At 41.5% G+C, this 124,786-nt stretch overlaps 1 protein-coding gene across 1 annotated transcript; it reads left to right on the forward strand.

The window, feature by feature from the left end:
* Positions 1–5,109: 5,109 nt before the first annotated feature.
* snapc4 (small nuclear RNA activating complex, polypeptide 4) lies at positions 5,110–101,202 on the forward strand. Its single transcript, XM_039762592.1, is given in 26 exon segments — positions 5,110–5,272; positions 11,048–11,195; positions 11,702–11,739; positions 13,544–13,682; positions 16,429–16,463; positions 20,071–20,214; positions 25,995–26,120; positions 34,303–34,381; positions 43,398–43,479; positions 45,244–45,348; positions 50,852–50,924; positions 51,153–51,317; positions 54,750–54,900; positions 57,881–57,987; positions 58,147–58,241; positions 61,268–61,362; positions 66,053–66,138; positions 71,841–72,008; positions 72,010–72,297; positions 73,154–73,234; positions 81,483–81,861; positions 85,728–85,798; positions 85,908–85,964; positions 88,043–88,106; positions 90,702–92,248; positions 100,532–101,202. Coding segments are annotated over 25 exon segments (4,440 nt in total). The 5' UTR covers positions 5,110–5,272; positions 11,048–11,059; the 3' UTR covers positions 100,661–101,202.
* Positions 101,203–124,786: the final 23,584 nt, after the last annotated feature.

Consider the following 124,786-nt stretch of genomic DNA (forward strand, 5'->3'; position numbering starts at 1 on the left):
TTACACTCGACTTACTCAAGGTATCTATAAATTTTGAAGCAGAATTACAATCTAGATGTCGCACTGTCTTTGTTTTAATCTGTGAGTGCGCTGGCATGGGCAGAACTAAATCAAACGTAATTAAGAAGTGATCGGAAATAACTACATTTAATGGAGTAATATTTAAATTTTGAATTTCAACTTTGTAAGTTATAATTAAATCTAATGTATGGTTATGATTATGAGTTGGACCTTTGACAATCTGACAAAATCCTACTGAATTTAACAAATAAGTAAAACATTTGCTAAAAGTGTCAGTTTCCACATCAATGTGTACATTAAAATCCCCATCAGAACTACGTGATCATAATTTATAGCCAAATCAGACAGAAGGTTGCTAAATTCAGTCATGAACAATGAATATGGCCCTGGTGGTCTGTAGACTAGCACTATAATTGTGTTGGAATCTGTTTTAATATTTAAAATGAATGCCTCAAAGGATGTAAAGTTGCCTAAATTTTTAGGAGTGATTTGCATTTTGTTACAATGAATTATTCCAAGGCCTCCTCCTCGACCAGAATCTCTAGACTTATGAAGGAACGAGTATCCATCTGGTGACGCCTCAGCTAGGAGAACAGTGTCACATTTACTAAGCCAGGTTTCAGTAAGAAGACACAGATCAGATTTTGTACTTAATATTATATCATTTACCAAAACAGCTTTAGTGCCAAGAGAGCGAATGTTCAATAAACAGCATTTAAAACTGCATGGTTCTTTCTGAACTGCTGATATATTTTTTGTTTTAATTTGAATTAAATTTCTATTACAGATGCCCCTGGTGGAGTGTCTGGTTTTATCCCTTGGTCTAATTATACACCTTATTTTTGGTTATCAATTAATTTATGGTTTGTATCAAGACTAAATTTACTGGATGCCCCACAACAGGGATTATGGGTAACAGCTTCAGGAAAATAACAGGTGGGATAAAGAACAGCCTGTGATTTAAGATCACATGACTGCGGCCTGGATGGTGCTCTAATCAGTCAACCAGGCAGTTTTGCTGCCATATTTTGGGATAATACATAAGATCCCTCCAGTTAGGATGAAGACCATCTCTTCTGAAAAATCCAGGCCTTTCCCAAAAATCATCCCAATTGTTCACAAATGCTATGCTTTTATTTGCACACCAGGTTTCTAGCCAGCAGTGAAAGGAATGCAATCTGCTATAAATCACATCCCTCTATATAATCTTGGTAAGGGACCAGATACAATTAAATTCCGACATTTTGTTTTAGCTTTGGTGCATAGAGAGATGAAGTTCCGCTTTAATACCTCAGATTGCTGTAAATAAATATCATTAGTGCCGACATGCAGCAATAAGGTAGATACTTCATCGTCGGCAACACGGTCCAATGCGGCCTTTATGCCAGAAATCTTGGCCCCTGCAAGGCACTTAACATTAACTGCTGGTTTAACATAGTTTGGAATTCTAACATTCCGCACTATGGAATCGCCAATTATGAGCACTTTATTATTCTCAGTTTCCACAGGCGCGGAGAGCTGAGAACCTGTTCTGGGTCCGAATTGGTGACCTGGGTGCTGGGGGACTAAATTTTGGATTCTTAGACCCCCGTCTTACTGTTACCCACTCGCCCTGTGGCTGAATTGGTGCTGCTGATTTCGGCCTCGCACTGACTACAGTGGGACCTGGAGAGACTGAAGCGAATCAGATGTAGCCGAATTGTCTAAACAAACCGAGTCGATCCAATTTTCGGTTTGCCTAATCGCTATCAGATTCCTAACGCGGTCCTCCAATTCGCGTATTTTCCCGACCAACTCTAAATTAACTAAACATTTTTGGCAGGTGAAGCTATCTGCACTGTCGGCCGGAAAACCTGAGCTGTACATACTGCAGGACACACAACATATAAACGTGCCCTCGACGGGCAGAGAGCAGATAGAACTTACATTAAGTGTTGAAGTCATCTTTGCCGTTTTATAGGTGCTTCAGCGCTTTCCGTGTTGAGCTGAATCACCGTCGCTTTAAGTTTCCACCACCCGCTGAGCGATCGACTTTAATTTCTCACTGCCGGTTATTTCTACTGGTCAGCTGCCGGCTTTACCTCAGGTGAACTTGCTCGGGTGTTTGCGAAGGGCTACGTGCCTGTGGGAGACGCCGCCGCTCTCTGCTTCCGCTCGCTGATCCCTGATATATGCGCCTGACCTGACACAGATTCACACTGTAGGCACACATATAAAATAAACTTTTATTTTTTTCAGCTGGAGGGCACGTCTTTCACGCGTCCCCCAGCAAACCACTCTTCCTCTGCACCACCACACCTCCCAGGCAACCTCGTCCTCCTCCAACTGACTCTGGCCGCTGAGTGGTGGTCGCTGGCCCCTTTTATTGGGCACCTGGAAGTGCTCCAGGTACTTGATTGCCGACATCCGGCTGCACTTCCTGGTGTGGCAAAACCAGTGGCCAGAAGGGTCCAGCACCTGTGGAACCCAACAAGGCTACACAAAACTCCAAGCCCCATAAAGCCCTGGGGGAGTCCGAGGCACTGCTGCAACCAGGGAGGCTGCCATCTAGCGTCCAGGGGGAGATGTTGTGTTACCCATGCTTGCTCCCCTGGTACATATGCTGCATATATATATATATATATATATATATATATATATATATATATATAAATAAATAAAGTATTCACAGCGCTTCATCACTTTCTCCACATTTTGTTATGTCACAGCCTTATTCCAAAATGGATTAAAGTCATTTTTTACTTCAGAATTCTACACACAACACCCCATAATGACAACGTGAAAAAAGTTTACTTGAGGTTTTTGCAAATTTATTAAAAATAAAAACTGAGAAATCCCATGTCCATAAGTATTCACAGCCTTTGCTCAATACTTTGTCGATGCACCTTTGGCAGCAATTCCAGCCTCAAGTCTTTCTGAATATGATGCCACAAGCTTGGCACACCTATCCTTGGCCAGTTTCGCCCATTCCTCTTTGCAGCACCTCTCAAGCTCCATCAGGTTGGATGGGAAGCGTCGGTGCACAGCCATTTTAAGATCTCCAGAGATGCTCAATCAGATTCAAGTCTGGGCCACTCATGACATTCACAGAGTTGTCCTGAAGCCACTCCTTTGATATCTTGGCTGTGTGCTGAGGGTCGTTGTCCTGCTGAAAGATGAACCGTCGCCCCAGTCTGAGGTCAAGAGCGCTCTGGAGCAGGTTTTCATCCAGGATGTCTCTGTACTTTGCTGTAGTCATCTTTCCCTTTATCCTGACTAGTCTCCCAGTTCCTGATGCTGCCACCACCATGCTTCACTGTAGGGATGGTATTGGCCTGGTGATGAGCGGTGCCTGGTTTCCTACCAACATGAAGTCTGGCATTCACACCAAAGAGTTCAGTCTTTGTCTCATCAGACCAGAGACTTTTGTTTCTCATGGTCTGAGAGTCCTTCAGGTGCCTTTTGACAAACTCCAGGTGGGCTGCCATGTGCCTTTTACTAAGGAGTGGCTTCCGCCTGGCCACTCTACCATACTGGCCTGATTGGTGCATTGCTGCAGAGATGGTTGTCCTTCTGGAAGGTTCTCCTCTCTCCACAGAGGACCTCTGGAGCTCTGACAGAGTGACCATCGTGTTCTTGGTCACCTCCCTGATTAAGGCTCTTCTCTCCTGATCACTCAGTTTAGATGGCCGGCCAGCTCTAGGAAGAGTCCTGGTGGTTTCGAACTTCTTCCACTTACGGATGATGGAGGCCACTGTGCTCATTGGGACCTTCAAAGCAGCAGAAATTTTTCTGTAACCTTCTCCAGATTTGTGCCTCAAGACAATCCTGTCTCGGAGGTCTACAGACAATTCCTTTGACTTCATGCTTGGTTTGTGCTCTGACATGAACTGTCAACTGTGGGACCTTCTATAGACGGGTGTGTGCCTTTCAAGTCATGTCCAGTCAACTGAATTGACCACAGGTGGACTCCAATTAAACATCTCAAGGATGATCAGGGGACACAGGATGGACCTGAGCTCAATTTGGAGCTTCATGGCAAAGGCTGTGAATACTTATGGACATGTGATTTCTCAGTTTTTTTATTTTTAATAAATTTGCAAAAACCTCAAGTAAACATTTTTCACGTTGTCATTATGGGGTGTTGTGTGTAGAATTCTGAGGAAAAAAATGAATTTAATCCATTTTGGAATAAGGCTGTAACATAACAAAATATGGAAAAAGTGATGAAGCGCTGTGAATACTTTCCGGATGCACTGTATAGAGATGTATTTAAATATTTAGAGATAGCTTTAAATGTTTTCAGGGTATCTCTAAATGATCGTTTGGCTTGCCACATCCGTAGTGCAGGCGTGGTGAACTCCAGGCCTAGAGTGCCACAGTGGCTGCAGGTTTTCATTCTTTCCATCTTCTTAATTAGTGATCAGTTTTTACTGCCGATTACGTCTTTTAATTCACTTGACTCAGGCCCCATAGCTGTTTCTTGTTCTTTAATTAGCAGCTAAACAATAATGAGACACACATGATCAGCACCCACCCCTGTGCCCATCACACAATATCTGAAATTAAAGACAGGTGATGGCCTTGGTAAGGTTGATCTCAGATCACTAAAACATTTCGACGGTGCTCTTAGAAAGAACAGAAAAACAAGTGTGCTGTGGCAGAATGAGAACAGCAATAAGCCATGGGATTAAATAACGGCTTTAATTAACAGCAAGAATTGGCTTCTCATTAAGAAAATGACTGGAGTGAAATTGGTTGGAGTTTGAAGCCCCAGTTTAGCTCGTTTCACATCTCATTTCTGCTTGGCTGTCATTTAATGAAGAAAGGAATCCATTCAGAGGGCTGAACTCTTCGAACAGGGCCATTAAAGTGATGGGGAAAAAGTTAATTAGCAGTGAAAACTGGTCACTGATTAGGAAAAGAGTTGAATGAAAACCTGCAGCCACTGCGGGCCTGGAGTTCGCCACCCCTGTCGTAGTGGATCAGCGGCTCCGCGCACGACGGCTCTTCTCTAGGAAGTGGGGGAAAAAAAGAGTGTCTCGTAAAATTATGCAAAACACGCCCACAAGAAGTTGCTCTAACCAATCGGCGTCTCGCGTTCTGAAACGTCGGTCGTATTATTTAAAACAGCCGTGGCGAGGTGTATTGTGGGTAAAATGCTAAATAGCTGAGCGTTTACCGCTGCAAGGAAATATCTTATTAAGTGTTTGAAAAAGCAAAGTAAGCATCGTTGTAAAACGTGAACGAGAGGGCGAAGAACGAATTAGCTGTAAGTACGAAACTTTAAAGGTAATGCTGCTTGTGGTACAGGGCTGGCTTCTAAAGTAAACTGGAAGGCGGTGGCCCTTCGTATAACTCGGTTGCTTGTCTTGTCTTCTACTTTTGCGGCCTTATTCTAATGCCGCGCATTTCAGCGTTTAACCGTAGTGCTGCGAGCCCGTCCTCGTCTCGTCAGGTACTGGCAGCTTCTTCAGGCTCAGCGTGACGCGCCGCAGCACCGCATTAGCAATGACGAGCAAAGTGCGCTCCTTGTATAGAAATCTAAAGGCGGAAACCCAAATCTGCGGAAGGAGGAGGAGACGCTCGCTGCCCGCTCTGCCCACTGCCACCTGCCTGCCGTGACTCGCGTGTGTCTCCCGCCTCGAGGTGTCCGTGCGCGGCGCTCTCTGCTGGCGCGAGGCCGTAGGGGACGCGGAAATGGCACGTCAGAGCGACGTTCAGCTGGACGAGGGGTCTGCACGCTTTAACTCCTCAAACGCTGTGCAGTTGGACCCGCATGGCGGTCGGTGGTTACTCCATCCAGGTTCACCGCTCATACTTTCAATTGATGTCCAAGTTCTACAGATAGAAAGTTCTAAGAAGTTCCAGGTATTTGTCGTCTTTGCCATAGCTGTACATGTTTCTTTAGCCGTTTCCTTTTCTAAGTGATCATTTTCTGTACAGTTTGTTTTCTTAAATAGAACATTAGAAACATTTTGAGGAGAACGGGCAGTACAGCTTAAGAAAGCTCTTCACTCCTGTCCCCTTAATTCCTCCAAAATAACATCAAGTCAAGTTTTGGACGGTACACCAAACTACTTGTTCTCTTGTGTCTGTGGTACTCTGTGTGAAGATAAACTTTCAAATGTTTGTGTTGAACTCGTTTTAAAGTCACCATCTCGATCCATTGGACTGATTCCCTTTAGAATTGTAAACACTTCGATCAGGTCTCCAATTCATCTCTGCTCCTTTAATCTTTCCTCATAACTCATCTGCTGTAGCCCCCCGTAATCAGCCTAGTCGCTCATCTCTGGACCTTCTCTTGTGCTGCTTTGTCTTTATGGAGACCCAAACTGCCCCCAGGACTCCAGATGAGGCTTCACCGGTGTGTTATAAAGCTGAGCAGATACTCCTGTGACTTGTACTCCACATGTCAAGGCGCTATATAACATGACATTCTGTTAATGGCTTGTCTGGCAGTTGATAGTGATGAGTCCACTATAACTCCTAAATCCTTCTCGTAAGGTGTATTCTTGATTTGCAGCCCTCCCATTGTGCATTCAAATCCTACATTCCACATATTTGATATTTACTGATATTACATTTCATCTGCTGTATCCACTTGCTGATGATTAGCAATGACGTGGGGGAGACATCTTGAATGATGAAGGAGGGCAATGGCTGCACTTCTCTTCTCACTCATCTGCTCATGGAGAAACTGTTTTTTACAAATAAGCAGACAAGTGACTGTATCACTGAAGTCATTTCTCCACTTTACCCATTCAGTGTTGTCCACATTTGGATACAGTTGAGGAAGAAAACTGTACAGAAAATAATGAATTATAAAGAAAATGAACCTTTTAAGGTTTTGACAAATAGTGACGTCTTCAGCAGTTCTTAGAATGAGAGACTCTGAAAAGGACAGGCCACTAAAGAATGAGATCAATGAAAAGAAAGGATGCTGAACTGATTATGGAAATTGTTGGGACAAAAATAAAAATCCACAGCCATCCTACAGGACTGAACTTGAGAAGCACCGAGTTAAACTTTCATGACCACAAACTCGTGTCACTTTGTACTTTTACAGTCGGCCACTTTGTGACTGCCTCCATTTACCTTTATGAATGATTTTAGATCTATTTCAGGGGTCCTCTACTTCAGTCCTGAAGGAGCCAAGCCACAGTTCCTGCAGGTTTTTGTTCCAATCCGGTTTCTGAATTGTAAGCCGACTAGCTGCATGTGATCTTCAGGCCAAAAGAACAACCTGAAGACCCCCTAGCAGCTTTATATATATTGTGAACTTGGAGAGGCGTCCGCTGACTCTTAAGAATGACCCAGTGCAGAGAACATGGACCCACCTGTGTTTGCTGCCCCACTGGCTTTCGTAAGAAGACACTCTCGATACCATATCACAACACTATTACTGGCATACGAATCCTGTTAATGTTTGTCTTGAGAAAATACCTTCAGATAGACTCAGTTTTTAGTGAAAAGTTCAAGCGTTCCCCTCCGTTGCTGATGTGGTACACTTGCACGTTGTTGAGCCGCGGTGTTGGGTTCATTTCGACTTTGTGTCATTAGGATGGCGTCGTTGTTGCGTGCACACACACACACACACACACACACACACACTTCTTTTGTAGTCCAGGCAAGTGCTGAAAAAATGTAAAAGTGCATGCATGCGCCATCTAGTGGATGTGACTGAGTATGAGAAAAGCACACTGCTCCATATACACACACACACACACTCACACACACGTCTTTCATTTATATATGTCTGAGTATTCTAGCAGTTTTTGCTTAAGCAACATTTTAAGTTAACTCAGTCAATTGTTAGAATTCCCAACACATTTGTTTCTTTTTGGTGTTAATCCTCACCCATCCTGGCAGTTAATAATTATCGAGATGTAAACGAAAAAGTAAGCAGTATTGTTGTTTGGCAAAATTTATCAAAGTATTTTTTTGTAGCAGATTTGCTGGGTTCAGTGGTGACTTTATTTGCAAAACGTTTCCCTCAAAATTCACTATGCGGTTGGCTTAGGATCCTAACACCACATGATGCTTTGTTAGGCCAGGGTGAGCTGTAGCAGCCAGTGTTAGATTGGGATGTCACTACCTGATCTGTGCTGCTTGTCTACTTACACTTCACACTTCATGGTGCTGCTTGATCTACTGTGCGCATGTGTCCGTAATTGATGGCATACTGTATGTGATGTCACTATCCTAAATTATGAATTCTTTTTTTATTATGCAGTCATAACATTGACTGAACAGGATTGCAGTCTATTTGAGGGCACACTTAATTACGTACTCGCACATTCATTAGTGTAGAGTCAGGTTGGGGTAGCTAATAAGTAGAAGGAAATGAAACTGGACACCAGAGTACCCAGAGAAAGGGCACAAGGACGTGGGGAGAATGTGCAAACTCCACACAGGTCTGAAGATGGGACTCTGGAGTTGTAAGGAATTGTGTACGAACTCCAGGATGCTTTAGATATCTTGATTGGAGGAGTTAAATATTCAAATGCGAATATTGTTTGATATTAAAAATTAATATATATATGAATATTTAAAATATATTAAAACTAGCAAAATACCCGCGCTTCGCAGCGGCGAAGTACTGCCTTAAAATTTTTATTAAGAAGAAAATTAAACCTTTTTAAACTGCGGGAAAATACACCAATAATTATTTGTTAACGATCTCTTTGTATACCACATTGTGAGTTCGGCCCTCCAGTTGTAATCTGACCAAGCTGTGCGCTGAGCTTACTCTGAGCATGTAACGTACAGTTGGCCTTGTGAACAGTAATCTTGTCTCAAATCTCACAGCTTGGATGGCTGCTGTCGTAATCGGTTTGAGTTTCGTGGTTTGTTTCAATGACGACAGTATTTGTAGGACTTGTGTTGAAGTGACATTCAGCATCTGTCAAGCGTTGTAAGTATACAACCGGTTTCATCGATAAAATCACATCCAGCTTTTGAGAGTTTAAACATTCATAAACATCAAAGTGTCCACTACTCAAATCGTCACCTGTCAATCTAAGATGTTTAAGAGGCATTGGCGGTTGTCCAAAGGTGTCAAATATTTGCCCATTTCGGTACACTTGAGAGCAACAACCGAACAATTCAGCGGCAGCCATCAACTCACATGCAGAACCATAGGTGAAGGGCTTAAGCATTTCACTCTTCTAGTGCTCCTGTGTAGTCTAATTATCTCCTGTACGTCATCAGTCCACACCTTGAACCTGTCCAGTCATTCAATACATAAGACACAATGGATATCAAGAGTGAGCCTGATATGGCCGTGCAATATGAAACACAGAGAATGGAAAAGGCAGGTGGTATCTCTGGGCATGGAAACCACTCAGTAAGTGACAGTTCTTTGATCGATGGCGATCACCTCGATAGACATGTTAATGGGGGTACGGTTGGAATGATAAAGGAAATGGGTACCTGAACAATGTAAAGTAAGTCTAAAATACACAATAACTACAATCGTAATAAATGAACAATAAAACAGCAGAGACGCAGTGGATTAAATAAAAAGGCTGTAGTTATCAGTAGGGAGACGTGAATCCCGTGGCGAAGCAAGGAAGGGAATGTAGAGACCGGAGCGACGGACGGCCTTATATAGGCAGGCAGCCAACAACGTGGGAGGCGTTGGGATGAGGGACCCAACGCCACCTCACACGGTGACCGAGCTGCAGGCTATGAACGTATATATGTACGTAAGTAGGATTCAGTTAGCGTTGGGAACCCGCGTACCAAATTTCTTGAAGATGGGCCCATAAGTAACAAAGACTGTTGAAAAGTTCAATATGGCGGCTGACAGTGGCATCATACCACCGAAATAAGTACGTACATCAGTTTTGGTTAGCGCAGGGAAGCCACCTACTAAATTTTGTGAAGATGGGGCCAAAAATAAGAAAGTTCAACATGGCGAACATTGCCAACCGTTATGACCGTTATGCGTAGAATTTTGAAATGAAACCTGTTTAACTTTTGTAAGTAAGCTGTAAGGATTGAGCCTGCCAAATTTCAGCCTTCTACCTACACGGGAAGTTGGAGAATTAGTGATGAGTCAGTGGGTCAGTCAGTGAGTGAGGGCTTTGCCTTTTATTAGTGTAGATTAACATTGGATGTTATGTAGACGTTTTTGAAAACTAAATAGATTTATAGTTATACAATAATAAAAAAACAGTTAAACGGCAAGTCCCAGTACCATTGACTCTTTCATGGCTGATGTCAACTTTTGTCAAAAGGAGGAGTTGACAATGGTAATCGGCTGTAAACTGTGACAAAACCAACCGTTCTGTTTTAGTTGGACTCTCGTTGCTAGAAGGAAAGTTAACTTCATTGGTTTTGACCGAGATTTCCTGTGCTTCCGTGAGTAGCAAGGCGCAAGCAACGGCAAAATGGCATTGACATCTGGTGAGAGATCAAAGCAGATGTGTAGCAGAAGCAAAATACTCGGTGGACGACGTTTTGCCTCATCTCTCTGAATTGGACTATGATTTGTCGGACTCCAATTTTGATGCAAGCAATCGAAAACGAATGTGAGGTTCAGCTGACTGGTCCCCAGCTAATCGATCTGCTGAACAGGTTCATGAAGCTGACACGCCTATGCCAGTGTTTGCCTTGCAGCACTGCCACTTAAGAGGTAGAAACCAGATTGCAATGCACTGCTGCCCCAGCCACGTGAAGACCGCTTGGCAGCATGCCTGCCACACATTCTTGGCAAACTGGCAGCCACAGCATGCAGCAACAGACGTTTTATGTTGATTTCTGTCTGAAGCCATTGCTTTTCAGAAAACTATTATTTTTGGAAAAAATATTCAGCCCTCAAAGAGTTAATTTACATATTTGTACCAGTGAAGCGCCGACGATGCGAGTTTTCCATTAATGTTCTTCTAAACGCTAATTGTCAAAAGCAAAATGCCTGAGGTTTTCCAGGTATAATGGTACATAATGCATCTTATTTCATTGATTTAAATGATTGTTACTATTGGTTTGGTTTATTTCTTTTTTCAGTTTTTTTTTTTCCCCATTTTGTGTGTTTTTTCAGAAACTTTCACTCATGGATGCCAAAACTCTTAGTGCTAAAAAGGAGCGAATCCAAAGGCAGATAGAACACCTGGAGAAGAGCCTGGGGTCTGCTGCTATTGATCCAGACATATCGTCCTCCGAGACTGATGATTCGGATTTGGAGTCGGGTAGTACAGCTGTATTTATCTACAATTCAGCTCGTAGTGTTTAACTTGACATCAGAATGTGAACCAAAGGCTTATTCTGTCGTTCTTTGGTTAATGCAGTTTAATGATGTCATTATTAACCAACCCTCCCAACTCCCAGCGCCTTTCTCCCTTTGGTGTTATCAGCCATTGCTAGAGCTCTCTCTTGTATTTCTCTTCCACAACGGTCTCTCCACTTTACTCTCCACTTTTGTCCAATCTTACCACACATGTGCCTCTTCCTGTTGTATTGTTCTTTCCTGATTCTTTTCTTTTTTGCCTTGATGCTTTGTAATTCTCTCTATTTCAGTTGTTGCTCGTATTTTTAAACTTCTTGTTCCACTTTATGATCACTCTTTGTCATTTTCCTGTTTCTTTTAACTCTTTTCTGTGTTTAGTTACATTCCCTTCATTTGCCTTGACCTTTTTCTCTCAATCTGTAAAGTTGCATTTCAGTCCTAATTTGTCGTCTCAATGTGTGTTAACAGATAATTCGAGCGATGAAGCTGTGGTGCCCAGTAACTTGGTAAGTTTTTAGGCCTTGGGGTGGGGGGTGGTAGATGCATTTTAAAGCTATTGGTTGTTATTTACACATTAAGTAAATACTTTTCAAGCAAATAGTAAAACAAGTAAAAATCTGCCCTTTACTGGATCATTTTTTTAATTTAGATCAATAGTTGGCTAATTGTTTGGTGTCTGCTGAATGAAATATTGAGAATTTTAAACAAACAGCTGAAAAAACAGGCCTTTTGAAATAAAAAAAAAATGTTTTTGGATGACCCTTTAGAGCAGGGGTGCCCACACTTTGTTTCGGCTTGCAAGCTACTTTTAAAATGACCAGGTCAAAATGATCTACCTACATTAAAATATATATATATATATATATATATATATATATATATATATATATATATATATATATATATATATATATATATATATATAGCATTCGAAGTCTGAATCACAATCTGATTCTATGGGTGGTTACCTACCAGGTAATGCGTGTGGTTGGTCTGCAAGTCGGCAAACATCCGCCACGGGTGCCCTCTCAGTTGCGATAAGCAGATCATAGAATATTACATAGTTAGCTGTCAAATAATGCAAAGAGTACACGACACATGTTTCGCCCTATTTTGGGCTCATCAGGCTGTGGAGCCGACCCGGACACAGACAGGCGGACATGTTGTTTGTCACCACCACACGTATTTTATTTACAATATGTACAATAAATGGTCACTCAGACCCAGTCCAAATAGTGCACAAACCCCAACACACACAGTCCTGGCCACACAATGCCTTCTTCTCAGGCCGCCTCCACACCTCTCTCGTGCCTTGTCCGTCTTCCACCCGACTCCAGCCCTGAATGAAGGGAGATGGCCCCTTTTATACCCTCCCGGATGAGCTCCAGGTGATTCCCGACACTCCTTCGTTACGCCGCCAGCGGCGGGCCGTCGGCTGTTCTCCCGGCAGCTCTCCGGGTGTCCCCTTAAATCTTCCCCCCAGCACTTCCTGGTGTGGCGGAAGTGCTGAGGCGACAGGTCCCCATCCCGTGGCCCCCAAAGCAACCAGGAAGGCGGCCCCCACGTGATCCAGGGTGGGCGCAGACCCACATCCTGTCCCTCACGGCGTCCTGGTCGGGTTGTTGCCCCTGGCATCCCTGACAAGGCTTACACACTCACTGCACCCCTCATCAGGGATCGAACCTCAGACGTCAGAAAAACGCACTTCGATTCTGACATTGTGAGAAAAAAAATCCTCTTCCAATTCCACATCCAGCGCATACCCTCCCCAAACAATTTTTTTTTAAATCCGTTCTTTAGTCGAAATAAATTGGAAGGCTAACTTGATCACTTAGATAGCCAGAGTTTTGCAGTAGCTGGCGTGTTTTATCATGTGTGCGGGATGACCAATGTGTTAGAAGAAAAGAGATCTCAGACTGGCCGCCCTGAATGTCAATCAAGTGGCAAATGCCATAGGGAGGATATACGATAGACTAACATTTAAAAAAAAAAAAATATTTTAGAATGCAACGCGATCTACCTGCACTACCTTTGTGATCGACGCATTGGGCACCCCTGCTTTAGAGTAACAAGTGGTAGTTTTTTTTTTGTTAACTTCTACTATACTGTAGAGAATAACTCCTAATAAAACCTCCGTTTATCCTCCTTAATGCTATAGCAGGATGAGATACTGCCCATCTGCGTTAGGTCCGTCATGATTGCAGACCATCCTCTTCCCGTATGTCGTAATGTGTTGTACAACTTAAGTGACTGTTTTTCTTTGTACTGACTGGATTGTGTTGTTTAATAAATGAATGCAACTTGTTACAGAATGTTGAAGATTTGTCTGCAAAGAAGGTGAAAATCCAGAGGGAAATAGAAGAGTTGGAGAGAACTCTGGGCCCAGCAGCCTCTTCTGTAGATGCAAATGTAATAGACTCCAATTCAGAGGATGAGGAATCAGACAAAGGTACTGCCATTTGTATTGGCCTTCATCTGGCTTTTAAAAGTGTTTTTAAATAGTCGATGGTGTGTCTGGTATCTGCTGCTGTGTCATCTCTGAACAGAACAGAAATTCACAGTGCAGCACTGACCTAAGCAGCTGTTCCTGGTATAACCGTGAGCTGCAGAAACACTTGTTGTGAAAGCTGCGTTTTGTAGACAAAATTCAGTTGTATTATTTTAGGTATCATTAGACTTTGGAGGGCAGACGTTGTTTAAACAAAGACCCTTATGCAGTAAGCAGACCAGAAATTGTTTCTAAGTGATGGCCTGTTAACTTCCATTTTCAGTCTTCACGTCATATAAATGGTTGTAGTTGTACAGTACACATTTCATTGATCTGAGATAGTTGTTCATAACTCTTTTTATTTTATTTCCTAATAATACAGTTATTGAACTGTTGATTTTTAGCAAGCATTTCATATAGCCGAAGAAAGAGAGAAATGTTTGTACGGCTTAGTATCTGCTTTTTCTTAAAATTGAATTTGGATCCAGTGAGAGGCCTACAGATCTGTGTATTGTGAAATTAAGTCACAATCATGATTAAAGAATTGAGAGCTCCATGTAAAGCATTAATTTTGTCTGAGAAATATGTTTTATTGCATGAAATATATGCGTTATACAAAAAATAGATCGAGACTGGTATAGATAGTAATTTCACTCAATGCACTTCTTTCACTTTTGTACTTGATGCACTATATATCATGTTTACAGTGCACAGGGATCTCGCCCAAAATATGTCTTATGTCTTCCATGCACTTGAGTGGTACAGTACATTAAAATCCTTCAATGTGAGCACCTGTCATGCTAGATTTGTGAGTTTACTGATTACTTGTAATGAGTATGACCTTAGAATTCAGGGCAGATCCAAGCAACTGTAGGCCAGTAAGCTTAACATGCATCACTGGAAAATTAATGGAAGGATTTATTAAGGGTAAGATTTGGCAACACATGGTAAGGACAGGACAGGACAGTCAGTGTGGGGTCAGAAGAGGGAGGTCGTGTTTTACTAACAGGCTGGAATTCTATGAGGAGGCAACAAAAGGAGACGACCAAAGTGGAGCAGATGAGATTATTGATGAGGACTTTCAGAAAGCATTTGATGAGGTGCCACATGAGAGGGTGGGCATCAAACTAAAAGAAGTGGCAGTTCAGGGTGATGTTAATACATGAGTGCAGAATTGGTTCAGACACAGGAAGGGTGATTGTGTGAGGAACCTCCTTAGAATTGGCCAAAGTTAAGAGTGGTGACCAGCAGGGGGCAGTGCTGGGGCTACTGCTATTTTAAATATCTATAAATGATTTAGATTGGAATATAAGTAACAAGCTGGTGAAGTTTGCAGATGATACCAAGATGGGTGGATTAGCAGATCATTAGAAATTCTGCCGTAGTATTCAGGCTTGGGCAGATGAAATTTAATGTCAGTAAATGTAAAGAATTACACATAGGAAGTACAGATGTGAGGTTTAAATACACGAGGGGTATAATTTACTGGTGAGGTCTCATATGGAGTCCTGTGTGCAGTTTGGGTCTCCAGGCTACAAAAAGGACAGAGCAGCACAAGAGAAGGTCCAGAGAAGAGCGACTGGGCTGATTACGGGCTACAGGTGATGAGTTGGGAGGAAAGATTAAAAGAGCTGAGCCTTTACAGTTTAAGGAAAAGAAGATTAAGAGGAGACCTGACTGAAGTGTTTAAAATGATGAAGGGAATCAGTCCAGTGGATCGAGACTTGTATTTTAAAATGAGTTCATCAAGAATACGGGGACACAGTTAGAAACTTGTTAAGGGTAAATTTCGCACAAACATTAGGAAGTTTTTCTTTACGACAGAACGACAGACACTTGGAATAAGCAACCAAGTAGTGTGGTGGACAGTAAGACTGTAGGGACTTTCAAAACTCAATTTTGACGTTTTTTTGGAAGAATTAAGTGGACAGGACTGGCGAGCTTTGTTGGGCTGAATGGCCTGTTCTTGTCCAGAGTGTTCTAATTGGCTCCTTTTTAAATCGACAAGTATAATGTTCATTGAGGTGTCTTGATGAACTCGCGGTCAAGCAAATTCCTCAGGATTCACTCATCACTGTAGGTGAATAGGAAGGACGAGCTCATTGGGCTGACTGGCTGTTCTTGTGTCAATTTTTCAAATGTTTTAAATTTAAATGTCATCTAGTTTATATGGAAAAATACAGTTTTTGATTCCCTTTACAGTACAGGGTTCTGAGTTTTAAAGTTACTTATTCATTTGCTGAGAAGCAAAGCCCCTGAAAGCTTTAAATCATGACTTTTATTTAGTATGTGGACCCATTTTTGTATGTCATTATTAGTATTACCCATCTGTAATAGCGAATGATTGCTCCAACAATTTTAACATTAAGAAACAAATGTGGTGTCATCAGGGTCATTGTCACTGCTGATACAAGTTTAGTTAATGGAGTTTACCCCCCCATAGCCCCCACTGTGTTGACCCCCTCTTTCCATACCGTTTGTCCTTTTGTATTTTCCTGGGTTAGTATAACGTTTTCCCTAGGCAGACAGAAAACCATGTATGTTATTTATCGTTAATATCTCCATAAATTATTGAGCAATGTAAATGTTTTGCACCTTATGTAGCAGGTATTTGAAAGTAGTGCTTACTCCAAGTGTGAAGTGAGTGTGTAATACTAGAATGACAAGTTCATTTAAAGGCACTGCTATTTTACTTTTTATTTTACAGATGTAGATGCTGATGGATGTCTTCAGATTGATATGGTAAGTAATCCTTCATGTTTGGTCTTTGCTTCCCTCGCCGTTTTATTATTTTCTTTTCTTTTTGTTAAGATATGTTAGGAACAGTAATTGAACAGTAGCCTTCTTGTGTGTATGAGACTTACAATGAGCACTTGTTCGCATGACTAGCTCAGTTTTACTGATCATTTGAAGTTCATTATTTGTCTTAGTGTTACCTTTAATAGGGTTGCCTACTGATTACTTCTTGCTTAAATTATTTTTTGCTTCGTGATTTCTTTAGGATGCGTCGCTGCTATTTTATTTCTGTTATTATGAGACTAATAAGATTTACTTCTTATTTTACCAAAACCTCCCTAACACACGCAAGAACTTCTGGCTTGGATAATAAGAGAGCTGCTGCCCTCTGATAACAGGCTTGTAGGTAGGAATACAATGGAGTCCGATCTGTAAATTTAAAGGCATCATCATCTCAATAGAGCAGTGTCTCCACTAGGCCTGAGTAAAAATACTAAAAGGTTTTATATTAACCATTATTTTTTGTTAAAACGATTTGGTTTTGATTCTTAAATTGTCAAGATTGATCTTGTGAATCTCTGTCCTGCTCATTTACTGTATGTAAAGCACTTTGAGCTACACGACTTGTATGAAAATGTGCTATATAAATAAATGTTGTTGTTGTCAATTTTTGCTATCCAGTACAGTTGATGGCACTAATGCACCTGTTAAGGCTTTCTACGGAAAAAGCACTTTACTGCTTTGCATAAAATGATGTCCCCTCAGTGTCTTTGACACTTAAATCAGATGTGTGGGCTTAGCACGGATTTAAAGGCTGCGTTGGTAAAGAACAACTGGACAAAAGCAAAGCCATATGTAAGTTGTGCTGCTCAGAAGTTGTGTATTATTGTAATGCAACAAATTTGAGAAGTCGCTTATCTTGACATCACCCAGAAACGTCGTTTAGCGTCAAGCTTCCATTTAAGTTTAAGTCGGAGGGGTGGCCCTGAGCCTATGGATCTGCACTGGCAATCAGAAGGTTGCCGGTTCAAATCCCGTAAATGCCAATCGGGACTCTGCTCTGTTGGGCCCCTGAGCAAGGAAGACCCTTAACCTGCAGTTGCTGAGCGCATTGAGTAGTGAGAAAAGCGCTATAGAAATGCAAAGAATTATTATTATTAAGTCCCCTTGTGCCCAAAAAATAACCAAATCTATAGCAGATTTTATCTGTGAAGATAAGACCCTACAATGCAAGTGAGTAATTGTTGGAATTGTCAGATCAGCCTGCAGTACAAAAGTGAGCGTGTGCTCAAAGCAGCCAACTTGAAGTAGCTCCATAAAAGCGGCACTATCAGTCACGATGGCTCCTTCTTTTTCTTTTATTTTCCATTCATTCAATGCCGCTGTCAACAAGCATCAGCATTATTTTAAAATGCTTCCTTTTTATTTGAGGACTATCGGGTCACATTTTTGAGACTGATTAACGTGACTGCTACAAGTAAGCAAATGATGATATGTGTAACTTGTAGAATTATAGAAAGACACGAGTCTTCCTGCTGTATCTTTTAATTTCATCTAATTCAGGATTATTTTAAATGTCCAAAAGGGGAATAAATTTGGGTAATAGTTTAGTTGATGAGTGTCTGCATGGAGATTCATAATGCGCAGACAGGCAATTGAATAATATTTATTATTTAAGAAGCGATATTTGATTAGTATGATATTATTTACAAGATGATCAGATGTTTTATAAAGTAGATGTTGCCATTCATTGCATTGGATTAAAATAAGGAGCTCCCCATAATATGCGTGGATTCTGATGTGGCGATACACACAGTCATCATCATCATCATGTTCTTGTTCTTCTTCTTCTTCTTTCGGCAGTGGTTGCCACAGCAGATCATCTTCTTCCATATCTTTCTGTCCTCGTCATCTTGTTCTGTCACACCAGTCACCTGCATGTCCTCTGTCATCACATCCATAAACCTTTGCTTAGGCCTTCCTCTTCTCCTCTTCCCTGGCAGCTCTATCCTTAGCATCCTTCTCCCAATATACACATACACACACAGTATGTTAGTTAAATTATTCTGAATAGTGAATGAGTGCAATGCTGTGAAAAAGTTTTTTCTTTTTTTATTTTAAAGAGCAATGATATTTTGCTCCACATCTTTCAAATCCTGATGTTAACTGTTCATTCCTAATCAAGTATTTCTTTTTAAATGTTATTAAGTGCCTGTGAATAGGTTATGAAGTCACTATGTAGGTGCCCTTCAAATAAAGTGTTAACTAAAATTTTGTGCATAGTTAAGTAATTTCTAAAGCCACCACTTAAAATAAGTCCATGCATGCTAATTCATTCAGGATAAAATCAATTGTGAATTGCAATCAAATCAGATCGGGATATCGGTGCTGATTCCCAGCCCTAGTCTCCATAAATGGAACATGCTGATGGGAAGAAGAAGTTTGTTTCTTCTAAAGTTCCCTTGATTGAATGATTCATCATTAGAGTGTGGGTAGTAGAGGGAATCATTCCTGTTAATAAACATTATCACCAAAGATGATGTAACATATCTCCATAGACCGTAATATTGACAAATTGAGTCAGTATTTCAATGTCTGTATTACACATTTTAGTTCATATTGTAATGTGTTTCCTTTTTTTTTTTTTTGTTTTTTAATAAACCATTCCTCATTCCCATAGATTTCCAGTACACTGCCTTCTCCATTCCACATAACCCCTCCAAGTGTAAAAAGCTTCTGAAATAAGAAGTTAAAATCGGTTCTCAGCAGTACACAAAATGCCACAGTACCTGAACTCACAGTGACACGCCATGAGATGTGACAGTTCGTCTACCGTTTTTAAAAGCGATGGAATATTCCCCATTATGTGGAGGTAGGCTGGATCTGAAACCTTTCCACCTTACTTTTTACCCTTTCATTTTCGGACAAGCTGCTTCTCTAATAAGGTGGAACAAAGTTCCATAGGCAGTAGTGATCGCAGTGCTACCAGCTGAGTTTGGGTATATTTGGTATATCCCGCTTTACGCTCCTAGAGAGTCTTCTTACGTTCAAAGATGTTGCAGACATAAGGTAGCCTTCACAGTCTCGACACTCAACCTGTGACGTCTCTCGAGTTTACAGCTGGAACAAGCGGACACTTGGCGTTTGCAATGACAGCACAATATCTTTAATTTAATAATCCATTTGAAAATGTATAGTGACAAGCCACATACCAGGTCATACTTAATCTTAAAAATAATAATTAATAATTAAAAAAAAAAAGTTTATGAAAACAAGAAAAAAAGCATAAGAGAGACCTGTAAAGTGCTGCTGCCTATGCAGTGCCCACTTTCGTGTCTTCAAGGTACAATGAAAATAAATTGAATTGAAAGAGAGAAGCTCATTTAGACTCAAAACTTTTTAACTTCTGGAAAAATTGTGTATCTGACACTCTTGTAAATGATGAAATATGTAGAACTTGTACACTGCCTATCTTTGAAAATTGTGAAAAATAACCTGTTAGCCATTTTGGGTATCTAGCTGTATTTTATTAAACCCTGTTGGAAAGAATGGTGTTATATTTTGTAAATTAATTAAAAATAATTAAGTGTCATTTTAAAAATTTTTGTTTTAGGGTAATGATGCAGAAAATGACGATGATTTAGGACTTCCCAAAGACTCCGAGACCTGTCTGCAGATAAACCTGGTTTATCAGGAAGTGATTGAAGAGAAGTTGCTAGAGCTTGAAAGAATGCTAGCCGAGAACAAAGAACTGCAAGTATGTTAGTAACGTAATCTTATGAATGTACAATTCTGTGAATTTATTTTGTATTGGGCTAATTGCACAAATATAGCATAGCCTGCTGAGGAGGTAAATTCTGCTATTGAGATTTTTGAGGAAAAATTTCATTGATATCATAACACATTATAATTAATGTGATATTTAACAAATGAATAGTTTGTGAGGTACAGCTGCCTTCCATGCTAATACTCAATGATCTAAACTGGACATATTTTACTTCTGCTCTTGGCAAAGAGCTCCACTTTCAGCGTAATAGATTCTTTTGTTTAACTAGGAGCTCGCAATGCAGAAACATCGCATACCCTCCACAGCCATGTTGAATACCTGACAGGTTGAGCAAACGAGAATGTCTTGATGGACTACACCTAAAATGACATCTTTTATTGCATACAAGGTACAACCGCTGTCTTCTAAGCTGCTCTCCTCAAGAGGTGCACTTGAGAAAAGGAGTACCTTCTATACTTACATATAAGTTGCGTCGTGAAACCAGAACAGACCTCGACTTATACGCCCGTTCAAAAATATGACACTTATTTGTTTTACATCTTCTTGCTTACTCCAATCTCACATCAGTTTCTCGGATGCATCGAATTTATTGCAGCAGTGCAGTTACCAGTTTCTTTCACTGTTTCAAAGACGTTTAATTTAAAACTAGCTTCATATTTTCTTCTGACCAAACGCTCCATCACAGATAAAGGATGCTCTTACAATAGAGGTGAATGAGGGTGTGAGATACAAAAAACACAAAAGAGTGCAAATGTCGCTTCAGAATAGTGCTACCGTGTGGGTACAATACTGTACTCCGTGGTTACTCTCTCAGGTAGGCGTTAGCATATCGTAATCTCTTGGACCAATAGTGTGAGTTTTGCGCATTCGACTTATACGACCAACGTTATAAAATACCAGAAATTATACGGTAAAATCAAGTCCCGACTTATCCATGGGAGAACTTATCCGCGAGTATATACGATATTTTTCAATTGAAGTGAAATTTCTCAGTGTTTTTATTGGAGTGCTTGTTAAAAAGAAACTTTTTAGAAAAAAGGAGGTCAAGTGAAGGGGACTCTTGAGGTTCATCTTTAGTACTGCTGAGCAGTGTCCCAGTTACATTGATGCTGGCAGACAACCAAGCACTTCACTTCACTTCAAAAAGTGGAGGTGCTTTCCACAGTGAAAAAACGTTTGCAAATGCAAGAAATTGCTTACAAAGAGTAAAAATAGAGCTGTTCACAGTCTGACTCTTAAGTATCTCTCATCCTCTGACGCTTCCCTTATTTTAATTTTGTTTTACTCCTTGACTCTGAGAGATCAGAGACAAAATCTTTTTCCAGGTAATGTGGAGAAAAGATGTTGAAAGAATGAGTCTGTTTAGTAAAACAAAGAAAGAAACCAACATGGATGTTTGTCATTCTAACTGAACAAAAAGATGAGCCATTGTCTATCTGTATTAATAGGAAAGTAGAATTATGATAATTAGTAGTGGAAGCTCGGTTAAGAAGTGAGGTGATGATTAGTGAGCAGCAGGATGGTTTCATGCCAAGAAAGAGCACCACAGATGAGATGTTTGCTCTGAGGATGTTAATGGAGAAGTAGAGAGAAGGCCAGAAGGAGTTGCATTGCGTCTTTGTGGACCAGCAGAGAGCAAATGACAGGGTGACTGAGAGGAGCTGTGGTATTGAATGAGGAAGTCGGGAGTGGCAGAGAAGTACGTAAGAGATTGAAGTGTGACTGTGGTGAGGTCTGCAGAAGGAGTGACGGAGGTGGGATTACATCAGGGATCGACTCTGAGCCCTTTCTTATTTGCAATGGTGATGGACAGGCTGACAGACAAGATTAGACAGGAGTCCCTGTGGACTGTGATGTTTGCTGATGACATTGTGATCTGTAGGTTGAGGAGACCCTCGAGAGGTGGAGATATGCTCTGGAGAGAAAACGAATGAAGGTCAGTAGGATCACCAAGACAGAATACATGTATGTAAATGAGAGGGAGGTCAGTGGAGTAGTGAGGATGAGGGGAGTAGAGTTGGCGAAGGTGGAGGAGTTTAAATACTTGGGATCAACAGTACAGAGTAATGGGGAGTGTGGAAGAGAAGTGAAGAAGAGAGTGCAGGCAGGGTGGAGTGGGTGGAGAAGAGTGTCAGGAGTGACTTGTGACAGATGGGTATCAGCAAGAGTGACAGGGAAGGTCTACAGGACGGTAGTGAGACCAGCTATGTTTTATGGGCTGGAGACGGTGGCACAAGTGACAGAGCTGGAGGTGGCAGAGTTGAAGATGCTAAGATTTGCATTGGGTGTGATGAGGATGGACAGGATTAGAAATGAGGACATTAGAGGGTCAGCTCAGGTTGGACGGTTGGGTGACAAAGTCAGAGAGGTGAAATTGTGTTGGTTTGGACATGTGTAGGGGAGAGATGCTGGGTATACTGAGAGAAGGATGCTAAGGATAGAACTGCTAGGCAAGAGGACAAGAGAAAGGCCTAAGAGAACATTTATGGATTTGGTGAGAGAGGACATGCAGGTGACGGGGGTAACAGAGCAAGATAACAAGTACAGAAAGATATGGAAGATGATGATCCACTGTGGCAACCCCTAACTGGAGCAGCCGAAAGAACCAGAAGAAGTAGGAGGTTTCAAAAGTTACAGCTTTATGCTCTAATGATGCAACAAAACCTAATAAAAGTTCTGCAAGAACAGAGTTAGTGCTGCTCTGGCCTTTTGACCTCAGAGTGGAAAGTTTTAATTAATACACAACTAACCGTAAGTGTAGAGAGGACTAGTACAGTGTGTCTACACTAAACAATTCGCTTTTAGTTAAAGGCGTTTCTCTCACAGCAACCAATAACACTCGTATTTCAGTTCCATTTTGACTGAGGAACTGGTCCTTTTGAGACAGACATGATGCTGCAGTATCCTTCCTCAGTGCTTTACTGCACCACTTGGACACCCTCAGACAACATGCAGATCCACTCTTCTAAAAGAACAGGGAAGCAAGAGAGGGGAAAACGAGTTACCTGTGAGAGTCTGAAATGCTTCTTAATATAAAGGCTTAGAGTCTTCCTCCCTTTTGTGGTTAATGAAACTTAAAAGATGGATCATTTACAAGTGAGTTTATTCTTTTACCAGTGACGAGTGAGAGTAGAGCTCAAATTCAGTCCTTAGAGTGACAGGCAGGCTACAGCACCGGCCTTTACTTCTCTAAATAGGTTGTACTGCCATGCTTGTTGAAAGTATGATTTGTGGTGCACTAAAATAGTCAGGTAAAGAGACACATTAAGTCAGTGGAAATATTATGGTTGTAGACTGGAGCTTGATGTTGGAAGCAGACAAAGGTGCAAAAGAATTGTGCTTTGTGAGGGATGGACATGATGCACAGTAGGATGTATTATAGCAGGAAACCTGCTGAACCTTTGTGTTTAACGGAGTGTAGCAAAACCTAAACAACAACAACAGCATTTATTTCTATAGCACATTTTCATACAAACAGTAGCTCAAAGTGCTTTACATAATGAAGAATAGAAAAATAAAAGACACAGTAAGAAAATAAAATAAGTCAACATTAATTAACACAGAATGTAGCTGCCGATGTATAAGGCGAAGTCAGGCACGGGTAAGACGCGTGTCAAAGAAATCTCTCAGTTCAAAAGTTTGTTTTAAAATATTTAGTGAAAGTTAAAAGCAAATAATCCATACAAGAATAAAAAGAAAGTAGTTACACACATAGAATAAAGGCAAAAAAAAAATGTATCTTCCATAAACTTAGCTTTTCTTAAGAAGCTTTGGTTATTTCTATACTTAAAGGTTATTTATTTCTTCTTCTGTATGCCTTAAACATACGGTTCAACACTCTTTTATTTTACGAGTTACTTCACACATAGACATGCGCCTAGGCACGGTCACATGCATAAGCACGAACGCGAGCACAAAGTATGCCTCTGTACCTTACACAAGGCGAGGCTACACACTAACTGGAGAACATTGTTTATTCAATACGGTTAGAAAATGACAGGAAAATACCAACTCCATTCTATTCACGGGGGTTATAGGAACCTCCCATATTTTATGCATTATCATCTAGTAAATATTCATACATTTTATAGAACTAGGAAAATGGCTCTTACACAGAATAAGAGTAAGGTCCAATGGCCAGGGTGGACAGAAAAAAAACAAAAAAAACTCCAGACGGCTGGAGAAAAAATAAAATCTGTGGGGATTCCAGACCATTAGACCACTCGGTCCCCTCTGGGCATTCTACCTAACATAAATGAAACAGTCCTCTTTGGATTTAGGGTTCTCACGGAAGGACTTGATGATGATGGTCACGTAGACTTCTGCCTTTTGATCCATCCATAATTGTTGGAACATCTTGATGCTTTGAGTAGGTGGTGGTGGTGCAGAGAAACTGGAAAAAGAAACAGAAGAGAGAGTAGGGGTCAGTACGGATTTTAGAGCCACCATGAATAGTTATTATGATGAATTGAACATAAAGAGTATCAGGATTAAGTTAAAGTGAAGTTATCAGAAGGCCATGTTAAAATAATGTGTTTTCAGCAGTGTTTTAAAGTGCTCTACTGAAAAAGAAAATAGGGGTTTGGTTTCCTGGTAAGTGTGAGAATGACACTGCATACCTGAGGATTATTGATAACAAGATACACCCACTCATGGCAGGTAACAGTAGCTTTGAGTAATACTACAAGCATTTCACAGGTCATTACATTTATGTTACAGCTTTGTAATGTCATAGACATTATTGGAGTAGAGTGTAAAGCAGTGGTACTCAAAGTGTTCTGGGCCGAGGACCTCTTTACTCAAAGTCAAATCTAACAGCATACCATTTGAGACTGACTGTCGCCTGTTAGCGTGTTTCCGTGTTACATTTCCAAGAGTCATTTTATGAAGTGCATTTATGTAAAAAAAATAAGAAGATTTCAAATCCAATGGTTCTAAGACTACAATTCCCAGGTTTCAACCAGTGATTCAGAATAAACCCTCAGATATTAAGATCAATTAAGAGCTTGTTCCCCATTGATGTGCAGGCCACGGGCTTCATATATTAAGAAGAGGTGGGCTCTATAGGCTGACATCAGAATGAGTTTAGGAGAGAGAACTGCATGGTGGTTGAGATCGGCTGGATAGGAGAGTCTAACATTAAAGAAGTGTTGCAGGTGAGAGAAAAAGAGCCAACCTGAATTAGTAATTGGAGTGGAACGGGAAGGCATGGAATTGAAGCAAAAGTCAGTAGGGCTGCATCATGGTAGGACGTCAGGTTTTGAAACATCTATCTTGTGGCTAAAAGTAAGTATCGCCAATGTGAGATAGTAGCCTTGACTGTAAAAAAATTACATTTTTAAGTAAATACATGACAGACTAACCTATCTGAGTAATGTAAAAGTCACTGATGACTGTCAGCTTGTGGGCCACTCACACTTAGGGACCACCGGTTAATCCGGGGACTGCTTCTTAAGAACCAACAGTGTAAAGTAGCAAGTGCACAGCATAATTTAAGAAATGACGGTCTGCAATGTTTCTAGTAAGAGTGTCATCTGTCAAGTAAGAAATGGTAAGAAAAATGGCTAAGACAAGAACGTGCCGTCAGTGGAAAGTCACAGTTAGTGTGCATGTATAGAAGAACGTGCTTTGTAGACAATGCAGCAGCCAGTATCGTTTTGTGTAAAATGTAAATGTTAAGGGCAAAGATCAAATTCAGTACTTTTCACATTAAAGTATTCTTGCATGTTTTTTCTTTTGTTTTCTTCTAGAATGAAATCCTCTCTCAGCTGTCAAAGCCAACAGCTATTGTAGCAGAGTCAAGTTCACTTCCACCATTACGCCTGTTTGTGGGAAACTTTTTAAAGCCCTATTTTAAGGATAAAATAACTGGCGTGGTAAGTTAATGTCTCCTTAATGCTTACTGACCTGTCATTCTCACAGCTGACACTAGGTGAACTTTATGCAGTACTGCACTTTGTTCATATGGAGTCTTTTGTTTTGCTTGAGCATTATTTTAGAAAGGAAAACATGTCTTGACTTTTTGAGTATAACAGAAGTATCTCGGGTCGGTCATCCACTTGCTCTTGTGTTTGTGGTTCATTTTAACAGCATTCATGTTTTACCATATTTTATTATCTGCTTTAATGACTCTACCTCTGAAAACTAGACTTACAATATGTGTAGCCGCTGAAGTATAAGGCGAAGTTGAGCACGGGAAAAATGTATGCTAAAAGAAATCTCACAGTCCAAAAGTTTGTTTTAAAATATTTAGTGAAAGTTAAAAGCAAATAATCCATGCAAGAATTAAAGAAAAAGTAGTTACATATAAAGGGGGAAAAAAGGGAAAAATGTATCTTCTCTAAACTTAGCTTTTCTTGAGAAACTTTAGTTACTTCTGTACTTAAAAGTTCTTTACTTCTTTCTATACTTAAAGGTTCTTAATTTCTTCTTCTGTACACCTTAAGTACACAGCTTCGTGCTCATATAAGTGCGTTATCTTTTCGTGTTACTTCACACAGTCAAAGAACCCGTAGGCCATCAAGCACGGTCACATGCACAAGCATGAGCACGGTTTAAAACCGTATGCCTCTACACCTTACACATGGCAAGGCTGTCACTAACTGAAGAATAATGTTTATTCAGAGCTGTTAGAAATGGCAAGAATATACCAATTCAATTTTACTTATGGGGCTATAAGAGCCTCCCATAGATTATGCATTGTCATCTAGTAAAATATTTATGAATCTTATATAACTAGAAAAACACGGAAAATGTTGTGTCAATAAGATCTCTTGATTATGAGCAATGTGGGATATTAAAGGCTCTCCTCTATGTTTAAAAACCACATGAAACACTGATTTTGATTTAATGCAGGGTGGCATACGAAAACCAAACCATCTCCGACTGCGATGTCGACGTACATTTCTTAGCCCGTACACAAAACGCAAGATATTCAATACAGACATCTGTACTTACAGGTTAGAGGAGGTGCTGGAAATGATTTCCTTGATTGTCAATAGACTTTTCTGCACGGTGCGCCATATTGTCATATAACACAATTTCACTCAGAATATTGTACTTCAGTTCTTCTAATCTCTTTGGATTATTGACATGCGACTTTTTCCTTCAGATTGCCCCACAGGTAAAAGTCGCAAGAGGATAGGTCTGGTAATCTTGGTGGCCGCAAACCTTTGCTGACAGTTCTTTCCTCTGTGAAGATGTTGTGAATTCGAGAAAGTGACTTGTGAGAAGTGTGACATGTCGCAACGGCACCCACCTGTATAACCGCTCGATCCAACCGGTCGGAGGCAGTTCAGTTTATCGTGCGCCACCCTGTATTCTACAAGAAATCACTCTGTCTTCATTGCTATGGAAACACTAAAATTCTGACTTTACAAGACCATAGTATACCTTCTGTAAAAACAGACAAAGGAAAATGAAAAGGAACTGGGGTGCCGAAACAGTCCCCGTATATTGAATTTGACAAAGTAAAATTAAAATAAATGCAAGTAACTCTTCTGTCCACGTGAGTCAAAAATGTGAGATGCGATGGTTTTCAGGACTGCAGACAGGAAGAGGTGGCAGATGTGACATCATGAGTGCACTTGTCAATCATTCCTTCTGCAGTAGGAGAAATGAGGAGAGGTGTTGAGTGACGGTGCCAACACCTGGCTAGGAGTAGAATTACAGTCAACCAAGCCTTGGAGTTGTTTCCCATTCATATGCATGTAACACTCCTTACTTTAATGAGAGACCTTTATACTATATATAACTTTATACTTTATAAACTACTTTTGTAGATGTATTAAGCATTTCTGCTTCCTTTTCAAAGATGTGGTTTCTTATCCTTTCATAGGATATTAAAAAATACACCACCTCTGTTTTAATATGAGACCACAAACACCAGTCAGTAATTTAATTAGAGGAAATTTGCTTTTAATCCCTTTATTTACAATATCTGTTTATTACATTCTCTATTCTCTTGTTACTGCATTTTATAACCTTTTTTTTTTTATTCAAATTTTCAAAATTCATTAACAAGGAAAAGAGTCCATTGACAATTTCTGCTACTCATTGGGCTTTCTTTTGTGTTTGCTATTCACTAGAGCTACGTGCAGGCCTCATTGCTCAATTCTGTGTTTTTTTTTTTTTGCTCAGATCGGATTTGCCTAACTTGACGGTTCAGAAAGTACAAATGACCTGTATCTACGTGTAATGTGAATGCAACTGTCTGTGCATCTGCGTCACCAACAACACAAAAACGTCATATTCCTGCCATTAAAATTGACAAGTGCTAGTAGCTGGTGTATGCATTGCATTTTGTTCTAGAGGATGGCAAACAATTTGTCAGCTCTACATGATTAAGTCAAGTAAATGAAAACAAGCCGCACTGCAAGCTTTTGCTCTTTTCGCAGCTATTGCTGACACAGTTGCACCAAGAGACATGTGGGTATGAGACAAAAGCCACCAATGGTGGGACCCTAACTGTTGTCACAGCTGTAGCTCCTCTCTGTTGTTGCTTTGCTGTGCTGCCAGTCCTGGCTGATGACAGCAGTAAGTTGATGCATAAAGATGAAAAACTACATGAATTCCGATCTGGCCGTTCTCATTCATGTCGCGTGGCCGTGACTAGGGTACATATCTGATCTACAACCACATATGAAAGTGACTCAAATCTGATTTGAGAAGATTGGATTTCTGTGTGCACACATCCCTGGAAACATTAGATTTGTGTCACATTAAGGCAGAAAATCCGATTTGAGTCACTTCAGCCTGTTAATGTGGATGTAGCCTTTGACTGGTGGCATGCAGTTTTCAGATAAGGCTGTCCCTTCCATATTAGATTAGATAAACTTCAATAATCCCTTGGGGGAATTTCAGGTACAGAAACAGAACCATAAAAAAACAAGGATACGTATTCACAGGACAAATAATACAGTTAATCAATCAATTGGTAAGTAAATAAAAATAAATAATTAAATGATATGCTCTGGAGAGGAGAGGAATGAAGGTCAGTAGGACCACCAAGACAGAATACGTGTGTGAATGAGAGGGAGGTCAGTGGAATGGTGAGGATGAGGGGAGTAGAGTTGGCAAAAGTGGATGAGTTTAAATACTTGGGATCAACAGTACAGAGTAACGGGGAGTGTGGAAGAGAAGTGAAGAAGAGAGTGCAGGCAGGGGGGAGAAGAGTGTCAGGAGTGATTGGTGACAGACGGGTATCAGTGACAGTGACAGGGAAGGTCTATAGGATGGTAGTGAGACCAGCTATGTTATATGGGCTGGAGACGGTGGCACAGGAGACACAGCTGGAGGTGGCAGAGTTAAAGATGCTAAGATTTGCATTGGGTGTGACGAGGATGGACAGGATTAGAAAGGAGGACATTAGAGGGTCGGCTCAAGTTGGACGATTGGCAGATGAAGTCAGAGAGGTGAAATGGTGTTGGTTTGGAGAGATGCTAGGTATACTGGAAGAAGGGTGCTAAGGATGGAGCTGCCAGGCAAGAGGAAAAGAGGAAGGCCTAAGAGAAGGTTTATGGATGTGGTGAGTGAAGACATGCAGGTGACTGGTGTGACAGAGCAAGATGGCAAGGACAGAAAGATATGGAAGAAGATTTAGCAACCCCTAACGGGTGCAGCTGAAAGAAGAAGAAAAGAAGAATTAAATAAATTTATATTAGGTAGATATGAAAAAAAGTATTTCAAAATGAACTTAACAAGTGCCTCAGGAGGAAGCATTGAATTGCCTTGATAGCAGTGGGCAGAATAGACCTCCAGATGATGGAATGAGCCTGTGGCTAAAAGTGCTCCAAGAGAGCCCCTTCTGGAGGGGATTTTTCATGGTGGCATCCAATTTTGTCACCATACTCTTTTCTGTAACATCTTCCAATGTTTCCAGGGTTCGCCCTGTGATGAAGTAGGCTTTCCTAATAAGGTTTTTCAGGCATTGTGCTTCTTTTGAGCTCCGGTTGCTTCCACAGGTGACCACAACGTAGGACACCACACTGGCTGCTATGGACTGATAGAACATGAGTCTCCTTAGCAAGTGCAGTCTGCTGGCAGCACCACTGTGTTGTCAGACCAGCCCAGTTTTGTTGTTTATATGGACCCCAGTTACTTGTAGCTCTGCACCACACCCATGTCCTCTCCCTGAATGATCACTGAACTCAGAGGCTCCTTGGCATGCCTGAAATCCAACACCAGCTCTTTTGGCTTGCTGATGTGTAGTTGCAAGTTGTTTCCCTTGCACCACAAGACAAAGTCCTCCACAACCTTTGTGTATTCTGATTCGTCTCCATTTTTAATACAACATATGATGGGCGAGTCATCTAAACACTTCTGCAGATGGGAAGCCCTGGTATTTGTGCTGGAAATCTCTTGTGTAGAGGGTGAGCAGCAAGCGAGAGAAGACAGTTCAGTGAGGTGCTCCAGTATTACATCACACTACCATTTCTGACACACAGTCCTTCGGCCTCACAAACTGCTGTCTGTTGGTCAGGTAGTCCATCATCCAGGAGATTGTAGGGGCATCAGGTTTGATCAAACCTTGAGCTTTTTTCCCCAGTCTCCAAGGCAGAATGGCATTAAAAGCACTGGAAAGGTCAACATGATCCTGACTGTGGTGTTGGCTTTGTCCAAGTGGGAGTGGGCTCTGTGGAGCATTTAGATGACCCCTGCATGTGTCTGATAGGCAAACTGAGGAGGATCCAGATGTTCTGAAACCAGGGGTCTTAGCTATTTTAGGACCAGCCTGTCAAAGGCCTTCATGATCTATAAAGTAAGAGCAACTGGTCTGAAGACTTTGGGATCACTGGAATGTCCCTTCTTTAGCACATGATGTTTTTGACAGCCAGGGAACCCTCTGCAAAGTCAGGGCTTGGGAGAACAGGTGCTGAAGGACTCCCCAAAGAGCTGGCTGGCACATGTTTTTAGCACCCTGGAACTGATTTCATCCAGCCCTGAAGCCCTGTTTATGCAGAGTTTTCCCAACTCTCTCCTCACTTGATCAACAGAGACACAAAATCCAAGGAGTCATTGTAGGGGAAGACCTAAAAGTATCACTGATACCTCTCCCAGAGTATCCTTCCTTTGAACTGTTAGCTGGCAAACTCTGAGGGCCTTCACATAAAATAACTGCTGTCTTATGTAAACCCCCTAATCAATCAAGTGTTTTTATTGCTGAACTTTTTACTGTTTTGACTACTTTGTGTGCAGTCTCGCCTAATGTCATCCTTATGGGTGATTTTAACATACACTTTGACACCACAACTGATGCACACACAAACTACTTTAATTAAATGCTTGCCTGTTTAAATTTAATTCAATATGTGAATTTCTCAATTCACAACAGTTATATTTTAGACTTATTCTGCTGCTCCGGCATTCTACCCATCAATCTTATTTCTACTGAATTACCCATCTTGGATCACAAAATGATTATATTTCATGTTAGCTTACCTGTCAGTAAATTAAAAGGTTCATTTTGTAATATCAAGCCTGAAAACCCAGTGAACCTTATTAGTTTATTGCAATTACAGCCTATTTCTCCTTCTAGTACCATGCTGTCAGAACTAGTAGACCAGGGGTGCCCACACTTTTTCGGCTTGCAAGCTACTTTTAAAATGACCAGGTCAAAATGATCTACCTACATTAAAAATGATATATATAATTGGGCACCCCCTGTAGTAGACCATTAAAATGCTGCTCTGTCCTCTGCCTTCGATACACTGGCTCCCTTAAAAACATGGACTGTTTCATTTATTCACACCTGATCTCCGTCAGCTCAAGGCCATGGGCCGACTGATGGAGCGTCTAGGTAAGAAAATGGGTTTTGATGCACATAAGGAAATGTATTCAGATCATATGTTAAAATACAAAAATGCTCTTTCTGCTTCCAAAACTATACTACCCTAACGTTATTATAACAGAGGGGAAAAATACTAGAGCTCAAAATGAACAGGCTAATTACACCACCAGAAAATGTCATTCACCATAACTTCACTGTTAAGCACTGCTGAAGAAATCCAAAGACGTACAACATCCACCAGCAACTTGCTTCTTCTATCCCTGTAGGAAATGACACACTTCCCAAAATCACCCATATTATATTCCCTTACCAGTCACCTTATTCACAGAGTTTAGTTTAGCCTCTGAAAATGATATCTCGGAGCTTATAACAAAATCCAACTCTTCTACTTGCCAGGTGGATCCAATACCTACAAGCTTTAAGTCTTGTTTATCTCATATCTCCCCCATGATAACCACTATAATTAACTCTTACCTTACCGCTGGCACGGTCCCCCATCATTAAAAATGGCATCAATTATTCCAGTTCTGAAAAAACCTGGCTTAGACCCTAGTAACCTTAATAATTATCGGCCTATTTCAAATGTTTCATTCATACCAAAATTCTTGAAAAGATAGTTGCCTCCCAACTTCTGTCCCATCTTTCAAAAAGTACCTTTTTTGAACAGTTTCAGCTTGGCTTTCAACCTAAACACTGCTGTAATAAGTACATAAGTTTAATATGTCAGTGTACTCTGTACAAAAAAATATTTTATAAATCCACTCATGTCATGTACAGCTAACACAAGGCCAGATTTAGCACACAGGGGCTCATCATTTAGAACAGCTATGTAAGCATTAGAAGACAAGGGACAAACTGAAGTGGGCATTGCACTATTTCTGTGTGTCAGAGTCCGCATGACATTGGATCTTCTTTTCCTTGTTTGGAATGGCATGATTCACCTAAGTGGGGGCCTGCACATGAAAGAAGAGTATAAATCCTTGGAACATTGCCTGGCACACCTTTGAAGCCGACAGACAGATGGGAGATTACGTCATCCGATCCTGAAAATCCTTCCCGTGCAGCAACGAAAATGGCACACTGTATACATTGAGCTCCAACTTTTGGTAATAGTCTTGTCATGGCTTCCTCGTCTGTTATGCCAAGTAAATCGTCTTTAAAGAAATCTAAGTTATTTCTACTATGTGATTTCTTACTGCCGTATCACTAAGGGAGGGATATCGCCTATTAATCTATAGTTTTTTCTTTTCATCCCATATAATTAACTTTTCTCTGACTGCCTTCTTCCATCTCTGAAACATTTCTAGTCTTCATCCTGTTCTTACACAACACAGTACTGAAGTATTAGCTATTGTCTTAGTCACTTTACATATAGATTACTCTAATGCTATTTTATCTGACATCCTGAAAAACGTATCCATCACTTACAAATTATACCAAATTTTGCTGCTAGGATAATAACCTGCTGTTCTAAATCCACTGAACATATCACACCGATTCTCTCCCAGCTTCCCTGGCTCCCTGTTTACTACCGAATACAATAAACAATACCACTCTTAACATTTAAAGCTCTCCACACTCTCGCTCCTCCACTGACTCACTGATCTCCTACAGACCTACACTCCCTCGTGCTCACCCAGATCCTCATGCGCAGCTCGACTTTCTGTACCACACATTAAAACTCTGTGCTGTGGGAGCTCGAGCATTGTGTCATAGCGCCCCTCAAGTCTGGAATTCTCTCTCTCCTCTCCTCTCTCATATCCTTCAGCTGGACTCAATAACACAATTTAAAACTGCCCTCCAAACTTATCTTTTCAAAATGGCCTACCAATTATCAGTTTATCACTCTTACAGCCAGTTATCTTTCCTGTTTGCTACTGCCTCTGTACCTTATTACTGTTTAATTTTATTCTCCTCTATTTGTTTTTTATCTTTATTACTGTTGTTTAATTCATCGTAAGGTGACCTTAAATACCAAGAAAGGTGCCTATTAAATAAAATGTATTATTATTATTAAAAGCGCACATAGACATGAAAATTACCTTTCACATCCAGACAGGCAGCTGTTAGGCATGGTATTTAAGGCATAGACATGCTAACCACTCCAGTGAGGCACCATGCCGACGCTTGGGCCTAGAAAAATGTGAAGTGCCAGGTATCTTTTATGAAGACCTGTGCTCAGTAATGCGTTTTAATAGGCATTAAGCCTTCGATCAGAGTAAGCAGCAGATCATTACTCTGGGTGCAGTCATTTTATTACTTTCTTTTAGGGTCCACCTGCTAACTCAGAAACTAAAGAAAAGATGGCTCAGGGGATCAAATCTTTTGAAGATCTTCGGCTGAGAAGGTGTAAGTTTTTATGAGGTGGTTATAATGCTTATTAACTTTAATTATTGTTTCTCAAAAATTGACTTTAAGAAAAATGTTTCTGAAGGGCATTTAATACATTTAGATTAGGTAGAAATCTGACCATGCCTGTCCACAAAGTGAATGGTGTCTGTTTGTTTATTAAGACTGTCTAAAGGCTGCCTTGGAATTTAAGTACCAGATGAAACAAATACAGTCACAAGTTAGTTTAGGAATCCATTTTAAACCAAGTATTAACAGTCCAAACATTTTATTAAGCATTCTATTAACAATAATGGGTTAACATTTTTCCAAGACTCTTATTACTTCTAATGGTAGGCATTTTTCCATTGTTTTCTTTCCTTTTGTTTTATAACATGCCAACTGAAAGGTGTTTATAAAGGGTCCCTGCCTTAATCCAGTTATAAGGTTGGCACACTTCATGCCCTGTGTGTGTGTGTATATATGTATATGTATATATATATATATATATATATATATATATATATATATATATATATAGGCGGGGGAGGCGACCTGACAGGGATGCCCAGGAGGACCGGAGGAGGGCTTGTGCCTTCCCCAGACCATGTGGGGGTGACCGCCCTGGTTGCTTTGGGGACCACGGGTTGGGAGCTTGGAAGCTCAACCCTGTAGAGGCTCGTGGTCGCCGCCAGGGCGTGCCCCGTTGCCTTCGGAGCCCTGGACCTCAGCACTTACGCCATACCCGGGAAGTGCTGGGGGGAAGAGGAACGGGGACACCCGGAGTGTTTCCGGGTGCGCAGCCGGCACTTCCGCCACACAGGGGAGTGTCGGCGGAGGAGTGTTGGTAAGCATCTGGAGCTCGTCCGGGTGTGGATATAAGGGGCCGCTCCCTCCATTCGATGGCTAGAGTCGGGTGGAAGAGGACAAGAGCTTGGAGGAGAGGAGTGGAGGCGGACCAGAGAAGAAAAAGTCATTGTGTGAAGGCCTGGACTTGAAGGGGTGATTGGTGCTGCGGCACTGGGTTAATGCACTTATTTGTAAATAATATTATAACTAAACGTGTGTGTGGTGATCAACATCATGTCTACCTGTCTGTGTCCGGGCTGTAACCCACAAAAAAAAAATAATATATATATATATATATATATATATATATATATATATATATATATATATATATATATATATATATATATATATATATATATATATATATATATATATATATATATATATATATATATATATATATATATATATATATATATATATATATATATACAGTAGATATATATATATATATAAAGTAGATATATAGATAATAGATTTCTTTTTTTTAAATTGGCGGGTTCTGTTTTGGTGTTTTATTCTTTATACCTGCTTTATTTGCATGCACCCAAATGTTAGTTCTTTGCTGAGGTCTATCTCAGTCCAGGAAAATGCATATAAAATTCACATTAATATCAATAAACACCTGCAGTGGCCTCTTTGAGACAAACATTCAAAGTGATTTTTATTATACTGATGCTTTGCATTTTTATTCCCTATTCAAGCTTTGATGGCTATTACGATAAAGCTTCATATTAGTAGGTGTTGCTAAACACAGGTACAGTATAACTTCACATTTCTTACATTTACTAATGCAAATAAACATACTGTGCTGTCTTTAATTTTTTAGGTTGCTTAATTCACAATTGTAGTGGATGACATTAATTCTCAGTACATGCAGACTTCCTTGTTTGCGCTCCCATAAAATCTCATCATCATTGTTCCATTGTGAGAAAACCGTTAAGCTGTGTAATTTGTGGATGCTTTATTTCTTAATATGGTGAAGCACTAAAAGCTTGCAATAAACATTACTCTTCAACAGCAAACTTCCATTTCTTGAATAAATAATAAAACCTAATTAATTACTTGAGTTTTAAGCACACCTTTCTCCAGTGACATTATCAATTGTAAAGCTGACCGTAATAAAGGTTGAGTTATTGGATTAGTGGTGGCTCTGAGGTTAGGGATCTGCACTGGCAATCGGAAGGTTGCCGGTTCGAATCCCATAAATGCCAATCGGGACTCTACTCTGTTGGGCCCTTGAGTGAGGCCCTTAAACTGCAATTGCTGAGCGCTTTGAGTAGTGAGAAAAGCGCTATATAAATGGAAAGAATTATTATTATGTATTGGATTAGGATGTGTAATGTTACAGCAGTCCTAACTCTTACAAACGTATGTTGCTGATTAGAACATCACAAACTTCTAAGGCTCGCTGTGCTTTTCATCCGCTGTGAAATGTTTAATTCCCATTGTCGTAGTTAAGGGACTGATAAATGGTGTTTATCTAGTCACTTCAAGCAAAGAAAATTAGTGTCATTATTTACAATGTAGTTGATTTGGGTTTGCTTTAATGTACATTCCTGCTGTGTTAAAATTGTAATGATTTCACTTTAAAATGTGCTGACAAATCCGCCATAGGCTTGCATGCTGACTAGTTGAGCTATAAAGAGATTAACTGAGCAACTATGAGAGTCTGATGAAGCGCAGCAGTTTAAATGAATAACCAGATTTCCTGAGGAATAAACATTGAAACTGTTTATTGTTATCTTTGCTTGTGCAGAAACAAATGTTAGTTCTAACTATGAGAAGAGTTGGAAAAGCTTGCTGTTTACTGTTTATATTCATTTAAACCATTGTTAACAAATAGAGGAAAACCTACACAGAAAAGAATGCAAGGTACCCAACAAGACTATGTGAATTCAAAACATTTTGTACATTTTTATGTGCTGCACTAATGATCGATGAAAATTCGCTTTCCCAGTTAATTTAAAGTTAGGAAAAGTTCTTGAATGACATAGAGCTTTCCAAACTCGGTCCTGGGGACCTCCTGTGGCTGCAGGTTTTCATTCCAAGCAGATTCACAATTGGTGATAATAATCGATCACAACTGATCTCATTATATTGGCAGACCTTTTTTATTTACAACAGTGTGATTTTTACATTTATAAGACATTTAGAAATATTTCTATTTTTTTCTAAAGTTATAAATGCTTAACTATCTTTTGTTGTTTTCCTGTTATTTTCCCCTTTTCCTGTGTAGTTTGCTCCCTTCATTTAACCCTAATAGTGACAGTTAACAACCAGCCTAGCAGACACCCGGGATGATGAAAGCAGCAACGACTTCAATGTCAGACCTGCTAATTAGCAAAATAATAAATTAAATAACCAGAATACTGGAAAAGCAGAATGAAAATGAGGCTGAAAATACTGTTACTGACATAAAAAAGTGACATATTCCCCATATAACTGCTTATTACATTTTAATAAAAGTCTACTAAGTTTGGAATTTCTACATTTACTCCAAAACACAGAAACTGGGAAATAACGAGTGACTTAATTAGACTAAGAGTCCAATGAAAAACAGAAGCTGCTTGGAACAAAAACCTGCAGCCACAGGGGCTCCCCGGGATCGAGTTTGGGAAGCACCGACGTAGAGAAAAATGGCTGATCTTAAAGCAGACAAAGGGAGTAAATGTGGCTGTTAAACTGATGGGGGTAGGCATACTTGCCAGGCCTCTGTTTTAATTCCACTTCATGCAGTATTATTATTCCTGCATGTTTTAGTCTGGTCTTCATTAATGATTTTAGTGTTAGGCTGCATTGGGTGAGAGAGAGATGAAGTGTATATGCATAGTATATGAATTTCAATGAATTTATAAAGCACATTTAAAACAACATCAGTAATGCTGTAGCCAAGGTGTTTTACATTAAAGCATACAATAGACATAAATAAAATAAACAGCAATAAAGTACTGTACACCAAAAACAAAGTACAGCCAGCCCGGAGTTAAAGCAAAAGAACAGCAACAACACCATATGTGTCTGTTGCACATTTTCATACAAATGATGAGCTCAAGGTGCTTTACATGATGAAGAAAGAGAAAAAAAGACAAAATCACTAATTAACATAGAATAAAAGTAAGGTCTGATGGCCAGGGAGGACAGAAAAAACAAAAAAAAAACTCCAGACATCTGGAGAAAAAATCTGTTGGGGGTCCCAGGCCACAAGACCACCCAGCCCCCTCTAGGTAGTCTACCTCACATAAATGGACCTCTATCAGTCCTCATGGTATTCAGGATTCTCATGAAAGAACTTGATGATGACGGTCACATGGACCTCTGGCCTTTAATCCATCAATGTAGGAACATCACAGTGCTTTGATCAGGTGGTGACGGCGCAGATCGCAGAAAACCAGAAAAAGAACAGAAGAGAGAGTAGGGGTTAGCATGGAGATAGATAGATGGATAGATACTTTATTAATCCCAAGGGGAAATTCACATAATCCAGCAGCAGCATACTGATACAAAGAAACAATATTAAATTAAATAAAAAGCAGACAATAACTTTGAATGATGTTAGCATTTACTCCCCCGGCTGGAATTGAAGAGTCGCATAGTGTGGGGTCTCCTCAGTCTGTCAGTGGAGCAGGACGGTGACAAAAGTCTGTCACTGAAGCTACTCCTCTGCCTGGAGATGACACTGTTCAGTGGATGCAGTGGATTCTTCATGATTGACAGGAGTTTGCTTAATGCCCGTCGCACTGCCACAGATGTCAAACTGTCCAACTTTACTCCTACAATAGAGCCTGCCTTCTTAACAAGTTTGTCCAGGCGTGAGGCGTCTTTCATCTTTATGCTGCCTCCCCAGCACACCACTGCGTAGAAGAGGGCACTCGCCACAACCGTTTGGTAGAACATCTGCAGCATCTTACTGCAGATGTTGAAGGATGCCAACCTTCTCAGAAAGTATAGTCTGCTCTGACCTTTCTTACACAGAGCATCAATATTGGCAGTCCAGTCCAATTTGTCATCCAGCTGCACTCCCAGATATTTATAGGTCTTTTGGAGCCACCATGAATAGTAATGATAATTAATTGAATATACAGAGCATCAGGATCAAATTAAAAGGAAGCTATGAGAAAGCCATGTTAAAGTAATGAGTTTTCTGCATTGTTTTAAAGTGCTCCACTGTATTAGCCTGGCGAATTCCTATTGTTCAGCTATTCCAGATTTGAGGTGCCTAACAGCAGAAGGCCGCCCACCTCACCACTTCTTTAAGTTTAGCTCTTGGAATTCTAATCAGACCCCCATTTGAAGATCTAAGGTTACGATTTGGAGTGTAAGGTGAAAGACATTCTGAGATATAAGATGGAGCAGATTATTTAAGGCTTTGTAAACCATAAGCAAGATTTTAAAGTCAATTTTAATGACACAGGTAACCAGTGTAGCGACATCAAAACTGGTGTGATGTGTTCAGATTTTTTTTTCCTAGTTAGGATTCTAGCAGCTCCATTCTGCACTCGTTGCATTCAATTGATATCTTTTTTTGGGTGGTCCTGAGAGGAGTGCGTTACGGTAATCTAGTCTACTGTAAACAAAAGCGTGAACTAATTTCTCAGCATCTTTCAATGATATAAGAGGTCTAACTTTTGTTATATTTCTTAGGTTAACAAATGCTGTCCTAATGATCTGATTAATATGTGATTTAAAATTCAGGTCAGAGTCAACAGTTAACCCCTAAATTGTTTCCTCTCTGTCTTGACTTTTAATCCTAATGCATCAAGTTTATTTCTAATAACCTCATTATGTCCATTATTGCCAATCAGTAAAATTTCAGTTTTCTCTTTATTTAGTTTGAGAAGATTATTTAGAGAAGATGTCTAAGAGTAGGGAAAACCATCAGTGTCGGTGAAAGATGGAGAATAGAAATAAGTCCTCGGTCTCCTTTCGAACAGTTCAGTTGAAGGTGACTCCTTAATGTAATGAGGTAAAGAGAACCACAGACGCGGGGCAGCAGCTGCCAAGCCCTCTGCCACTTAGTTTTACACTGAGTGAGGGGGACCATAAGAGACAACTGACCGGTAGATCTAAATGTGTAACTGTGTGTGTGTGTGTGCTAATGAGGCACACCAACACAACAAAACTCCACTATATTGAAAATAAATAATTTATTAAGGCAAAAGAAGATAATGATAGACAATACATAATAAACAGCTGAACAAGTCCTAGATGCCCAGGTTGACTATGATGGCTCATCTGTCTATCTTCCCATTCCCTGAAAACCTGCAGCTCAGGTAGTAAGCTGCTTTCCCAGTGGCTTCGGAATCTCTCCCTGACTGTTTTTAGCTGCCCTGCCTCGCTGCCAGCAGGGCACTTGCCACAACTCTCCTGCACATAAGCGTAGAGCACATCTAGTAGGGAGTGTCTTTTAAACCACATCAGAATGACATTTTCAGACTTGAAAGTGACTTGTGAAAGTACCGGAGCCATCTTACTAGAGTTCCTTCATCCACCCTGAGATACCACTGTATCCTGGAGTCTTCATTCTTTGTAAAAAGGACAAGGTACACTTGGTAGATTCCAAGCATCTTGCATTTAGGAAGGTTTTGTAGCCATTTCTTGGTCACCTGCCAGTCCCACAAGACTACTTTCTCACACCTCGGAAGCCTTGGAGTCACTAGTTTTGGGTAATATTTAGACCAATAGGCTACACTGGTCACTGAAGTAGCTCTTTGCTTCTTTTTTTGTTTTTAATCCTTTTTTTCTCCTTTTTACATTTTTCCCCTTTAGTGGCTGGTGCAAGATGTAAAAATTTTCTATACAAGTACATTATTTCTAAGATATTTATATTTATATATATATATATATATATATATATATATATATTGTGAACCTTGCCCCGGACACAGGCAGGCAGACACGTTAATGTCACCCACAAACACATGTTTATTCTCCCTTTCCCTTTTTACAATTTCAGCTCACCAACCCCAATACTCCTCAGTCCTGGCCACTACAATGCATTCTCTTTTTTTCTTCTCTTTTTCTCTCTCTCTTTCTTTCTCTCTCTTTTCTTCTTACCACCTCCTCCCTTCTCCAGACGTTGCCACTCTTCCACCCGACTCTTGTCAATGACTAAAGGGAGGCGGCCCCTTAAATAGGAACCCGGATTGGCTCCAGCTGCTTCCCAGCAATCCATCGTAGCCACACCCCAGTGTGGCGGAAGTGCCGGCTGCGTACCTGGAAGCCGTCCGGGTGTCCCCTGTCGTCTTCCCCCCAGCACTTCCTGGTGTGGCGGAAGTGCTGGGCTCCTGGGATATTCAGGCACCGGGGCGCCGCCTGGCGGTGGCCACGGGTCCCTACAGGGCTGGGCTTCCAAGCCCTTTACCCGAGGCCCCCTACATAACCAGGACGGACGCCCCCTCACGGTCTGGAGGAGGCACAAGCCGGGACCACAAAATATATATATATACATATACAGGGTGGGCCATTTATATGGATACACCTTAATAAAATGGGAATGGTTGGTGATATTAACTTCCTGTTTGTGGCACATTAGTATATGTGAGGGGGGAAACTTTTCAAGATGGGTGGTGAACATGGTGGCCATTTTTAAGTCGGCCATTTTGGATCCAACTTTTGCTTTTTCAATAGGAAGAGGGTCATGTGACACATCAAACTTATTGGGAATTTCACAAGAAAAACAATGGTGTGCTTGGTTTTAATGTAACTTTATTCTTTCATGAGTTATTTACAAGTTTCTGACCACTTATAAAATGTGTTCAATGTGCTGCCCATTGTGTTGGATTGTCAATGCAACCCTCTTCTCCCACTCTTCACACACTGATAGCAACACCGCAGGAGAAATGCTAGCACAGGCTTTCAGTATCCGTAGTTTCAGGTGCTGCACATCTCGTATCTTCACAGCATAGACAATTGCCTTCAGATGACCCCAAAGATAAAAGTCTAAGGGGTCAGATCGGAGACCTTGGGGCCATTCAACTGGCCCACACCACCAATCCACTTTCCAGGAAACTGTTCATCTAGGAATGCTCGGACCTGACACCCATAATGTGGTGGTGCACCATCTTGCTGGAAAAACTCAGGGAACGTGCCAGCTTCAGTGCATAAAGAGGGAAACACATCATCATGTAGCAATTTCGCATATCCAGTGGCCTTGAGGTTTCCATTGATGAAGAATGGCCCCACTATCTTTGTACCCCATATACCACACCATACCATCAATTTTTTGTTCCAACAGTCTTGGAGGGATCTATCCAATGTGGGTTAGTGTCAGACCAATAGCGGTGGTTTTGTTTGTTAACTTCACCATTCACATAAAAGTTTGCCTCATCACTGAACAAAATCTTCTCGTAAACTGAGGGTCCTGTTCCAATTTTTTGCCCATTCTGCAAATTCAGTGCGCCAATCTGGGTCATCCTCATTGAGATGCTGCAGTAGCTGGAGTTTGTAAGGGTGCCATTTGTGAGTAGCTAATATCCCGAAGGGATGTTCGACTAATGCCACTCTCCAGTGACATGCGGCGAGTGCTACGCTGTGGGCTCTTGCTGAATGAAGCTAGGACAGCCACTGATGTTTCTTCATTAGTGACAGTTTTCATGCGTCCACATTTTGGCAAATCCAACACTGAACCAGTTTCACGAAACTTAGCAAGCAGTTTGCTAACTGTAGCATGGGAGATGGGTGGTCTCGTAGGGTGTCTTGCATTGAAATCTGCTGCAATGACCTGGTTACTGCGTTCACCAGACATCAACACAATTTCTATCCGCTCCTCACGTGTTAATCTCTGCAACATGTCAATGGCTGTAAACAAAGAGAAACTTGTAAATAACTTATGAAAGAATAAGGTTATGTTAAAACCAAGCACACAATTTTTTTTCTTGTGAAATTCCCAATAAGTTTGATGTGTCACATGACCCTCTTGCTATTGAAAAAGCAAAAGTTGGATCCAAAATGGCCGACTTCCAAATGGCCACCATGTTCACCACCCATCTTGAAAAGTTTCCCCCTCACATATACTAATGTGCCACAAACAGGAAGTTAATATCACCAACCATTCCCATTTTATTAAGGTGTATCCATATAAATGGCCCACCCTGTATTCTAGCAGAGGATATTTCGGTACACTTTTTTAATGGTTATTTCCAAACAGATGAAATAATATTGATAAAGAGTTCTTTTCTCTCAGTGAAGACTTGGCAGAAGAACTTGTTGCGCTCTGCAGTTGCTGGAGATCGAATGAGGCAGCTGCTACAGCCAAAGCTTTCCAAGTAAGTTTGCTGGTGCTTGTATGACTGCTTTTTCTGTTCTTTTTTTATTTGATGACAACTCAAGTATGGTCAAGGTAGGGAATCTTAAGAATAACTTGAATTATTTGCCATTTTGTTATTTAGATTGAAACTACAAATTGCCATCTTATTGTTCAGATATACCTTTCCATTAATTAGATTGATAGATAGATACTTTATACCGTTTATTTGTGCCCCAACTGCTTTTGAGTTTGTGCTCTTGCTGTTTGTATGATACATTTTACATTATACTCTTTTTATTCTGAATACTTGGCATAACGTGATACGATACGATATACAGTTGTGCTTGAAAGTTTGTGAACCCTTTAGAATTTTCTATATTTCTGCATAAATATGACCTAAAACATCATCAGATTTTCACTCAAGTCTAAAAGTAGATAAAGAGAAACCAGTTAAACAAACGAGACAAAATATTACACTTGGTCATTTATTTATTATTCTTTGGTAGAACAACTTGTGTGCTGAGGGTCGTTGTCTTGCTGCATGACCCACCTTCTCTTGAGATTCAGTTCATGGACAGATGGCCTGACATCTTCCTTTAGAATTTTCTGATGTAATTCAGAATTCATTGTTCCATCAATGAACGCAAGCCATCCTGGCCCAGATGCAGCAAAACTGACCCAAACCATGATACTACCACCAGTATGATCCACAGATGGGATGAGGTTCTTATGCTGGAATGCAGTGTTTTCCTTTCTCCAAACATAACGCTTTTCATTTAAGGCAAAAAGTTCTTTTTTGGTCTCATCCGTCCACAAAACATTCTTCAAATAGCCTTCTGGTTTGTCCACGTGATCTTTAGCAAACTGCAGACGAGCAGCAATGTTTGTTTTGGAGTGCAGTGGCTTCTCCTTGCAACCCTGCTATGCACACCATTGTTGTTCAGTGTTCTCCTGATGGTGGACTCATGAACATGAACATTAGCCAATGTGAGAGAGGCCTTCAGTTGGGGTCCTTTGTGACCTCGCCGACTATTACACGTGTGCCTTGCTCTTGGAGTGATCTTTGTTGGTCGACCACTCCTGGGGAGGGTAACAATGGTCTTTAATTTGGATTGTCTGACTGTGGATTGTTGGAGTCCAAACTCTTTAGAGATGGTTTGTAACCTTTAACAGCCTGATGAGCATCAACAACTCTTTTTGTGAGGTCCTCAGAAATCTCCTTTGTTCGTGCCATGATACACTTCCACAAACATGTGATGTGAAGAGCAGACTTTGATAGATCCTGTTCTTTAAATAACACAGGGTGCCCACTCACACCTTATGGGCATCCCATTGATTGAAAACACCGGACACCTGACACCTCACCTTCAAACTAACAGCTAATCTGAGAGGTTCACATACTTTTGCCACTCACAAATATGTAATATTCGATAATTTTCCTTAATAAATAAATGACCAAGTATAATATTTTTGTCTCATTTGTTTAACTGGTTTCTCTTTATCTACTTTTAGGACTTGAGTGAAAACCTGATGATGTTTTAGGTCATATTTATGCAGAAATATAGAAAATTGTAAAGGGTTCACAAACTTTCAAGCACAACTGCAATACATATATTAAAAGTAAACTAGAGAAAGCTAATCGTAACAAAATTAGGTGCAATTTGCAGATTGTTTTAGTATAATTAAATAGATGCAGCTTTGACATAACAAACCCATATATCTGCATATTTATCATACTTTGTTATTTACTATGTCTAACAAACAACTTCTTGTGTTTTTTGAGATTGGATTTTCTGACCCTGAAGTTAACAAACTTAAATGTGGATGTGGAAAAGCAAATAGTAGAAAAGCAGATTAGGCAAACTGAGCAGGAAATTGTAGAAATAAGGTGAGTATAGAAATTCCCTCTGGTATTGTGTCATGTTGCCCACAGTGGTGATTTGCTTTTGCATGATCCAATGTAATTGACCTGTAAGAAAACAAACTACGTAAGGTTATACACTTTCAAATTGTGTATAAGGCATCCAAAAGTACTGTATATGTGATTACAATTGTTAAAGCTTATTATGACTGAATGTTATTATAAATGGTAAATAGTTAACAGGATGGTTATTTTTATTTGTATGGCTGCCATGGAGTTTCATCAAAGAGAGCCTTTCTGTCTGTCAGATGTAGTGAGAAGTCAAGCAAAATGACACCTTTAATTGGCTAACTAAAAAGATTACAATATGCAAGCTTTTGAGGCAACTCGGGCTCCCTCTTACAACCTGCCTGAAGAAGGGTCCTGAGTTGCCTTGAAAGCTTGCATATTGTAATCTTTTTCGTTAGCCAATTAAAGGTGTCATTTTGCTTGACTTCTCACTAGATTCATAATGGGTAACACAGTACAACACCCCAGTACTACAGTTTGTCAGGTGAGATATATAGTGCCTTCTATAATGTTTGAGAAAAAGGCACATTTTTCCTTGATTTCCTCCTCTGTTCCACAGTTTAAATTTACAAAGCAAACATTTCCGAGGTGATTAAAGTGCCCATTGCAGACTTTCATTTAAGGAGATTTGCATACATTTTCGTAACAGCATGTAGAAATGACGACAATTTTTCTACGTGGTCCCCCATTTCAGGGAACTATAATGTTTGGAGCAATTGACGTCACAGGTGTTTGTGATTCCTCAGGTAGGTTTCATGGCTTCATAAGATGCCTCTGCTTGCTTCTACCCTTTGGAGTCTGTAGTTGCCATTGTTCAATATCAGGACAAAAGCTGTGCCAATGAAAGTCAAAGAAGCCATAAAGAGGCTGATAAACAAGATAAAAAGCATTTGAGGCATCTAATAGAACCTTAGGATGTCCTAAAGCAACTTGTCTAGAATAGCATTAAGAGGGAAGAACACGCTGGTGAGCTCGGGAATCGCAAAAGGACTGTTAGACTAAGGAAGATCTCCAGTGCTATTGACAGGAATCCTCACTGTAGTCTTCAGGAGGCCGATGTTGATGTGTCAGAGCCAACTATCTGCATGACTCGATGAACAGTGTGAAATGAAGAGCCATGACACACACAAAAAGGTTTGGGGCAGCCACCCATATATTGGCCCTGGCTGCAATTGAGTTTTGAAACAGCACTCATGTGCATTGAATGGAGTTCCAATCTAAACTGATTAGGGTTAGGAAAAATGGCGGTTTTAACACTAGAATTACCAAAGCCTACGAAAAAAGCCATAACTCCGTCCCACCTTAAATCCCTTTGCACCGCTCTGCCAGCGTCCTTTGTCTTGTAAATGTGTCAATAAGCAGCCAACTATCACATACCTCCAACAACGCACAGTTTTCTCAGCTCAAGTCTGTTTACCTGCATGTCAGTTGCTTAGAATTGTTTAGAGTGAGATGTCAAGCAAAATGACACCTTTTATAAATACTATATCGTTATTTGGAACACATGCATTTCATGTGTGTTCCGTGTCTACAACAATCTATGTAAACACATAGTTAAAACAGAAACGCTTTCCATGTCTTAGTAATAATTGACAAAATGCAGACGTGAAATGTATAAGGTGTGAAGCCTGAAGTCAGTCCATCCATCCATTATCCAACCCGCTATATCCTAACACAGGGTCATGGGGGGTCTGCTGGAGCCAATCCCAGCCAACATAGAGCGCAGGGCAGGAACCAACCCCGGGCAGGGCGTCTGAAGTCCAAATATCGAATAAACACTTTCAAAAGGTACAAATATAACAGAACAAGTGAACTTCCATTCAAGAATATAACTGCAGAAAATGAACCACGTTAGGGTGCGACATTCACACCCCTTTGATACGACCGCTTTGGTGGCGCAATGGTACCAACTGTTGACTGATAAACAAATTCTTCACAGAGAAAGAATGTACGTTGCACTTTTGCTGTCGCTGTACTTTGTATATGTACACGGGAAGCTCTGTAGTTGACTTGTGACTTTATGCTTTAGGAAGTAAGTTAATTAATCAAGGTAAATAACATTCGATGTGGCTCTTGTATACAAAGTATAGCGACGGCAGCTCCTACCTTCAGTAATGGACTGTTCAGTACGCAAGCGGCTCTCCACGCTAGTGTTTAGATCTGGACGGTGCATGTGCCCAAAACATTAACATTTATATGTTGCTTGCATAGAAGCCTGATCGAATGTTATTTACCTTGATTTATTTACTTACTTCCTACAGCATAAAGTCACAAGTAGACTGCAGTGCTTCCCATGCCCATTTACAAAGTACAGTGACGGCAAAAGTGCAATGTGCATTCTTTCTCTGATGTAGAACCCTCGTCATCATCCAAGTTCACCTCTGTTCTAATGCATCTTTTTGTGAAAACAGCAGTGTCAGATCGGGGGTGGGATCGTGAATGTGACTGAGAGAATAAAACTGAATAAAAAGAAACAAAGCTAACCTAACAAGTATCATAAATTTACACTGGCTGTTATAAACTCAAATCAAATGTATGGTTTTATTCTAAAATAATCAGAATAAGAGCAGCTCACTTCTCAAAACGGACTCGTCCAGGGTCGAACCCGTGAAGTTTTTATTACTAGTCAACAGTTGATACCGTTGCGCCACTGAGGTGGTCGTATCAAAGGGGTGTCAATGTCGCACCCTAATGTGGGTTCTTTTTCTGCAGTTATATTCTTGAATAGAAGCGCACTTGTTTTGTTATACTTGTACCGTTTGTGAAAGTGTTTATTTGATATTTGGACTTCACACATTAGATATGAAGTGTATACATTTTGTAAATTATTACTAAGACATGAAAAACGTTTCTGTTTTAACAATGTGTTTACATAGATTGTTGTAGACATGGAACACACATGAAATGCATGTGTTCCAAATAACAATATACAGTGATCCCTCGCTATATCGCGTGACTCTCTCTATCATTCTCTGCTCCTGACGGAGGGGGTGTGAGCAGGGGGGCTGTTTGCTTAGAAGATACGGACGCTCCTCTAAAAAATGCTGAAAGACTACCTTCACATTGATCCCTTCTTTGCGGCCGCTTTATCGCGGTGCTCGCATATTTAAAAGCCCAACAGCCCTATTGATTTTTGATTGTTTACTTTTCTCTCTCTCTCTGACATTCTCTGCTCCTGACGCGCACTCCTTTGAAGAGGAAGATATGTTTGCATTCTTTTAATTGCGAGACGGAACTGTCATCTCTGTCTTGTCATGGAGCGCAGTTTAAACTTTTCACTAAAGGGTGTTATTTCATGTCTATAGGGCTCTAATAATGTTAAAAAATGTATTTAGAAGGTCGTAAACAGGTTTTCTATGCTCTAACTGCGAAAATATTAGATTTATAAATAAAGAATCCTACTTCGTGGAAATTCGTTTATTGCGGTACAGTCTGGAATGGATTAACAGCGATAAACAATTGTTTGCTGTATAACTGTGCGGAGAATATTTATAAACCGTGTGGGAGAGTTTCTAAGGGCTAAAAATATTTAAAAATAACCATACAAACACATGGTTTCTACTTTGCGGATTTTCACCTATCGGGGGTCTGGAACGCAACCCCCGCAATCGAGGAGGGATTACTGTAGTCAGGAAGGCTACCAGAAGTGTTCTGAATCGTTCAGTGTTCCCAGGAGTTATTGGCCAGCAAAGAATACACAGAGACTGGACCGAGGTGAAGTTAGTGATGACTAACCTGCAGTGCCTGTTAAGCAGCAGGAGTCTTGGGATTGAATATTTCTTGGTCATTTTTATTGCCAGAAAATAAACCAAGAACAAGCTGAAAGCTACAACGTGCGGCCAGGCCGACCTGTAGTACCAGTTGTAGGGAAGAATCAATGGACAAAGTAAAAGGGAGAGAGCGAAGTTGTTGAAGTGTACTAAACATTTGCTCCCTCTCCATACACGAGGTCCATCAGTCACAGTATCTCTTTCAGGGTTGCGGGTGAACAGAGTCTTGATGTAAAACAGACCAACGGGGGAAACATTAGCAGACATTGTCTATGTTGAACACAAAAAGGGTAAAATGATGGTAAAAGTGGAAATGATAATTTCATCAAAAAAACAAGCAATAATGGAATCCATTAGATGAAACAAAAAGAGCAGTTGAGGAATGGCAGCCAGAGTGACACATATGAGAACATCTAATTTCACCGTTGTCATCTCCTGTTTTACTGTTAGTTGAACCCCAGACTTTCTGGACACTTGGTCGGTATTTCGTGTCTGTGACGTGGTTTTTGGAGCCCTTCTGAGCAGATGTATAAATTGGAGACGTGAACACATGTTAACTCAGGATACCCTGTACATCACAGTCTGTACACAAGTTGGACTGGATAAATTATTGTTATTTAACAAAAAACTGAGAGAAACAAAATGGGCGAATGTAGTGTTGTACATCTGTCCATCTTGGGAAATCTTACACAATTTCATTAAACCTGTAGCTTTTGTTGTGGTTTACAGTAATCCCTCCTCGATCGCGGGGGTTGCATTCTAGAACCCCCCGCGATCGATGAAAATCCGTGAAGTAGAAACCATATGTTTGTGTAGTTATTTTTATATATTTTAAGCCCTTATAAACTCTCCCACACTGTTAACATTGTTAGAGCCCTCTAGACATGAAATAACACCTTTTAGTCAAAAGTTTAAACTGTACTCCATGACAAGACAGAGATGACAGTTCTTTCTCACAATTAAAAGAATGCAAATATATCTTTTCTTCAAAGGAGTGTCTGCATCAGGAGAAGAGAATTTAAGAGTGAGCGCTCGCAAAGAAAAGCAAACAATCAAAAAATCAATACGTGTGCTTTTAAATATGCCAAGCACCTCAATAAAGCGGCATTTTTTAGAGGAGCGTCAGTATCTTTTAAGCAAACGGCCTCTGTGCAAACAGCACCTCTGCTCACATCTCCTCCGTCAGGCGCAGAGAATGTCAGGGAGGGTGAGAGAGAGGCAGAGACAAGCAAACAATCAAGCAGTCAAAAGAATAATCAAGCATATCTTATAGCATTGAGGAGTTTTAGTTAATATGTAATACATGCTCTGATTGGGTAGCTTCTAAGCCATCTGCCAATAGCGTCCCTTGTATGAAATCAACTGGGCAAACAAACTGAGGAAGCGTGTAGCATAAATTGAAGGACACAGTGTCCGCAGAAATCTGCGAACCAGCGAAAAATCTGTAATATATATTTAGATGTGCTTACATTTAAAATCCGCGATAGAGTGAAGCCGCGAAAGTCGAAGCGATATAGCGAGGGATTACTGTATTTTTGTATTTTTTTAAAGTGATAAACTAATGTATGTGTTTTATATGATTCAAAAAAATGAGAATATTTTGTGCCAGTATGTATGTATAATTATTATATTTCACTTGCTATCTAAACACTGGTTGATGATTGACTTACAGTGTTCCTCTCTCTGTTCAGTTGCTTGTCTGAGGAGCTGTTGTATGGAGAACGCCTAGATGAGCATGACTGGGACAAGATTTCAAATATAGACGTGAGTGTAATGTCTCATGTGTTGTACTATCCATCCATCCATTATCCAACTGGCTATATCCTAGCTACAGGGTCACGGGGGTCTGCTGGAGCCAATCCCATCCAACACGGGGCACAAAGCAGGAAACAAACCCTGAGCAGGACGCAAGCCCACCACAGTGCGTTGTACTAGCAAACTCTTAATACCTGACGTTTGTAATAACATACTGTACTGTAATACTCCTGACAGTTTGAAGGTGTCCGAAATCCAGAGGAGCTGAAGAGTTTTTGGCAGAACTATGAACACCCATCAGTCAATAAGGAGAAGTGGAGTGAAGAAGAGATTGAGAAGCTGAAGGAGATTGCAGCCAAACATAGAAGCACAGACTGGGAAACCATTGCTAGTGAGCTTGGGGTAAGATTGAGAAGTTCCTCCTTCACTTCTTCATAGTTTTGGTTTATTGTGTTCCAAATTTTCTCATTTGTAACATATTTTTGTATGTGGATTAATTATTCTGGGTAGCCAAAACTGAATGTGTTCCCTAGGCTAGGTTAATTTGCCTGACTATGCGGGACAAGGCTAATACGATTTTGTACCTGAGTAGGAATTACCTTGGCAGTGCCATTCATGACTTTCTATGAAGTCAGTAGACGGATTGGGAGAGCATGGGGGGTCATGAGGTCAGTGGAAAAGGGCGTGTTTCGCTCCCGATATCTATGCAAAAGGACAAAGGTCCAAGTCTTTAGAGTCCTGGTGCTTCCTGTCCTGCTATATGGTTGCGAGACATGGATGCTATCCAGTGACCTGAGACAAAGACTGGACTCCTTTGGTACTGGAAGAAAATGAAATGGAAGACCACAGGCTCAGTTCAAGTTAAGGCTCGAAGTGGCAGACCAAGAAAGATTTCGGATAGACAGAAGCGACGAATGGTGAGAGCAGTCCGAGTCAACCCACAGACCAGCACCAAAGACCTACAACATCATCTTGCAGCAGATGGAGTCACTGTGCATCGTTCAACCATTCGGCGCACTTTACACAAGGAGATGCTGTATGCGAGAGTGATGAAGAGGAAGCACAAACCGAGCCGCTTGAGGTCTGCTCAAGCACATTTGGACAAGCCAGCTTCATTTTGGAATAAGGTGCTGTGGACTGATGAAACTAAAATGGAGTTATTTGGGCATAACAAGGGGCTTTAGAAGAACACAGCATTCCAAGAAAAACACCTGCTACCTACAGTCAAATATGGTGGTGGTTCCATCATGCTGTGGGGCTGTGTGGCCAGTGCAGGGACTGGGAATCTTGTCAAAGTTGAGGGACGCATGGATTCCACTCAGTATCAGCAGAGTCTGGAGACCAATGTCCAGGAATCGTTGACAAAGCTGAAGCTGCGCCCGCCGGGGCTGGATCTTTCAACAAGACAACGACCCGAAACACTGCTCAAAATCCACTAAGGCATTCATGCAGAGGAACAAGTCCAACGTTCTGGAATGGCCATCTCAGTCCCCAGACCTGAATAGAATTGAAAATCTGTGGTGTGAGTTAAAGAGAGCTGTCCATGCTTGGAAGCCATCAAACCTGAATGAACTTGAGATGTTTTGTAAAGAGGAATGGTCCAAAATACCTTCGACCACAATCCAGACTCTCATTGGAACCTACAGGAAGCGTTTAGAGGCTGGAATTTCTGCAAAAGGCGGATCTACTAAATATTGATTTCATTTCTTTTTTGTGGTGCCCAAATTTATGCACCTGCCTGATTTAGTTTGAACAATTATTGCACACTTTCTGTAAATCCAATAAACTTCATTTCACTTCTCAAATATCACTGTGTGTGTCTCCTATATGATATATTTAACTGACATTTTTTATTGTAACAAGCAATGATTTATACAGGAAAATAATGACTATTAACAAGGTTGACCAAACTTTTGCATCCCACTGTAAATGTAGGCCAAGTTTACACAGGATTAGAGATATACAGATATTTAAGCATTTTTAACACATTATATTTGATTTTCTAGTGATACATAAGAAGAAATTCAGAATTTACTTAAAAAATTGAGACGCCAGCAATTAAAAAAGTAAATTCAAAACATGGCCTTAGATACGCTCAAGTTTGAGCTATAAGCAGGTTCTCTTATATTAACCGTTTTTGTTATGAGATTGGCCTGATTTAATCTGCCCATCAGGATTGAAATGATTTCATTACCTGGGCTCTGTCTTGTCGAAGTAAACAAAATGTTAATAAAGATTAAACCACGTACAGCACACTGTCCATTCTTTATAACAGAAACGAGTAGTAGTCGGATGTCTTTCTTTAAGCTTTAAGTAACATCACTGATGTTCTTGGTTTAGACTTGATTCCCTGCTAAATTAAACTGAAATGGCCAACCCCTTTTCCATGAATATTGTAAATTTCCCTTTTTATTTAACAGAAAACGGCTTGTATGTATGTATGTATGTATTTAGTGCCTCTCATTTCACCTCTACTTCATATCATCTCGATTACCTGAGCACTGACAGAACAGGGCAATAAATGGATGTGCTTGCTGCAGACACGAATAAGAGAATGTCAGAGCTAAACCACAGCCAAAGGTTCATGTTTTGAGTCCAGCCTCTCCATTCTGCTACTTAGTAAACATTTCCAAGCAACAAAGAAAGATAGGAGAGGCCTGGTCCTAAAGGCAGTTAAACAGAAGCCCCAATCTCCTGTATACGTGTATCTTATTTGTTGTACGTTCCAAAACTCCTCATTTCCTTCTTTCCTTGTGCATTGTACTTCCAGCTGAGCACTCATTGGCCGTCAACTCTCATACACTGAATTGCTCACCTCTGTGACTTGAAACAAAATTCAGACAGGTTTGGGACAAGTTTCAGACCCCTGTGACCGCTGAGTCTTTAGGAACTGGGGGGACCCACATTTTTGCACAGCCAGTTTTTCATATTTGATTTAATTTCATACGACTAAATACTGCGTCACTAAAAATCTTTGTTCGGAAAACACCCCAGTGCTTAGATATTTCTAGGAAATGAAAGACATACCACTGTTATCTTTTGTGTTGAAAGGAGAGTAAATTATTATGCAGGCTGAGAGGAGTTCACAAACTTTTTCATATGACTGTATATGGAAAAGAAAGAAATACAAAATAAAGTATAGGACTTTCTTATTGAGGAAAATGAGAAAATAAAATATGAACCTACTTGTTTCAACAAGGAAGGAAAAAATGTTATTTTAAATTGCACTTAATTGTCTTTCGCACAAAAAACTTGAAAAAAGAGTCATGAAAAGGCCTTCATTAAAATTACATAAACGATAAAAGAAAATATCAAATAAAATACAGAACTTTCTTACTGAAAATAATAAGAGAAAAAAAACTAACCTACTTGGTGCAACAAGGAAGGCTTGAATGGCATTTTGAATTGCACTTCATTGCTTTTTTGCATTAGCGGGAGTATTTTATACTTTGCATAGAATGCCTAGGAGATGTGTGAATTGTTAATTATTTCATACTTTGATGTCCAATTTTCTGCGTTCTATACAATGCCTGCCTTTCGTACATTGCCGGTAACGTACATAACTAGCTACAAGAAGAACACCTTTGCTTTGTAGAAATGTATTTTATCAGTAAGTGACTGCTCTTCTTATGGGTGATTTTGTAATAGTTTTAAACATTATTAGTCCAAGATCCTCCCTAAAGACAATGATAAGGCCATATTCAGAATTACTCAATACAGCATACGCCCATGTATTTTTTTTAGTGTACAACAACTTGCAATTTATTTATTGTGTGCTTGTTTTTTTTTTTTTTCTTTCTATTTGTTTTACTTTGTATGCCTTGAATTCTGAAGACCAACAGGACTGCCTTCATGTGTTTGGAAAAGTACCAAGCCCATATTAATACAAACCTGAAGCGAAAGTACTGGACCAAAGAGGAAGACAAAATGCTTCTGGAACTGGTTGAAAAAATGAAAGTCGGCAACCACATCCCCTACACCAAAAGTAATTCTGTTCTCTGTTTACTCATTTTATTGACGCCTTGCTGTCTCCCAACTTCAGGGATTGAGGTTCAGTCTGTAGGCCAGTTACTGTGTGGTGTTTGCCTGCTCTTTCCTTGTCACAAGGACTGGGTATTGGCACTGATGACCCAATTTGATTCCATTTAGATTTTATCTTCATTTAATTAGCATGCACTGATAAGTGCTGGCTTTATTAGAGATTACTTATCCATGCATAGAGAGCATTAATCTAATTTTGGTAACTCATTTTATTTGAAGGGTTACTACATAGTAACTTCATACACTGTATGCATAAGCACGAGATGATGTTTAAGAATCAATACTTGATTAGTAATGAACAGTTAACATCAGTATTTGCAAGATGAGGAACCAAATATTTGTCTTTTTAAAACACAAACTTTTTCTTAAAACTAATTCAAAATTCACCATAATTTAGCAAACATATCTATTGCCATATCAGAGTCCACACATATTATTGGGATTCCTTGTTTTAATCTTTCTTCTTATATAATACGCTACCGTGGCTGTCCAGGATTTTAATTCACCTGTAACTCTCAAACCGTTTGACGTATTGACCTGAAATTTGATACACTTTAGGGTCAAGTTTATTCCTCTTTTTATTTTTATTTTATCTTATTGTAGAATCAACTCTCTGCAGCGACCAGCAGGGCGGCCGCGTGGCGCATGTGTACGGGCGCCGTTCTCATTCCCTTCCACCTTCGCCGTCGCTTCCCCTACCTCATCATATCTTAAATCATTCTTGAGGCAGATTCAAGACTTAAGTGCCAGCTTAAGTGAAAAATTAAGAAAAACGTACTAAGTAATTGCAACACAAACACCGACTTAATCAGTTTTAACGCAAAAAGATGCCAATGGAAGAAGAGAAGAAGCGGGCCGCTAGGGTGGAGAAAAGAAGAGCTGCTCAGGAAACAGCAAGCGCATCAAGGTCTGAGGAAACGAATGCTAAACGTACAGAGAGAGAGTCTGAAAGCTAGAAATGCTCAAGTCAAGTGTATTCCGTGCAGTGCGCCGTTAACTGGTATTTTTTATAAAAATATGTCATCTATTGAATAATATTATTTAAAAATATCAATATTGGATAGTAATGAAAATATATTTCTTCTTTAATAATGTTATTCAGTAACCTATTAGCCAAATGTATTCACCTTTTGGATAATTAAACTAACCTTGAATTAGTTGAAATCAAAGATACAGCGGGAGGACTCGTCTACAAGTTACACATATGTTCAGTCGCTCACATGTAGTAGTTGTGTTACTCGGTCTCTAAAGTGTGTCCTCACTTTTCCTTCTCAAACAAAAAAAGAAGCCTTTAAAATGAGAATCTAGTGCTGATGCTTGTTGACAGCGGTGTTGGTGAATGGAACATAAGACACAGAACCAGCCACCGCGACTGACAGCTCCGCTAATGTGACCCATGCAGTGCAGCTAATGGAGCTACTTCACATCTGCTGCTTTGCTCACATTCTCTATTTGACATCGCAGGCTGCTGTAAAAATTCTAAATGCCTGCATGCTTGGCCAGATGAGGCTAACTGCAAAAGTTTTCCACCACAGCAGCACAGTTAGCCACATTCGAAAAGAGAAGCAACATTTTTTTAGACTTGCCAACACACAAACTTGAGATTGATGTGGTCATGCAAAAGAACAGTGCATTTGAGATGCTAGAAAGGTATTTGGAACAACAGCCAGTCATCTCAGCAGCTCTAAATATTGGCATTGAGGTTGCCCCTGGTGTGACTGACCTGCAGTTCTCTTGTTGGCAGCATCCACCACAGGTGCCACTGTGTTTCTGTTGTAGTGGCATGTGATTGTCACATAGGAATCTGCTGTCCTGGATGCCCAGCTGTCACAAGTTTAGGGGTATTCCCTCCCCTGAAGTGAGAGACGTGGGGTTGCTTTTACTTAAGATCTTCATAAAGCATAGGTATAATAACTTTACTCATTTGCTTTCTGGTTGGTATAGCATGCTGCAGTTCCAAAACTGGTATCATTTGCTGAAAGTTTTCATTTTCAACAACAGTGCCGGGTCTCATATCGTTACAGATAAAAGCTGCTATAGATTGTTATTATTTTGGGCATGAGACAAATTAATTGGAATCTTGGAGCTAAATGCCATCTCCAGTGTACTCGTTTGGATGTCTACTGAGATAACGTTTCTGTGTGACATCGGGATAAGTGATTTCTCAAATTTGTTGTGTTGCCACAATACTTTTGAGTTGCACAGCTTACATATGGATTTGCTTTTATCCAGTTGTTCTTTACCGACACACTGTCTGAATCCTAAACAAGTCCACACATCTGATTTAAGAGCTGAAGGAGCTGATTTCATTTGAGGAAGACATGCCACTTTGTGCAAGGTAGTAAGGCGCTTTTTCTATTTAAAGCCTTACCAGGTGCATTAGCAGCATCTCCTGGATCGGAGACACAAAAAATGAAAATAAGCAAAAGCTGCATATAGTAATAGAGCAGGATAGAGATCCACTAGTTCGAACTTGAGACTTTAAGAATCAATATAAAAAAAAAAAATCAATTAATTGGAAAAAGTGAAATTTTTACTCTTCTAGCAGGAAATGCCAGTTTCTTCACAAACTGAATAATGTTTTTAGCCAAATACGTCAGAACTGTGCGTCTTTTATACACATTTTGCATAGGAAGAGAAAACTGGCCTGACCGTCAGATGTGTTCTCCAGGTACAGAGGCTCTCAACGCTGTCCAGCTTGTCTCTGACTACAAGGCCGTCATATCCCTCTATCCTGTCACCGTTATATGTAACAAGTATTTGACATGGGGTTAAGTACAGAAACACAAACTTTAAAATAGTTTAATTTATTTATATGAGTTAAGGTGGGACAACGAAGGGGCTTTAAACTGTTACCAAACACACTGTGTTTCTGAAACGGCAATTAAATCGCATTGTGTTTATGTTTTTGTATTTTGTTTCAGTTTCTTATTTTATGGAAGGCAGAGAAGCCGCTCAAGTGCTAAATCGTTATAAAAACTCCATTGATCCCTCATTAAAGCGAGGTTACTGGAGCAGTGAAGAAGACGCGGTCAGTACTTCTTCTAATTCTTTTTTTTTTTTTGTAAATTTGAGAGTGGACCTAAAATGAATGACCAAAACTTTCCAAATCCTGTTTTTCCATATATATATATGAGTTATTAACAGTTTACACTAACTACCTGACTATTCATTTTCAATATTTTTGCAGCTTCTATTAAAAGCAGTGGCTAAATATGGTGCCCAAGACTGGTATAAGATTCGTTTGGAGGTCCCTGGACGGAATGTTTCACAGTGTAGAGATCGGTAAGAGCGAAGTGACAACAAAATCACTAATCAGAACAATTTGTTTGATGTGTTTTGCTTGACTGATTTCTTTCAATGATGCATTTCAAACTTTAGGAAGTTTTTCTTTATACTGAGAACCATAAACACATAGAGTAAGCTACCAAGTTGTTTTGTAGACAGTGGGACTTTCAAAACCTGACTTGATGTTGTTTTAGAAGATTTAAGTGGATAGAAATGGCAAGCTTTATTGGTCTGAATGCCCTGTTCTGGTCTTGATTGTTGTAATGTTCTAAACGGAGAGTAAATTCTGACATTCTAATCCTTGTCTTTCCTATCATATATACCAGGAAATCAAGACTGACCTGACACACACACACACACACACACACACACACAGTTGATTTCTGTTGAGATCAAAGACAATAAATCAAATGATAGAAATACACACTCAGCTGTCATGCTCTCAGATCACAAAGCAACGTAACGGCGATATTAACTGAAGAAAAATTAGAACACTCGAGACGAGAACAGGCCATTCAGCCCAACAAAGCTTGCCAGTCCTCTTCACTTATTTCTTCCAAGAAAACATCAAGTCGAGTTTTGAAAGTCTCTAACATCTTACTGTCCACCACACTACTTGGTCGCTTATTCCAAGTGTCTTTCGTTCTTTGTGTAAAGAATAACTTCCTAATGTTTGTGTGAAATTCACCCTTCACAAGTTTCCAGCTGTGTCCCCGTGTTCTTGATGAACTCATTTTAAAATAACAGTCTCGATCCACTGGACTGATTCCCTTCATCATTTTAAACCCTTCAGTCAGGTCACCTCTTAAACTGTAAAGGCTCAGCTGTTTTCATCTTTCTTCATAATTCAACCCCTGTAGCCCTGGAATTGGCCTAGTTGCTCTTCTCTGGACCTTCTCTTCTGCTGCTATGTCCTTTTTGTAGCCTGGAGACCAAAACTGCACCCTGGACTCCAGATTAAGCCTCACCAGCGTGTATAAAGACTTGAGCAGAACCTCCTGTGACTTGTACTCCACACGTCAAGGAGCTATATAACCTGACTTTCTGTTAGCCTTCGTAATGACTTCTGAACACTGACTGGTAGTCGATAGCTTAGAGTCCACTACGACTCCTAAATCCTTCTTGTAAGGTGGACTCACAATTTCCCTTTGGGTATTCAAAGCTAATATTTTTACTTCCTATGTGTAATGCATCTCTTCTGTCTCATTTTTATCTCTCACCCTTCTGATGCATTTTCTCATGCCCCAGTGATGTAGCTTTCACTTTCCTTCAAATATAGGGGAGTCAAAATTATGTTAACACTAATGGCTATGTATATACTCCAGTACAATTTTTATGGACAATTTATGTGCCCCATATGGTACGTGTGTTGAACATGATGGAGAACAGGTTGAGACATTCTTGTAAATCATCTTGCACATATAAAGTGCATTTTGTGAATAAATTGTTTCCGCCATTCAAATGTTAACATAATTTTGACTCACCCTGTAAATGTGATATATAATGGTGATCAACTGAGTATGGATATAAAATTTGAGCCGACACATCTCCTAGAAAGGCTCTTTGGTCCGAGTTTTTCAAAATCTGCACTCCCACTATAAACGTGAACTGCAATGTACCATTAAAACATCAGGGAGAGTGGTTGGGGTCCATACACATCCTAAAAAGATGAATCCACTCCTTTATGATCCTAGTCATATTCTAAACTGTACATTCTCTTTTAGCAGTGCGATGAGCAATACGATCATGGAAAGCTGAAACAAAATCAAGAGATAATCTGGATATGAATTGTAATGCATATTGTATTTAAGCAAGCAGTTTTATTTTTATTAAAAATACTAGCTACATTATCTGTTAAAGACGGGTAATAGATTAAATTAAAAACTAAACTTATCTGATACCTCTTGCCTTACAGTATGTGTACCCTCAGTGTTCTTCCTATTCCTTTCATTGGTATCCTAGTGTGTCTCAACCTCTCTTGCACTGGCATTCCCATAATACCTGCTTCTCACAGACATGTTGCTTTCCTGTCCACTTTTTGACTACCACCAATGGTAGACGGACCCCCGTTACCCACTGTGAAAATATCATTTTTATTCTTGCTAATATTTCCAGTCTTTGAAGCCGAGTCACAGTGTCCCTCCTATGCCTTTCCTTGACAGCCTCATGTGTGTCGACCTGTCACATTTAACTACGAAATTACAGTGACACTGACCAATGATGTTGCTCAAAGGAACACACACATAAACACATACACACATTTTTATATTGTTAGATGTTTCTTCACTGTTCTTTTTTGTTGTGTTTTTCTGTTTTAGAAAGCAGCAATATTTTAAAATTCCAAATTTAGTGATATTTCATTATCAGGTTAAGTGGCGTCTGCCTCCTAGGACACAGTTTGCCAGAATGTTCAATGTTGCTTAAAAATCCTTTTGGTTCGGTTTATTTGGATTGCTTTTCCTAATGTGGACTGTTTGCTTATGTGTGTGGGGTTGCAGGGTGGAGGAACGGCCAGTATAAAGTCTCCACTTTTTTGCTTCCATTCTCTTAGAAGTTAGCCATTTTAGATACAGTACTTGCTTGTGCAGATATTTATCAATGATTAGAAACTTTCTGTCCAAGTTGGTCTGAGCTATTTAGGTTTCGCTGAGAGGATCTCCATACATGTTTCCTTATCTCCATCAATGGTACTTTTGTCACACTTTTGAAGGTACTAAACTTGGTTGGTAGATTGTATTCCTTTCTTACCAAGTTCTTTGTATTTCTGATATTCTGATAATAAAAAACGTAACTGGAATTTTAGAGTGTAGTAACAGCTGTTCTGAGATGGACTCCTGACCTTGGTCTGAAAGAACAGGACACCATTGAAGGTTTGCTGTGCCGTAGTAAGGACTACTGCCTTGATGTTTTATGTATGAACACATATGATGCGTGTATCTTGTATGTCTCTTCTGAGCATTAAACCCAAACATGAACTTTGTTCAATTGGTGAGCAAAAATATTCTTTTGTTCTTTAATTTTAGATATATGGAATGTCTGAGTAATGAAGTAAAAAAGGGAAAATGGAGCCCTGAAGAAGAAACAAAGTTAATTGAGCTAACGGAAAAATACGGAGCTGGTAAGAAAGAATGTGATTTGATCTTCTGTTACTTAGATTTTAAAAAGTTCTCTCCAGTGTTAATAATAATAATTTCATAATAATAATTTGCATTTATATAGCACTTTTCTCACTACTCCGAGCACTCAGCAGTTGCACGTTAAGGGTGTCGCTCAAGGGCCCAACAGAGCAGAGTCCCTATTGGCATTTATGGGATTCGAACCGGCAACCTTCTGATTGCCAGTGCAGTTCCTTAGCCTCAGAGCCACCACTCCGCCTACACTCCATTGAACAGTTTTGCTTACACAATGCTTTAAGATGTATTTATTTACCAGATTGAAGGTTAATTCAGAAATGTCACTTGTTATCAACATTACACAATGTAATTAGCACACTAAATGATGTCTTTGTCTTTCTTTATAAAGATTAATCTGTTATGATGTTCTGGGTCAAGAATGGATCTGGTGCCAGTAACTATACTGACAGCTGTAGGAAAAAATCAGGAATGCTGAATAGGTACATTAAATAAATGAACACTGCATCTTCATCATAATTAGTTTCAGCCCTAATGATAATGAAAGATATCCTTGACATACCTTATCTGGCCAGAGGTTCATGGATACCTTTGTGAACTTATTGGACATCCCATTCCAAACCCATGGCTGTTAATATGGTGTTGGTCCCCTCTTTGTGGCCCTAACAGCCTCCACTCTTCTAATCACAAGATTCTGGAATGTTTTTCCTGGAATTTGTGCCCATTCAACCAAAAGAGGAATTGTCAGGTCAGGTACTGATGTTAGGTGAGAAGACCTGGCCTTGCTAATTCGTCCCATAAATGTTCAGTGCTCTGTGGAGGCCTCTTGAGTTTCCTCAGTGCCTTAATGGACCTGACTCTGTGTGCAGGGACACAGTCATGCTGGGATAGAAAAGGGCCTATGCCGCAAACTTGGAAGTGCACATTTGTCTGAAGTGTCTTTGTGTACTGCAGCATTAACAGTACCCTTTACTTGAACCAAGGGGTCTGGCCCAAAACCTAAAAAGTGGCCCCCTGACCATTTTTCCTGCTCTACCAAACTTTACTGTGCAGTCTAGAAGGTAGTGTTTTTTTTCTGGCATCTGCCAGATCCAAATTTGTCATCAGACTGCCAGATAGTGAAGACTGATTTGTGACACCAGAAAACACATTTTCACTACTTCAGGGTCCAATGGCAGCATGCTTTACACCACTTGACCTGCAATTGGCATTGAACATAGTAATTTTAGGCTTGTGAGCAGCTGCTCAGTCATAAAAGTCTTTCTGGAAGCTCCTGACGCACACTTGTCCTGAAGATGTTGCTTCCAGAGGCAGTTTGCACCACTGTGTGTTTGTGCATTGTTGGGCACCACATACTTGGTGGTCCTGTTCTGTGCGTTTGCTCTGTGTACCATTTTGTGGCTGAGCTTTTGTTACTCCTAGATACTGTCTAACTGACTGGGACAAATCAGAACAGAAATTTCACGTACTGACTTGTAGCAAAGGTGGCATTTTATGACACTGCCACATTTTAAGTCACTGAGCTCCTCCGTATGACCCGTTTGTCTGTTTAGATTGCATGGCTGTGTGCTACGTAGATTATATGCGTCTGTTAACATTGAAACACCTGAACTCAGTCATTTGGAGGGATGTCCACATAGTTGTGGCTTTATAGTGTATGTCTTGAAAGGAGAAAAGAAGGTAGGCAAATTGATAAAACTGTATTTGTCGCCAGGAAGAAATTTGGCTTTTTACAGAAGCTCATTCAATAAATAAACACACACACTATGACCTAATCACCTAGCAGAATGACTGAGAAGAAGGTCACAAGAACGACAGTCATAGCAAAGGTTTGGGGCAGCCACCTGTATAATGTTAACTGGCTGCAAAATTGGTTAATTTGAACAGACATGTTCACAGGTTTGAGTCCAAAACAGAACTGAATTGCTGCCTTAAAATGGCAGTTTTAAATACAAGCAGAGGAATTGATGTCATCAGGGGTGAAACCAGACGTGACATCATCGGTAGCACCGGAACTGGAAGTGACGTCATCGGTGGTGCCGGAACCAGGCGGGATTTCCTGGGAATGGCGTGTAAGGGATTGAGAGAGACAATTAGTGCCCCTCGCTGCCCCCTGGTCAGGCACAGAATTACTATTAGTAATTAGGCCCTTTAGTTATCTCGTAATCACATGTGTGTTTTGGGAGTAGGCGCTGATACAGTGCATTGCCGCACCCACCACATGACAGACCAACTCAGGATCCAGATTAGGACCTGAGTGCAGCCATGCAACGGGTGACACCTCAGCACCACACTGGTTCAGATGGAGTGGAACAGTGGGACGTTTTTTTATGGTGGCTGAAGTGCCAATTCTGCCACCAACCCCCAAGGTTTTTCCCTGTGTGTGTGTGACAACAGAAAACTTCTGACTTGAGGCATTAGGAAAGCAAATTGCTGATGGCATAAAGGAGTCCCGGTCGCATGTCTTGACTCTTCTGCTGAACAATTCATTGGCTGAAAGTCCACAGTGTTATTGTGTCAGAGATGTTGTGCAGCATTAATCATAATGGCACTCCGTTTCGTTTTCATTTTCTCCTTCGCTACGACCTCCAAGGGGGATCCAGAGTCCATCCCATAACTGAGCCTGATCTTTTTAATTAGCTTGTTGATTTGGTGGGCCTTTATTGAAGTGATGTTACCAGCCCAGTACACCATAGCGTAGAAGATCGCACTGCCCATCACAAAGTTGTAGAAAATGTGAAGGATGTCAGAACCCAAATTAAAGAAACACATCATCTTCTCTGTAGTGTCAAGTATACTCATGCTCCAATTTATGGCTGACCAAGTTGAAACCCTTCGTACTTGTGGCCAGTGTTCCCTCTTAATTTTTTTTTTTTTTTCCTTTTTTCATTGACAAGTGGGTATGAATAATAGATGAGCTGAAGTATCGATCGGTCACTTTGACAAACCAACAAATGAATGTTTTCCTCATGATGTGACAAACTTGGCTAAGCACCCAGATGTGAGCGACTAGTGGGAGCTGCTCCCATGGAGTTGTGTCACTTCCAAACTGCTGCATGGGAGGATGAGTGAATGTCACGATAACAGCAGAGTAGCTCTTTAAAAATGCTGCATGGGACCCTGACAAAAGGCTGCCAAGACTCTAATATCGATTTGGGCCAGCAGTAACAACAACATGTATTTCTAGAGCATGTTTTCATACAAATGATGGAGCTCAAAGTGCTTAACAAAATAAAATTAGGCAATACTCATTAACAAAGAATAAAGTAAGGTCCGACGGCCAGGGAGCACAAGTAGGTATCTGCACAAGTGACCTACACCACACCCGCAGAACCTCAAGCGCAAAACACTTTGTGAGTGACATACGTCCAAATGGCCCGTCCTGAATAGAGCCAGAAGTGAGCACAAGAGTCTATTTAGGTTGAAACTTGTAAGGAATTTGCTTTTCTTTGTTTTTTTTCTCTATGGTTTTATTAAAAGGAGGAGAAGAAAAAGGACGAAAGCAACAAACACAGCTTCATCTTTAAATCTGCTGTTTTAAAGTGTAAATTTCAGGTCTCACTCTACTAACCATTGTGCTCGGAGTTCTCAGATTCATAGTCCTTAACATTAAAAGTGCAGTGAATGTGACAAAATATAAATCTAATGTTCATAACACCAAGTGATGTTAGAACAGACTTTACAGACAATCAACCCCCTTCCCCTGCAGCTAGTAACCCACTTAATGGATAGAACTGAAGTAATTGTACTGTATATTCATTTATGGCCAGAAACACTTTGATAGCGCTGCCTTATTTAATCTACTATATATATAAAATCCTTAGCCTAAAAGTGCAACGATTTTGTGCAATGACTTTATGTCAGGTTTTTTGTCACGCTTTGAATCGGGCTTATTTTGAAACCTACATGTAACTGGTATCTTTCTTTTCAGAATTTATCACACTTTCATGTGATGTTGTTAGAGTTTCAGATTCTTATTTGTTTTTAAATTATAAACTAAAAAATATCAAGAAGTTACGTCCCGTGAGATTAGTCTTTGTGCCATGAGATTTAATCATGTCTGGGGCCGGAAATAAAAGACAAAGAGTAGAAGAGCTTCTGTACAGGCTTTTAAATGTTCAAAGCGCCATGCGAGATTCAGATCACGCTGCAGGACAGAGGAAGTAAAAAAAAAAAAACACACAACTGTATTTGTTTCCCATTGTATCACCGTTTAAGAGGGGGTTTTGGAGAAGCAAGCGCATCTCCTTGGTGTGTGTGGAGCCCCCCTCTTCACAACGTGAGCGGCAGAGACGAGTTGTGGCTGGTGTGTAGTGCAGGCTGGGGAGGTTGGCGAGTAAAGCGAGCAGGTGGCGAACCCCCTAGTGTTTCCATAATTTCCTGAAGTTGGAAATATCAAACTGTGAACAAATGAAAAAGTGAAATACTTCCTGGTAATAAACCTAAGTGTTCAATTAAGTATGGGAACTTCAAGTCCAAAAAGAACTGCACTTTCAGAGTGTCATATTTTAATTCTTGCTTGCTTCTTCTGTGTGGTCAGGCAGACTTTAAAACACCACTCTAACATTTCAAAATAAGCTTTGGATGTCTCATGGTCACATGACCTACAATACTGTGTGTTTCCCGCTGAAAAGGTGCTGTGATGCTTTTGAAAAATTATTTGCTTTCTGTTTTTAGGCCGCTGGTCTAAAATAGCTGCTGAACTTCAAAATCGTACAGATGGTCAGTGTTTACGCAAGTGGTGCAACCTAACAAAGCAAAAGGTAAGAGTTGTTGACAGCATGAGAACACATTACACCTTTTAGAAGAGGATACAAAAGATACTTTGCTTTGTGTTGAGTTCTAATCAAGGTTATTATAGTTTTGCCTTTTTATATTAGTTTTTATTTCTATATATTTTCTGACCTTACTTGGAAATTCAGTTTAGTTTTAGTTTTCCTTCATCGTGCATTTTTAGTTTTAGTTTAGTTTTTATTTTACAAAGACATTCTGTTTTATTTTTATATATATATATATTAGTATTCATTTTAGTAATTATAGTACAGTTAAAGTTATTGTGGAGTATAGTTTTTGTGTCACAATGAGACAGAACTGTGCACTTAACGAGTTTGGATATACAGTGGAACCTCGGTTCACGACCATAATTCATTCCAAAACTCTGGTCGTAACCTGATTTGGTCCCCATAGGATTGTATGTAAATGCAATTAATCCGTTCTAGACCATATGAACTGTATGTAAATATATATATATATATATATATATATATATATATATATATATATATATATATATTTAAGCACAAATATAGTTAATTATACCATAGAATGCACAGTGTAATAGTAAACTAAATGTAAAAACATTAAATAACACTGCAAGAGTTTGCGCTGTAGCACTATGAACCACTCACTAAAACCACTTTTTTTTTAATGAGTTTTAAGCACAGGGAAAAAAAATTAACATTTGAAAAATCCATAATTTAATAAACCACCAAGAAAAGTAATATTGCAACAATACACGCTACGAACCGATTGCTTTAAACAGAAGTGAAGTGGAGGTTAAAATCCAATAGAAAAAAGTCTTCATTAAATACAACGAGGTTAAAACAATGCTCAACTCTGTCTCTTCAAAAACAAGCCCGGTGCATTCTTTAACTGCCATCTTGGCCTTATGTGTCCAGCCGTGTCTCTTGCTCGCTCACTCACTTGCTGCACAGGGAGAGACTGAACACGTGCGGAAATCATCGGTGCGCACAAACCGAAAGGAAAACTGGCTTGTTCGTATACCAAGTGTGTGATCGTGAACAGATGCAAAAGTTTGGCGAACCTTTTGGTCGTAAACTGATTTGTACGTGTTCCGAGACGTTTGTGAACTGAGGTTCCACTGTAATATGAGTTTAATGTTAGTGGAAGCTTACTACACTACACGACACACTTTATTATTTGGTTTTATTTTTGTCTAATAAAAACAAGCATAATCAAAACCAGAGACTGAATATGAACAATTTCACACAATTTAATAATTTTTTTTATATTTTTTATGTCATTTGTGCTGAACAAATCTGTGCTGACTGTTGGCACTTTTTTTTCCTTTTATTGCCATGAATGGGCCAGTTTGTAATGAAATTTAGGTGAAATTTAAGGTGTGAGGGTTTTTTACTCTAAATGTCTATAGCACACAACATATCCTGCTCCAACGACAAAGTGCTTATAATGAATGTCTTCAATATTGCATTCAAAAATTTGAAACACTGGGCTGTGTTATTTTCTACCAGCCATATTGATCTCTGATTCCATCTCAGGCACAAACAATTTATAGACAGAATTATTACAAAAGTGAAGTTGATTAAATCGGACTCTGCAGCTGCATGAATAAAAATAAATCGAGTATGTGTTCAGGTAAAGTACCACTTCCAGTTGATGGATTTGGCCTAAAAGTTAATAGAGAGCTACAATTTTGGTTTAACAACCACATGCCAAATTTCATCCATCTAGTTGCGTTTTTAAATTACCGTGTTTACACACGGGCATAATTCCAAAAAAACAGTATTTTCAGACTTGGGTAGGTCTAAAACATCAAAATTCATCAAAATCTCGAGGTCAAATTTTTTTCGTGATTATACCTTCTCTATACTTCATATAGAGAAGTAGAGGTGAATTGCAGGTGAATTACTGTCAACTAAAAGCAGGCACCTGAGAAATAAACTGAAACGTTGCTCACTTGTGAAGTTTTTGTTGACCACCACATTCCAGTTTCAGGCGTTTGAATTACAACTTGATATACAACAAGAGCAAAGAAAGGCGGCACATAAATCGTTTTCCATTTCACATGCTTTCCCCGCATATTCAGCTTGCTCTGTAACCGCAAATGCTGTGTGAACATCCGCCGTTCACTGGATGAGTATATGTGGGCGGCTCATGGTGAATGACTTTCAGTTTTAGAGTTTAAACGTTATAAGGATTAAAAACTAACAGCAAGAATAGTCATTCAAAAACGAAAACTAAAATTATTTTAGTAAATTATTTTATTTCAGTTAGTCTTTCCAGCTACTTTAATAGTTTTGTTTAATTTTTGTTTATCATTTCAGTTTTGTTAATTATTTTATTTTACGAAAATGTTTTTTAATAATAGTTTCAGTTTTGATTTTAGTTTTCGTTAACTATAATAACCTTGGTTCTAATAGTCCGAAGACAAAGCCCATTTGATATGCTTTTTTTTTATGAGAATCTAGTTAGGTCACATTATAATGCTGGGGTCTAGGGTAACTGCTTATCTTTGTATTTTAACTATCCACTTAAGAAATCTAAGTAATCAACGTAGACTTCATGTTTTTTATTTGATATGTGGGTTGTCCATTTGGTGTAATATAATAATACGCACCTGATCCCCTCTCCCCTCTAGTGGCCTTTTCCTCTTGGCATCACAGTTTAAACTGAACTCTCTCTTAGGGTTTACTGACACTAGGCATGTTTGCTCCGTACCGTGCCCAAGTGCAGTTGTCTCCTCTCCCTGCTCCCCCTCTGGTCTGCACTCACACTCTGCTTAACGTTCTGGACCCGGACCCACCTTCGTCATGACCATGTGACTTGGTGTTAAAGCCAAAACAAGATCCGAACACTGAGTGAGAGCGTGCATGTCAAAATGATTTGACGTATTTTGTGGTGGTTTTGGAGTCATGCAGGGAAGGATAATGCTGTACCCTCTTACAGACTTGAGTGTGCAGTGCAGCATTTTGATGTTAATCGTGCTGCATGTATGAGAAGATTTTCATGGAGACACGTATGTGCACACACGTTCATGTGTAAGGTGGGAATCAAAACCTGTTTTTAACTCAAGTGGTAATTAAATGAAATAAGAATTGCACTATTTGTCTTGACAGACGTCACGTCTGTTTTCTGTGCTTCCATGCTACTGAACCGTGCCCAGTCTCGCCTCTTCCAAATGGGCCAGGGCACAGTATAGTTGGCGATCACACTAGTCAAACAAATTAGACTTTGCGTGATTACATGTGGGCAAATGTGCTCGGGCACAGAATGAATTGCCAGTGTGAGTTCACCGTTACATTGTAAGTGTTTTGCAAGGACAGTGCGCCGGTGGGCTCTTCCACACTTGACTGGTTTAGCAACTGCAGCCTAATAGTGTGTAGGCTTTTGTTTCCCTACTTGTGTGTCCATTTAGTGTTATTTTCACTCAACCATTGCCAACCACACAAAGGTGTAGTCATTAGCGTTACAGCTATAAGCCTTGTTCACATGGCCAGAGCAGCAGCAAGAAAGTCGCTACCACACTGCTGTTGCTGGCATAAAATGTTGGACAACAGAAAAGGCCAATAACACCAATTTTCTTATTTTTAGACCCTTATTTGGTATTTTTATAATTTTTTGATTTTTTTGACCCCCCTTCTACATGTTTTGCCTATTTTTTAAAATTGTCTTCCTAATTCTAGAAACTGGACAGATACACAGACACTTGTCCTTTTAATTTAGGCGTACATTTAGAGCACATGTAGATAAAGTGACTGCTTTCGGTTTCATGTTGAGGGTAATCTTACGGTGAAGTCCAATGCTTTCTCCACACTGCCTGCCAAAAACCGCAAGTAAAACCACAAGAATGTTAGAAGTATACTGTGTGGCCATCAGTAATTTAGCCATAGTTTGACTGTCTTTTGAAATCCCTTGCCAGACTCACAGGCATCCAGAAACTTCTTTCTGAGGGCCTTATTGACCACTTTTAATCTTGGCGTGATGACACCTTGCATGTCAATAGCAAAGAGAACACCAGGCCTGAGATATCTACAGGCCCACCTGCGTACTCCCTAAAGAGGTTCCAGTTTTTGATAGATTTTGAAGGCGTAATCGTTATAGGGATGGACTTCCTTTTTCCACGTGACAGACCTTCCTTTTTGCTAATTTAGGTTATCCACATCATGTCAGTTTTATGTGTTGTAGAAAGTCCAGCCCCGATACACAAGTCCAAAAAAACACTTTTTCTTTTTTTTCTTTGCCCTTTTCACAGCACCGTGCCCCAAATCCCCAACAGCACTATTGCTCAGTCCCTTCTTTATTTCTCTGTTCTTCACACAAGCTCTGTCCTCCACCTCCTGACTCCGGCTCTCAGAATGGAGTGAGGCGACACCTTTTATATAATACAATACAATAGAATCTATTTTTGTATAGCCTAAAATCACACAAGAAGTGCCGCAATGGGCTTTAACAGGCCCTGCCTCTTGACAGCCCCCCAGCCTCGACTCTCTAAGAAGACAAGAAAAAACTCCAAAAAAAAAGCCTTGTAGAGAAAAAATGGAAGAAACCTCAGGAAAAGCAATTCAAAGAGAGACCCCTTACCAGGTAGGTTGGGTGTGCAGTGGGTGTCAACAAGAAGGGGGTCAATACAATAAAATACAATACACAGAAGAGAACAAATCCTCAATACAGTATAAAAATAAAAATTTATAAGTATGGAGCAGAATTTTAATAGAAGATGATATCCCATAATAGGATTTGGATTTGTTCAGAGTCCTGGAGACCTCAGCCATCAAGCTGCTTCCCCCAGTTGGCCATTCCACAGCTGAGTCAGCGCTGGGCCAGCCAATCCGATGACAGGACCCCTTAACCTGATGATTCCTGCGATCCTCCATCAGAGATGACTTTACCTTAGGCAGGCAAAACAACATGGCAGGTGGGCCGTGTTCATCAAGTGCCACATTTGAGTACCAAGAAGAAAAATTTGGGTTTTACAGTTCACCCAGATGTACTCCAGGTACTCCCTGATGATCTTCCAGGCAGCACTTCCTGGTGTGGTGCAAGTGCTGCAGTCCAGAGCTCTGGGATCGTCCAGGCGCCCCCTTGGCGTTGGCCCCTGTGTAAACCGAGGGAGCTACCCTCTCGTGTCCCGGGGAAGGTATTGCCTCTCTTCTGGTCCTTCCATCTGCCAGGCTTCCCCATGCCGTCTGCCACAGTGACATTTGTTCAAGTCAATCATTGTTATCTGTCGGAATGGTTTTCATGAAGATCAAATGTTTGCCTGTCCAGATAAGTTGAAAAAGTGAATATTTTCCATGGGGTGTACTTACTTTTTCACATGACCGTACAGTAAGTTTAATGTACAGAATAATATTGTACTTCCATGGCATATCTGTGATAACAACTGGAACAATTTGTAAAGTATTGGGTAAAAGGAACAACAGGAAACTAACTGGCTTACATTCCCTTTTCCGTTCCTTTGCTGCTCTTTTTCTGTGTTAATACTGTCCTCGTGAATTGAACTTTTTATCCATTTTTCCATGTGACTTGCTTTTTGCAGTTAAGTCTCATTTATTTCTGTTTTTTTAAGTAATTGGCATTCAAAAATGTCACATAAAACACTAACTTGCGTTGTCAAACGGTCAATTTTAATCTTGGTTATTGTGTTAAAGTGAAAGAGCTGTTGACTACAAGATGTCTCACAATATGTTAACTTCTATTTCAGAAAAGTAAAAAGAAAGTGTCTGGAAGAAAAAGACACAAAAAGGAGCAAAGAAAAGGCAATGAGAAAAGGAAAAAAAGCGGCAAAAGAGCTCCATCCAGAGACGTACATTCTTCAAGCTCTGAGTCAGAACAGTTAACTGAAATAGTCAGTGAAGAAGTAAACACCGGAGAGTGATGAAGAGGACGATGATTACACAATCACCAGTATCGACTCCTGGATTCCTGTTGTCTTAAGAAACACCAGAACATCATCTAATGTAAGGTCTCGGTGTTCAGTCACTTCCAAAGTTGGAGCCAACTCTGCACAACCTTCACAGGATCCCAAATCGAGGGCCCAACCAGTCAGTGGTACAGACTTGAATGATCCTGTCCCAGAACGCAATATTGTTGTGAAAAATAACTGGTCTGGCCATTCTCGTTTCTTTGACACAATCTCCTCTGCCAAAGCAGTTGAAGAGGTAATAAGATGTTATATCTATGTTACAAAAAGAAACTGCTTCATAGTTCTTTAGTGGAGGCAAAGCTCAGTTTTGATTTGTTTTAGAAAAACACCAACTTAAATACTTAACTTTTATAAAGTTAAATGTGAGTTGGGGGTTTGGAGGGTTTCTGTGGCAGTAGATTTGGGTGTTACCTTACAGCTCCCGGGTCTGGGCACTGTCTGTGCAGATATTCTCAACTCAGGTTATCACCTACATGAAGTCGAAAGTGAACGTGGAGTGGTGGCTCTGAGGCTAGAGATCTGCACTGGTAATCGGAAGGTTGCCGGTTCGAATCCTGTAAATGGCAAAAGGGACTCTGCTCTGTTGGGCCCTTAACCTGCAATTGCTGAGCGCTTTGAGAAGTAAGAAAAGCGCTATATAAATGCAAAGAATTATTATTAACTTTATTGTCATTTCAACCATATACAAGTATACAGACAGACGAAATTGCGAAGCTCAGGGTCCACAGAGTAACAACATGACGTGCAAGTAATAAATTAAAAATTACATTTTAAAATTAAAACTCAAACAAGACAAGATATTGTGCAAAGACAAGACAAAGAAGTAGCAGCAATATTAAAACATTAGAACACTCTAGACGAGAACAGGCTATTCAGCCCAACAAAGCTCGCCTGTCCTATTCACTTATTTTATTGACGTGTAGTTACCAACATAAACTTTGATGCATGGTAGTTAAGTGCAGTTAAGTACAATCGCCAACTGCGTGTGGGCTGCTCAGATGGCCTTCACTACTGAAGTCGGAAGATTGACTGGATGCATGGATTTGAATTTGACTCTTGAATGACTCTTGTCATTTTTTTTTGTGCTAAAGTCAGGAAAAAAACTCTTGCAGGTAAACCTAAATGAAGTGAGAAAGATGCTGAGACCCAAAACGGCACATCCACGGAGAAAGGTAGGACGGAATATCTTCTTCTTTTTTTAAATGTAGCAATTTATACAAGTAAATTCTTTGAACTGTATAGCATGTTATGTATGTCACAAAGGTTTGTGTTTGTTTGATGTTTCTGTTAACTTAACTCTTTTAGGGCGGATGTCAACTTTTGTCAACATGAAGGGTTGAGGGCAAATATAAACTAAAGTCAACATTCAGGGGCAGAAGGTGAAAAAATCTGTAAACCTCGATAAAACACGGCATTATATTATAGGTGGACTGTCCTTGCTAGAAAGACGGTTAGAGTCGTTGACTTGACGTTGAATCTTTGCGTGTGTGTGAGTAGCGTTAGAGTAAATGTCAGTGTCTAGAATGGCACCAACATCAGGCAAGAGAGCGAAGTGAATGCGCAAAGCAAAACACTCCATGCTTATTATTTATTTATTTATTTATTGTGTATTTTTGCCGAATCAGACTCTGACTCATTGAAATCTAATTTTGATACATAAACCTGCATTAACTAATCGGACCCCAGCTGATGCGCCTACACATACAATTACACAGACACTTCCCGAACTCCAATTTTGATGCACGAGAGTTAGAAATCGAAAATGAAAGACAGGTACCTGCATCAGCTGATCGTAGTGCAGAACACGCTGGTGCAGCTGACGCTCCTACAGCCCCGTTCACCCTGGGAGAACTAGACAAACATATATGGTAGGTGCGTCAACTGGACTTCAAACCACATGTTATGCCAGTGGACACTACGGATCACCAGCCACTCCGCTCCTTCAAGCTGCTGTTGTGCAGAAATCGCCTTTCAGCTTATGAGTGATGAGACCAGCAGGTATGTAATAAGTGTGTCAATGTACACACACCGTAGTGGCTCAGGGGACATCTGCCATCAGTATGTTATATTGATTTATGTGTGAAACCATAGCTTGTGAGTTTTCTGGAAAAAATATTGAGCCCTGGCACAGAAGGGAAACAAAATAATTAGCCCCAAAAGAGTTAATAAAACAAGAGAAAGCATGAAATCAAAATGGCGCAGATTTTTACTGACAAAGGTGAGTTAAATGGCTGGCTTTTCTGGTACATGATTGATCATATTACAGAACTTGACATTTAATATTGATTTATATTTAGATAGACAGCAGACTTTATTAATCGCAATGGAAATTGCAGAGTTACAGTAGCAGACAAAAAAAGCACAAATATACGTATAACAGGAATTATAATAATCCTAGGTATGCTAACAAAGCACACAGATGACGTGAATTAGCCTGACATGAATAATATGAATTAGAATTGGTGAACTACCAGTCAAACGTTTTAGAACACCTCAGTGTTTTCAGTTTTTCTTCAAATTTCATCATTGGATGACCTGAAATGGTGCAAAGGTAAATAGTAAACTGCCAGAGGTTTAAATTTAAAGTTTAGGTTATCAAAAAGGGAAATTTCAGAATATTACAAATGGGCCTTCCTCTCGGAATAACTAATAGGTTACAACCTACAAATGTTCTCCACCAATTAAAGTAAATGAAGCCTTGCAAGTTGAAGCAGACAATTTGAACGGGTGTCCTAGCTTCTGTTGATTACTTAAAAACCCTCCGTCTCTCTTATAACATAGTTGGACTAGACGGTGTTACTGCACCCTCTGAGGTACTACTTGGACAACATTCCAGTGATGAGGGCAGGAAAACTGCAATTAACAAATGAAATGAGACAGAGCGTTATTACCCTTAGAAGTGTAGGCCTTTCATTTAGAGAAATTGCAAAAAGAGACAAGTGTCTGAGGGTCACCAGTTTGTGTGGTAGTCACCTCACAACACAACAGCTTCAAACACATCTCAACAGTGGTCAGCAAAATGCAAGTTTCAGTTCCAACTGTGAAGAGGAGACTTTGTCCAGTCTGCAGTAGTCCACAGCTGGCATTTCAAGGCCCTGATTTGTTCTTTAATGAATGGCTTTCTTATCTGCCACCCGCCCTGTCAAACCTGCAGCACAAAGTCTCCTTGTTGCAATAGAAACTGACAGTTGCTTTTGTGACACTCAGTGTTAAGCGGTGCTTGAAGCTTTTGTGCTTTGAGCCGCCAATCATGTGAGCTAGTGACCCTCGGAGAAACTAATCTTCTGATTGGGTGCCAACTTTCGGTCTACCAGATCTCCTCCTATTAGAGTTTCTTCCAGTTTTCATTAGCTTTGGATTGCATAGGACACCACTGTACTCACTGAAACTTTGATTTTTTTAATGAACGACAGAGGCTTTTTAAGTAATCAAGAGAAGTTGGGACACCTGTCCAAATTGTTTGCTTCAACTTGCATGGCTTCATTTACCTTCACTCTTTCAGGGCGGATGTCGACTTTTGTCAGCAAGAGGGATTGACAGCGGTAAGCAACTGCAAATGGCGACACAACTCACCATTAACATTTTACTTCAACTCTCTTTGCTAGAAGGAAAGTTAGCTTCATTGGTTTCACTGAGATTCCCTGCGCATGTGACAGTAATGAAGAGCAAACGATGACGAATATGGCATCGACGTCTGGCAAGAGATCAAAGCGAATGCACATAGCAAAATAATCTGTGGACGAGGTTTTTATACAGGGTGACACAGAAAAACGGGAACTTTTGAAATGCGTAGTGGCAGCCATGTACAGTTGGCAGTACTGCGGAACAGGGACCTTGAGCTCTAAACAGTCTCGCCATTTAGTAGTTTAGTAATCAATTGCAAGGCAGTCAATGGCAGCTGTACGAGAATTGTTTGGTAACCGTGTCATCTCAAGATTCGGTGACATTCCCTGGCCCTCAAGATCACCGGATTTATCCGTTTGTGATTTTTTTTCTTGTGGGGCTACCTTAAGAGTCGGGTCTACATGACTCGGCCAAAGACATTGGATGAATGGAAACAAAGAATACAAGACGAAATTCGTGGTATCCCAGCTGAGATGTTGCAGTGATCAATGGGAACCTCAACAGCAGATTGGAAGAATGCATACGTACAGGAGGACGCCATCTACAGGACGTAATTTTCAAACATTGATAATTTGGATTGCTGTCTCTTAAAAGGCAAGTTGTAGTGGTTCAATTGCTGTCAGTAACATTTTTTTGTTGGATTTCTTCTATTTTTATTGGGTTTTTCCAAAAGTTCCCGTTTTTCTGTGTCACCCTGCATTATCTCTGAATTGGGCTCTTGATTGGTCGGACTCCGATTCTGATGCAAATAATCAGGAGGTTGATATCGAAAATGAAAGTGAGGTACCAACATCATCCTATTGATCTCTCCAGCTAATCGTGGTGCTGAACACGTTTGTGTAGATGAAGAATGCCACTCATGATGACAAGAGGTACAAACCAGATTGCACTGTGACCGCGACTGCTGCTGCCAAAGTCATTCCTGCCAGCCGTCATGCCACCTGTGAGCGGCTCGAGCCATAAGAGACTGTGAACTGGTGGCTACAGCACCCAGCAACTGATATTTTATGTTGATTTATGTATGAAACTGTTGCTTTGCGTGCTTTTCAGAAAACTGCATTTTTTGGAAAACCTTGGTAGCCCTCAAAGAGTGGATGAGTGCAGCACATCTGTAGACTCTAACCTAGTAGTTATTCCCTGAAGAAGGCCCTCTTGTAATATGATGAGATTTCCTTTTATTTTTAGTTTTTGCTAACCTAAACTTTAAATGTGAACCTCTGGCAGTTTACTGCTTACCTTTTTATCATTTTAGGTCATTCATTGCATTTCAGCTGATCAAATTGGAAGAAAAACTGGAAAATCTCAGGTTTTCTAAAACTTTAGACCAGTACTGTGTGTGTGTGTGTGTGTGTGTGTGTGTGTGTGTGTATAATGCCCTCCATAATGTTTAGAACAAAACATATTTTTTCTTCATTCGCACCTTTGCTCCACTCTTTAAAACTACAAATCAAACAATTTGGACGTGATTCAGTTGCACATTGCAGACTTTAAGGGGATTTGCATACATTTCAGTCACACCCTGTGGAAATGACAGCAATTTCTCTACATGGCCCCCTCATTTCAGGGCACCATAATGTTTGGGACATAGCAATGGGGGGGTCTATTAAAGCAGTCATATTTAATACTTTGTTGCATATCCTGCCATTGCACCGAGTTTAATATCATTGCAAACTTAACCAGCTGGCTGTTTATATTCTTATCAAGATTGCTTTTGCATATATTAAAAAAAGAATTGAGGGGAACACTGCTTTTAACATCATTTAAATCCGTGCTTTCCAACCTCAGTCCTGCAGGTTTTTATTCCAAGCAGATTCCTAATCAGTGACAACACCTGATAGCACTCATCTCATTTAATTAGCTGGTCATTTTTTTCTGTTGTTCTACATTCAGAAAAGCACAGCAGCGTGATTTTTACATTTATAAGACATTGAGAAATATTTTTTTCTACTTTTGCTATCGATTTAAATGCTTGACTTTCTTTTGTTGATTTCATTATATGGTGCCCTTTCTTTGCGCAGTTTTTCCACTTTGTTGTATCTTATTAATGATAATTAAAAATGAGCAGAGCAGACACGCTGGCAAACACTGAATTGTGAAAGGCTGCGACTACTTTAGCGTCAGGCCCACTAACTAGCAAATAATGGATTAATTAAACAATTAGAACACCTGATGAAAATATTGTTAAAAAGAAAAAATTACATTTTTTCCATATAACTGCTTGGTACATCTCTCTATTATATAAAACAATCTTGGGATGAGACTTTTTTCCGGCGACGAGGCGTGGCCTTTTGAAGAGAGACACTTTTTCACATCCCGCTAGACAGGCACGTCACGTCATACTTGGAACCTTGGCACGTCACGTCATACTTGGAACCTTTGTAAGCAAGTCCCGTAATACACATGCAGAGCAGGTTAGAGATAATGGAAGTAGGAAAATTGCAAAGTCTCAAAAAAATGAGTGAAAAGATCACATTAGCACAAACAGACGGAAAATATTACTCGATGAAATAGCAAAAGCGAAAAGAGATCGCATAGTGTTTGAGGACAAAAGGATGGGAGCTGTACAGGCTTTTAAACGTTCGAAGCGCCTCCCAAAATGGCGATTGCGTGGAACGAAAGCAGCAGCAGCAGCAGCAAGCCAGTAGCTGATCAAGCAAAGAGGAGATTTTAAAAAAAACCTGTTACTTGTTTCCCAATGAAACACCGTTTCAGAGGAGCGACCGGGTCACCTTAGTGTGCATTCAGCCACACTCTTTACAACGGCACGAGACGCTGGCATGGGTAGTTGCTATGCGAGCAAAGTTCAGATCACACAGCATGGCAGCAGCAGCAAAACCAGCAGCTGATCGAGCAAAAAATTTTAAGTTAAAAAATTTTATTTGTTTCCCATTGTATCACCGTATAAGAGGGGTTTTGGATGAAGCGTCCACTTCTCCTTGAGGTGTTTTCAGCCCCTCTATTTACAATGACACTTGGCGCCCCTTGGGAGTGGCTGGTGAACGAAGTGCAGATCACGGAGCAAACAGCAACAGCAAGCCAACAGCTGATTGAGCAAAGAGGAGTTAAAATAAAATTAATTGTATCCCATTGTATCACCGTTTAAGCGTATGTGTGTGTGTGTGTGTGTGTGTGTGTGTGTGTGTGTATATATATATAAATATATATATATATATATATATATATATATATATATATATATATATATAAAATATTCATAGCATTTCATAGCATCAAATAATGCAGAGTACGCAACACGTGTTTCGCCCTTATTTCTGCCTCCCACTGAGCGCAAACAGATACCAACTACCAACTGTGGTGTGTGCAACAAGTATGGACAATGCAAAGTAGCCTGTTATGTTTGTGGCACATGAGCTTCTAAGCCTGCACTCTTCGGGGTTCAAGGACTCTTATTCAAATGGAGACTTTTAGGTGTGTTGCTAGTGAGAATAAGGCAGGGGGCTCCAGCACGTCACTTGTGACTTACTGGTAGCTTGCAACCCATTTCCAAGTAGCTTGCCAAAAGGTTAATGAATCCTACATAAATTTGAAAACTTGATTAGTCAAATTAGGGGTGGGCGATCTTTCCAAAAAATCATATTTAACATAAAATCACGATCCACAATCCGAGTGGCAATCTCTCTTTTCAATGTGGCATACACTTAAGAGAATATCCGGACTCAAACTCATCAAGACCTAAGTAACACCATCCATCCATCCATCCAATATGCAACCCACTATATCCTAAATACAGAGTCACGGGGTCTGCTGGAGCCAGTCCCAGCCAACACAGGGCACAAGGCAGGAAACCAACCCCTGGCAGGGTGCCAGCCCACTACAAGACGCACACACACACCAAGCACACATTAGGGACAATTTAGGACCACCAGTGCACCTAACCTGCATGTCTTTGGACTGTGGGAGGAAACCCACGCAGACACGGGGAGAACATGCAAACTCCACACAGGGAGGACCTGGGAAGCGTGCCACCGTGCCGCCCCCTAAGTAACACTTTATTTTAAATATCCAACAAAGTTGGATTCAATTGTTCTCTCGTTCGCTAGCTAAGCAGAGTTAAGGCACACGCCCTGAAGCTGGTGAGTGAGTGTTGAAGGACCCTCTCTTCAGCCCGCTGTGTGTTTCTCAGATTTGCGCTAATAAATCTGTACTGCAAGCGAACTGTGATACATAGCGAAATGAGAGAAACTGCAAAATCAACTGGAATGTTCAAGCAAATTATAGAAAAAAAGCTGATCTAATATCCATGAAGTAGTTCTCTCATGAAAAGCGGACATACATACAGACAGACAGAGAAACATTGGATTTTCTATATTATGTAATAGTAAACCTTCAAAATAATGTGCAGTTAAAGTCTCAACAGCATGGAGCTTAGTAGAGTCAGATAAGTACAAGAATCTTCACCAAGCAGCTCTGAAAATGTCTGCCTGGCCATCAGACCTTACTCCTTTTCTATGTTAACGAATGTTGTCTTATTTTAATTTCTTATTTTGTCTTTTATTTTTCTTTACTTCATTATGTAAAGCACTTTGAGCTACTTTTTGTATGAAAATGTGCTATATAAATAAATGTTGTGTTTGGGTCTCCATACATCTGTGAGTCTGACATGAATGTCATGAAATCAGAACAAGACGAACACTGAAATGACTCCATCAGAGTGAACCTGAGTGGCTCCACTCCACCATACAGCTCAGTGCCAGTCATGTGACCAACTAAACAACACATCACACATGTGACTGGACCTGTGAATAAAGTGACATGTGACAAAATGACAAATGAAGTAGAATTATCTGTGGATTTGGAATTGCATTGTTTTGTTTTAATTCAATAGTGTGAGATACGCTAGAAAGTGCATACACTCGTACAAAGTGCATTTGCAGGTGAACTCAATATTTATTTGTGATGTTTTAATGCAAAATGTCAGTTGTGGACACCAACATTCTGTAAGTGCTCAGGCAAAATGAGCGTATTCAGTTTGTCTGGGTTGAAATAAGCTATGAGAAGAAACATTAGAAAACATGAGGAGCTCTCAGCCATTTTCATTTTGTAAAAGTAGATCTTTTAAAAGGTTGGAGACCCCTGGAATAAGGTAATAAAAGTTTTACATTTTCGACAGTTACTGTTGTTAATAAAACCGTTGCTTTCTAATGCATTTCTTTACATTTTGATGGAGTTCATTATTTGTCATGTATATACATACGCCAATACTGCAGCATCTTGGTGATAAGTGATCCAGCACTCAGTGTGTTAAGTTCGATTCCCAAACTTCTCATGTGGGACCTTATCAAACACTTTCTGGAAAATCAAGATAAGTTGTACGGTCTGCCTGTCCATCAAGGGCACACTGGGACATTTTTGTGAGTCACATTTTGTTTTGTTCTGTTTTAAGCAGCAGGTACACTTTTCATGTGTTCTACTCTGTCGGTGTAAATGTTACTTTAATGAAATAAAGACGGGTTAACAAGGAAAGGACTTATTAGTAAAATGATAAAAAACTAAATTGTGTTCACAAGCGCAGGAATTTATTTAAAAACATGGTCACCTTTTTCTGGTGCATCTTCTGATGGTTCACATTACAAAAATATTAGTCTTCTGTTTTTGTAAGTTTGCAGAAGGGTGGCCACCCTTATATCAACACAAGAACACATTTTGACTTCAACAGTATTGAATGTATTGGCCTTAAATAGCTGTGTGGTTTCTGCTCATCTTGTCTTTATTGTGATTTTGCTAAGATTTGTTTGTTTTCTCTTCTTTTTTGAATCTCTGTTGTCCTTCGTGTAGAAGACAAAAAGTGACAGAAGATGGCATTCCACTATGGTACAATCACATTGCTCTACAGACCAGAGTCAAGCAAAGGCGCTTACTGGTAAAATCCAGGCCATGGAGAGTGACAAAAATGTGGAAACTGGAGGCCATAAGAGTCTGGCAGAAAGGATTCTCTTGAACAGATTTGAAGGAAACAAGACTGTGATGGAGAAGTTTAGAAAACCCTTTTTGAAACCCACTAAGAGTGACGAGGAGGTAGAAGCTGGCTCAGGTTCTGCCAATTATAAAAGGGATTTTATCTTAAACCAAAACCTTATGCTTGCAGTGAGCCCCTGGGTTGGAAATGTCTACATGCAATGCAGCAGTGGTCTGTGGCCTAACAAGCGTACTAGAGGTATGTTCCTTTTCACTGATTTCTGTATTAATGGGAAAACATAAAGAAAACCCGGACATTTCACTGTTAATGCACCATATCAGCCATACCACATGCACTTCAGAACAGGCCATCCACCTGAAGCTAAGCATGTGTGGGCCCAGCCAGTATTTGGATGGGAGACTATCTAGGACCTTGACGAGTCCAGCAGGGGGCGCTTACCCAGTGATCTATGTGGATCCCAATGACACTGTGCTGTAAAAATGGCACTGCCCTTCGGATGAGACACAAAACCGAGATCCTGACTCTCTGTGGTAATGAAAGTTCCCCAGTCATCCTTTGTAAAGAGTAGGATGTATCCCGATGTCCTGGCTAAATAGCACACCATGGTCTAGTGAGTCTGTCCTCTGATCATCACATCTCTCTAACTGGCCGTCTGTCTGTCTCACCCCTTCACCACCTAACAGCTAATGCTGAGCGTACTGCCACAAAAATGGCTGCTGTCACATCATCCAGGGGGATGCCACACCTTAGTGATGGTGGAAGTGAATCCCCACTCACAGAAGCACTATATAAATGTAAAGAATTATTATTATTATTGGATGTTCACATTACAGAGAGGTTTGCTTGTCAGATTGTGTTTTGGAGGAAAAGAGTACATGTCCTTAAAAGATGAGTTTGGCATTTTTTCAACTCAAAAGTATTTTAGTTTCAGAATCATGGTATACATTCCATTTGCCTTGGAAAATTTGTGGTCTTTGGTGAAGCATTTTTTATGTTTTTGAAAAGGAAAAATGGCATACCCATTCATTGGTTCAAACCTTTAAACTTCAAAATACATCCACTTTGAAGCAGCAAAGGCTTTGGCTTCACAAGACAGGCGTTTCATGTTTCTGGCACAGGTTTATGCCAATAAAAGGCAACTGTGATTAACTAGTTTTATCACAGATACCTGGCACCATTTCTTCCTGTGCTAAGATGTGTTCACAGCAACTGCCGAGGGTCAAGTTTTCATGTAAATAAGAGAATAAAATTGCACAAAACCACACACGCTAGAGTGAAGCTGTTTAGTGTGACATTGCCTTTCTACTGCTTCATTTGGGACATATCACCAGGATTAATTTAAAGTTCATTGGTGTAAATCCTGAAAAAAATCTTAACTCAAGCACTTTAATTTAACTTCTCAGTGTTTTGTAAGAGTGCAGATGCAAAGACTAAAATTGTTAAGTTGAACTTTGGTAGGGCAAATTTTGAGCAGATGCAGCAAAGTCTAAGGAGGACAGACTGGGATAAGCTGTTAAGTGTGGAGACAGTCGAGGAGCAGTGGAACAGGTTTAAAAATGTAATGCAGGACAGGGACATACCTACATTTGGAAATAATAGGAAACTTAAAAAAAAAACTCTGCAGTGTGTTAATAAAGAGTTTAAAAATAAGCTGCAAAGGAAAAAACAGATGAATAAGACTAATAACTCCAAAGTGAATCGTAGAGCGTATGAGAGCAGGAGGGCAACTATTAAGAAGGATGTCAAGGAGGCTAAAAGACCATTTGAGAGGAATAGAGCAGATAAGGCGAAAGACGACCCTGAGAGACTCTTTAGTAGTGAAAGAGGAGGTGAAGTGCATCAGAAATAGTAAAGGGAATTAAAAAATACAGACAGTGAAAATAGCAGACACTCTAAACTTAAATTTTTCTGAGGTTTTCACAAGTGAGCAAATGGATAACCTCAGAGTGGTAACAGGGACTACTAAGGAGACACTGAGGGATTTGGAAATTGTAGAGGGAGAAGAGCTGTGATGATTTAAATAGGCTGAAATCAAACAAATTACCAGGACCAGATAATGTTCACCCTTGAGTTCTTAGGGAGGTTAGCGAGTTCAGATATAAACCCTTGACACACATTTTTAGGAAGTCACTGTGCACTGGAGAGATTCCAAAAGACTGGAAAATGTCAAATATTATCACATTATATGAAAAGGGTGACAGGGCAGATCCAAGCAACTATAAGCCAGTAAGCTCAATGGTGCATCACAGGAAAATTAATGGAAGGAATTATTAAGGGTTTGAGCAGCACATGGCAAGGACAGGAGTTTAACTGAACAGTCAGCGTGGGGTCAGAAGAGGGAGGTCGTGTTTTACTAACAGGCTGGAATTCTATGAGGAACATTAAAAGGATACAATCAGAGTGGAGCAGATGAGATTATTGATCTGGAGTTTCAGAACGGATTTGATAAGGTGCCACACGAGAGGGTGGGCATCAAATTAAAAGAAGTGGCAGTTCAGGGTGACGTTTTTAGATGGGTGCAGAATTGGCTCAGACACAGGAAGTAGAGGGTGAAGGTGAGAGGAACCTCATCAGAATTGGGTGATGTTAAGAGTGGTGACCAGCAGGGGGCAGTGCTAGGGCCGCTGCTATTTTTAATATATATAAATGATTTAGATAGGAATATAAGGAACAAGATGGTTAAGTTTGCAGATGATACCAAGATAGGTGGATTAGCAGATAATTGAGAATCCATTGAATCATCACGGAGGGACTTGGACAGCAGACAGGATTGGGCAGATTTGTGGACGATGAAATTTAATGTCAGTAAATGTAAAGAATTACACATAGGAAGTAAAGATGTGAGGTTTGAATACACAATAGGCGGTCGGAAAATTGAGAGTCCACCTCATGAGAAGGATTTAGGAGTCGTAGTGGACTCTACTCTGTCAACTTCCCAACAGTGTTCAGAAGCCATCAAGAAGGCAAAAAGAATGTCAAGTTATATAGCGCCTTGACATGTGGCATACAAGTCACTGGAGGTTCTGCTCAAGCTTTATAACACACTAGTGAGTCCTGGGTGCAGGTTTGGTCTCCAGGCTATAAAAAGGACAAAGCAGTGCTAGAAATGGTCCAGAGAAGAGCGACTAGGCCAGTTATGGGGGGCTACAGGGGATGAATTATGAAGAAAGATTTCAAGTGCTGAGCTTTTTCATTTTAAGCAGTACAAGAGTAAACGGTGACATGACTTGAAGTGTTTACAATTATGAAGTGAATTAGTCCAGTGGATCGAGACGTCGACTTTAAAATGAGTTAATCAAGAACACGCGGACACCGTTGGAAACTTGTTAAGGGTAAATTTCGCACAAATATTAGGAAGTTTTTCTTAGATAGAGAATTATAGACACTTGGAACAAGTTACCAAGAAGCGTGGTAGACAGTAAGACGTTGGGGACTTTCAAAACTCGACTTGATGTTTTTTTTAGAAGAGTTAAATAGATAGGAGTGGCGAGCTTTGTTGGGCTGAATGGCCTGTTCTCGTCCAGATTGTTCTTATGCGGCATTCATGAAATGAACAACAGGAAAGCACATGCCTGAGGTTTAAAGATTGCCAAAGAGGTAGATAAGCAAGTCAGTTAAGAGCACAGCCAGACATCTTTTGAAAAGGCACAATCTCTCAAAAGTACATATTATCCTAAAAACGATATGATACGCTGTTTTACAATATTGTTGGAATCGCGACACTTCGATCAATACTCGAGAGCATTCTTTGCTCCAAAATGGACTTACTGGGTGAAGCTTTAATTCTTAGGTTTTCAGGTTTGAACCAATGTCTCATTTAAACAGCAAGCACTAGAATGGTATTGTTTTAAACTTTAATAATGCAGCCTTCACAGACTTTTGCTTAATTGTCCCCCCACACCTCAACCTGCAGCCAAAATAATAAAAAAATACAAATCAAGCCAACAGATGACCAGCTGACTCCACAAGGGCCACCATTTTCACTCCGACCATATCCCTATTTAGCTGTTAATGAAAGTCATCATTTAATTCTGTGGCTTGTTAGTATTCATATTCTCTCACACCATCCGTTTCCAAAACCAAATGTTTTCTTTTTTTTTCAGCTGATGTCATGAGAGAAGAAGCAGAAAAAGTTGGCCTAGCCAGCACACCAATTTTTATTCTACTTCTCAAAGTGAGTATGCAATAACCCACAACCCAATATGCTACCTGCAGCTCGATTTCTTTTTTGATTTAGTTAATGAACTTGCAGATTAACATTTTCTTCTGTCTGCCTTATGTAGGTCTTTCAGGTTGATACTGAAGGTTGTAAGAACGTTATTGAAGAAAGGCCCAAAAAGGTGAGCCACATCTCGAGGAGTTTGTAGAATTTCTGCAGTGGTTAGAAGACTGTCAGGGTGTAGACTGAAGCTTTTCTCTGACTACAGTGTCCTTCCTATTCATCAGCCTTCTCAAAGATCTTGTACGCCTGTTGTTTTTTTGTCTTCAGCACCGTACCATAAGCAGTCGATTTTGGTTCCCAGATTTTCCACACAAATCTTATGTTAAAGTCTCTATTCAATGCACTGAGTCATAGAAGGCCCATGTTTTCTGGTGTAGAAGAATTCATATCTTCTTCTTATTCTTCTTCTTCTTTCAGCTGCTCCCGTTAGGGGTTGCCACAGCGGATCATCTTCTTCCATATCTTCCTGTCCTCATCATCTTGTTCTGTCACCCCCATCGCCTGCATGTCCTCTCTCACCACATCCATAAACCTTCTCTTAGGCCTTCCTCTTCTCTGTCAGGTCTATCCTTAGCACCCTTCTCCCAGTATACCCAGCATCTCTCCTCTGCACATGTCCACACCAATGTAAATGCGCCTCTCTGACTTTGTCTCCCAACCGTCCAACTTGAGCTGACTGACCCTCTAATGTCCTCATTTCTAATCCTGTTCATCCTCCATCCAGAAGAATGCATATCTACTGTATTTCTTTAAATAAATGACGGTTTTTAAGTTAAAAATGAAGTAGTAATTAGAGTAAATAACAAAAATCAAAATCCTGTAACCACTATTAAATGTATTTGATGTTTAAAATTAAAATTAAGCTTTTAATAACATTAAAAATGTACCTGATCCTTAGAGCCTTGTGCTCTTGTTACTTAATCCCTTAACCTTCATCATTAGCCAGCCTTGTATAGTTTTTATGGGGCACCTTATAAATAATTCCAGTTGCCATCAAATATTGGATGAGCCATGAATTATTACTAGGAAACCTTGGTGTCATTTGTAATCATTGAGGGGAAAAAAGGAAAGACCTGAATAGCATGACTCTAGTTGGCCATTAAATTAATAAAAATGACTTTATCAGTCTTAGGACATTAACATCGGAAACCTATGATTTCCTCATTGAGAAGAGTATTTATTTAAATACAGGGCTATTCAAAATGAAAGAGCAGACTTCAAAAATGTATTTCAAACAAACTGTAAAAGGCAGAAACACCTTCCGCATATCACTGGACAGAGAAAAGTTCAAAGTTTGATGCCATGATCCTTAAGGTTGCATGCACTCAACTTGAGCACCATGTGTTGTGCGACAAACATCAAAGCGGTAGACCATTTCTTGCCACACACAAGTTCAACTGGTCCCTAGTTATTGAATCCACAGCTTCCTCAATTCGATGTCGCAGATGTTGAAGATTATTGGGCATAGGTGGAACCTTCCAATCCATCATCCTGGAATGGTGTTGTTCAGGTAACACCGGACCTTCATGCAAGATGGTATCCTGCCTCATTTCCACTTGGAGGTCCGGCATTACCTGAACGACACCATTCCAAGATGATGGATTGGAAGAGGTGGACAACAAGATCTTGCTCATCATCTATGGCCTCCCAGATCTCTAGACTTTACCCCCTGCGATTTTTATCTTTGGGGGCTTTACATTAAAGAAAGAGTGTTTTTTCCCACCTATGCCCGACATTATTTTCAAGATATGCGACATCGAATTGAGGAAGCAGTGAATTCAGTAACTAGGGACCAATTGAAGTCGTGTTTGGCAAGAAATGGTCTACCGTTTTGATGTTTGTCGCATTACACATGGTGCTCATGTTGAGTGCATGCAACCTCAAGGACCATAGAACCAAACTTTAAACTTCCTCTATCCAGTGATGTCCAGTTTGTTTAAAATAAATTTTAGAAATTGGCTGTTTCATTTTGAATAGTCCTGTATATCCATGTAAACTAAAAATAAATATAAAAGGCACAACAAAAAGGCCACATAATCTGACTTTTTAGCTTTTACAATGGGCCACTTTGCTCCCTGGATTGTGGCTCTGGTTTCTTTCTAAAGTTCAGTCATGGGTACTTGACAGAATGCGTATATACATGAATCTGTCATGAAGTTTTGCCTTTATTTCACTTGTTTGTAATTTCTCTTCCAGATTCAAGGCGTGTTATCTAGGAGAAATCTTCTACCCACTTCAAAGGGCAGAATCAATCAAAAAGGTATACTGCCTGTGAATCACTGCAATTAAAGCAAGCTGTACTGTTTTTCATTCGGCTTTAAAAGTAGACTTGTTTCTGGAAAGTGACTTCAAAGTAAAACTAAAATATGTATTAGTTTTTAAAGTATCTGATACAAAGAGTTCTTACAGACCTCTCCTTATTGTTTGCGACAAAGACACATTTTTCCTTGAATAGCAGCTCTGCTCGACAATTTAAACCCCACCCTGCCCAGGCTTTGTTTCCTGCCTTACGCCCGGTGTTGGCTGGGATTGGCTCCAGCAGACCCCCGTGACCCTGTAGTTAGGATATAGCAGGTTAGATAATGGATGGAAGTGATTTGGTAATCAGCATTTTGCATTTTCTCTGCTTGTTAAAAGTTGCTATCATGAACATGCAGTATGTACACTGCAGAATTCTTTCAATGGCATTATGAAAATAATAGCATTCAATATCCCGGAAATTATTAAGGTAACGTTTTGTTTAAATGTACAGTGTAGTGGGTTTATTAGAGTTTCTCAACTACTTTTGGGTCACAAGCTGCTGCCGTTGGGTGTTTATAATGGCAGTGAGTTGCCACAGGCTGCCGCTAACACTTGATTCACCAAGGGCGACCACTGTTGTCATTTATCCTGCCTGATTAGTCAATGGGGACCTTACTTCTCTTCCCTTGGTCTGAAAATCCCACTCAGTTCACCAAGGGAGGCCCCACTTTGATGGTCACTCTCGATTCACTAAGGATGAATAGTCGCACTTGATCTAATAAGGGGGACCCAAATACAAAAGTACAGCCCCTTGGTGGCCCGCAAAGACACTGCCTTGGAAAAACGGGAGAAACACAGGCCTGTTGGAAGATTAGGTACTTATTAGCTGTCTTTCTTATCTATGTCTATATACTCGCATGCTTAGCATCCTTTTGTGTAGTTAGAGTGCTGAAAGTAGATTGGAGAGCTCACTTGCTGCTCTCCAGTAGACTGATTAAATAAAGAAATACACATGTGTAGAGATATACAGTGGGTATAGAAAAGAATCCCCCCCTTTGCATATTCCCTTTTTTTTTTGCTTTACAGCCTTAACACACAAACTAATATTTCTTGCCAGCTTTACGTACTCAATGCCACCTTTAACATCCAAGTGAAAGATATCACAGCTACAGTTCAGAAGAATTATAAAAAAATCAAAAGCAAGACCTACTGAGATTAGTAAAGGACCCACCCCATGTCGTTTTGGTGACCCCCTTTTTCCTTTAATGACAGCCCTCAGTCTGTTGATTCTTCTCTCTCAGCTTTGCATACCTACATTGTGTAATATTTGCCCTAACCCCCAACTCTTGTTTACAGTTTAACTGTTCAAGTTCGGTAACATTGGGTGGTGAGCGTTGCTGGTCTGCTATCTTCAGATCTTTACAAAGATTTAGGTCTGGGCTCTGATTGGCCACACCAGGACATTCACTTTTTTCTCGTTCAGCCACTGTGTGCTTCGGCTCGTTTGTCATGTTGAAAGTTGAACATTCTGCCCATCTGAAACTTTATGGCAGAGGGTAGCAGGTTTTCCTCAAGTATTTTGCCCCATCTGTTTTTCCTTCTACCCTAACGAGAGCCCCAAGCCCCCCACAACAGGATGCTGCCCCCTCCATGTTTTACTGTCGATATGATGTGTTGTGGATGGTCAGCTGCATTGGTCGACCATTTGGTGTTGAGGCCTAATAGTTTGATTTTGGTCTCATCTGAACATAAGACCTTTTTCCACTTGGCATCAGAATCTTCAAGATACATTCTTGCAAAGTTCAAATGAGCCTTAATGTGGCCTTTCTTGAGAAGTGCGACCCTCCCGAACAAGCCACGATTGTGGAGCGTTTGTCAAATTGTTGTCATCTGCACACCATTAATGACCACTCTGTGCCATCAAATCCAGTAACTCCTTCACAGTGGCCATTGGCCTCTCTTCCCAGTTTCCTCCTTGCTCTTCCATCCAGTTTGGAGGGTCCTAGTAGTACCAAACACTTTTTACTGAGCTCCTTGGGATTGATAAAGCCTTTGAGATGTTTTTGTCTCCATCTCCTGCCTTCTGTCCATCCACAACTCTGTTCCTGAGATCTTCTGAAAGTGACCTGACGCCCACCGTCAGTTGTTTGCTGTCAGTTGATCTGCCAACCAAGGGAATAAATGGACCAGGAACAGCTTCACTAATCACACTCATTACAACTGAGCACAGGTGGGAGGAAACCCGTAACCACAATTGGAATGGTGGGCACTGACACCTGAGTGAGTTTGGGATGGGGGGGGCGGGATCCTTTATTAATGTCAGTATTTCTTGTTTTTTATTATTTTAAAATTTTTCTGAACTGTAGCTGTGATGTCTTTCACTTGGATGTTAGAGGTGGCATTAAGTAAAGCTGGAAAAAAATATTAGTTTGTGTGTTAAGGCTGTAAAGCAGAAAAAATGGGAATATGTCAAAGGGGGGATTCTTTTCTATACCCACTGTATATACACACATACACCGGCCCCTTTGCAGAATGTCTTCAGAAAATTAATTTTTAAGTGATCCATAACAGACTACACACATATGCTATTCTTACACATTGTTATATTTTACAGATGTACCCGCTCAAAGCAAACTTGAACCACAGGAAGGTGAGCAAAGAAAAATTCCAGCTTCAAGTCGCGTCAGAACAGTTGCTCAGCTCCTTAATGAGCGAAGAAAAAAGCAGAACACTTCTGAGAAGGAAGCTGCTCCTGATAATGAAGAGTCTAGAAAGCAGAGTACAGAGTCTGATAACAAAGAAAAGGATTCCAAGAAGATGAAACCACAGAAGCCCCAGGAAATTTCAAGTCACACTCTGCCAAATCCACCGTTTACTTTGACAAAGCATCCCTCAAGCCTTGTAACAAGTCAAACAGAACAAAGGAGCAACCTTGCACAGGAACTTCAAATCCAATCAGTTACAGCATCTTCCAGTCAAATAAGTTGGATTATGACAAATCAAGGAGTGATGCCATTCATCGCAGTGCAGTCTCCATGTGCAGTTCCGCCAAGTGGTGTGATAAACCTAAATGTGCCAAGGCCAGGAAGTGGCCCACCAGTTGGAGGGCCAGCAGCCTCCAGAAGCCCAGCTAATCCTGCAGCTCGTGCTGTGAGACCGTCTGCTGCTACCACTATGGCTAAATTCCCTCCAATTTTTCCCCTAGGAATCTTTGCAGCTCCTCCGTCTGTTCCACTTTGTGCTGTTCCAGGCTCACTTCCGACTGTTGTCCACCATCTTGCAGTAGACAGCAATACCTCTGTGACCCCCAGTACTCTTTCCCCCACACCTTTCACCATTAAAGATGTTAAGCAGCATAATAGTAATCCATCTAGCAATGAGGTTCCACCATGCTACAATGTGGTTAGTCCCCATTTGCCCAAGGCACAGCAGTTAACAGTAATACCATTTGCACGGCCCATCATCCAAGCAGTGAGTATTCCTCATGTCATCCCATCTCATCAAGGTACCATACAGTTGGGGCCAAGAACTGAACAGCCTGCCCTGCAGTCATCCTCACTAAACATTGTTGCTACAACTCCTAAAGTATGCCCATCAACAACTCCTAAAGTATGCCCATCAACAACTCCTAAAGTATGCCAATCAACATCCCATAACACTGCCAGTCCAAAGAAGAGAACAGTTTTGGATTTGAGCCTGCTGTTCTTTGAAGAAGACGCTGCAACAAAGGATTGGATGAAAGGTTTGGGAGGAGTTCAGCTGCCTGACTTGAGCTTTGCCCTTCCATATCTCCCTCCTTCTGTGTGCAACTTGAAAACCTTATCACAGCTGCTGGAAAAGAAAAGCATTTTGGAGAGTCGTGCCTCTGCCCTTATCTCAGATGAGGTACAAAACCCACGTGCCAAAATCCAGGCCATTAGAAAAGTGGTTAAAGAAACACTGGGGGATAACCCAGCTTACCTTCTCCTGAAAGCTCGCTTTCTTTCTTGTTTCACTCTACCTGCGTTTCTGGCAACCATTCCTCCTGTTTGTACAACATTAGACATTTCCAAGCCTTCACGTCGACACAGAAGGAGAAAGAATACAGATTTTCAAGTGGTCTATTTCAAGAAAGGTTCCCAGAAAGGCCGTGGTCAACCGGCTCCATTCAGCATGAGTGAGGTGAGAGTCCTTTGTTTGGTAATACAACTGAAGTTCTTTTATATTTGACTTACACACATTACATTAAAGAGAGAGGTCTGTTTGACTACTGTATATACTCGCGTTTAAGTTCTCCTGCGGATAAGTCGGGACTTGATTTTACCGTCTTTATAGATAAAATACGCTACCGTGGCTGTCCATTTGTCTGTCCAGAATTTTAAATCACCTATAGCTCGCAAACTGTTTGACATATTGACCTGAAATTTGGTACACATATACTACGTGACATCTACTATCCACTTTCAGGGTGATGATTGACCTCCAAGGTTATTCCTCTTTTTTGTTTTATTGTATAATCAACAGTTGGTAGTGCAGCTGGTGCATGTGTATGGGCGCCGTTATCATTCCTATCACCTTCACCATCACTTCCCCTACCTCTTCATATCTTAAATAATTCTGAAGGCAGATTAGTGCCATCTTAAGTGAAAAATTTAAGAAAACATAGTAAGTAATTACAACACAAACACTGACTTAGTCAGTTTTAACGTGAAAAGAAAGAAGAGAAGAAGCGGGCCGCTAGGGTGGAGGAAAGAAGAGCTACTCTGGAAACAGCAAGCACATCAACCTCTGAGCAGACAAATGAAAAACGTAAAAAGAAAGAAAGAGTCTGAAAATTAGGAATGTTCAAGTCAAGGGAATTCACTGCATGTTATTATGCAGTGCGCGGTTACTAGTATTTTATAATGTCGGTCATATAAGTCGAATGCGGAAGACTCTTGCTATTGGTCCAAGAGATTATGATATGCTAACACCCACCGGAGAGAGTAACCACGGAGTACGCAGCCTTTTGTGCCTACGTGACCACACGGTGATACCCACACTATTCCGAAGCGACGTTTGCATTGTTTTGTGGTTTTTTTTTTTGTATCTCACACCCTCCTACACTTTTATTGTAAGACATTAAGGTGCCACATGAGAGGTTGGGCATTAAACTAAAAGAAGTGGCAGTTCAGGGTGATGTTTGTAGAATTGGTTCAGACACAGGAAGCAGAGGCTCTGAGGCTAGGCCGATTCCAGGGCTACAGGGGATGAGTGATGAGGAAAGATTAGAAGAGCTGAGCCTTAAGGAGATGAAGAGGAGACCTGACTGAAGTCTTATAAAAAGAAAGGAATTAGTCCAGTGGATTGAGACGGTGACTTTAAAATGAGTTCATCAAGAACACGGGGACACAGTTGGAAACTTGTGAAGGGGAAATTTCGCACAAACAGGAAGTTTTCTTTACACAAAGAAAGACAGACACTTGGAACAAGAGACCAAGTAGTGTGGTGGACAGTAAGACGTTAGAGACTTTCAAAACTCAATGTGTTTTTGGAAGAAATAAGTGGACAGGACTGGCAAGCTTTGTTGGGCTGAGTGGCCTGTCCTCGTCCAAAATGTTCTAATGTTCAATAAGAATAAGAAAGGGGCCATTCATGACTGTAACGGTGCTTACTTAGCCTGTGCCATGTTTTAACTTTACCAAGAATTGAACGTCATCTTGTATTATAATTGGTGCGACTTTTGGTGTGACTATTTATCAAGCAGTGGAACTAGTAATCTGGTGATTTATCTCTTGCTCAGAATTTGGTGCCAATGTATGGGACATTTTTATGGGTTATATGCTAACTATATGTTGCTCCCATGCATGATAATCATTTATTAGATTAGATTAAATCAACTTTATTAATCCCTTCCAGCCATCCTTAACCTGTACAGTTGTGGCAAGATGTTCCAGAAGTTTAGCAGTGCAATTTTTAAAGCTTGGTTTGAGTCATTTAAAGAGGTGCATGTAGTGCTGAAAACGTGACTCCCCTGCCAGTCTTGGTTTAATTGAATAGTCACCGTTGGAAGTGAGCAGGTGGTTAATTATCAGACAGCAGCTGTTGCCATTATGACGATTGCAGATCTTACCTTGGCATTAAAAGTTTCCACTTTGTTATTCACACTGTTAGTACTATTAAAGTAATTACTACAACTGGATTGATTGTTTAGAATGTTAGCAAACTTTAAAGCTGCAGATCAAACAATATGCATCACATTAGTTGTAGTTATCAGTATTTCTGCATTAAATATGAATAAACGGTCCAAAATGCTGCCATCCATGTCTTGCCTCACATCAACGTTTAATCCTTTTGAAATTGCTAAATCCAATGTGTGGGCTGGCTGGCTGACATGCTGAATCTGATCAAAAAATTGCAGTAAATTCAGAAATTCTCTTGCTTTCGAGTCACAGTGGTCATCCACATGAAAATTAAAATCTCTTACAGTTAGATACCTATCACAGTTCATTGTTATTATGGATGCTAAGTCTGAGAATAAAAGACGTTTCATATTTTGGAGGTCTGTAATATGAGAGACTGTGAGATTCCTTGAATCGCTGTACCTCTGTACACTTGAAAGACGTGAAGGTACTTAAACTGGCATTTTTACCGTTTAATCGGCTTGAGTAAATATTCCTTAAACTGCCTCCTTTTTTACCTTGGTGAACCGAATGAGCAAAGCTGTAATTTTGGGGTGCTGCTTCAATTAATACTGCAGCACCATTTGAGTTAAGCCATGTTTTAACTTAGGAATTCAGACTTTCTCTCACTATCACTGATCAGATCGTTAATGTCAAAGGTTTTGCTTGTTAATGCTCTAAATATTTATTAAGCAGAGGAATGTTGAAGGACTCAAAAGAGCAAAGCTGAGACGGAGTGTTGCGGCAGCTTGAAATAGTAATAAGATTATTATTGTTAATATTAATCCATAATCTGTTGTTATAGCTTTAATACAGTGCACATCTATAGATGAAATGTTCATTAAATGATTTGCGTTTATACCACTTTGTCCGGATTTTTTAGTTTTTTAGACTGTGGTTAGTTATTCTAGTATCAATACATTGTACATCGGAAGGTGAATTCAGAGCAGAAGTATCACATGGCAGCAGGGCGTTACGGAACACATTAGAACTAAAACTTCATAGTCAGGGAAGGCCGACTACCTTTGAGATGTGTTCAGAGAGGACCCAGGCGCCGTCTCTCGTCTTTCCCAGAAGAGATCCCAGTTGTCCACAAAGCCGATGTTTCGTCTTTTGCAGAAGCTTCTCGACTAGTTGTTCAAGGAGAGTAGTCGAATGTAGGCTTCATTCGGCCTTCTAACTAACAGCACAGGACCTGAAATGATGATTCTAGAAGCTGGGGTCCTCTTATTCGTGGCCTGCATTAGTGCTGTGAAATCTGCCTTTAGAACTTCCGACTGTCGAAAACGAATGTTAATTATGCCTGCAATAATACAATGGTTCCAACGGCCCTGTCCTGGTGCTTCTCAAAGACTGTCTGTGCTCTTCTTGTAATGTCTTGAACTCATGACTCTGGGAAAACCAGAAACAGAAGCTTTCTGTATAGGGCATGCCAAATAAAAGTTGCGTACAATTGAATCCCTGATAAGAACTAGATCACCAAGATCTGCTGGAACTGTGGGGGAGCGAAGGGGGTCGAAGCGGTTATGGATTTTGACGCCTGCCTGAGCCAACGTAGAGGATCTGACTTTGAGCCCCCGCCTCCAACGTTGAAACAGCCCTGTGCTGTCGTCATCATCATCATACTGTCGAGCAGTTGTGGGGGTAAAACTCACTTGGCCTTGTGAGCATGCAGAACGGCGCGGTAATAATGTTGCTGTGAGGAGACTAAGTGACTCGATCTCGGCTGCAGAGGAAGTCTTTCAGATCTCTAAGGTGTGTCCGTCTTTCAAGGAGATGTTGAATCTGAGTCTCAAGGGCCCGTAGTTCTTCATTAACATGTTGCAGCTCATGGTCAGCCATCTTCCACTTCCGCTTTAGTCCTAGGAGAGGGAGAAGGTAAAGAGATAGACCAAAGATTAGCCACACACTTACCGGTCCACCTAGAGTCTACAGTGTGGTAGAGGCAGGCTCAGGCATCCTGGGTGCCCTTTCTTGTGGTATTCTTAGATCTTCTCGTATCCCAAGAATATGTCTATTAGGATAGTTAATAGCTCTGAATGATACTGGTATGGGCGAGTGTCCTGTCCATCCCGGCACCTGCTTTGTGTTCAACACTCTTATACCTGTGAACCTGTAATAGGGGAAGAAATATGGCTTCTGAAAGTGAAAGAACTGATGATCTTTAATATGGATGGACTCCAAGACCAGCGCGACATAACAAAGCATTTGTGTGTAACACTATTTGAACAGTCTCAGTGGGTAAAGCCCCTTTTTTATTTTGGTTGTGAAAATGATCATTCAAATAATTCATTCGTCCAAGAGTCTTGAAAAGGGCGGACGTCAAGTTTTTGTCTTTTTTAGGAGTCAGTTTTGGGCAGTAATAATAATTTAATAATTTTAATAATTTGCATTTGTATAGCGCTTTTCTCACTACTCAAAGCGCTCAGCTCTTGCAGGTTAAGGGCCTAACAGAGCAGAGTCCCTATTGGCACATTTACGGGATTCAAACCAGCAACCTTCTGATTGCCAGTGCAGATCCCTCACCTCAGAGCCAGCACTCCACAGCACAGCACAGTAAATTATTTAATAATAATAAGAGGTTTGTTTTAATGTATCACGGCCTGCGCTGGACACTTGGTGTCCCTTTACATTTGAGTCACATGTGCAAAACGTAGGGGGGACGTGGAGCGCGAATGCCTGCACCTGTAATTAAAATATAATAAGAGGTTTGTTTTATTTATTTATAAATCCACCACCACCCGTCCCTCCCGTGTCATTCCCCCCTCTGCTGCTGAAGATTTTGCAGCTGCTTTTTCACCAATCTCCACATCATGTGAATCCATGGATGCTTATGTTTTATTGCAAACTTTCCACACTTCCTGCTGTTCTGTGATGGATGTCGTAGCCCCATTCAAACGGAGACAATCCAAAGTCAAGCATGACCCATGGCTAAACGAACAAACTCGCTCCATCAGGCAAAACTGTAGGCGGCTAGAACGTAAATGGAGGAAAGATGGTCTCACTGTTACCTTCGACTGCATGAGAGACGCGTGGTCCCAATACCAGAGAGCAGTCAGAGGTGCAAGGAACCGTTTTTTCGCTGACATCATCTCAAAAAACTCTGGCAATCAACGTGTCTTATACAAAACACTAAATGCTGTCCTCTCTCCAGCCGTAACTGTTTTCTCTTCTGCCTCCTCTGCTCTTTGTAATCAGATCCTCATGTTTTTTCTGGATAAGGTCACGAACATTAGATCCCAGATCTCCATTTCTTCTTCTGGCTGTGTTGATTTAGCCGCTCCTGCGCATGGTTCCCTCACCAGCTTTGAACCCATTTCGCTCCCCCATCTGGAAAAAATCGTCGCCTCAATGAAGCCTTCGGCTCTCCGGACGATGTGGTGCCATCCAGACTGCTGAAAGATGTGTTTCCTGTGATTCGATATGATGTCCTAAAGATCATAACTAGTAGTCTATCCTCGGCTATAGTTCCTCGTGCTTTCAAACACGCAGTTGTACATCCAATTGTGAAAAAACCTGATCTTGACCCTGCCATTCTCTCTAATCTTCGTCCAATCTCCAAACTACCTTTCTTGTCAAAAATACTAGAAAAGTAGTTTATGAGCAATTAACTCATCACCTACAGGACCATCAGGTAATGGATCTTTTCAGTCAGGCTTTAGGCCCCAACACAGCACAGAAACCGCGCATTTACGTGTCCTAAATGACGTTTTTGGCATTGGACTCAGGACTCCACGTGGTTATGGTTCTTCTCGACTTATCTGCTGCTTTCGACACAATCACCCACATCATGATCTCCGACTCAATCCTGGGCTGGTGTATCTGGCTTAGCCCTCGACTGGTTCAGGTCATATTTCTGCAACAGGACTCTCAGAGTCATGCTAGACGATTTTTCATCTGAATCAGTCCCACTCCCATGTGGGTCCCCAGGGTTCCATTTTAGGGCCACTACTTTTTCAATCTACATCCTGCCTTTAGGTGCAATTTTTTTGAAAACATGCAATTTCATATCACCTATATGCTGACGACTGCCAAATTTATTTCTCCCTCAAGCCAACTGACTCCACCAAACCTCTCCTCGACTGCCTATCTGACATTAAGGACTGGCTGGCTGTAAACTTCCTTCACCTGAACGATTCAAAACCGAGGTCATTGTTTTAGTCCCGACTGCAAACAGGCTCCACCCCTTGGCCTCGTTTCTCTTCCCATTCCAGTAACTTCGTCTGTCTCCAATCTTGGAATCAAAATGGATACGTTCCTGAAAATGGATGCTCAAGTCAACAGCACAGTAAAATCCTGCTTTTTCCATCTAAGGCGAATCGCCAAACTCAAGCCTATTCTTTCTAACCACCTCCTGGAATCAGTAATCCATGCATTCATTACGTCCCGGCTTGACTACTCTAATTCCTGCCTTTTTGGTATCAGTAAAACCACTCTTTCTAGACTCCAACTGGCTCAAAATGCGGCTGTAAGGCTTCTAACTGGAAGTAGCAGAATCCAACACATTTCACCGATTTTAAAAACCCTACACTGGCTGCCGGTTAGATTCAGAATCGATTTTAAGATTCTCCTCCTAACCTATAAGGCATTAAACGGTCTAGCCCCCGCCTATTTGAGTGTCTTGCTCCATTGTCACAATCCCCCTCGTGTTCTTAGATCCGCAGATCAGCTGCTCCTAACCGTTCCCAAGGCACGTTTTAAAGCTCGTGGTGAAAGGGCTTTCTCCGTCTGTGCACCCAGGCTCTGGAACTCCCTGCCCTTAGTGGTTAGGCAAGCCGCTTCAGTCGCCACATTCAAATCTCGCCTAAAACGCACTTCTTCACATTGGCTTTTAATTCGTAACCTGTTTCATTTTCCACTTGCCTTTTGCTATTTTCTCTATTTTATTTGGTCCCTTGACCTGTTTTAGTATCTCTGTTTTAATTCTCTCTTAAAGTTTATTTTTAATATTTTGCTTTTAGTCCTGCTTGTTGTAACTGTACAGCACTTTGGTCAGTTGTAATGCTGTGTTTTTAAGCGCTCAACAAATAAATATGGTATGGTATTTTAATTTTATTGATTTTATTGTAATCATTCTATACAAAGATCAATTTTTACAAAAAACTAGGTCTGAAAACAAATCAACTCCCACCCCTGAGAAAGAGAGCAAGGCCAATGGAATAAAACTTAAAGCTGTTAAAAATAAGTAGATAGATGAATTAATAAGTGAATAAAGATAAATGGAGAAGAAAAAGAAATGGGGAGAGAATCTTCTTCCTCAGTGCTTTAAGAGCTTATTCTAAAATGTTATTGATCAGATCCTGCCAGGTTTTGAAAAAGTTCTGCACAGACCCTCTGAGTGGGAATTTGACTTTCTCCAGTTTCAAATAATATTAAACATCAGTTACCATCTGACTTAGCATAGCAGAGTTAGGATTCTTCTGGTTGAGCGAGACAAGTCAACGTGCCAATAGTGAAGTAAAGGCCATGACGGTTTGTTTGTCCTTCTCCACTTTAAGCCCCTCGGTGAGCCCACCAGACACACACAGCTGTTAATGGGTTAGGAGGGACTGGGACACCCAGGCTGTGTCTGAAAGGCATTTAAAGAATTTGCTGCAGGCCCAACACATGTGACCCAGTGAGGCTGGAAGAGGTTTGTTTTAACGCACCACGGCCGGCTCTGATCACGTCGTTTCCTTTTACATTTGAGTCGCATGCACAAAACGTAGGTGGCGGTGAGAATGCACATGGTGTAATTAAAATATACATATTTTTTTTTTATTTTATTTCAATTCAATCAGAGTGCCGTTGCAAATCGTTCCACGTGCCACACTTGGCATACATGCTGTAGGCTGCCGACCCCTGCCCTACAGTAATTGGTTTATTTGTACTTTTGACAGTACAGGGCATCCTACAGAAAGGCCTTGTGGGTTCCTTTCAGTGTTTGCAGGAGGAGATCCAGTCCATAAGCCGACTAGATTTACTGGTATTGTTGTATGTTTGCCACATGCTTTACCCAGGGTGGTGTTGAGGTTGAGAGTTGAACATTTCACAGTTGGAGGGATGACCGGTTAATTGACCTGCTTATAGGGAGTTAGCGACTGAACTGAAAAAGTGTGTGGGCCTGTCGCATGTTGAGTCCTTATTAAGACCAAGAATGAAGACGAAGAGAAAGAAAGAGGATAAAGTGGCTGTCTGAGCTGGAAGGATGGGGTGGCATCATCAGCGGCAACAACAAACTGGTGACAAATGAGCTTCCATGAAGCCTCACTCGTGTTCTTTAATGTCTTATCTTTTTTTTTTTCCAATTGATTGTCTTTTGCAGGACAACACTTGCAGCTCCCTTATGCTGAATGTGGAAGGAGCAGAGGCCAATCAGTTTAAAGGAATCAGGACAAGAAGTCGGTCCCGTTTAGAAAAAGGATGCAGCTCTGAAATTGGAGGCAATGCATAAATAACCATTTTATGTGTCAAACAAGTGTTTCTATTTGTTTTGTTTCGTTTTGTTTCCTTTCATTTTCCTGTTCACTTTTTTGTTTTTTTTTTTGTTCTGATGGTGACATGTTCAAAATGTGTTGGAAAAGCACTTTAGTTGTCTGCTCAGGCATTGGATGACCAAGAAGCAGCAGCAGCAGCAGCCATATTAATAATGGAGACACGTTTGCGAGGTTTCTGCTGGATTCAGTTGTGTCCAGGTCTCTTGATTATCTTTCCTACACGCTTCTCACTGGGTTTTTATTTACATTCTGCTTTCTCTCATTTTATGACATTGACTCAGTTGTATAAACGGGATGGTTCCTTATTTGTGTGCCAATGGCGCCAAGAGCTGGGTGAGTCAATCCAGAATTTCCATAAGGGAGGCGTTTCTACTTCCCTCTTGTGTACTTTGAAATGGGACTTGTTTCTGAGATGCCTACAGATTTGCACTTATAAGGACTTTGTAAAGTCAATTTTGAAATGTAAATAGTAATTTAGAAATAAAATATTTGAACTTGAGTGAAAGCAGGTTATGTTCTTTTCTGTCACCAAGCTGTCTTTCACAAATTTCTGCACAAGTTCTAAAATTGCTTTTATGTTTGATTTTTACGGACATGAACCTCGTGTCACTAACCTGCTTGAATTACAAGGAGCTGCAGGAGAAGTGAGCTGCTGTGACTGAGGGGGCCGCCGAAACGAGAGCAGGATGGGGCAGAGGCAGAAGCTGACTGCTGCATTCTGGGACAGTAGTGAACGGTGATGATGATGAAATCAACAATATCATTACTACTGTAAGTGTAAAACTTATTGAAAATGCAGACCACAGTGATGTACTGAATGTTGAATGAACTTCACGGCTGTCGTCCCCGAAGTTAGCCAAATTATTTGGCCTGGAAGGTGCATGTGTGTGTGTGTGCCCTAAGATGAATGAACTGACATCCTATCCTTATTCCTGATGACGCCAGGATGGGCTGCAGCCCCTATAGATTTGAGAAGATTGACATTATTACAGTGGAACCTCGGTTCACGACCATGATTCGTTCCAGAACTTTGGTCATAAACCGAGTTGGTTGTGAACCGAAGCAGTTTCCCCCATAGGATTGTATGTAAATACAATTAATCCGTTCCAGACAGTACAAACTGTATGTAAATATGTAAATATATGTAAAGATTAAGCACAAATATAGTTAATTACACCATAGAATGCACAGTGTAATAGTAAACTAATGTAAAAACATTGAATAACACTGACACAAAACACCCAGGCTCCCTCCCTCAGCTAGAGGAGCTGGCTGGCTGACGCTCTCTCTCTGTAGTGGGCGCGCACACACACACACACACACACACACACACACACACACCCTATCTCCCCCATCCCATCCCTTCCCTGTCAGCTGCCCCTCTCTCTGCGCTTGCTCGCTCACGCTGTCTAATCTCTCTGTAGCACGTGCTCAGCGCAGCATTTTTTTTAAAATGAGTTTTAAGCACAGAAGAAAAAACGAACATTAAAACAAATCCGAAGTGCAGTGCATGCAAACACCAACTCGCAAGCAACCAGAAAAGAAAGATTGCAGGAGATCACGCTATTAAACTTAAAGCCTAATCGCTGTAAACACTGTTTTTAAAATGAGTTTTAAGCACAGCGGAAAAAAGGAACATTTGAAAAAAGATAAAAGTAACATTGCAACAAATCGCGTTATGAACTGAAAATTAACTTTTGAAAATCCGTAATACAAAACCACCAAGAAAACTAACCTTGCATGAGTCGAGTTCTGGCATGAAGTGTTTTCCTTCAGGTGTTTTCTCTCTTGTGATTTCTTGAGTTTCTGGTGCTTTTAGCTGGTAGGAGTGAAAGCCTCATGCAGCCATCCCAAAAACAAACTCCTTGTGACCCAATCCTTCGTGTTTGCGCCCCACATTACTGGCAGTCTGGCTTTGTTTACATTGTGCTGCTTGAAAGCATGAGGGTTCTCAGATTGGTAAATGAGTAAACTGGTAAACAGTTTTTCCACCTCTTGTAATTTCTTTCTTTACTTCGATTTCAATTTTCTTCAAAACTTTCTTCACTTGCTTAGAAGTCAATGGAAGGAGAACAATGAACAGAGCTCTTGCAGCCACGCGGCTTGCTAGCTTGCTTTCTCTCTCAGCACGTACAGCCTGCAGATAGGCAGGCAAACACATGCAGCAATCTCCTCCTCCCCCTCCCCAGCAGGCACGTGCTCGCTCGCTCGCTCGTTCGCTCTCGCTCTCTCTCTCTCTCTCTCTCTCTCTCTCTCTCTCTCTCTCTCTCTCTCAGCTCAGGCAGGCAGGCAAGGGAAACTGGCTTGTTCGTATACCGAGTGCGTGGTTGTAAACCGAGGCAAAAGTTTGGCGAGCTTTATGGTCGTGAACCGAGTTGTACGTGAACCGGGACGTTCGTGAACCGAGGTTCCACTGTATTTTGATTCTGTTCACTTCTCCTATGTCTTACATTATAATGAAACATTATGCCCCAGCCTGCTAAAAAGTGAGTAGGACTCAAAACACACAAGCCACGTCTTTTTATGATTAGCTTCTCATCTTTCATTTTTAGTGTTCACTTGAGGTGTTTATAGAGATGTATGCATTGTGATCTGTAGGGGACATAGCAGAGCCCCAAACCCCAGACACAAGTCTCAAGTTCAAATAAGAACTGATGTTTAATGAAATGCCTCAACAGAGGCTTCTTCATAAGGTTGGCGCAAGCACAAGTCGACTCCTCCAAGACGAGCTTTGTCCTTCCTGCACACCCAACTCCAGCTCGTCTGAGTGGAGCAGACCCGCTTTCTTTATTCCAGACCCAGAGTACGTCTGTGGCCACCACACTGCACCTCAGAAGCACTTTTGGGTCAGACCGAATTTCTCTAAAATGAGGAATACCCCTTTGTGCAGATCTCCCCAGTGACTCCCGAGAAAACAGAGAGGGCTGCCCATTGGGACCACAACTCCCATGCAGCCCTGCAGGTGTGCACATGGGCGATCCACCAAAGGAGTGTTGGCACTTTTTACATGGGTGGGGGCACATGCATGACTCCAAGAGGCTGCTTCTCTCCATCCATTGATTATAAAGGCCACATAGCCGGGTAAGAAATTGTTCATCCGCTCCAGAATGCCAACCAATCCATGACATCATCTTAGATTTTTCTATTAACCAGTGGAATTTGAATCTGGAATTTCTTTTATCGCTTGGAGATATTTTGAAGAAGCTGAGCAATTTTAGGGTGGCACGGTGGCGCAGTAGTAGCACTGCTGCCTTGCAGTAAGGAGACCTGGGGTCTCTTCCCGAATCCTGCCTGTGTGGAGTTTGCATGTTGTCTGCGTGGATTTCCTCCCACAGTCCAAAGACATGCATTGTCCCTAGTGTGTGCTTGGTGTGTGTGTGCCCTGTGGTGGACTGGTGCCATGCCCGGGGATTTCTTCCTTCTTTGTGCCCAGTGCTGGCTCCAGCCAACCTCCATGACCCTGTGTCAGGATATTGTGGGTTGGAAAATGACTGACCGACTGAACAATTTTAACATTTTGTGGTGCCATTTTTCTTTTATTATAGGTGGCACCATTTTAGAGTGATAACGTTGGCAGTCTTACCCAAAATAGTCTACCAGTGTGTAGTGTGTGAGCGACAGTTTAAAGGTCAGAGTATGCATTAATGGATCATCCAAGATTAAGGATTTTCATATACTGATGTCTGAGTATTTAGTGTGTGATATCTCGGGTTCAAGATCTTACCATTTCAGTCTGAGACTCTGATTGCTGGTTAGACTGGTGGGCTTGACAGCTGAGCCACTTGACTGTTGGCATTGAGAACTTGGACTGAGTTTAGTGTATGTCTTATCTTCTAGTCCTTTTGATTAGAATTTAGACTGTTTGCTTCCTGAGGCAGCATTATGATGAGGATTAAATTTATTTTTTTCATATAGCTCTCTTCATATAGCTAAATAATTATACAACAGATTCATAAAGTATTCAGACCCCTTCATTTTCTACACACTTCCTGAAATTCAAAATTGAAATCTCTGTTTCATAGAAGTATTCAGACCCTTAATTCAGCTTCGAGTCTTCTCTCCACCAGCTTTCCTCGCCTGGATTTGGGCAGCACATCCCAATTCTTCCTGTCAGGTCCTCTCAGGCTCAATCAGATGGAATGGGAAGCGTCTATAAACTGCCATCTTCAGCTCCCCCCTTACATGTTCTATAGGGTTTTAAGTCTGGGCTTTGGTTGGACCACTCAAGGACACTCCAGCATTGTCTTGGCCGACATTGTGGTGTCCAGAGGACCTCTCTGTGTTTGGTTGCATTTCATCCTTCCCTCAGTTCTTGCCAGTCTCTGTAGCAGAGAAGCCCCCACATAGCGTTCCAGGACCTCCGGGGATGAGTTATGAGGAAAGATGAAAAGGCAAAAGCAGATTAAGAGTAACGTGACTGCAGCGCTGAAAATTATGAAAGGAGTTAGTACAATGGAAAGAGACGGTTACTTTTGAATTAAATAAATAAATACGTAAGAGTGAAAGGTGTAACAGAGTATGATTCCACATAAACCAGCAGGTGGTACCCAGTGCCAGGGGTTTGGGGGAAGCCATCCCTCAAGTGGAAGGGGAGCGAATGGTGAAAGTCCGGTTGTTCTTACCAGAAGGCAGAAGTGAAAATGGGAGTGAGCTGGGTGGCTGCCGGCAGAGATGATGGGTTCAGCTCTCCTTGGCCTTCTGTTGAAGTCGATGGTATGAAGCTGTGGAAAGTCAGCCCCAGTTTTTTTAAAAGCTGTGCAGACAGTCCTTTAAAGTCAGGTTACCAAACTACACCATGAGGCATCTGGTCGGGATTCTTTCGGTATTGCAGCAGTAAGTTGACATTTGTTTTGGTTCCCACCCCAGAGCTCTTTCACCTTCACTTTGAGCCTTCTTGAGGTTGAAGGTGGCGTTGAACAGACCATGAAAGGCAGTTGGTGATGTGGATACCCAGGAACCCAAAGCTGTTAACTGTGTGGACAGAGAAGCCATTGATGTGGAGTTGAGTGTGACTGCTGTTGTTCTTTCTCAAGTCAACAATGACCTCCTTTGTTTTGTGGACATTCAGGGAGAGGTGGTTGTTATGGCCTGTTACCTCCCTCCTGTATTTAACCTCAATATTGTCACTGATGTGGCCAGTTGTGGTGCTGTCATCTGTGAACTTGATAAGGCTGTTGCCCTCATACTTGGATGCACAGTCATAGGTGAACTGAGGCAGCAACTCTACAGAACATCAATGCTGGTGAACGGCGAGGACGAGTCATTTTTGCCAGTCCTCGCTGTCAGGAAGTCAAACACCCAGCCACAGATGGCGCTGCCCAGACCAAGTTCTCTGAGCTTCAGCACCAGGCTGGAGGGCACAATGAGCTCCAGTCTATGAACCTCACGCTCACAGAGGGGTTTGACCTTTCCAGATGTCCCGGAGCAGGGCGAGGAAGATGGCATCATCCACCGATCTGTCGTGCTGGTAAGTAAACTGTAGTGCGTCAAGGGCAGCAGATGGTGCCGTGGCTAATCGAGAGTAACCAAAGAATTGGAAAAGAAACCGGGAGTGAAAGGCGCAATCGGAAAAAGAAAAATTGGGCCAAATTGGGAAGGACACCATGCTGCTACCAAAGATAAAAGGCGAGGCAAAGAAAAGTCATAAATCAGAGCACGAACAGGAGAAAAATAGGAAACCATTGTAATGCCCAAAAAAGTTGGGTTCCTAGCCTGGGGAGAAGAACTAACATTAAATTCACATTCTAAGGTATAAAAAAAAAAGAGTCCAAAAGCTCACAAAATGGTGAAGGAAATAAAATACTCTGCAAATGAGAAGCGCATGACGTCCATTAAAGTGGCCCATAAGTGTCAGTCCTGTGGACCTTTGGCTTTGTGGTTTGTTTTTTTGCATTTTGAATTTTTAGTAATTAGGACAGCGATCCTGAGTTACAATTTGTGCTTTGATAACGGATAGGACAGAGTGCTTAGCATTTTAATTCGGCTCGACTCCTGATTACGCTTCGTCTTTCTCTGTGGTGGTCAGAATGCAGGGACAGAGTCGTGAAGTGAATATCAGTCAGGAATTACAACATCAGAGCGGGCCACTGAGCTCAAGACACTGGCACGGCGTTACCACCCTCACTGGCACTGATGCCCCCACATGCAGTCCCAGGATTATCAGAGGCTCAGACAGCTGATGACCTCCATGATGTGCTCTACGTGTTCCATGTTTTTCTACTTTGCTGTTATGTGGCTTTTATTAAAGTACTAGCAAAATACCCGCACTTCGCAGCGGTGAAGTACTGCCTTAAAATTTCTATTAAAAAGAAAATTAAACCTTTTTAAACTGAGGGAGAATACACTAATAATTATTTATTAAGGATCTCTTTGTATTCCACATAGTGAGTTCGGCCCTCCGGTTGTAATCTGACCAAGCTGTGCGCTGATCTTACTCTGAGCATGTAACGTACAGTCGGCCATGTGAACAGTAATCTTGTCTCAAATCTCACAGCTTGGATTGCTGCTGTCATAATCGGTTTGAGTTTCATGGTTTGTTTCAATGACGACAGTATTTGCAGGACTTGTTGTGTTGAAGTGACATTCGGCGTCTGTCAAGCGTTGTAAGTACACAACCGGTTTCATCGATAACTTCACATCCAGCTTTGGAGAGTTTAAACATTCAGAAACATCAAAGTGTCCACTACTCAAATCATCACCTGTCAATCTAAGATGTTTAAGAGGCATTGGCGGTTGTCCAAAGGTGTAAAATATTTGGCCATTTCAGTACAATTGAAAGCGACAACCGAACAATTCAGCGGCAGCCATCAACTCACATGCAGATCCACAGGTGAAGGGCTTAAGCATTTGACTCTTCTAGTGCTCCTGTGCAGTCTAATTATCTCCTGTACGTCATCAGTCCACACCTTGAACCTGTCCAGTCATTCAATACATAAGACACAATGGATATCAAGAGTGAGCCTGATATGGCCGTGCAATATGTAACACAGAGAATGGAAAAGGCAGGTGCCATCTCCGGGCATGGAAACCACTCGGTAAGTGACAGTTCTTTGATCGATGGTGATCACCTCGATAGACATGGTAATGGGGGTACGGTTGGAACGATAAAGGAAATGGGTATCTGAACAATGTAAAGTAAGTCTAAAATACCTACACAATAACTATAATCGTAATAAACGAACAATAAAACAGCAGATAAGCCGTGGATTAAATAAAAAGCCTGTAGTTATCAGCAGGGAGACGTGAATCCCGTGGCAAAGCAAGGAAGGGAATGAAGAGACCGGAGCGACGGACGGCCTTATATAGGCAGGTAGCCAACAACGTGGGAGGTGATAAGATGGGGGACCCAACGCCGCCTCACACGGTGACCGAGCAGCAGGCAATGAACGTATATATATACGTAAGTAGGATTCAGTTAGCGTTGGGAACCCGCGTACCAAATTTCTTGAAGATGGGCCCATAAGTAACAAAGACCGTTGAAAAGTTCAATATGGTGGCCGACAGTGGCATCATACCACCAACATAAGTACCAAATTTCAGCCTTCTACCTACATGGGAAGTTGGAGAATTAGTGACGTTGGAAAGTTCAATATGGCAGCCGACAGTGGCGTCATACCACTAAAATGAGAGATGAGGGGTATAATGAGAGAAAGGTGCTAAGGATAGAGCTGCCTGGTAAGAAGAGAAGAGGAAGGCCTAAGAGGAGGTTTATGGATGTGGTGAGAGAGGACATCCAGGTGACTGGTGTGACAGAACAAGATGACGAGAACAGGAAGATATGAAAGAAGATGATCTGCTGTGGTGACCCCTAACGGGAGCAGCTGAAAGAAGAAGAAGATTAAAGTGTCAATCCACACACTGGCTGATTTGCAGTTTCCCTTTGTTATCTTTGTTTCTTTCTTACTGAGAGACAAATTGAAAATCTGTGGACCCAAATCAATGTATGGCTCATAAAATCTACACGTTAACTATTCAGTACTTATTTGTGGTGGTTTAGTTTTTCTATTTATTTATTTAATTTAGGGGGTGTTGCCCCTGCTCGCTTCGCTCACCAACCCATTACCCCCACCCGCCTGCTTACTTAGCCTGCCAATCCCCCCCGCCTCTGCCGCTCGCGTTGTGAAGATGGGGGCTGAACGCCCCCCAAGGAGACTCAGTTGCTCGTCCGAAACCCCCTCTTAAACGGTGATACAATGGGAAACAAATACAGTTTGTTTACCTCCTCTTTGCTCGATCAGCTGCTGCTGCCATGCTGTGTGATCTGCACTTCTGTCACATCACCGATGTCCATATAGTCGATCTCTTTTCGTTTTTACCTTTTCGTCAATATTGCATTGAATTTTGATTCCGTGTTTGGAATTATTCACTCACGGGTAGTTATACGTTGCATTGTCATGATATATCGTTTCTTTCTGTCTTCACAAACTGTGTCTGACAATAGCATTCACACAAATGAGAAACGACTGAACCGTCTGCGTGGTTGTAAATGGTTTAGATGTGGGCGGGACTTTTCCAAATCAATTTGCATCAAATCTTGTCTTGCAGGGCTTGAAATTTCACTTTCACCAAACGACAAATCTTTTCATTCTTGTGGATGTGCCTCTCCATTGGGAGGCAGCACTACTTCTCTCTGATCACACCACCAATTAGACGATCTACAAGTTCTTCTCGCTGTTCCGTTATTTCACTGAGTAATAATTTCCGTTTGTTTGCGCTAATGTGATCTTTACTATCATTTTTTAGAGACTTTTGAATTTTCGTACTTCCATTACCTCTAACCTGCTCCGCCTGTGTATCGCACCAGCGTTTTTGAATCCTTTACGACGTTCTACTTTGTCATCTACTCTTTGTCTTTTATTTCCGGCCCCAGGTGTGGTTAAATCTCTTGGCACAAAGTGTCGTCTCGCGGGACATGAAAGTGACTCTCTGAGAAAGTCGCGTCTCCTTCCAACCTTCCAAGATTTTTTTTTATAATAGAGAGACCGAAGCAGCTCTGAAGCTGGAGAGACACAAAGCAAAGGTTACAGTGCGTTTATAGCGGCCTTCCTCCCCGGCTTATGTTTCACTCTCTCTTATCATTCATTTTTGATGCTGTAGTTACTGTTTGGCTATGTAAATATTGTTAAGTATTTTGATGTGTTATACTCCAGTATTATTTAATGTTTTGATTATTTTTCAAAGATCTCATACCTTTTATACTGTATATTTTTTTTTAAATACGTCATTGTTAGGGGATGGCCCCCCCACCTTTATATTCTGGTTGGGACAGCAGGACCCTGCAGTTCATCACATTGAGTTCTTTGGAGTTTGTGCTCCTTGTAGTTCAGCCAGGGTTCCCTAAGGCTGGAGTTCATATTTTGATTTTATGTATTTTTTGTTCTCTTTTAGCTGATTGTTTTATGTGAATGTTACTCTGATGCGTTGCGTGTATTGTGTAGTCCGCCTCAGTTATGTTTTGTGGGTGGTCTCCTTACCCAATCTCCACTCTATAAATCAGGGGGTCTTCCTGGTGGCTCATTTTAAACATCCTTGATGGTCCCGTTGCGGCAGGGCTGACATGCAGTGGTTTTTTGGGATGAAGTTTATTTTCAGGGCAAGGATGGACTTTGCAGTTGATGGCAGTTCATCTGATCCCTCTTCAGAACATTCTGGAGTCGATGCAAATTGCCATCATAAGAACTGCGGCAGCAAACTTTGTGCAAATTCAGATTTGTGTCCTTCTCAAAACCTGTGGCTGTCCCCAGATATCCCCTCCACAGTAAATGCTGACGCACTTGTGTCCCTGAGAATAGCCTAAGTACATGGAGGCTGATGTTACTGTAATTCTACTTACCAGCTCCTCAGAGTGACTCGGACCCCCACCGACCCACCTGCTGTCCAGCACAGGCCGCTTCATGTCCTTTCATCTCGGACGACAGCCACCACTCCATCCCTGGACCTTCATCTTGTACTTGTGATTCCTAAACTTCCGGAGGCTCCTCAATTCTACTCCTGATGTCCCAGATAGAATATGAAGTCTGCAGCGTCCCACTCGGCGCTCTTGAGTAATCAGATCGGCGCACAGCCTTCAGTCCCCCAACTGGAGACGTTCTCGTCTGATCAAGTGGGTCATGAATGTCCCCACGCGGTATCTGGGAAGGGGCCCGAGTTGCCCTGAAAGGCTGCATATTGTAATCTTTTTAGTTGGCCAATAAAAGGAGTCATTTTACTGGACTTCTCACAAGTCAAGTCAAGCTGGGGAGCCTGCACTGGTACAGCACATTGGCACACCCACCACACGGCGAAACAACCCCCCAGGCAGAGGCACAGTCCAGTCCCACCCTCTACCTGCCACAGCCAGGTGTTATGTGGGCGACCCCTTGGCCCGGTCCAGCCACCCGGGTCCCCAACAATGAGGGTCTTACGAGCTGATCACCCTCGGGTAATCACACCACATGGCCGTAGTGCCGTAACTGATGCCCCCTCACAATGCAGGTCATGTGCTTCATTCAGGACTCCGTGAGCAACACCAAGTCACACCAACGGGACCCAAGGATTCTCTGAAGAGACACCGGAGTCCGGTCTTCATCTCAGGTCACTGGATAGCGTCCATGTCTCACAAACTGGGGCCACCAGGACTCTAAAGACTTGGACTTCCGTCCTTTTGCAGATATTGGGAGCACCACACACCCCTTACCAGTGATGTCATGACCCCCCATGCTGTCCCAATCCAACTACTGACATCATAGGAAGAGTCACCAGAGTCACGTGAATGGCACTGCCAAGGTAAGTAAGCCTCTCAATGACGAGGTCGACACTCTCACCCTGCTGATGGCCGTGCCCAGGAGGTCATTAAAGGCCTGGCTCTTTGGTTTTCATCAGGACCCTCACAAGCCCAGACACTCAGACTCTCGAAGATCTCTTGAAGATCACAGCATCGTCACCAAAGTCAAGATCCGTGAATCTTTCTTCACCAACTGAAGCCCCCCAGCCGCTGGACCCCACGACTCTGCCCAGCACCCAGTCCATACAAGCATTGAACAGAGTTGGAACAGAACACACCGCTGATGAACTCCACAATCAACTGAGAGGTCCTGCCTCCACTCTGCCCAGCACTCCCAGTACCAGTGGACAGGCCGGCCATGATATCCAGTAACCTCGAGATGATCCCATGAACCCTCAGGACGTCCCACAGGGCAGCTCGATCAACTGAGTCAAACGCTTTATGAAAATTGACCGATATTGGCGTTGTGCTCCATGAGGGCCCTCAGTGCCAGGATGCGGTCGATGGTCGACTTCATTAGGTGTAAAACCAGACGGTTACGGTCGCTGGTAGGTGAGCAGGTGATCACGGATTCTATTGAGGACGACCTTAGCGTGGACCTTAACTGGCCCGGAGAGCAGCGTCATCCCCCCGTAGTCATTTTACTTGACTTCTCACCATCTTCTAAAAGTAAAGGATCTTTCAGCGCAGGTGTAGCCATCTTCTGACAGGGCTTATCAAACCGAGCTTCATATGCAGCGGTGCTCACATCCACCAAGCCAGCTCAGATCATATTTGTAGCTTTTTCTTTCTAGCTGGCCATTCCTTCAGTGTTAATTTCTTGGCTCTGCTTGCCCAGTGAGATGCCCCCATATGAACCAGCGGTGCACAATGTCATTGATTTTCTTCAGAAAAGTTTCAGAACATTTCATTTGTTTCAAATGCACAGAGTAATTGTTACCGTCCTGAAGAAGTCCTCGTCTTAGAGGAACCTCCAAATAGTCCCCATTGTCCTCTCTGCCAAGTTCTGCACGGACGTCAGTGCAGCCAACCAAGGATCCGTCTTTCTTGAAATGTGACGCAGATGTTTCCTGTAAAGTTCAGTCTTGGAGGCGATCGATTTTGATCTTTTAATGGGGAGCTCTGTAGCATCTTTAGGAAGGCCGATGACATCTCGTACTGAATCCTGAACGGCTGTGGGACAAATCCTTTACTGTCACCTGAAGTACTTTCTGTCCCTAAATGAGTTTCTACAGAATCGAGACTGCCACCTGGAGGAGGGACGAGGACATCATACGTTTATTTTTAGTAGGGTTGACCGCTGCAATGTGATATCCACTGGCTGTTCAAATCGTTCTTTACACAAATCTCAGCAAGAAGAAGACCACCTTACATATATATAGGGCCTTTCAAGACACTCAAAGCACTTTACACAGAGAGGGGGGGACCACATCAACCACCACCAATGTGCACCATTCACATTTTTGCCAGTTTGCCCACCACACATTAGCTAACGGGTGGTCAAGGGGTGCAAAAGATAGGCAGTTAAGTTTAGCAGATGTTTAGGGGTGTGTGGCAGCCGGGACACCCCTCTAACACCAGATCTGAGGGAACGGCCATGGGAGGCCACTTGCTTCCCCCAGAAAACATGGTGGCAGTCCCCCCCCCCAAATCGTGGCCACTACTATGGAATATAGGAGCTCGGCCATGTTGGGCTCCGTGGCCTCCACCAGGGGGAGCTGCACGGCCTAACGAGCCCATCTGGGTGGGAACGTCGCCACACCTGGAGGTGCAGCCAGAAATGGGTCAACGAACACCTGCTGCACTTCCGGGTGGGCTATAAGAGGAGCTGACAGCCACAATGGGGAGGAGGAGGAGGAGGAAGGAAGGAGAGAGAGAGAGAGAGAGAGAGTTTTGTGGAGGTGATTTCTTTTTTCTGCACCACTAGTAGTGGCCTCGGGGGGGCTGCCACCATGTTTTCTGGGGGAAGCAAGTGGCCTCCCATGGCTGTTCCCCCTGATCTGGTGTTAGAGGCGTTTCCCAGTTGGGCATGGGCCCCAGTCATCTGCCACAGGGGCCAGAATGACCATCCGACGATTGGCAATCCAGGGTGTTTTCTGATGTCCTGGCTAATCTTTACGAAAGACGTCCAGGGATTTCAGAGAATCAGGTCCTCGGTTTTATGTCTCACTTGAAGGACGGCGCCATATTTGCAGCAGAGTGTTACAGTCGCTGCACTGGGCCATTGGAATCCATTCAAGCCACAAGGTAAGTGGCCCCGATGGTCTCCCCAACACCTCTGCCAGCAGCAACTTAAGCTTCTCCTAGATGGTCTCCTATCCAAGTACAGGCCAGGCTGTTGCTCCTGGTGAATTATTACAAGAACCACAAAGTGTGAACTCCTAACTCTGCTTTTCAAGTCCTTGCACTGGCTCCCAGTTAATCTTAGGGCTGATTTCAAAATTTCTCCTATTAACGTTTAAAGCCTTAAATGGCCGCTTACTTGTCTGAACTTATCATAACTTACAAAACGGAGTGCACATTAAGATCTCAAGATGCCCGTCTACCTACAATTTCAACTTCCCTGGGCGTTCTTTCCCCGTTCCGCCCTCCGCGCCCGACTCCACCACGGTGCCCTGTCCCTCGCTCTGTGAGGTCGGGGGCGCCCGGCGGGTCCTCCCCGGCGGCCCAGACATGTGTGGCCTTGGAGAGGCCCGGGTGGTAGGCACTACCTTCCTGGGCGCCCACCCGGACCTCTCGCCACCAGGCACAGCCGGGACACGGTCACCCAGGTTGCCTGTAAGGGGCCTGGAAGCTGTGGAGTGATAAGACATGCCCTTCGGTCTCAGACTGGAGACTCGCAACTTTACTCTGGCATACCCTGACTAGAGCTGCTGCATGTCTGTTTGTTAGTCATTAGTACAGAAATATATGGAGCCCCATAGTTATAAACCATTACTAACCCTTCCTGTTTGTTTCTCCTCTTGATATCCTGATGTGGCACTCGGAGCCACTGCTCTAAAGCCAAGCTGGTCTCCTGCCTATGGAAAAATGACCTGAGATACTGGGAGCCATCAGATGGGAAGTTTAAATCAACAGATTGGATGGAACGCACAGACTCCGCTATAAAATATCAAGCTGGGTTGTGGGCAGCCTGATGGCCGAGCTCTGCCAGACTGTCACTGTCTTTGCCTTTGCCTTTAACTTTCTCTTTTAAAATTTCCATCTCCTCTGTGAATAGTCAATTAATTAATGGACAGACGTAGTTGGTTTCCATTTATGTTAATCGTTTCCTACTCTGTTTTCCATGTGTTTTAACTAATCTGTATCTTTATATCTACTAATTTTGTATTCTGTACTTGAATTATATTAATCTGTCACAGCGCTCGGTGCCTGCACTTTGTGAGGGAGGAGTGCTATACTCTCTGGAGAAAGAGAAATCTCCCCTGGGGACAAATAAAGTTTGTCTATCTAATCTATCTAGGTGGACGGCCAGGGCCCCTGCCCATCCGGGACGCCCCTTCAGCATATGTACCAGGGGAGCAAGCATGGGGAACACAACATCTCCCCCTAGACACTAGATGGCAGCCTCCCTGGGTTACAGTGGTGCCTCGGACTCCCGCAGGGCTTCATGGGAGTTGGAGTTTGGTGCAGCCCTGTTGGGTTCCGCAGGCGCCACCAGGGGGTGCTGTGGAGGGAACCGCTGGGCCCTTGTGGGCAGGATTTTCACCACACCCAGAAGTGCAGCCGGGACTTGGCAATCAAACATCTGGAGCTCTTTTGGGTGCTTAATAAAAGGAGCCAGCTGCCACCACTTGGGAGCCTGAGTCGGGAGGAGCGGTGGGGAAGAGAGTTGTGGTGACTGTTGTGCTTGTGTGATGGGTCTGTGTACTGTCTGGGGGACACGGGGATGATGTGCCCCACGGGTGAAGAAGAGTAAGTTTATTAGTTGATTTCTCATGTGCCTCTGACAGTCTGGGTCGGGTGTGGATATAGCGCCTTTCACTCTATCATATAGTGCCTTTCCTATCTATCTATCTATCTATCTATCTATCTATCTATCTATCTATCTATCTATCTATCTATCTATTATATAGCGCCTTTCATATCTATCTATTATATAGTGCTTTTCACATCTATCTATCTATCTATCTATCTATTATATAGCGCCTTTCACATCTATCTATCTATCCTAGAGATGTTGTGTTGTATTGTATCAGGTACATGTGGAAAATTAAAATAAGCAATTTCACTTCTTTTCTATTTCTTTTCGTTGTATCCTTGAATTTTGCAGGAACGTGACTATGATGAAGTTCGACGTCCCATTCAGTCAGTCCATTTGTCACTCGCCTCTCCCAGTATCTCCTCCAGACCCTTCCTAAAGGTGGTCGCGCTTGTTTGTCTTTTGTTTGTTTTTTGATTCCCATAATTCTTTGCCTAAAGATCTGGTTTCACTTCCACATGCACTTCCCCTTTCATTTCTGCTGCTGTCTGTGATTTGCCGTTTTGTTGAAATGGTCCACTTTATCACAAACCCACGCAGGCTGTTATTTAGTAGGTTTTTTTTTTTTGTTTTTTTTTAATCTGCGGTGGGCTGGCACCCTGCCCGGGGTTTGTTTCCTGCCTTGTGCCCTGTGTTGTCTGGGTGTTGTCCAGCAGAGCCCCGTGACCCTGTAGTTAGGATGTAGCGGGTTGGATGATGGGTGGATTTTTTTTTATAGATACAGTAGGAAAGTGCATTTCTTATTATAGTATCCATACTTTTGCTGGTTCAGAAGTCAAACGTTTTGTTTGTAATTTCCAGATCCACGTTGCCTTCCTTGGTGCAGACTGGAGTCCCATTTACAGCCGTCTGGCGCGTCTCCTCTCTGAAGTGACTGCTCAGCTCCACCTAATCAGAGTTTATTGTCAACGTCGTCTTTCGTGTTCTTCAATCCAACAGCGAGCTCTGATCAGGTGTGAGGTGTTATTGATCTTCAACATCTTGGCGCACATCTGACTCTTCTGTTTTTAAATCCACAAAGTCCTGAGTTTCTGGTACCCCTGATCTTTTTTTTTTTGTTTTTTTGTCCCAACTTGATGTCGCTGTGCTTCTGTTCCTCATTTGACCTTCTGAAGCCAAACCAAAAGTGTCCTTTTAAAGGTCGTGTCACTTGTACTGTCCTTTGTCACCTTGCTAGTCTGTCACCGGACTCCATTTCAGCCAGAGGAGCTCCGATGTGTGAGAGGCAAACCATGAAACCAACGGTAGGGTGACAAGAAGAAGAAAGGGCCCCACCGTCCATTAGAGGAAGGTGACCTGAGCGTCCTGCGCATGCCTGACAGGTGACTTTAATGTCCTACGTTAGCGACGGTGTAAGGGTGACGAAGTGCAGATATCGCTGCACAACAAAGGTTTTGCTTCTTGAACCCTGTTGGGTGTTTCTTGTAGATTTTTGGGTGCTGATCACGAACATCACATCAAAATGTACCCGTCACGTACCGTTTCAGATTTTTTCTTCTATTTGTATCCAAACATTTTTATCCCCGTAAGTGACTTCTCAACAACAGCTTGTGCAGCCTGGGCATGTCCAGCCATGGAGTCGGGGCAGGATGGAAGTTGACATCCTGGGCAGGTGTGAACGAGCTTGACGTGGTCTCATGTGCTGTTAAGGTGGCTGGCATACGCCCATCCTGCTCATTGGTTAATCTCGATACTCGGTGTGCACGTATGTCGCGTGTCAGTATCTGTAGCAATAGAACAGGAAGTCCGCTCGATGCTGCCATAGACGTTTTGGTGTCTCGTCATCGTCTGCTCTACTGTTTGTGACGAACATACACTCGCGCCTCAGAGACGACCGGTGACTGCTCTTGTAAAGAAAGCTTATCATCTGGATTTGGGCTGGTGATCCAGACGAGGAATGGGCGCCTGACATGTGCTGCCAGTCTGAGAGTCGGGCTCAGAGGCATTCGAAAGACGACGCCATTAGCTGTTCTGATGATCTGGCGAGAACAGAAAGACCATGTGAAGGGCGGACTTCTGTGTGACTAATGCAGGGTCTCGAACTCCAGTCCTGGAGGGCCGCAGTGGCTGCAGGTTTTCATTCTAACCACTGTGGCCTATGGCCAATACCCCCTGGCCGCCAGAGGGAGCCCTCCCTGCGACATGGAGATGCCCCGAATTCCAGCAGGGCATCATGGACATTGGAGTTTTCCTGTGCAGCTCTGCCGGATAACGTCGGGGCCACCAGGGGACGCTACAGGGAGGCCCAGAGACTTCTATTTTACCTCTAACCCGGAAGTACGTCTCGGTCACAGCAACGGAGGAAAAAGAAGAGTTTTGATCTGACCTGGAAGTGCTAGGAAGTCACATGGGCTGAAGGTTCAGAAGCACTTCCGGGTCACGGACTATAAAGGAAATCCCAGACAGACGAGCTGAGTCTGGAGGAAGGGTGGCAACGCGTCTGGGAGAGGAGGATTGTGATTAATGAGTTACTAGCCAACCCGCGGCGTAATTATGTATTGATGGGTGAACACTTCCTCAAAGACACAGTTGTCCAAATGGGGTGGGTTTGAGGATACGACTGTCAGTGAATGAAAAGATGGAACTCTGGAGAGTGCAACAGACAATTGTCTGTGACTGAAAACTGGAGGACCGCCACACCCCCACCTACGTCGACCGCTTGGGGGTCACGTAACTATTTAGCAGGAGGGAGTCTCGCTCGTTATCGGGATTAACCAGACAAATCGCTCCAGCAACTAAGAACGGCCATGCGCCAGCACTCACAGAATCGAGATAAAGCTATCGATCTGCCAATCGTCTCCGTGTCCGGGCCGGGTCAGGTGTCCCGTGTTGAGTCAAATTAAGTCGTTGGCTCCGCTCCTGGTGGTGCCCTTCCATCAATTCAGCTTTGCAACCATACTCCCCCCTGGAATCCACAGACTTTGGCTGCCTGGAGGGTCATGGGAATAACGCCGCCGGATCGCCAGTCAGCATCGTTTATGGTCGGAACTACAACGGTATCTGATCGTCTTCGAACCTCCGACTTTTGTTCTTGATTAATGAAAACATTCTTGGCATTTGCTTTCACTCGAATTGTTGGTGGGCGGGGCTCTGTTGTGCGTATCACATGGTCTGTCTTGAGTGCCGTGGTTGGCCACTTAGTGAATTGTTGGTGGGCGGGGCTCTGTCTTGCGTGTGTCTTGCTTGCCATGGACTAAGTGAATTATATATATATAGATTATTGTGTTTATTGGATTTATACGAGTATTGTGGAGTCGAGGGTGTCCTAATAAATATTATTATTGAACTTTTATCTGGTGACTGGCGTCTGATCTGAGGGTTCAAGGGGACGACAGCACCCCTTATCTGTCACACCGCCTTCTTAATTAGTGACCTGTTTTTGCTGCTAATTAACTTCTTCGTTTTAATTAACTCCACTCAGACCCCTTAGTTTCTTTTATTGCCTGAATTAGCAGCCAAACAATAATGAGACACAAAACGAGCAAACAGCTGACCAGTAAGCACATTATCTACACTAATAAAAGGCAAAGCCCTCACTCACTGACCGACTGACCGACTGACTCACTCATCACTAATTCTCCAACTTCCCGTGTAGGTAGAAGGCTGACATTTGGTACTTATTTCGGTGGTATGACGCCACTGTCGGCGGCCATATTGAACTTTCCAACGTCACTAATTCTCCAACTTCCCGTGTAGGTAGAAGGCTGACACTTTGTAGGCTCATTCCTTACAGCGTCCTTACAAAAGTTAAGCAGGTTTCATTTCGAAATTCTACTCGTAACGGTCATAACTGGAAGCTATTTTTCTCCATATACTGTAATGGACGTTAGCTCGCTGGCCATGGGGGGGCGGAGCTGCGTGTGACATCATCACATCTCCCACGTAATCACGTGAACTGACTGTGACTGCAGTACGTAGAAAAGAAGAAAGAGCCCCCAAAGAGCTGTGAAGAAAAACGCTGAATACTTTATTCGGGAGGTACAAGTTTAATGAGAAGACACGAGGTATAAACGAGACTTTGGATCACTTTGTAACGGAGTTAAAATCGCTGTAGCGAGAAAACTTTTAAATGCCGGATCTTAGCTAACATTAAATAACGGCGTGGACATCGCGAGATCGCACGAGATAGCACAGGCACAGCTCAGAAGCTTCGATGCATGTACTCTGAGCGGCTCACGTGAACTGAATATGAACGCGGTATGCAGAGAAAGTAAGACCTCTAAAGAGCGCGGAGAGTTTTGCTCACGTGAACGTGTCTGCATAAAGTGGCATTTCCTGCACTGCAAAAATACTATAAAAGTCGGGCGCAGCTGGCGTGTGCGTGTGTGTGTAGCTGTGCTGGCCTTTGAGACGCTGACTGCGCTTCTGCCTTAAGTCAAAGTGAGCACTTTTAATTTTTTTCATCCTCCCCCTGCGCTATAGCCCAGACAAGTGCAAACACGGGACCCCTTTTCTACACCGCGGCAAAATAATATTAAGGCGATTCACACTTTCTTTTGCACGTATACGATTATGAGGTCCTCACCTCGGATTATGAAGACACGCACACGAGTGCAGGACTGACAGTGCCATCACAGCCGATTAATGGCGGGGACGTCTCACCAGTCTACACAACACCCACCGCGACTGTCCTCAAAAGGCGATCATAACGTCAGCGAGCACATCTCTCTACGCTATATTAAAGAAAAAGGCAACTATCCTTTCTTTACAACTTTTTTCCTTTTATCCCAAACCAAAGCCTTTCTCTCTTAACACTGCAGAGGACACAAAACTAATTTTCTTTAAATGCCGGTAAGGCACATTACCAGAGGCACAAATTTGAACGTTCACATAGAAAATGTCATTTCTATACCACAGCCGTCGTGTAGCGCCTTTCAAAAGGGATCAACTACCGAGAGATGATCCATATACATGTTAGCTGCTGTTAGTTACTTACCTGTTGTGTTACACCGTCTTTAAAATGGAGTTTACCTGAAACCACTCCAGTAGTGCTCAGTGTACCTGTACTTCATAAAACGTTAATGTTTTACTGTTTAATAACTTATAAACTATATTTTATTATTTCTCCCTTGCACCCAGTGACCAAAGCTATACACACACATATAGACACACACATATATATACCTGCGTGTCTGTTTGTATGTATGTGTGTATATAAATTGTAGATAGGTGTGTGTAGCTACAAACCGGATTCCAAAAAAGTTGGGACACTAAACAAATTGTGAATAAAAACTGAATGCAATGATGTGGAGATGGCAAACGTCAATATTTTATTTGTAATAGAACGTAGATGACAGATCAAACGTTTAATCCGAGTAAATGTATCATTTTAAAGGAAAAATATGTTGATTCAAAATTTCACGGTGTCAACAAATCCCAAAAAAGTTGGGACAAGTAGCAATAAGAGGCTGGAAAAAGTAAATTTGAGCATAACGAAGAGCTGGAAGACCAATAAACACTAATTAGGTCAATTGGCAACATGATTGGGTATAAAAAGAGCTTCTCAGAGTGGCAGTGTCTCTCAGAAGCCAAGATGGGTAGAGGATCACCAATTCCCACAATGTTGCACAGAAAGATAGTGGAGCAATATCAGAAAGGTGTTACCCAGCGAAAAATTGCAAAGACTTTGCATCTATCATCATCAACTGTGCATAACATCATCCGAAGATTCAGAGAATCTGGAACAATCTCTGTGCGTAAGGGTCAAGGCCGTAAAACCATACTGGATGCCCGTGATCTCCGGGCCCTTAAACGACACTGCACCACAAACAGGAATGCTACTGTAAAGGAAATCACAGAATGGGCTCAGGAATACTTCCAGAAACCATTGTCAGTGAACACAATCCACCGTGCCATCCGCCGTTGCCAGCTGAAACTCTACAGTGCAAAGAAGAAGCCATTTCTAAGCAAGATCCACAAGCTCAGGCGTTGGGCCAGGGATCATTTAAAATGGAGTGTGGCAAAATGGAAGACTGTTCTGTGGTCACGATTCAAGTTCTTTTTGGAAATCTGGGACGCCATGTCATCCGGACCAAAGAGGACAAGGACAACCCAAGTTGTTATCAACGCTCAGTTCAGAAGCCTGCATCTCTGATGGTATGGGGTTGCATGAGTGCGTGTGGCATGGGCAGCTTGCATGTCTGGAAAGGCACCATCAATGCAGAAAAATATATTCAGGTTCTAGAACAACATATGCTCCCATCCAGGCGTCATCTCTGCATTTTTCAACAAGATAATGCCAGACCACATTCTGCATCAATCACAACATCATGGCTGCGTAGGAGAAGGATCCGGGTACTGAAATGGCCAGTCTGCAGTCCAGATCTTTCACCTATAGAGAACATTTGGCGCATCATAAAGAGGAAGGTGCGACAAAGAAGGCCCAAGACGATTGAACAGTTAGAGGCCTGTATTAGACAAGAATGGGAGAGCATTCCTATTTCTAAACTTGAGAAACTGGTCTCCTCGGTCCCCAGGCGTCTGTTGAGTGTTGTAAGAAGAAGGGGAGATGCCACACAGTGGGGAAAATGGCCTTGTCCCAACTGTTTTGGGATTTGTTGACACCATGAAATTCTGAATCAACATATTTTTCCCTTAAAATGATACATTTTCTCAGTTTAAACTTTTGTTCCGTGATTTATGTTCTATTCTGAATAAAATATTAGAAGTTGGCACCTCCACATCATTGCATTCAGTTTTTATTCACGATTTGTATAGTGTCCCAACTTTTTTGCAATCCGGTTTGTAGATACACACACACACATATACTGTATAATTTGTCTATGTATGTGTGTATATATAATGTAGATGTGTATATATGTACAGTATGTATGTGTGTGTGTGTGTATATATATATATATATATATATATATGTAGACTCAAACTCATTATGACAGCAGCAATCCAAGCTAAAACACTAAAAAGCAGGCGTGTCAGACGTCGTGGCACATTTCCTGATGCAGCGAGACGAGAACAACTTCGTGACGCTGCCGCCAAATACACAAAACAATTACTTTGACAATCATGTTACGTTATTTTCAAAATGTTTCCTTTTCTTTTTCTTTACTTCTTCAACACACGACTTCTCCGTTGCGAAGCGCCAGTATTCTGCTAGTCTGAACGTAAAGGAAGGTGAGGGTCTCGGTAAGGCTGATCTCTCAGGTCAATAATCAGAAACAGAACATCGGCAGTTTGGGGAATGAGAGCAGCAGCAAGCCGTGGAATTAAATAACGGGTTTGATTAATTATCAGCAAGAATGGGCTTCTCATTAAGAGACTGGTTGGAGTTTGAAATCCCAGTTTAGCTGCTCACCTGTTGGCTCGTTTCACGTCTCGTTTCTGTTTGGCTGCCATTTAATGAAGAAAAGAATCACTTGAGGGGATTAGATCTTTAAAAACAGGGCAATTGAAATGAAGGGAAAAGGAGATAATTAGCAGTGAGAAAAGGAAAAGGGTTTGAATGAAAACCTGCAGCCACTGCGGCCCTCCAGGCCTGGAGTTGGACACCCGTGGACTAAAGTGTCTGCTGAGAAGTCCATTGAGTATCCTAATCTGCCTTCAGCAATGAGACCCGTGCCACATGACGGCAGTCTGCCATTTCCGAAAGCACCAGAGGATTGGACCTGAGACGAATCAGATGAAGAAACTGCCGTCCAGGGTACTGCCAGTGACATTGAGCCGTGCTCATCAGGCGATCCACAGTCCGAACTGAACGATTTGCTCAGAGATGTCGGTCTGTCAAAAGCAAAAGCCGAGCTGCAGGGTTCAAGACTGCAGGAATGGCGTTTGCTGTCAGCAGGTACGAACATTTCTGTGTTTCGAGGCCGACATCGTGATGTGACCAAGTCGAGCGTCTCTGTTTCTGTTGTGACATTGACGGATTGTTCTCGGCCTCGGGTCGCGATCACAACAGAAGAGTGCCGTCTCTTCATTGATTCAGTCTCTTCAACGCTAAGCCTGAAAGCTGTCCTGCTACACAATGGCAACGCTTCTCCTTCAGTACCTGTCGGCTACCCGGCACACATGAAAGAAACGTATGAGGATATGGAACTGTGGCTGAGGCCCGTCCAGCACGGCAGGTACACCTGGAATATCTGTGGAGATCTTCTAGTCGTAGGACAAAGTGCTGCTGTGTCATCTGTGAATGGGACGGCCGTGCCAACGAGTCGACACAACTGGCCACTCCGTACAAAGTTAGTTCCAGGACAGAGAAATGTGGCACATGACTCGCTTGTCGACCCAGCAAAGATATTTTTTGCCTCGTCTTCACATAAAACTGGGACTCCTGAAGAATTTCGTGAAAGCACTGAACAAGGAAGGCGAAGGTGTTCGTTATTTAAGACCGATGTTCCCAAGAATAACTGACGCCAAGATCAAAGAGGACATTTTTGTTGGCCCCCAGATCAGACGTGTTACGAGTGACAAGCGGTTTGAAGGTCTGTTAGTCGGGCCTGGAAAGCCTTCATAGCCATTGTTGTCAATTTTCTGGGCAATTCCAGAGCCCCAAACTCCATTCAGCTGGCAGACAAACTTCTCAAAGCATACAAGACAATGAAGTGCCACACGTCACTCAAGGTTCATGTCCTCCGCTCACACTTGGACTTCTTCCCCGCAAATCTCGGTGCTGTCAGTGACGAACACGGTGAGAGGTTTGTTACGTTGGAGAGACGCTACCAGGACATCTGGAATCCGTCAACGCTTGCTGACTACTGTTGGACACGGCAACGTGAGGCACCAGACATCGAATACAAAAGGAAATCGGGAGCAAAACACTTTGAATTCATGCGAACCATAAACGGGACTAAATAAGTTATTGTCGGTGAACAAATAAATGTCCATTTCTCAGAGTTCCTCCGTGACTATATTGTGCATCCCCAGTAGGTACCTGTCACTTCTCAGAAAGCAAGACTTGTCAAAACACTAGTTGTGCAGTGTATTCAGACCAAGTTGTGCGTCCTTCCCAGTCGAGTGCCCGTTGTCACTTCAAAAATGAATCCAAAAATGTCCTCTGAAAATTTCAGATGTAAAAATGCATCAAACGTAACATTGGTATTTGTGGTGTCTGCCAGGCCGCCATCTCCCTCTGTGCTGGCACTAACTGCGTCCATTCTCAGAGCCACTTAGGGACTGGCACTTCAAACCCAAGCCTTTACCGATCCGCCGGACACAAACGCCCAGCTCACCCACGTGGAGTGGCCATCACACAAGGCTTCCGTTTTCATCCCTAAACGTCCACGGTGGGCTTTGCTGACTTTGGGTGACTCATCTGGGTCACGGCATCAAATGTGGGGGTGAAATCAAACCCCGTGTTGTCATTTGTTTGGGGGCGGCTGAAGCTTA

Source organism: Polypterus senegalus, chromosome 9, assembly GCF_016835505.1.
Source record: "Polypterus senegalus isolate Bchr_013 chromosome 9, ASM1683550v1, whole genome shotgun sequence".
NCBI lineage: Eukaryota > Metazoa > Chordata > Cladistia > Polypteriformes > Polypteridae > Polypterus > Polypterus senegalus.